The sequence below is a fragment of the Copadichromis virginalis genome, linkage group LG5 (genome assembly GCF_057382275.1).
Source record: "Copadichromis virginalis isolate Kocher_CV1m ecotype Utaka linkage group LG5, C_Virginalis_male_GT1.1, whole genome shotgun sequence".
Lineage (NCBI taxonomy): Eukaryota > Metazoa > Chordata > Actinopteri > Cichliformes > Cichlidae > Copadichromis > Copadichromis virginalis.
In genome coordinates this window covers 24,743,269-24,886,642 of record NC_140622.1, presented here as the reverse complement: position 1 = coordinate 24,886,642, position 143,374 = coordinate 24,743,269, and the positions used below count along the sequence as shown (strand labels likewise).

Genomic DNA, 143,374 nt, shown 5'->3' with positions numbered 1-143,374 from the left:
GCAAGAAGCGCATGCAGATTAACATCTTGTTTATGTTTGAGCAGCTTTCTTCCTCAAGCATAAATTCGTTGTGTTTTGTAGCTAAGGAAAACCTTTACTGTTGATGTGGGCCAACATCACACGTATGCAAACTGTTCCCTGTTTTATGTCAAGCACAGTACTAAGTGAGTGGGGAAGAGGAAAAAGAATACATAAAAGTCTAACAGCAACAAGGCTTCAGGAGCAGTGCCTCAATCTCATGACTTTCAGTTGTTTTTACTTGCTAATGGTTCTTCTGTGTTTATAAGAAACAATGTTCTTGTGACAAAGTAGGAACAAACTTTCTCTATGGCCAGATGCCACTAGAGGTCTGCACTGTCTCTCTAAAGATCTGCGTGATGCTAAACACTCTATACAAATATATATATGTAAATATAAAAACTATAAAGTGTGTCTTCTTGTATGCATCTCGTTTTGTGTATGCTACACCTGAATTTACATAGCTCAGCCACTAGATGTCAGATGTGTGTATTCTACTGGCTTTACCACACACACTCACAAAGTCTGCCTTGTCAGGTGGACAGAGATCTGACACTGTCTAATAAATAGAGGACAGTTATGCATTAAAAAAAAAGAAAAGTCTAAGTTGATCAAATTCAGATTAAGATGCATCGCTTTGTTGGCCATGAAGTCTAGAAGGTGTCAGCAGCTGTGTGGGCAGCAGGTACACTGTGTAGCAAGCTGCTGTTTGAACAACTGATAACAGATGGGAGTCAACCTGTTTAAATGTTGAATCTAAGAAGAAAAGTGTTTTGTCCTGGAAGTCTGACGCTACATTTCCTGTTTGTCTGTACATTTCCACGGGTGCACTGCAAAGAAGGGAACATTCTTGGACAACACTTCTGAGAAACAATCTACAAGGTGTTCTTTGCATCAGGGGAACACCATGTACATGCTGATGTGAAAAAATAGATACTTCTGAACACATTTTCTGCCCTTGTGCCAGCATTAATGCACTGTGGTTGGCAGTGATAATGTGCCAATAGTGCCATTGTGTCTGTCCCAAGTGACTGTGACTGTTGCAAAACACTGTCTGAGCTGCACTCCCTCTCATAGTGAAAGTCAGGAAAACGACTTGCTCTCCCTTGCTTCCTTTGTCCCTCCTTCCCTCGCTGTTCCCCCTCCTCTTTGCCTGCAGAGTGGCCGGATCAGCCTCACTCTCTAATCTTCATTGCTGGCTTGAGAAACACTGGGCCCGTTGTTGACATGTTGGCCTCATACCCCACAGGGGCTGACAAATTATTAGCCAGCCTCTCTGTGCAGAGTGAGGACAACCAGCTAGCCAGGGAGTCTGTGCAGCCGGGCAGCAGAATACTAAACTGTAACAGTGGACATGAGAGCTGTCCTGATCACTGATAGTAGAAGATACCTGGGGCAACGATGAGCCGCCGCCTGTTGTATGACTGCAGGGGCAATTGGTCAGGACTGAACCATATGTGGTGTCGCAATCCAAACACGCACATGCAGTGCTTTTACCTCACCTTGAAGAGTTAAATAAAGGATTCATCCTCCCCCATGTCAGCAGTAAAACTTGTTCTTCTTCGTGTCTTTAGGCTGTGTGTAAGCGTCTGCGTGCGTGTGCACCTTGTTGTGTTGCAACCTCTATTTGTACATAGATCCACATGTGCAGTGATACAGTATATAAACAAAGAAACATATTCGTGTGTATTGTTTTATTACATTTACAACCAGTTGACGGCAAGATTTGCCTAGTTAAGTATTATGCAAATACTTAATACTTCAAAAGCTACCACACTGTTCTGTGGAGGTTTATCATCTAGGTACAGCCTACAGGAGTAGCTTCATAAAAATCAAGAAAAACTACACACAATTTAACTCAGTTCTTAGAATTGGGTTAGCCCTGTCCAAATTCAGAGTGCAAACAGCGGAACAACAGTGTTTGCACTCTAAACTTACTTACCTTCAGGTCAAGGCAAAAAGGTCTTTTCATGCTTGGTGCGGAAAACTATTTCCAATAAGGCACAACAGCGTTTGGGTGCATTTCTGGATCATGACTGATTTACGACAGCCTGTGGGGCTGAAGCAGTTTATGAGTTTGTTGAATTATAAGAGTACACAGAAAAATTGTTACATCACATGTTAGGAGCTTGTAGTGAGTTACGAAATGAAAAAAGGCATTGCCAAACAGCTGATTTGAATATCCGACACACAAAAAATGCGTTTCTATTTTATGTGTTGGGAATACTGTGAAGGGCAGAAAGTCAAAGAGACATCACCTGAACAACTGTTCGGTTATCTATCTGTTTGTCCACATGTACGATGTTGTCACAGCTGTGCAAACTCTGGTGACATTATGGACCAAAGCAATGAAGAACAGTACAGCTTGTCTGACCTGTGCTGTACAAACAATTCCAGATCTGCACACAGCTACAGCTGGCCATGTGGGCATATTGCATTTTTACATTTTTACTCTGTGGGCTGTGTTTGGTTGAGAAATATCTTTCTTTTTTCTTCTTCACACATCACACTCTGTTGTACATCATAATGTTTCACTTTACGAATTTCAAATAAACATTCAAAATCAGAAGGCGCTTCATTATCTGATTTGATGTGTGTCATGTTTCACTGTGTGTGCCTAAGTTTATGCGTGTGTGTGTGTGTCTCTGTGGTGTCACGTTACACTCCAAAGCTAACTGATAGGTCTAATCTGTCATCCTACAGTCTGTGACTCATTTGATGAGTTATCTGTAATCTTTCTGTTCCCCTCCTGTGGTTTTAACCTGCTGGAACTGGTGATATGAGCTATTTCCTCCAGTAAAATAAAAGCAGAAGGACATTCAAAGAGCAAAGGAACATCAAGGCCCTACGTTGCAATGTCAAGGAAAGTGGTCTAGATCTGTCCCAGAATGTAATAGCTTTTTTTTTACTGCCCATATCCCATAGCTCCAATAAAATTTGCTTTGCTAGTTTTTATATCATGCTGACAAACGGGCAGCCTGCCTCATGTCACTCTCAGGACGGCTGTTCAATACTGAAAATGGTTTGTGGTGGAATGATTTTTGGAGTGGGGATAAAAGTGTCCAAATATATTAAAGTGATCTTTTTATCAATGCCATGACAATTTGAAAACAATATGAACACATGAAAGGATGAATTACCACATGAATGTAAATACCTCTTCCTTTATAGAGCATTATAGCAAGCTTTCAGCTCTTTGTCAGCTCTTTGTCTAGCTGTCTAGCTGTGTCGTTGTTTTGAAAGGCACATGTATTCCTAGAAAAAACCAGTAACCCCTGTGTTCACTACCTGCTTGACAACAAATCGCAACCAGGATTAGTTCTAGCTGGTGAACATAATGGCACAATTACTTGCTAAAATAGCAGATATGCTGCAGAAATTGGTTGATTCTGAGAATGGGCGTTATATAGATTGAACTTTAGTCCATCAGGAGGGCAGCTTTTTGTTCATTGCTGCTCCACAAATTTAAAAAACAAGATAAAAGGTGTAGCCTCCATGATGTAAAACTGATTATTCTTGAGCAAATTAAACTAGAGTACATCTGCGATAATCAAATACAGGTTCTAATCTTTCCTAAGAGGAATCAGTGGCAAGAATCAAGAGACGGTCCATGCAGGAGGCACGGCCACTCACAACAATGACAGTGTTTTCATATGATGGAATCTCATAAAGGTTTAGACTCCCCTTCATTCATTCGAGCCTCATTTCAAGTGAAGTAGCCTGTTTGTGAGCAGCTGGAAAAACATCCGACGAGTAGGCGGCTGTATCTGTACACTAAGAAATTGGGATGAAACACTCGGAAGTTAGAATCAGGGCGTACGCAGGTACTATGGAATTTTACCAGATCAAACTTATGTAAGAGGCTCATCTAGCAGAGGATACCAGTCATTCACTGAGTCAGACAGAGAACGAAAAAGAAAGGAGAGCGGTAGCCGAGGCATTAACAGAAGGTAATGGTGTCAGACAGCAGTACTCAAATGCAGAAGGCAAATGGTGTTTATGGGAAGATAAATGGGGGGGAATGAAAGCTCGGGATGTCTGGTGCCTGAGGCTCTGTCTTGACTGCATGAGTCCTGTTGCTCTTAAGTCCTCTAATTCAGTTCTCTCCCTGTCATTGTTGAACCTTTTCACTCTGCATTTCCATCCGACGTGTGAGTCACGCACCAAGGTTGTCAGTCATCAGATGATTTGATGTGGCTTTATTAAAAAGAGGTGCGTCTGTCCCTCTGACTCAATAATTGCTTCCTTCTGAAGACAGACAGAGATCAGCATCTGCTGCGAGGAAGGCAGAGGAGGAGGAGGCGGAAGGGGTGAGAAGGGGGGCTGCTTGTTTTAGAAACATACCAGCTGCCACAGTCTGACCCTCTGGGTGTCTGTCTTCCTCAGCACAGGTTAGGGGCTGCCTTATGCAACCACACCACATGCCCACTCATGTCCAGGGACTCCTGCTCTGTCTCCACTCATGCTTCTCAACACACTGAGGCATGATGACATGAGTCACTGAGCTTGTGCTTTTTATTGTAGTTTGCTGCTAAAAAACCCTCAGTTTTCATTCTTAAAACAGTGAAATAAAGTGATAATGCTATACACCTGAAGGAATTAGAGTGGGAAAATGTATGTTCTTCCACTGATTTCAGTGGTTTTCTGAGAATACCGCAAAATAAATTAAATTAGATAAATTCAAAAAAACGACATCTGAGTTTTGTCATTTCTTTACAGGACATGAAAGAACAGCATCTGTATTTGAACTGAAACGTGGGCTGCGAGTTAGGTGCTGACTAGTAGGTAGTGTTAACCTGGGAAACTGTTTAGCAAGAGCAACCTCCACCATCACTCCAAAATTTTCCAGCCATCACTGATGAGCATGAAGGCTTTAATTCAGTATTTTCAGCTGCTCATTAAGGCAGCCTGACATTGTATCAATATTTATATTCCTTTTAGCGCAGACAGCCCAAGGGAGGGCATGTGTATGAGAGGAAAGAATGAGAAAGAACAGATTAAGAAGAATAAGAATCTAGAAATGGGTCAGATTGGGGATAAAGTTCAGGTGGTAGATTTACTCTGTCAGAGAGATTAGTCTATTATGAGGGCCAGTTGTATTACTTTGACCACTAAGCTGAGTTTTTTCCACACTCTGGGACCAGGCTGCAAATAGCACCCTGACATGAAGTCACATTTATGTTGGCAAATCTCAGGAAATTGGATAGCAAACAGAACTCATTCAGTGGAAACAGAGTTTGGATTCAGAATAGGTGTGTCCACCTTTAAGCACTGCTGTAACAATATTAATTACTGTCACTTTATTGGATCTGTTCCCTTTTATTAAGTCTGTCTAAAAATAATACTCGCCTTCTTCTTTAAAATATACACAATGAAAAAATAATGCCACTGTAATTGTTCCTGCTCACTGGCCGTGCAAAGGGATGTCTTCACTAGAAGTGACATTGGAGTTTTGAATGTAATGTCCCTCATTGAAAGAGACAGGGTACCATAGCTCAGCTCTTGTTTTGTGCAAAAATGCATTCTGCTGTTTTGCTAAAGCTAAAATCAGCTCCCGGATGTCCGAGTTAGTCTAAATAAGTTAATATCTTAAAAGATGTAGAGTCATTTGAGTCTGAAATAGTGTTAGCAAAAAAAAAAAAAAAACCCACTCTGTAAGATACCCATGAGGATCCTTTTGTGCTGCACAGAATGAGGACAATAGAGCTTTTAAAGTGTCATTAATAAGGAGGGAGGTTTTGTTATTCCTGTTAGAGTAGAAATAATGACAATAAGTTTCTTTCTTTTGTTTGCTTTTTTTTGTTTTTTTTTAACCCTATTAAGTCCCAGTGCTCTCTCCATTGAATGAGCGTGAATACAAGGTTGTCTCTGATTGAACTTTCAGTTTCTGTTGCTCATCCTTTTCAAAGCTTTTTGGCTTCTCTGACAAGTCGACTCCTTTTCTTTGCCAGGTAGAGTTTACATAGTTACTCTGGCTTGTTTTTGTCTATTTCTGCTATGGCAGAAAGCTCTAGATACTGGGTAAACTGGTGCACAGAAGTACATAATGAAAGTAAAGTTATACAGGCAACCAATCCAGACGCAACTGGTGTTGCTATTTCTGAGCCACTACATTATTAACATTTCATCTTGATATTTAAAGGAAAAATCTTGTTCTGTTAAGATGAGAAGAAGGCATTTTATGTTTGTGCTGTTTAAGACTGAACTGTAAGACTGAACCTTCTTCTTAAAGCTACCCTTGCCTTGCCCTCCTCTCTCAAATACAAACTTGGCATATTGTTAAATAATCGGTATCACTTCATCTGTGTCGTGGGAGTAAAATTGGAAACACGTATGGTGAGGTCTTGGAAACTCCTCTTAGAAATAACAAACTAGTTTGTGTTTGAAGGACCGCTTTGCTACAGGTTACAGCCCAGGCTGCTGCACAAAATTCTTGCACGACAAACTACAAACCAAAAAAAGTACGACGGTTTGCAAACCGTGAGAAAGAGTGCTGCCGTGCTATGCTCAGTGAACAACACTATTGATGCAAGTCTGTTTCAAAATCATGGTTTAAAAAAAACACACACACCTGACATGTGTTACTTACTCTGTGTAGCCTGTATTTTATTTGGATAGATGACTTAGTTTGTGCTCTTAAGACACGGCTTTTGCGTCACTCTGGTGAACTTACAGGAAAATCCACATTGCATTACTCCAGGCAAGTGACAATACCAGTCATCACCATTATCATGCACTGGCAATAGCTGTCTAAATGAGAAACTAGCACTGTGATACACAGATGGGCTCCGGGTTGTACTGAAGCCCCTGGACTCTGTTTAAACTCTCCCAGCCTAAAGTAGGTATAATGTACTGTAGGTCTTCAGAGAGACCTTTATGTCTTCTGTTTATCTTATCTGAAGACCTGATTTAACCTCTCTGACTCTCTAATTGGATTCAACTTTAATCTGTGGCTGTTATCCACAACCATAGTAAGTGCAAACCCCCACAAGAGAGATCACTCACATCCCTAGCCTGGTCTAAATCTGTCAGCATGTAAACACAGACGCTCCAGCTGCAGACCCTCCGACTGTCTCCAGTGTGATGAATGATAACCTGTGCGCTGTGGCTCCTCCTGACTGACAGTAGGCTTGCGTGTGAAGATGTATACATTAAAAAAAAAGAAAAAAAGTGGCATTAGAGGCCTTCCTTAAATTGCAAAACACCTGCATCTGACTCACAGGGTTAATCACACACTTTTACAGCACTGTTCCCCATCGAGACAAGAGAAAGAGAAATCAGTATGAAGGATATTAAGCGATTGTTTTTGCTCATTGAAGACTGATTTAAAGACATATATGAGAGGCGTTTTAATGAATCTCTGTAAACAAAGTTTATTAACACCCAACTTTTTAACTTTTACTGACTTGTGCTGACAGCATTTTCATCTCACATTTTTATGATATATTGGCAGACATGAAAAATTGTCTTGTGACTGAACAAATCCCCACAGCTGAGCTCTAAAATCCTGTGAAAAGCCTTCCCGGAAGAGTGAAGACTGCTACAGCTGCGCATTAATTGGCCAGGACTCTGAAACAAAATGTCATGCACATAAATGTTGGCATGTATAAGAATCCCATACAGTATATTATGGTGATGTTAGTACTTTTTTTGTCATCATAAGCTTTACTTAACAAAAAAAAAACAACTCCTGATGGACAAAACTGTATTTACTGCCAAGCTGTCATGATAAAGCAGGCTGACAGCTTGAGCATGTGAGCAGATGACTCAGGTCAGCCCAGGATTCATACAGCTATTAGCAGCAAGACAGAGCCTGCTGTACTTTCAATGCGCACAGAGAGATGCACAGTCCTGGGTGGCTGCCAGAGGTGATCAGCGGGCCTCTTCTGCCTACCACTGCATGATCGGTGTTGGTCAGGGTGTGAGGGTGCAGGGGCACAACAGTGTGAGCCACCCAGCTATTTACCATCAGATAGCTTTCTTGGTAACTGGATAAAGCAGAGAGAAACAGAGAGAAAAGACAGAAAAAGGGACCGGTTATGCAGTATGAAAGGCAAGGTATGGGCTGCTTTCTGTAACTAAAAGCTTTGAAACTTCATATCTTTCCATTAAGATAGTAGTAATAACATGGACATACAATCTTAGAGAATGATGTGCAAGATGGACTTTCATATATGGTTTGGATATGTGTAAAGGTAAGTTATTTTGCCAGGCTGTAGAGAACAGTACACCTGTATAGTGTGCAGTATGCGTGTTGGGGCAAAGGAAAAACAGAATATTAAGGTGAATCGTGTGTGTGTGTGTGTGTGTGTGTGTGTGTGTGTGTGTGTGTGTGTGCGGAGGGTAAAGTGGATGGTTGACTCCACTGGAATGTGGCGCTGACTCAGTCCGTCTGTCAGCCACGGCCACGTTTGCTCTGTGGACTTATTCACACTCTGTGACCCTTTCAGGGGGACAGCATGTTGCCTCATGTTGGATTTCCGGCAGGACTCTTGGAATTTCAGGGAAGTTCTGGAAAATGGGAATTGTTTTTGTTAAGATTTCCCCATCCTTTTATGAATACAACATATCTATTGTTTTTATTTATGGGAGAAATATTTAAAGATCGGTGCTATGCGTCTTTTACTGTTGGTTGGACAGTTTGCATCCGGCGCATGTGTAAGATATAAGAGTGATTAAAATAGCTGCATTGAAATCCAGCTGCTTCACACAAACATCATCTCCAAAGTGATGATGGAAACACTGTCACTAGGATGTCCTTGCCTTTATAAATAGAACAGAGCTTCACTTTTTAACCAGTTGTTTGGTTTGGTTTTTACTTGATTAGCACACCACTGGCAATCCCGAGCTTCCAGAAAGCAAGGCTGCTTTTATTTTAAAACCTACTCTAAAGATTTCACTAATGTTCCTGTGATGATGTAAAGACTAGACAGTTTTTTCTTCCAGCGGGACAATGAACGAACACTGTGCTAGTTTTGTACATGAGTAATGAAACATTAACAACAAGGTAAAATTCATTGTTGCACAGACACAGAGTTTAAGACTTTAATAGCTAGCTGACACAAGTCTAGCGTTTTTTCTATACAATACATATGAGTTGTTAAAAGGACAAAGTATGACTATGAATAAGCATGAAGTTTAAAATGGTGACATTGACATGTTCCTAATATAAATTGCTATATGTTTCACACTTAACTATTATGCATGTTAGTGATAGCTATGTAGCAATGCTAAATGGTAAATTTTTAAAATGACATTTTCATTATAAATTAGCATGCATAATTGAAATAAATTTGAATTTTGTGGCAAAAATGAGCAAGTTGGGTTTCAACACTCATGTTTCACTCAATTTACCTGCATCAGACATACTTGAACATGTAAAATGGTAAACGTTTAAATGGAAAATCACACCTTCAAAGTGGAATTGATGTCACTGATGAATAACTTGCACAGCTCATGTAATCAGAGGGAAATGAGAAAATGTTTTGTGTTACAGGCCCACAGATCCCTGGTCTCACTCTCTCCAGGAAGGCAAAGATCTGATACCCGTGTCTTCATCTGTGGGCTGATCAGACTGATCCAGCCTACTCTACATGCTGGTCAGGGAATACGATAAAACCATCACAGGGTCTTATCTTCTTCTCCTCAACTAATCTATTCAAAGAAACAGCCTGGAGGAAATACTCCTTTCTTATGCAATGTGCTTATCAAGTGTTACCTTTGAAGCTGTTTGGTTAAATCTTCATGTAAGTTTTTGCACTAGCAGTTTCTGGATTATTGAAGCAGTGAAGTGCACTTGCTTAAGTTTTGTGTTGAACTATACATTGTGAACTATTTTATAAAAGCTATTTTAAGTTTAATGATGTCTTGTCAAATTGATTACTTTTAAAATTCACTTGTTAAAAACATACTTCTGTAGTCTGTTTTTCTCTGCCTCTGGTGGAGTTCAGCTGGATTTGTTTTACCAGCCAAACTGTGTTGAATTTCTCACACTATAGTGCTGAACTGACTGCCTTCACTTCCGCTGGTGTGCTCAAGTGTCAAGTGCACAGAGACTAAATCAACCAGATAGACTTAAAATATGTCCATCTGCAATTGATCCCAAGGGATCAGTGTCCACCCCCAAGCAAACAGCAGTTTCTCATAGCACTCACTTCCACCAGCAGCCAACCAGCACTGTTGATGTGCGGACACAACCACATTAATCACGCTACTGTGTAACTTGTCCTTTTAAAGCTCTGTATATCACATACAGTGAAATACAGAGCTTTACACTCACACACACATCTACACAGCTTGTGTGTGTGTGTGTGTGTGTGTGTGTGTGTGTGCGTGCGTGCGTGCGTGCGTGCGTGCGTGCGTGCGTGTGTGTGTGTGTGTGTGTGTGTGTGCCTCTAGCTGTCGCCAGTACAGAACTATGTGGCAACAGTTCTCCTCTAACAGAATGTAGTTTGTGGCATGAAAGACAAACAGCTCACACACACACACACATGCACACACACACGCACACACACACACATGCACACACACAATTCAACACTACTTGAACCCTGGGGCAGAATGCCAAAGAGCTGGAGGAATGCGACCTGGTGACCTTGGCTTGCAGACTTCCACATGGAGACCGGACACTGGGATGGTGTGCATTGGAAGAGGTGTTCAGAATAGCTACGGTGTCCAGTAACTAGAGAGAGACCTTGTTTGTAAACCGTGGCCATATGACATACTCACACACAAGGCTTCTTGCATATGCACAGACATGCAGGTGATGGAAACACATGTACACATGTTTTGATGGGTGTTGGGTGATGATGGGTGACATGAAGGGGTTGGGGCAATGGGGTGGGGGGTGGGGCATAGGTTGAAATAATTTTGCATAATTTCTCTTATACAACATTGGGTTAACCTTGCAGCCACACATTTTTCTGCTCTCATAAATCCTGACTTTCCTGTTTGACCTTTCACGTTTTTTTTTCCTTTTTAATTTTCTTTCAAATCATACCGAGAGGCCAAGAGCGACTCATTAATACTTCAATCTCCAAAATCGACATTAAAACCAAATGTGAAACATTAAGACACAAAAACACTAATGCACATACTGCACATGCATACTCGGTGCAATCTTTACATATGGTTCTGCACACATCCCTAACACGACATGACGCACTCCACTCTCAGTGCCAAATAGTTGCACAATATGCTGACCTGTTTTTTTTTTTTCTTCCTCCAGCGAGTGCATGCAGTGGGGATCCAAGTCATGCATCAAAAGATGGTGAAGATAAAGCGTACCACAGCTGTCAGAAATAAATCTGACACTCTTAATAAACTAAACACTGTGTATTGTCATAGCATCACAGTAAGAGTCAGACCACTGACATATGAAGTGTCAGTTTAAATAATTTCACTCCTCATACATTTTATAGAATTAATGAACTAAATGGAAATAACTTAATCAATTTTTAAAACAATATGCTTTTATAGAGAAAGAGGAAAAAAGGAGAGAAACTGTTCAACTATATGGACGGAGGTGCTTAGTGCTATCCTTTTTTCAAAACTCTACACAGACAGGCCATTTTAAACCCCACCCTCTTTGCTCAACAAGAGGACAGAGATACATGTGACAGATCAGGTCCAACCAGTCACAGATGGCAAACCTTCATCGTTGTTCCACGATTATCTGGCAAAGTGTTTGAGTTCTCTGCAAGTCATTGTCTTTGATTTCATGATAATGCAACCAACCTTTTTTCAGTCTAGGAGTTTATTCTCCTTTTAATATGAATCAAATTAGATTCATGTCTCGTTAATAAGACAGTTCCCAGCAAAATTCATCAATCATTGTTCTAGAATCAAACGCGAGTGTCTGTAATTTCTTAATGAACTTCCTTGCAAATGTTTATGTTCATCTTGAAGGAACAATAGCGAGCTTACTGGTGTTTTAAAGGTGAGACTGCATTGTCTGAATAGATCCTATTCCCCACTTTGCACTTATTCATAAAGTACCTGGCTACTCTGACTCAGGAGACAGTCAGCTATGAAGCTTAGGAGTCTGTCTGCAGACCTGCGTGTAGTTAGTGCCAGTAATATTGAACACACAGGTGCAGATCTTGCCTGATACAGACGGCCTGGTGCCAGTGGGTTGTAAAGCAATTATATGGCAGTAACATCCCTCCACCTATCAAACAGCTAACAAAGTAAAAAAAACAACAAAAAAAACTAACAGTGCAGAAACAAACAGCATTCAACAACCACTCCTTCCCAGTTGGCCTAAGATGATCTGCTTTAGTCAGGCAGACTCGCATGATCCACTTGACACTTGGTAGAGCTACCAATCAAACACTCAGCACTGGCATTGGCCTAATTTTGACCTTAATTATGGGAAAGGTCTTGCTGGAGACAAAGCTTTGTCAACAGCAGTGCTGAAAGTGTATATATGCAGCTGCCAGTAAATCTTAACAAAGATGGCACTGTATACTTAGGCTACCAAGAGTAAACAAGCCCAGCATGATTTATTTCTATAGCAGACTACATATCTGATTAATAGTCCCATAAGTTTACAGAAGCAAAGAGAATAAAGCTGTGCCCCATGCTGCGCTCACAACATCTATTCAGGCCAACTACTGAGAGATGCCACTATCACCAGGGCAACAAGTAAAACAAACAATGTGTGGGTTTTGTATGCGTATGAAATACTAGACTCAAATCAGTGAGCCACACAAAATGGAGTTAGTAGGAACAGAGGAAGGTCTGGGCCCTGCTCAAGCTGTATTTTCAACCACGTCCTGACTTTACGAGACAGTGTGGGTGGTGGGAGTTTAAAAGCTGTCTGACTTTTGTAAAAATCCGTGTTTACCGCAATGGGAAGCTCTGTAAACACATGGGTTTGCCACAACATTATTCCAACAAGCCAGCACGCTTAGATCCATGGCTCACTGAGGTCTTTCCACAGGGGAGCTGATTGGACTCTTGGATGAGCTGGCTCTGAACTGTTTAACTTTTCCCAGGCTTTTGGGGCACAGAACAATGACCTGGCATAATATTTTTGGGATAATGTTAGAGTAATCGTCTTAAGTTTTCAGTCTTTTTTAGCCTTTTGCTCAGGTGTTTAAACTGAAATGTCACTCTTGTATAGTTCTTGTTGATTTTATAGTTTCTGGCATCCAACCAACTGTCTGAGTACTAAAGCTTTTATCTGCTCTTATTTCAATATAGTGGTGGTAGCAAACACTAGTTGATCTTCATGCTACTGAGAAACCATGTCAAACAGCCTGCACTCCAGGAAGGTTTTTACACTTTGAGCCTTTCTATGGCTTCCTTTGCAAAAAAAAGGAAAAAAGAAAAAGAAAAAAAAAGAGCATATCGAATCAGGAAGCACCCTGAAGTCGCAGGAGAGCTGGTAATAACAGGTTTATACGTGCCACTGTTATGTACATAAAGAGTGCAGAGTAAGTACTCTACCTGTCATTATCACTGTCTCTTATCTCCCAGAGGAGGGAGGGTTTTATCAGCTTGGAAATACAAACTGGAGGGAGACAGAGTGTACACTGAAGGGCCAGGGACACTGTGACATGAAAACAGGAACGAGAAGCAAGGAGTGACGGAAAAAAACAAACAAATGAAACATCAGGTGTTACATGCAGCATGATTACAACCAAGTCGGTTTTCTGCTTGGAAGAACAATAAATACTCAGAAGGCTGATTGCACCACAGTTTGCTCAAAACTTCTCTCTGAGTTCTTGGTGTTTGAAAGAAAGTGATATCCCTGTCTAGAATAACTTCTCCCTCTGACCCTGTTATACAACATGAAAATGAGAGATTGCAGGAAAAGAGTATTAACAAGCACACACAGTGCAAACAAACTATATAGTAGTTATATAAAACTATAAGACATCCAAAGAACAGCTGTGTGCAAGGAATAATGGTGAAAATCAATGCTGGATGCCTTTCAGGCACTCAGACGGCACTGCATTAAAAACAGACATGATTCTATCATGTAAATGACTGCATGGGCTCAGAAATGCTCCCAGAAATTACTTTAGGTGAAAACAATTCACTCAGACTCAGACATTGATCCAGCAAAAAAGCTGCATCTCTGGAATGGCACCAGCAATGCCGAAAGGTATTTACAGGTTTTAGAGCAACATAATATGTCAAGTTTTTCAGGGAAGGCTTTTTGTTTTATCAAGATGATGCTAAATAGCACTGTACTGCATCTACAAAAACATCATTGCTTCTTAGAAGAGTTTGGATGCTCTTCTAAGAAAAGTACCAAAAGGCATATGTCCTTGGAGTAACATGTTATTCATCACTTTTTTAAATGTAAAGTACATTTTAGATGCGAAATGATCAGAAACAGAAGTATTGCAGAGCACATGTTCACTGGAATAATAGTGTGGTCTGTGCAGGGTGAGGTGTTATAATTAAAGACAGTTAGCTGTTCTCTAATCAGCCAGCAGTTACTGTGGCTCCATGGTAAACGGTCTGGGGCGCTCCCGTCTGCTCTCCTGCTCTGGCTCAGGGACAGGGAGGACATCCTGCGGAGGAGATCCAGTATAACGTCCTTGTCCCACAGCCGTGTGCCCAGCAAACCTCGTGAGTCAAGGCTTTGTGGTAAGTGTGGGTGGCTTCTCTCCTATGACTACTCCCTGACCAGATTTCTCTCATACCCTCTCACACACTCTTCGTCTGTAACTCCGTCTTTCCATGTGAATCATCCGGCAAATTTGATGAAGTTTATCCCCACAAATGCCATTTCACTTCCTGACCACGGTTTGACTGAAGGTGCAAATATCACTAATACTACATCAGTTTGGGAAAAACATGACACAAGCTCTGTTTGCCAACTTGCTGCCCTGTCACATGAGGATTGTGTATTACATCATGTGAACGCAAGCCTGTACAAACAGAAAAAGGCCAGCGGACTGCAAAGAGTAGTGCTCTTGCTCTTGTGCTAGTAAGGTGCTTGGAAAAGTTCAGCAGGTCCACCAGACTTAAGTCATTCCTATTAAAAAACCCATTCCCTTTCTGTGTCTGCTGTTGATGTGAGTAACAGTCAACTGGGGACTAGGAAAACACATCTAGTGTCATGTCTGCTTCTTCTCACGCCGAGTGCCAACATCAGCCTGCGCTCTGAGCTCTGCTCTTCATCCCATGATTACTGCATTTGTCCAACTCTTCCTTTCTGCGTTCACTGATGCAAGCCCAAGTGCATGTGAATATACTGTACCTGCATGTGAAAAGTCATAAACACAAAGTCAACATTCATAAATTTTCAAAACGTCCTCTTAGTTGTGTTTCCCAACACAGGAAAAAAGCCGGAGGAAGCAGAGCCGTTCTTGTCTCTTTCGGCCGGGTGCTTCCTGTCCTGATAGAGGCCAAGTAGAGATATCCCTGAAAGGAGCTGTTGGAACAGGGGAGGAAGAGCTGGGTGTTTTGGCCCCTGTTCAATGACTCACAATCTTATCTGGCCTGAGTTTGGTATGCATCCACTAGTCAGAGCTGAGAAAGGTTTTGGAGAATGTGTTTCCCCTCTCTAGTACAAATAGTAAATAATTGGCAGGCTGCTGATAGCGGCACTTCTGCGGACTCTCATATGAAAACACCTTTACATCCTGAATTCTATCCTACTTTCTCACCATACACACTACAGACACTCATTTAAACCAGTGCTTGTTTGACTCTTAATCTGAAAAGACAAGGACTGAAAGATTTAATTGGGATTTGTTTGGTCTTTCCAGCATTCCAGACAGTCTTCAAAGGAGCTACTTTCAGCACTTTAATGAGCATGAACTTAATTAGCGGGTCCTGGTGGGAACTCTTTGCAAGCTCACATCAAAAACAGACTGCAGTCATGAAGGATACGCTTAAAGCACGCTCTCATTGTACAGCAGCAAGTTGCTTTATACAAACAAGAATCTTCATTTGCCTTAAAGTTCCTGCTTTTTCATAGAAACTATAATAATATGTGGTAGGTGATCACTTGTTGGCAAAGACAAACATTTTTTGTCTTTCAACTTTCAATTCGAATGCAAATCTGAGTAATCATTTAAAGGCAAGCTGCTTCTCCATCTGCCCAGTCTCTTTCTCTCTGCATGTTATTCTCCTGCGTGTTTATGACACCACAGAAGCTCAGTCTTTGGAAAAACATAATCATAAGTTTGTGGCGAGACTAATGTCAACAATAAGCTCCTCTTCCTCCTCATCCTGTCAGCAGATGAGGGTTACCGAAATACACACAAATAAATAATGAGCTGAGGAGAAAATGGTCCCTGGCTGACACTGGTGGCTAGAATAGCTGAGCTTATTCTTGTCAAGGAAACATGACTGGCAATTAGATGGTCAGATACTGTCACCTACAAATGAAGGACACAGGGACTCATGTCACTGAAGTCACATGCTCATGGAAAAGTCTCCACATTTTAATCTAAAGCTCTGTGCTCAAGTGTGTTCTGAGTTATTCCAGGGTATTAAAGCAGGGGAAGGCTTATTATCAGGCTGCAATTAGTCAAAGAGAGAGATAACTCCGATCTGCAGGAACCACATAATGGAAACTTTGAACGAGCTTTGGATGTTTTCTCTGTATTTCTCTGTTAAATTGTGTTCATTGTGTGCATAAGTATAATTATATATGGTATTAATAAGGGAAAACAAGCTTCAAAAATGACTTCTAAAGAAATAGACCAGGGCTTGAATGAGACCTGGATGCAAGCAGATGGTCACATGTGTCTTAAGCACTTTGACCTGGCCAAAGAATCTGTCTTCCTGTGCTGTGACCCCTCTCCAGTGAAGACGATTCAGAGGCGACGCCAAATGATGGAGTAATTACGTCAGGAGCATCTCAGTAAACACATTTTTAGTGGACGATTTGTGTGTAAAGGACTTCAAAAACAGACTGTTGCTCTCAAGGTTTTGTTTGGAGTATAGAAAAAAATATGAAAATGTTTTGGTTAAGCACCAAATAAGAATGTCTGTTTCTCTGTCTGTTTGTCTGTTGCACAAGTGTAAACTCGGATGCGTGCAGACATCTTTCTATACTTGATTTTTTTTGCATGAGTCAATGTGAATTCATGTCCACATCTGTGAGTATAGCAAAGTCTGTTTTTTTACTCTCTTTACAAGGAAGTAACAAGCACAGTGTGCCCCATGAGCTCGGCGCACACCTCCCACACGCCTTCAGGCTCCAGAGGCCCTTGCAATGTTTGGTCTGAGGCGGCTCCCCGGCTGATTTACTTCCTGTCAGGGACCACAGCGGTGTGGGGAGGATAGCGTCTTCAGGGCTAGCCGGAAGGTGGAACGAAGACATAAACTGACATGCTTGTTGAATGTTAAAACACAACAACTGTTAACTGTACATTTCGTCCCCTCTTGAAAGAGAAACTGTCCGTTTTACTGAATCGGCTAGCGTATGCGGGAAAACTCAAAGGATGATCTAGGTTCGAGATTCAGAGTCAGTCTGGCTTTTATTGCACTGCTGTGGCAACCTCAAAAAACTCGAGCTTCACTTGTTGCATGATTTAAAAATAAGTTGTGCAGTAGGGATAACCTATTATTTTTCTGCAGAGCTGAGAATAATCGGCTGGCTCCGAGATAATTACAGCCCTTATTTAAATAGACTGAATGTTCTTTCCATTCAGCGCTAAAAAAGCAACATGGTATAGAGATTCCATTGAAGCTCTGTTTTTGACTTCTGTTTTGCGTTAGTCTCAGGATCATAGCAGAGAATAACCCATTTTCCATTGTGTTTATTGCTTTAGGAGTAAGTACACAATAGATATGAAATCTAAAGCATGATATAGCATTTGGGGTTTTGTAGCTTGTAAACTTTGAATTCTGTTGCTCATAGACATACCTAATTAATATGAGTGTATGAAAGATGCAATATAAAGAAAGTCAACACAGTCGTTTTCTTTTTGTTTCTACAATGCAAGGTTGCAAGAGAACTGTGGCCTGTCCCTTGTATCATAGGGCAAGAGGCATGCTACACTGCGGACAAGTCGCCACTCTATTGGAGAGATAAAGCAGTGAGACGGACAGCTATTCATACATGTAGTCAGTTTAGAAGCTAACCTAACTTGCATGTCTTGGACTGCAGAAGAAAGCTGGGGTACCCATGCCATGTGTTCAGAGGCAGAAACATATCAGACTGCAATTTAATACATATGTTTTTACATTTCAATCAAACTCTGCTCGTTCCCTTAAAGGGTATTTATTTTGTTTTTCCTTCTTTCATGTATATAGTTACTGTATACCATTACAATGGTGCATTTTCATACTAAATATGCTGAAAGTCTGAAATAATGGGGTGTGTGCACAAGCTGTATGTTTAGAAGAAAACTGGCTTAAAGGGAGGTGGGGGGAACTGTGAATCATGCAAACCTGCTCTGGTAGCATTCATTAAAAACCAAAACTGGAAAAAAGAATAATAGGCTTCCTTTAATGGAATCAAGTTTTGGTGACTGAAAAGCCATGAAGAGAGTAAAAACTCCTATTTCCAGAGGGGACACATGCTGCAGTCTCTTGGTTGATAAACATATATTTTATACATAGGTTATATTCTAAAATGATAAAAAAGGAAACATTTCTATACTATGTATGACGAGGAAGGTGTTAAAATGTGTTGGTGAAGCTAGATCTGACCATAATCCCCTCTTTTCCAGTTTAATCCCAAAGTGTGACTTTGCATGAACCCTTAAGAAGGGGAACAATTGAATTTGTGCTTAAAATAAGACAGCAGTTTAGTTATTCATTTGGTTTAGTGTTCACCACATAGCCTCAAGGCTGTTATTGTGCCCTTACTGTTGAGTTTAGCACAAGACCGTACAAGGTTTTTTTTCCCTGAAGCACTACATTTGGTGCCTAACATATGCGTCTGCACAGCCAACCTGCTTGTAATGTATGGAAAATGGGACATGGAGCCCAACTTTATTCTCCTGAATCCGATCATTAAGAGGCTTGTGTGAGCAGTGATCCAGAGCTTTACTGTTGTGAGGAATTAATGCGGCTGCTGCCCACAGCAGCTCAGGTAGTCTGGCTGATTTCATCAGGCATCCTAAATCCACGTGTGAATGAAACAAAAGACACTCTCACAAAGCGCATACTCTGCCCCGAATGACTCAGTCCCTGTCATCCAGTTCTGTTATGCAGACATTCATACACAATCAGTGACACACACACACACACACAAATGAAAAAATAGGATTTATTGAGCTCAGTGACTTTAGCCCATGTTTGGACTGCATCCACTATTGCACATGTGTTTTTCTGTCCTCTTGGTATACCTAGAGAGCAATGCTTTCTTAACCCTGTGGCTATAGATTTATGCCTCATTCACTACATATGCCCGCCTTTTCATGGTAAACCTTCTGATCTCCTTGGTGGACGACATCTGAAATCTTTATCAGAAAACTGGGGAGCCTCAGGTCCCCCTGTGCACTGTGCTTTAATATCTCCCAAGAGTGAACCTGAAGCAGGAAATCGTGGAAAGACAAAACTCCCCAAGCTATCAGTTGCTACTTAAGATTAATAGATTGCTACACCAAGTAAAGCTTAAAAACACAGGAAACCTGGGATACTCGTCGGCTTAATGCCAGAAACGTCTGTTCAAAAGACAATACAGGTGTTACATTACAGGATACTGGTCATGTATTTCCTTGTAGGAACCTTGAGGAATCCCAAATACAGTCAGAACAAAAAATGAAAATGTAGGAAAAAGATTGGTGATGCACAATGAGTGTTGGTTGTGATACATAAAGCAGGGCGTACTGGGAGATACTTTCAATCTGTGTCAGCCAGTCCTGCTGAATTCCAGTGGAGGTGACTGTGAGCAGAATTGGCCTTGATTCAGTGGCTGGAGAGCAAGTCAAACTAGCGTGACATCCTCCATCATACCACAGCTGTCGTTTTCACAGCTTCTCCCTAAAACATCAGACACAAATCAGGCGGTTTGCGTGGGTTTCTGCGAATGAGATTATGTGTGAAAGCAGCCGAAAAGAATGTTCCCACATCTTAATACTGCCCAATATGCATATTTACCATAATAATAATTATTAACAGGACTTTGATTCAGTCATAGGATGAGATTGCCAGCAACTCCCCCAGTCTCTGTCTAAATTGATCCTCAAATCCTGAAGACTAAACACACCCTGTCATCATCAAGGAGGCGGACTAGCTTGCTCCACCCATTAGTAACAGCAGGCTGTGGGTGCACTTGAACCACTCAACATAACAATGTTGAGGAGTGAGGCAATAATGACTCGTTATTGCTGCTTCAGATTACGTTGCACGCTGAAATAGAAAATACCTGTGAGTGACTCAGTTGAAACAAAAAGCCCTTTATTTCCCAGAAGTCTTTCTACCAATACAGGAAGTGATTAATGACTCAAGCAGCTGGATGACCCTCAGGAGTTTGGTACAGTTAATAAGAAGAAGTGCTATAATATGGTTTTATTTACATTGCAGTGATAAATGACAGCCCGTTGCCTGGGGATTTGTGTTTCGTTTCCACGGCATGAGCCAAGTGTGTGTGAGTCTGCCAGACCAAACCGCGATCCAGCAGAATACACAGTGATGTGTCAGCCATGTGCTTTGGCTGTGGCGCTCACAGCTGCACTGACTGAAGGAACGTCTGATCCCCAGTATGAAAAGTGAGGGGAAGATACAGTCAGGCTGAAATTAAAAGAGCATTTTTTTCTCACTTTGCTCTGTTTACAACTAAGCATTAGCTGAACTCATTAAAGCAAAACCAAACCAAACAATCTTAGAACCTGATGGTAGCAACAGCACTAACCACCAGAACATTTTATTCACTGATTTTGGTCTTTATACTGAGATAAGCTAATGCCGTTAGCTTGAAAACGTGAGAAGAATTGTCCAAGATAATTCCCCTAATAGAAAATAGCAAACAGGAACATTGTCAGGGATTTTATTTGTTTGCTTACATTTTTATGATAACTATGATAAGTGATTAATGTTAAGATATATAACTGTGGTTAGAAAGTTTACATATACTCATCATAGGCATGACTTTCATGGTAATTTGGGGGCTTTTAATTGTGTCTTAAAACTATTCTTTTTTCAGGCTGGAATTGTATAGCATAAATCTTTAATGACTGAGGCTTAACTGGTTAAAAGACAAAAATTGGGCCCAAAAAGACACAAGGTTAAAAATATACATATATATAGATACAATCCACTATTATTTAGTTAAATGTTCCTTATCAAGTTGCACCTCAATCAGATGCTTTTGGTAGCTATAAACAAGGTTCTTGCATAAATCTGGCTGTATATTTAGCCATTCTTCTTGGCAGAATTGGTAGAGTTAATTTAAATTGGTTTGTTTCTATGTTATCCATTCCAAACCAGTTTTGATATATGCGTTGGGACACCCAACTGTGTCCAGGGATCAGCAATCTAGCTATTGATCTGAGATGAAGTTGAAGATATTAGAGATAGCTCTCCTTTTTCATTATTCAATCCACTTTCTGCAATATACCAGTACCACTAGAAGCAAAACAGCCCCTTAGCATGATGCTGCCACCGCCATGCTTGGCAACTAGCTCAGTGTTCTTAGGTTTGCTTCTCTAAACATACAACTTGTCATTGAGGCCAAATAGCTCAATTTTGTCTCATCTGACCATAAGGCTTTTCTCCAGGAGTCACTTTGCTTGTCTCTGTGGACAGTTTCAAATGTACATGGCAAACTCTTTGTAATCTGAAATGCTCACAAAATTACCACAGAAGTCAAAAGTTGCAGACCTTCCTTGCTTCTTCTTTAAATGCTTGGTAAAGCTTGGATTTTAGTCTAGAGCAGCACCTGGAATCTACTACACATTTACAAGCTTGATGTCACCACAACAATAAAGCTTGTTGCTGCTGTGTTTATATCAGTGCGAACTTTGGATTCTGTCTGGATATAGACGTAATTGAATTACCTCAGCAGGCAGGGGCAATCAATGCTGTGACCTCCACGCTGAATAAATCATTTACAGTAATATGCTTTTTGTTTTTTTGTTGTTGTTGTTTTAACTCGTCTCCAACCACACTTAACTCTTCCTGTTAGTGAGCCACTGAAATCAGCTGAGGGAGCATAACTGACTTTTAAAATATACCCTTGTACTGGAACTGAGCCACACAGGGAAATTCCTTTCTTTTACAAAAGCATCTGAAAGGAAAATGAGCCAAAAGTGCTACTTTTTGAGGGGGAGATTACTGATTCTGGTGATTAAACTCAGTGTGAGTCATGGGGCTAAGTGAAAAGCTGTGTAATATTTCCTGAGAAGTATATTCGTTATGACACAAGTTCATTCATCTGCTGTCTCTGCCTGCTTATCTTCCACCCTGACTTAGTTCCCCCCCCCCCCCCCCCCCCCTCCCTCTATAACTTTATATGGCACTTCCTGTGGGTGATGACATCATGATGTGGCTCACAGGCAGAGAGAGGAAGGAGGGCTGAAGTGGGAGGAGAGACATTTTCGGTGAAGTCTATTTATCCCAATGAATGTGTCTCTTTTGTGGAACATGGAAAGGCAGATTGAGCGCACTCAAGCTGAAATACACACAGGCGCTTTTAACTTTGCTTGATTATTTTTATGCATCTTTCAACTCTTTATTTTTAGTCTTATCTTTTACATATGAGTATTTCCTGCAACATCTATCAATATATAGTTTGCATTTGAAATCTTTTAATCCAAACTCTGGTGTTTAAGTTATTAATTCAACTTGCAAAACATTCTCTTTTCCCTGCTGGTCACAACTGGTCCAGAGGAATCCCAAAAATGCACCTAAAATTCTAAAAGGGGGATTAGGGAGGATCTGGTCCTTTTAAGGGGCATATCTGTAACTAAAATCCTTTTGGGCCTCTCAGACTGAAAGCAAGCAGTAAAGAATTCACAATTTCAAGCAAAAGAACAGTGTGTTCTCTCCACACACGCACACACCTCTGCTTTCTGTCACATATTGAGTCAACATACACGCTGTCTGTAGCTATTGTATCATTGTGTTTGGTTAGTGTGCATGTCAGTGTTACATTTGTTTAGCCCAGTTAGGTTTGGTCACAGTTAATGCAACACCACCTAAGGTCTAAATAGGCTAAGCAGCTGGTAATTGGAGGTGTGAGGGACTGCATATTCCAGATTACTCATGTATTTCCATAACAAGAAAAACTGTAGAATATTGAACTTGTTGCCTTTCCTCAGCGACTGATGGGAGCATTATCTCAGGTAAATAGAGAACAGGTCCTGCTGAACGAAAATGCCCAGGGTGATCTGATAAATGAGTAGCTAAACCATCTGAGCCCCATTCAGCTGGCAGGAGAATTACTGCAGAGATAGGAGGGGTTCTGGCTTTGTTTCTTTGCCTACTGTTTGTGTTATCCACTCTGAAGCCATCCCTATTACTGCCTCTGTCTTCGTGCAGATCTGCACAGCTTACTTTTGGGCAGTCTATTGTTTATGAAACAGCAAAGATGACACCTTTTATAGTACAGTATAACACAGGTCATTGAACGGAAAGTTTTAAAAGGCAGAACTTGCAAGATGGCATTTTAGTCTGGCACCAGTAAGTTTACGGCTTTAACTTTAGTTTATGTATACTTTTTCTAAACGTTCTGGGGAAAATGTATCATTAACTGAACCATGGTTGCATTTATTCATTGTGTGATAAATGTGTCCCAGTGGGACAGTTTATCACCTGACTGTGTCCTTGATTTCAAACCTGCTCTGTCCAGAGATATATGGAGCCCTGCAGACTTTCACTGCATCACATAAGTCAACCTATGTTAAGTCTTTTAAATATGTTCAAGGCTGACATGCAGTCCATATGCACTCAGCTTTCTGTGCTTCATGCACACTGCAGACTGGTGGAAAGGAAGCCTGTGGCTTTAAGGAAGGCGGAGCCACTGGGTCGCCAGTGTAGTGAGCCTATAAGAGATAGCTCAATACAATAGACTAGTAGACTTATCTAGAAGTGTCACAGTAATGCCTGAGTGTCGCCAAGTCTTTGGCGACCTGTTCCTGATGCAACTGAAAACTGACGATTACAGATTCAAATCGAACCCCGAAATAAACTGAGGCGCTGCATTTTACCAAAGAGGACTTTAGGGGTCAGTCAGCGGAGAGAACTGCGAAGTGAATTAGGTGAGTTCAAAAAGTGAATTGAAATGTCTGTTTAGAGCCACTGTGTGGATCCATGTCTTGTCTGTCTGTTGTTTTGTATGTCGGTGCCAGCACGGCAGACACAATTGCTTAATGCAACTTGAGATCTTATTCGGATTATTTTTTTTATTTCATTTTATTTTTATTTCTATATCTTATGGTTGTTTTTGATTGTTTTTCACTGACAGAGCCGTATACTAAGAGGAACAACTTAGTCCAGAGCAAAATGATTAAAAAACTTACAATATAATAATCTAAAAAAAAGAAAAACGGAGGGAAACGTGTGAATATGTATCTCTATGTGTTTGTCTATACTGATAACTATAAAGGATACGTGTTTTATATTCTTTATAGGTCTGCAATGGCACAGATGTTATATAATCGTTCTCTTTAATTCTTAGGCTGCAATATTAATTTAGGTCTTTTCCTCTTAAACAAAAGGGAAATACAATTCACTGTGTATCATCATTGCCAAATAGCTGACTGTGTGTTGTGGCGTGAGTCACCTGCCTGCTGGAGGGCTTTTAACCATTATTATCTCAATCCGGTAAAGTGAGGGGGGTGTGCGCACTGTTTGCTTGCAGCACAGGTAGAGCGAGTATGGTTGCTCGGAAACCGCTGCAGGGGTGTCGTGAGCGGGGTGTGAACTCCTGTCAAGGCCTGAGGGTGACGGCCGTAAGCTTGAATTCAAGGCAAACCGGTGGTGTTTTACATCACTAGGAAGCTCAGCGGACCCCCTCCTTTCTCGAGCCCACTGCCACTGAGTTGTCTTCGTAGTTAGCCTTGGCTTGCCTTCTTATTGTATAAACAGATAAGTCACATTTGACCATAAGAAGGCCCACATTCTCCAGCCGGATTATCTGATTTAACCGACTTGGACATCTGCATGACTACATCATTTGTGTAATCCTGTTGCCTGTAAATGCTAATATGGTTAACCGCCAGGATGAACTGTCTTTGCACCTGTTGCAAGAGGAAGCACAAGCCCCTGGGGGTTCATTATCAAGGATCATGTTGCTTCCCGTCCCCGCCGAACCGAATCGATGGCCCTGGCCAGGGGGATTGCATGCCTTCTTGGGCAGTTTGGCTCAGACTGATGGCTCAGGCTTCCTGTTGTTTTAGAGCTTTGTTTCGCTCCAGCTGTCAGGCTAGCACATAAATATGGCTCATAAGAGACCAGGAACGAGGGAGCCGTGTTCTTTTCAGTCATCACTCCTACATTGTCAGGAGGACAGTGTGGCTCTAGCTGTGCATGCACCTCTTTAGTAGTTTCCAGAAGAGATGATTCTGAGTATGCATTGTAATCGTGTAATAATGATGTCTAATTAAACTCAGCCATGCAACAAAAAGCAACTGCGCTCACCCCTGATGCACTATTTTTTAAGGCTCATCTAAAACACATTTTATGACTTTCTAGGCTTTCTCCACTTGAGACTGAAACCCAGTTGAAACATTTAAACTCTGTTTGAGGCCATTTATTTTGCATTTACTCTATGTATGCCCCAGAAATATTAGATTACTCCCCCTTTGAATAATGTACACATTGTTTATACAGCCTGACACATAGTTGACATGACACGAGCATTCGGTTCATTTGGCGTGGGGGTGTTCTTGCAACATCAGGTATATCTGTGGTAACAGGAGGAGCCCCCTTGAACTTTCCTGTTCAAGAGGAACAGGATTGCAAAACACCAGCACAGCACAGTCCAGTTTTAAAATAAACTAAACTTATTAAGCGACACAGTCTGTAGAAATTGAAATTCAAAAGTTGGTTACACAGTTCACACCCATGAATGCAATGCTGAACTCAGGCTCATGGAGTTTGCAAGCCACAGGTGAAATGTAAAGCTCAGTACCTCTCTATAGGAAAAGAAAAAAAAATGGGTGTATTTTTTCTTCTTTTGTTTTCAGCTGACACAGCTACACCTTTGTACTAACACGGTAAATAAAATGTAAAACATGAAGGGTAATACAACTTTTTCATAGCATGTTTTGACACAATGTGTTAGCAATGACTTTAATGAAGGTCCTGTTCTATTATGATGCAAGATCTAAATCGTATGTTAGTAACACCTGTGTTTACCTTCGATTTCATGTCAGAATGCTTTTGTGATAAAGTAGTTCTACACTGGTTCTCCAAACCCACAGCAAGTGTGTTTACATGCCATTTAATTCAGGTCTACAAAAGCAGACATGACCAGTAGTGACCTTTTCCACCATCTATTGCTTTCATGCTTTGAATGAGGAATACTGTGAATAGAACATTTTGAAAGGCACGTTCTCCAGGTGTGCTCGGACACCAGTGTCCTGAAGGCCATAGGAAATTGTTGTCACCCAAAAGCCATTATTAAATATCTGGTCTAATGAGAATCACCTGGCTCTGCTTTTAGAGCGTTTTTAGTGTCCTATACGATGATCTGTTTCACTTGACCTACTTTTGATTTTATTTTATTTTATTTTTTGCCAATTCATTCATGGCTGTTTTTTTAATATAGGTACACCAGAAGCAGGGGCAGCCAGCCGGGCGATCTGAGTGTTTCCTGGCTTTGATGCGACCCGAGGGTGCCTGGAGCATGTCCACAGTGGGCCTGACTGCCCAGGAGATCTCTTTTCCCATAGAAAACCCCTTTCTCCGGGGCAGCTACTGTCACAGCATGGCTGGATCTAAACCCTCCTGGCGCGATCGCCATGTACTGGACAAGTGAGTGTTGTGGTGCACTTCATTAGAGAAAGACTTTAGAAAGGATGTGCATGTCATGTTGAAATTGCATGGTTCAGGTTAGTCTTACATTTTCTGTTAATTTCAATATGTCACATTTCTGTGACGAAGCACTGCTGTTCTGAAACGTCATTCTTCTTTTCTAGCAGCTTCTACTTCAGTATGGACAGGGCAAACATAGATCACAGCTATCGTGCCCAGCAAAAGGAGCCACCTCCAAGTTATGAGAGTAAGTTAAATATCTTTATTTCCTTTTCTTTCTTTTTCATACAGGATGTACCTTTTAAACTACACAAATGCTGCATTGCATGAATTCGCTTTCATTGTTTGTTATTTCACATACTGGACATATTGTTGTAACCTGAATATTATAAAGTCAGTGTAGTATTATAGTATTCGATTTTTATTGTCTTTAATTTACTTTAATTATTTATCAATCTGCCACTTGTCTGATGGTTATTATTTTTTCAACTTACTTTTTTGGCAGGACATAAACACAGTCCCAACTCACAGAGAATACTCTCAAAGAAATCCCGGCCTTCCCAACTCTTCCTGTCCTCCAGCAATGAACCTTCCACCCCAAGTCCTGCTGATGATGACCTGCTGATGAGGCTGTCATTTAACGAGTTGAACAGCCCACCACAGACACCTAGCAGATGCTCTAAGCCTCTACCCCCTATTCCCCCACAGACAGATATCTCCCATGAGCAGGCTATGGACAGTGAGGTAGAATTTTTCACAAGTTCAGACGACAGCTGCCGCCTGGTGTCTGATCAATTTTCTAAATCAGCTTTTAGAAATCCTCTATCTCACCGAAGGAGCTTCAAGGACTGTGGGCAGATTAACTACGCTTACTACGATGGGCCATTAGGACCGCAAAGCCCGCAGCAACCCCAACAGCACCATCAGGCAAATCCTCCGCAGGAAGTACGGGAACAGTATGAGCAGCAGCCACAGGAAAGACCCGCTCAGAGGAGGCTACGACGCTCTCTCTCTGGACCAGCTGGATCTTTACACAAGCTGCCACGACCCACGTGCCCAAAAAGGTACCCCAACAATATGGATAAACAAGAGGTTCCCCCTCCTATACCTCCACGTAATGTCAAGACAGATTGCAGGCGCTGGTCAGCAGAAGTCTCATCTGGGGCTTACAGCGATGAGGACAAACCACCCAAACTGCCTCCAAGAGGCCCTCTGTCCACAGGCAGCTCCCGCACTCCCAGCCCTAAGAGCCTCCCAACATACACTAACGGGGTGATGCCCCCAACCCAAAGCTTTGCACCAGATCCTAAGTATGTAAGCGGTCGGAGTTTACAGAGACAGAACAGTGAGGGCTCCCCATGTATCCTTCCTATTATGGAGAATGGCAAGAAGGCCAGCACCACACATTACTACCTTCTGCCTCAGCGGTCTCCTTTTGCAGACTCGCCTTGTGACTGCCACACCAGAAAGAAAGCACAGGTGGATTTTGTTTGAAAAGTTTTTGTGGAAGTAATAGAAGACTATACTGTACATGCGCAAAACCCACTTGACAAAATGGTGAAATTGGACACCAACAACCTTTTAAAACTGCTGCTTTTACCTTTTTTCTTTTTTCTTTTTGTAATACCCCTTATGTATTTTGAACACACAGGGTATTTGCGCACTGTGTACAGTTACTGGTAATATTGAAAAGATATTTTCTGTGAAAACCATGTCTAACTAAAGATTGTGGGCAAAGTTCAACAGTCTATAGCTTATTTTTTTAAAATATATTTTAATTTTATGAAATTCAATATTTTGCTCTGTTTTAGTAAAGATGTGGTACGGCCAGAAAGTACAAGCGGGCCTTGTACCTTGTGTGCTCAGTGTTTTGTGTCTGATGTGGTGTGGATGTTTTGTGAGATGCACTGGGGCTTTTTGATGGTGCTTTTGCATCTCACAAGGGACAAAAAGGTCAGTAATGTAACCATGTATCACTTAATATATGAAGTCTAAATACAAGCCCGATGAATTTATAACAAAATGAAGGATTCTAGCACGTGCCGATTCTGTTTGCTATTATATCAATACTGATATGGGTTTCGCGCCTTGATGTAGTGTCAGTCTTACTCAGGCTGACTACTTCAAAGTAAATTTGTGTTGTGTTTTGTTCTTTGTTTGTTTTTTCACCCCATATGGCACATTGTCATGGTACATTTTGTACCAGTAGGTGGGTTCATTACTAGTAGCTAACCATATTTCTTTTGGATTGTCCAGTGCAGCTGAGTATGGTGTAGCGTCTTGAGTGTATTTGTGTGTGTATGTGCAGTGGATGTGTTTGCGCATATGTGCATGTGAACAGCAGTTGGGAAAAGTGTTTAATTAGTAAAGAATTGTCAACAATGCTTGTTACTGTGCAACACTTGTTAGCAGTGCCCGCTTTTTAGTAGAGCCTTCTAAGAAGTGCACACATTTGATTTATTTCTGTCAGTCTCCAGATCTGTTTTATTGCACAGGAACTGGTCTGTTGACTGTCAGTGAATGTGTGCTGTTCTTCCAATTGAAGCTACTTCTTTTTCTTCTTTTTTTTTTTCTGGTCAAGCTGTGAGTCATTGCTTGAAACACATTTGCCTCAAGTACTACCTCACTTTGATATTATCCTTATACCTTTACAAACTCCCTGCTTTAAATTGTGTTCACAGGTGAAATTTGAAATTGTAATCCACGAGCGATGAGGTAACGGCTCCATATGTGACCTAACACTTGTAGGAAAAGACAATGAATTCAAACGCAAAATCTGTTCTAACCGAATATCCTAATATGGAGATTTTAGATGAAATAGATTTTAGATGAGAGATGTTTGACTAATCTGTTAATACAAATGCATTACAAAGACAGTACAGGGTTTACCTACCTGACACAGACTTTCCTGTTCTGCACATGCATTCCTGCCTTACATGATTGCAGTGGGTGTGGTCTGAAAGACTTTGGCTGCTGGCAGCCTACAAAATGTATGATTTTTCTTTTTTTTTTTTTTAAATTGTTGTACATTATCCACAAGGCGTCAGGATGATATAGAAAATGTAGCACATGTATTGAAGTAACCCTTGGTATCAAACACGGTGTTCAGTTTGGGAAACAAATAACTGCTAAGGTCAATCGGTCATTGAAGTATCTTTTTTTTTCTTCTCTTCCTTCTGTTCACAGATCTTACCAACACAATGTTGCTTTTGACTTAAATGTTTGGAAAAATGTTTACATCATACACAAAAAAACAAACTATTTAATCTTAAGGTATTCATATGTCTTATTAGAAATGTTAAAACAGAATGAAGACTAGTTTATCAAGAGATAACACTCTGCTGTGGCGAAGACATGCACTGGGAGAGTTCAGTATGCTGTGTACAGTATTTAACAACTCCATTTGTTATTATGAATAGTTGATAAGTATATAGTCTTTAAAAAGAAAGCAATAATAAAGTGACTTATTTATAAGCTTGCTTCGTCCTGTGTCTTGAACCTGTCAAGAGTGAACTCTCAACTCAGCTGTTTGGCCTGTTTTATCACCCACACGCCCTCATGGTGTACTTTATTGTGACTGGCTTCGATCCAAAGAAAGAAGAGTGACAGGTGTACAGTAGAATGCCTTCCTCTTCCTGGTTATAACTAAATTTCCTCCTGCACAATTGCTTCATCGTTCCTTGGCAGCGGGCTTTGCACCCACTGCTTTTAAAGCCCTTTTAACACTGTTACAAGTGTTTTATTCTCAGTTTGAATCCTTGTGGTTAGGCGTGGAGCCAAAACCACAGTGAACCCCATTAGAGGTCAAATAATTACTAAATGAGCCACAGTTCAGCTCCAATTACAATACTGGCGGAGACCTTAGTGATTTGTATTTCTGCTGATTTGCTTAAGACAGTGACTTCTCTCAATGAAACAAAAGGTGACAGTTTAAGTTAAGTTGTCTAGGCCACCTGAAAACCTTTTCACTTGGTTCTTGCTTAGGTGAGTTACTAAGCAACAGCATGCATGTTGACTATAGCTACCAAAGAAAGACTCACTGCGCTTTTAAAATAATTGCTGGAGGCAAGAAAGACAAAAAAATAGGTAAATTAACAGGAAGACCGGTTTGCATTCAGATTGAACATAGTTTATTAATCGGTATTCTAAGATCCTTTCCCTTTAGTGGCACTACAAGTCACAAATGCATTAAGTCATAATGGACACAAGACTTATATTTCTCTCTGTAGCCACAATTTCATAGAAACTGGAACAAAAGAGATCCTGAAAGTTCTATTTTTTTTCTCTCCATTAAATTTCAACACCCCATACACAAACATACAATATGTATGGCTTATCTTTCAGTTTCTCATCAAATACATTTCCTGCCTCAATTAATTAAACTCTGGCACTCTGGAGGCATTAATGAGTGAAATAAACTAATTTCTGTGATAAAAATATTATGATTTTTGTAATTATTCCCTTAATTGCTATACAAATTCTACTTTGCTGGTTACACTACAGTTCTTTGTGTTAAAGAGCCCATATATGTTTAGGTGTTTCTGTAGGACTTCATAGGTCTACACTATAGAAATAAAAAGTAGGAATGGTCATATTGGAGAAGTGCTGATGATGCAGTATATCTATAGCTAGACTATCCACAATCTCATATATTTTCAAGAGAGGATGGAGAAGTATGGATTGTGTGTCTTCCTCTACTCCATCACACAGAGGAATGCACATACACACACAAAACAAAAATCATGAAGCTAGACTAAAAAATAAGTTCCATTGTTTGCATTAACTTCATGTTTAGGCGTAACTTTTCTTATCGTTTGCTGTGAGGTGATTTGTAAATATTTAACTCGGGCTGCAGTGCTGCTGGTTAAATTTTATTCAGGTCACAGTACCTGTGTAGGAAATATAGAACATCAAGCAAAGGTAAAGAACTTGCTCAGTGTACCACCTCTATTGAGGCACTAGGTGGAGACAAAACCAAATCAAGGGCTTATCTCAAAAGAACCAAAGTTAAGTTTGTTTTTCTATTATGAATCAGCTGCAAATACATGCAAAAGTAGTTTGATTTCCTTTCTATGAAAAAAAAAATCTTAAAATTCCATTAAAGGCCATGGTCTGTGTCTCTTTCTCCTTTGACTCTTCAAAAGCGAAACACTTAAAATAAGCACATCTATGCCATCTAGTGGCAGGTGACTGTGGACTGCAGAGCCCTAGTCTGGATTATTTTCTTGTTGGGGTGTCAAAGTTTTTTTGTTTTTTTTTTAATGGATAAAAATAGAGATGCTGTTTAAAAAGCAAAAACGAACAAAAAACAGAAGCACCTATCTGATACAGTAAAACCATTGCATAGATACTGTGTAACATTTTAACTGGACAGATGTTTAACAAATATGCAAATGTGTGTATTTGAATGCTACAGTAAGCATTTTTTGTGTTTCACTACTGTTAGATGTTAATTGTAACAAGCTCAATAGAGATATATCATAGAGTATAAGCAGTAGCTAGCCCATATTGCATATTGTTTAATAACACTAAAGACAAAATTAACTTGTTATTTAACAAAATTATCTATAGATGATACAGTGCGTTTCTCAGTTTGTGCATTCAGAAAATGTAGATTTTCCAGGCAAAAACTTCAGGTTAAAAGAGATTTATTATTATTTTTACTATTTGAACAGTGCTGAGAAAGATATGTCAAGATAGGATAAAAAGAGAAATGGTGCTCCATGATATGTTGGTGTGGAAAATAATATACGTGCAAAAACATATGCATTAAATTTAAGTTCTTATAAATAAATGATAAATAGCAAAACAACTTCAAAATGTTTTAAAATTAAAAGATGATAGTTCTTACTGATCTTTAAGTAAGATTATTAGCGATTAAAACAGTAACTAATTGCTTAATTTTATATAATATAGTGAATATATCAGTTTCTAAATGTTTTCTGATCTATAAGTGCCTGCCAGTCCCAAGTTGGAAATTCCTGAAAGACAAAGTCAAAAATCATATTTTTAAACATTGCTGAAAAAGTTTAAAATAATTATTGCATTATTAATAACTAATCATAAATAATTATTATAATAAATCTCTGAATATGATAGTAATTAGAGTAAGACATACGTGTATCAGTGAAGTCAAAGAAATCTCCCTCAAGAAAAGACAATCTTCTCCTCTGAGAGTTGCTCCTTTTCCTAAAAAAGAAAAGGATGCTTGTTTGTGTTTTTACTCAATGAATGAACACAAAAAGCGATTTTTTTTCCAGAGTACATTACAGGAAAACGCGCAGAAGGCATCATAACCCACCGAGTATACGTATGTCTCCTTTTGAAAATGACAGCGATGACGATTATAATGAAGAGCAGGAGCGCTACTGCGAGTGAGCCAAACAGTGCTCCATAGAAACCTGGACCTCGGCGGAAAAGGTCACATTGTGGACCATAAAACTGCTCCAGGCTGGTTTCGTAGCACCTGGGTAAAATTCAAAAGAGGTTTAATAAAAATAGTTTTTACAAAAAAAACTAGATAGATAGATAGATAGATAGATAGATAGATAGATAGATAGATAGATAGATAGATAGATAGATAGATAGATAGATAGATAGATAGATAGATAGATAGATAGATAGATAGACATTTTATTACCTGCAGACTGGGCCTGTGTAAATGTCATTTAAACATTCTCCGTGTCCATTGCAGTAATCAGGGTTTCTTTTGCATGGTCCAACACACTGCCATTGACCATTAGTAATCTCTTCAGTGTAATTAGCAAACTGAGTGCAGTTAATAAAAGGCTTCAACTCTGTGATATCTACAAGATTTCAAAACATATATATATTCAACATACTATAATGTAAAATAAACAGGACAAATTTAAGAAAAATGAATAAAGAATGGCTGATTGTGCTTTACATTTAGAACAACATACAACACACTTACTAGTAATGGCAGGTGCCTCAAAGCTGAGATCATTTAACTCCACACTTTGATTACCAAAAGCCAAAGAAATTTTGTTGAGGTTATTTTCATTTTGTAGGATATTCTTCAAAACCACACTAAGATGAGTGTTAATAAACTCGATTTGAGTTTCATTGTTTTGATACTGATACTCCGCCAGGCTCTTTGCAACAACACTTCCTTCACTACAAAAAATGGTAGAAATGTTATGAGAAAACAGCTATCTCTTTCTTAAAAGGTAATAATAAATGTAACAAATAGTTTAATAAATGTTGAAGGAAAATTTACCTTAATTTGATTACTTTAACTGTTTTATAGGCCTGGGGATCTGCTTGTCTACACAGGCTTCTGAGCTGTAAAAAAAAAGGACAGAAGGGATTATGCAACATTTCAGATAAAAGATTTAAATAATTTTATATTTTTTTGTATTACAAAATACTTTGTAATACTAATTAAAAATAATAACTCATAATATTGAATATGAAGAAAATTATCTGTACCTGTGCTTCTAATTTGTTGATGAATATCTGTGATTCAGGTGAAGTTAAATTAAGAAAAGCCTGGATAAAAGTGACGTTGAATTTGAAAGTAATGTTTACTTTGCGCACGGGTGCAGTATCTACAAAAAATTGAAAGATTTTAAAAGCCATTTATGACAACATTTTACCTTGGACATGCAAAAGTGGGGGAGAAAACACAGATATAACGCAAGAAGTCAAAATATCAATTTATGTAAAAGGTAATGAAAATATATTATTTTTAAGAAAAACTATACGGAAATGAAAAACCTCACCAATGATTGGGACAGTGTTGTTTTCTCCATAAGAACATGAGTCTCCATAGGCAAAATCTTGGCAGACAATTGTTGTCAAAGAGGATGTCAAATTTGTGGGGAGAGTAATTGATGAAGAAAAACTAACTGTTGCTGACGATGTAGGAGAATTTGTGACAGAGCCTACAATTGTTGTTTCACTGGTGGATGTATCAGTTAAATAGGTCACAGATGTGGTTGAAGAGGAGAAAGAAGAAGATGTACGGCTGGGAACAGTAGTACTTGAGTTGGGTTGTAAAACTGTAGCTTGTGAGTCAGGAAGTACGGTTGTCATTATCTCAGAAGCCTGAGTAGTTGTTCCTTTGTTCTCTGTTGTACTAGAGCCTGTTACCAGTGCTTGAGTACGTTGTTCAGTGTATGTTGGCGTAAAACTGGTGGTTTCTGAAGTAACTGTGGAAGGAAAACTGGAGGAAGTCTCTGAAGTTGTCACCAAAACAGTTGTTGTAAAATGGTCCATATTGGTAGATAGAGTAATTTCATTGGTGGTGACTGATGGGAGAGACTCTGTAGACTGTGTTGTTCCTGTTTGGGCCATTGTTGTAATAGAAGTTGTTGGTGATTCAGGGTGTGCGGATGTCATTGTCGCAGAAGTCTCAAGAGTTGTTGCTTTGTTCTCTGTTGTACCAGTGCCTGTTACAGCTGTTTGAGTACTTTGTTCTGGGGATGTTGGAGTAAAACTAGTGCTTTCTGAAGTGACTGTGGAAGGCGAACTGGAGGAAGTCTCTGAAGTTGTTGTGGAATGGTCCATGTTGGTAGTTAGAGTAATTTCATTGGTTGTGACTGGTGGGACAGACTCTGTAGACTGTGTTGTTCCTGTTTGGGTCATTGTTGTAATAGAAGTTGTTGGTGACTGAGGGTGTGCGGATGTCATTGTCTCAGAAGTCTCAAGAGTTGTTGCTTTGTTCTCTGTTGCACTAGTGCCTGTTACAGCTGTTTGAGTACTTTGTTCTGGGGATGTTGGAGTAAACCTAGTGCTTTCTGAAGTGACTGTGGAAGGCGAACTGGAGGAAGTCTCTGAAGTTGTTGTGGAATGGTCCATGTTGGTAGTTAGTGTAATTTCATTGGTGGTGACTGGTGGGACAGACTCTGTAGACTGTGTTGTTCCTGTTTGTGCCATTGCTGTAATAGAAGTTGTTGGTGATTGAGGGTGTGCGGATGTTGTTGTCTCAGAAGTCTCAAGAGTTGTTGCTTTGTTCTCTGTTGTACTAGTGCCTGTTACAGCTGTTTGAGTACTTTGTTCTGGGGATGTTGGAGTAAAACTAGTGCTTTCTGAAGTGACTGTGGAAGGCGAACTGGAGGAAGTCTCTGAAGTTGTTGTGGAATGGTCCATGTTGGTAGTTAGTGTAATTTCATTGGTGGTGACTGGTGGGACAGACTCTGTAGACTGTGTTGTTCCTGTTTGTGCCATTGCTGTAATAGAAGTTGTTGGTGATTGAGGGTGTGCGGATGTTGTTGTCTCAGAAGTCTCAAGAGTTGTTGCTTTGTTCTCTATTGTACTAGTGCCTGTTACAGCTGTTTGAGTACTTTGTTCTGGGGATGTTGGAGTAAAACTAGTGCTTTCTGAAGTGACTGTGGAAGGCGAACTGGAGGAAGTCTCTGAAGTTGTTGTGGAATGGTCCATGTTGGTAGTTAGAGTAATTTCATTGGTGGTGACTGGTGGGACAGACTCTGTAGACTGTGTTGTTCCTGTTTGTGCCATTGCTGTAATAGAAGTTGTTGGTGATTGAGGGTGTGCGGATGTCATTGTCGCAGCAGTCTCAAGAGTTGTTGCTTTGTTCTCTGTTGTACTAGTGCCTGTTACAGCTGTTTGAGTACTTTGTTCTGGGGATGTTGGAGTAAAACTAGTGCTTTCTGAAGTGACTGTGGAAGGCGAACTGGAGGAAGTCTCTGAAGTTGTTGTGGAATGGTCCATGTTGGTAGTTAGAGTAATTTCATTGTTGGTGACTGGTGGGACAGACTCTGTAGACTGTGTTGTTCCTGTTTGGGCCATTGTTGTAATAGAAGTTGTTGGTGATTCAGGGTGTGCGGATGTCGTTGTCTCAGAAGTCTCAAGAGTTGTTGCTTTGTTCTCTGTTGTACCAGTGCCTGTTACAGCTGTTTGAGTACTTTGTTCTGGGGATGTTGGAGTAGAACTAGTGCTTTCTGAAGTGACTGTGGAAGGCGAACTGGAGGAAGTCTCTGAAGTTGTTGTGGAATGGTCCATGTTGGTAGTTAGAGTAATTTCATTGGTTGTGACTGGTGGGACAGACTCTGTAGACTGTGTTGTTCCTGTTTGGGCCATTGTTGTAATAGAAGTTGTTGGTGATTGAGGGTGTGCGGATGTCATTGTCTCAGAAGTCTCAAGAGTTGTTGCTTTGTTCTCTGTTGTACTAGTGCCTGTTACAGCTGTTTGAGTACTTTGTTCTGGGGATGTTGGAGTAAAACTAGTGCTTTCTGAAGTGACTGTGGAAGGCGAACTGGAGGAAGTCTCTGAAGTTGTTGTGGAATGGTCCATGTTGGTAGTTAGAGTAATTTCATTGGTGGTGACTGGTGGGACAGACTCTGTAGACTGTGTTGTTCCTGTTTGGGCCATTGTTGTAATAGAAGTTGTTGGTGATTGAGGGTGTGCGGATGTCATTGTCTCAGAAGTCTCAAGAGTTGTTGCTTTGTTCTTTGTTGTACTAGTGCCTGTTACAGCTGTTTGAGTACTTTGTTCTGGGGATGTTGGAGTAAAACTAGTGCTTTCTGAAGTGACTGTGGAAGGCGAACTGGAGGAAGTCTCTGAAGTTGTTGTGGAATGGTCCATGTTGGTAGTTAGAGTAATTTCATTGGTTGTGACTGGTGGGACAGACTCTGTAGACTGTGTTGTTCCTGTTTGGGCCATTGTTGTAATAGAAGTTGTTGGTGATTGAGGGTGTGCGGATGTCGTTGTCTCAGAAGTCTCAAGAGTTGTTGCTTTGTTCTCTGTTGTACCAGTGCCTGTTACAGCTGTTTGAGTACTTTGTTCTGGGGATGTTGGAGTAGAACTAGTGCTTTCTGAAGTGACTGTGGAAGGCGAACTGGAGGAAGTCTCTGAAGTTGTTGTGGAATGGTCCATGTTGGTAGTTAGAGTAATTTCATTGGTTGTGACTGGTGGGACAGACTCTGTAGACTGTGTTGTTCCAATTTGGGCCATTGTTGTAATAGAAGTTGTTGGTGATTCAGGGTGTGCGGATGTCATTGTCTCAGAAGTCTCAAGAGTTGTTGCTTTGTTCTCTGTTGTACTAGTGCCTGTTACAGCTGTTTGAGTACTTTGTTCTGGGGATGTTGGAGTAAAACTAGTGCTTTCTGAAGTGACTGTGGAAGGCGAACTGGAGGAAGTCTCTGAAGTTGTTGTGGAATGGTCCATGTTGGTAGTTAGTGTAATTTCATTGGTGGTGACTGGTGGGACAGACTCTGTAGACTGTGTTGTTCCTGTTTGTGCCATTGCTGTAATAGAAGTTGTTGGTGATTGAGGGTGTGCGGATGTTGTTGTCTCAGAAGTCTCAAGAGTTGTTGCTTTGTTCTCTGTTGTACTAGTGCCTGTTACAGCTGTTTGAGTACTTTGTTCTGGGGATGTTGGAGTAAAACTAGTGCTTTCTGAAGTGACTGTGGAAGGCGAACTGGAGGAAGTCTCTGAAGTTGTTGTGGAATGGTCCATGTTGATAATTTCATTGGTTGTGAATGGTGGGACAGACACTGTAGACTGTGTTGTTCCTGTTTGGGCCATTGTTGTAATAGAAGTTGTTGGTGATTCAGGGTGTGCGGATGTCATTGTCTCAGAAGTCTCAAGAGTTGTTGCTTTGTTCTTTGTTGTACTAGTGCCTGTTACAGCTGTTTGAGTACTTTGTTCTGGGGATGTTGGAGTAAAACTAGTGCTTTCTGAAGTGACTGTGGAAGGCGAACTGGAGGAAGTCTCTGAAGTTGTTGTGGAATGGTCCATGTTGGTAGTTAGAGTAATTTCATTGGTTGTGACTGGTGGGACAGACTCTGTAGACTGTGTTGTTCCTGTTTGGGCCATTGTTGTAATAGACGTTGTTGGTGATTCAGGGTGTGCGGATGTCGTTGTCGCAGAAGTCTCAAGAGTTGTTGCTTTGTTCTCTGTTGTACTAGTGCCTGTTACAGCTGTTTGAGAACTTTGTTCTGGGGGTGTTTGAGTAGAACTAGTGCTTTCTGAAGTGACTGTGGAAGGCGAACTGGAGGAAGTCTCTGAAGTTGTTGTGGAATGGTCCATGTTGGTAGTTAGAGTAATTTCATTGGTTGTGACTGGTGGGACAGACTCTGTAGACTGTGTTGTTCCTGTTTGGGCCATTGTTGTAATAGACGTTGTTGGTGATTCAGGGTGTGCGGATGTCATTGTCACAGAAGTCTCAAGAGTTGTTGCTTTGTTCTCTGTTGTACTAGTGCCTGTTACAGCTGTTTGAGTACTTTGTTCTGGGGATGTTGGAGTAAAACTAGTGCTTTCTGAAGTGACTGTGGAAGGCGAACTGGAGGAAGTCTCTGAAGTTGTTGTGGAATGGTCCATGTTGGTAGTTAGAGTAATTTCATTGGTTGTGACTGGTGGGACAGACTCTGTAGACTGTGTTGTTCCTGTTTGGGCCATTGTTGTAATAGACGTTGTTGGTGATTCAGGGTGTGCGGATGTCGTTGTCTCAGAAGTCTCAAGAGTTGTTGCTTTGTTCTCTGTTGTACCAGTGCCTGTTACAGCTGTTTGAGTACTTTGTTCTGGGGATGTTGGAGTAGAACTAGTGCTTTCTGAAGTGACTGTGGAAGGCGAACTGGAGGAAGTCTCTGAAGTTGTTGTGGAATGGTCCATGTTGGTAGTTAAAGTAATTTCATTGGTTGTGACTGGTGGGACAGACTCTGTAGACTGTGTTGTTCCTGTTTGGGCCATTGTTGTAATAGAAGTTGTTGGTGATTGAGGGTGTGCGGATGTCATTGTCTCAGAAGTCTCAAGAGTTGTTGCTTTGTTCTCTGTTGTACTAGTGCCTGTTACAGCTGTTTGAGTACTTTGTTCTGGGGATGTTGGAGTAAAACTAGTGCTTTCTGAAGTGACTGTGGAAGGCGAACTGGAGGAAGTCTCTGAAGTTGTTGTGGAATGGTCCATGTTGGTAGTTAGAGTAATTTCATTGGTTGTGACTGGTGGGACAGACTCTGTAGACTGTGTTGTTCCTGTTTGGGTCATTGTTGTAATAGAAGTTGTTGGTGATTGAGGGTGTGCGGATGTCATTGTCTCAGAAGTCTCAAGAGTTGTTGCTTTGTTCTCTGTTGCACTAGTGCCTGTTACAGCTGTTTGAGTACTTTGTTCTGGGGATGTTGGAGTAAAACTAGTGCTTTCTGAAGTGACTGTGGAAGGCGAACTGGAGGAAGTCTCTGAAGTTGTTGTGGAATGGTCCATGTTGGTAGTTAGAGTAATTTCATTGGTGGTGACTGGTGGGACAGACTCTGTAGACTGTGTTGTTCCTGTTTGGGCCATTGTTGTAAGAGAAGTTGTTGGTGATTGAGGGTGTGCGGATGTCATTGTCTCAGAAGTCTCAAGAGTTGTTGCTTTGTTCTCTGTTGTACTAGTGCCTGTTACAGCTGTTTGAGTACTTTGTTCTGGGGATGTTGGAGTAAAACTAGTGCTTTCTGAAGTGACTGTGGAAGGCGAACTGGAGGAAGTCTCTGAAGTTGTTGTGGAATGGTCTATGTTGGTAGTTAGAGTAATTTCATTGGTTGTGACTGGTGGGACAGACTCTGTAGACTGTGTTGTTCCTGTTTCGGCCATTGTTGTAATAGAAGTTGTTGGTGATGGAGGGTGTGCGGATGTCATTGTCTCAGAAGTCTCAAGAGTTGTTGCTTTGTTCTTTGTTGTACTAGTGCCTGTTACAGCTGGTTGAGTACTTTGTTCTGGGGATGTTGGAGTAAAACTAGTGCTTTCTGAAGTGACTGTGGAAGGCGAACTGGAGGAAGTCTCTGAAGTTGTTGTGGAATGGTCCATGTTGGTAGTTAGAGTAATTTCATTGGTTGTGAATGGTGGGACAGACTCTGTAGACTGTGTTGTTCCTGTTTGGGCCATTGTTGTAATAGAAGTTGTTGGTGATTGAGGGTGTGCGGATGTCGTTGTCTCAGAAGTCTCAAGAGTTGTTGCTTTGTTCTCTGTTGTACTAGTGCCTGTTACAGCTGTTTGAGTACTTTGTTCTGGGGATGTTGGAGTAAAACTAGTGCTTTCTGAAGTGACTGTGGAAGGCGAACTGGAGGAAGTCTCTGAAGTTGTTGTGGAATGGTCCATGTTGGTAGTTAGAGTAATTTCATTGGTGGTGAGTGGTGGGACAGACTCTGTAGACTGTGTTGTTCCTGTTTGTGCCATTGCTGTAATAGAAGTTGTTGGTGATTCAGGGTGTGCGGATGTCATTGTCGCAGAAGTCTCAAGAGTTGTTGCTTTGTTCTCTGTTGTACTAGTGCCTGTTACAGCTGTTTGAGTACTTTGTTCTGGGGATGTTGGAGTAGAACTAGTGCTTTCTGAAGTGACTGTGGAAGGCGAACTGGAGGAAGTCTCTGAAGTTGTTGTGGAATGGTCCATGTTGGTAGTTAGAGTAATTTCATTGGTTGTGACTGGTGGGACAGACTCTGTAGACTGTGTTGTTCCTGTTTGTGCCATTGTTGTAATAGAAGTTGTTGGTGATTCAGGGTGTGCGGATGTCATTGTCGCAGAAGTCTCAAGAGTTGTTGCTTTGTTCTCTGTTGTACCAGTGCCTGTTACAGCTGTTTGAGAACTTTGTTCTGGGGGTGTTGGAGTAGAACTAGTGCTTTTTGAAGTGACTGTGGAAGGCGAACTGGAGGAAGTCTCTGAAGTTGTTGTGGAATGGTCCATGTTGGTAGTTAGAGTAATTTCATTGGTTGTGACTGGTGGGACAGACTCTGTAGACTGTGTTGTTCCTGTTTGGGCCATTGTTGTAATAGAAGTTGTTGGTGATTCAGGGTGTGCGGATGTCATTGTCACAGAAGTCTCAAGAGTTGTTGATTTGTTCTCTGTTGTACTAGTGCCTGTTACAGCTGTTTGAGTACTTTGTTCTGGGGATGTTGGAGTAAAACTAGTGCTTTCTGAAGTGACTGTGGAAGGCGAACTGGAGGAAGTCTCTGAAGTTGTTGTGGAATGGTCCATGTTGGTAGTTAGAGTAATTTCATTGGTTGTGACTGGTGGGACAGACTCTGTAGACTGTGTTGTTCCTGTTTGGGCCATTGTTGTAATAGACGTTGTTGGTGATTCAGGGTGTGCGGATGTCGTTGTCTCAGAAGTCTCAAGAGTTGTTGCTTTGTTCTCTGTTGTACCAGTGCCTGTTACAGCTGTTTGAGTACTTTGTTCTGGGGATGTTGGAGTAGAACTAGTGCTTTCTGAAGTGACTGTGGAAGGCGAACTGGAGGAAGTCTCTGAAGTTGTTGTGGAATGGTCCATGTTGGTGGTTAGAGTAATTTCATTGGTTGTGACTGGTGGGACAGACTCTGTAGACTGTGTTGTTCCTGTTTGGGCCATTGTTGTAATAGAAGTTGTTGGTGATTGAGGGTGTGCGGATGTCATTGTCTCAGAAGTCTCAAGAGTTGTTGCTTTGTTCTCTGTTGTACTAGTGCCTGTTACAGCTGTTTGAGTACTTTGTTCTGGGGATGTTGGAGTAAAACTAGTGCTTTCTGAAGTGACTGTGGAAAGCGAACTGGAGGAAGTCTCTGAAGTTGTTGTGGAATGGTCCATGTTGGTAGTTAGAGTAATTTCATTGGTGGTGACTGGTGGGACAGACTCTGTAGACTGTGTTGTTCCTGTTTGGGCCATTGTTGTAATAGACGTTGTTGGTGATTCAGGGTGTGCGGATGTCATTGTCGCAGAAGTCTCAAGAGTTGTTGCTTTGTTCTCTGTTGTACTAGTGCCTGTTACAGCTGTTTGAGTACTTTGTTCTGGGGATGTTGGAGTAAAACTAGTGCTTTCTGAAGTGACTGTGGAAGGCAAACTGGAGGAAGTCTCTGAAGTTGTTGTGGAATGGTCCATGTTGGTAATTTCATTGGTTGTGAATGGTGGGACAGACACTGTAGACTGTGTTGTTCCTGTTTGGGCCATTGTTGTAATAGAAGTTGTTGGTGATTGAGGGTGTGCGGATGTCATTATCTCAGAAGTCTCAAGAGTTGTTGCTTTATTCTCTGTTGTACTAGTGCCTGTTACAGCTGTTTGAGTACTTTGTTCTGGGGATGTTGGAGTAAAACTAGTGCTTTCTGAAGTGACTGTGGAAGGCGAACTGGAGGAAGTCTCTGAAGTTGTTGTGGAATGGTCCATGTTGGTAGTTAGAGTAATTTCATTGGTTGTGAATGGTGGGAAAGAGACTGTAGACTGTGTTGTTCCTGTTTGGGCCATTGTTGTAATAGAAGTGGTTGGTGATTGAGGGTGTGCGGATGTCATTGTCGCAGAAGTCTCAAGAGTTGTTGCTTTGTTCTCTGTTGTACTAGTGCCTGTTACAGCTGTTTGAGTACTTTGTTCTGGGGATGTTGGAGTAAAACTAGTGCTTTCTGAAGTGACTGTGGAAGGCGAACTGGAGGAAGTCTCTGAAGTTGTTGTGGAATGGTCCATGTTGGTAGTTAGAGTAATTTCATTGGTTGTGACTGTTGGGACAGACTCTGTAGACTGTGTTGTTCCTGTTTGGGCCATTGTTGTAATAGAAGTTGTTGGTGATTGAGGGTGTGCGGATGTCGTTGTCTCAGAAGTCTCAAGAGTTGTTGCTTTGTTCTCTGTTGTACCAGTACCTGTTACAGCTGTTTGAGTACTTTGTTCTGGGGATGTTGGAGTAAAACTAGTGCTTTCTGAAGTGACTGTGGAAGGCGAACTGGAGGAAGTCTCTGAAGTTGTTGTGGAATGGTCCATGTTGGTAGTTAAAGTAATTTCATTGGTTGTGACTGGTGGGACAGACTCTGTAGACTGTGTTGTTCCTGTTTGGGCCATTGTTGTAAGAGAAGTTGTTGGTGATTGAGGGTGTGCGGATGTCATTGTCTCAGAAGTCTCAAGAGTTGTTGCTTTGTTCTTTGTTGTACTAGTGCCTGTTACAGCTGGTTGAGTACTTTGTTCTGGGGATGTTGGAGTAAAACTAGTGCTTTCTGAAGTGACTGTGGAAGGCGAACTGGAGGAAGTCTCTGAAGTTGTTGTGGAATGGTCCATGTTGGTAGTTAGAGTAATTTCATTGGTTGTGAATGGTGGGACAGACTCTGTAGACTGTGTTGTTCCTGTTTGGGCCATTGTTGTAATAGAAGTTGTTGGTGATTGAGGGTGTGCGGATGTCGTTGTCTCAGAAGTCTCAAGAGTTGTTGCTTTGTTCTCTGTTGTACTAGTGCCTGTTACAGCTGTTTGAGTACTTTGTTCTGGGGATGTTGGAGTAAAACTAGTGCTTTCTGAAGTGACTGTGGAAGGCGAACTGGAGGAAGTCTCTGAAGTTGTTGTGGAATGGTCCATGTTGGTAGTTAGAGTAATTTCATTGGTGGTGAGTGGTGGGACAGACTCTGTAGACTGTGTTGTTCCTGTTTGTGCCATTGCTGTAATAGAAGTTGTTGGTGATTGAGGGTGTGCGGATGTCATTGTCGCAGCAGTCTCAAGAGTTGTTGCTTTGTTCTCTGTTGTACTAGTGCCTGTTACAGCTGTTTGAGTACTTTGTTCTGGGGATGTTGGAGTAAAACTAGTGCTTTCTGAAGTGACTGTGGAAGGCGAACTGGAGGAAGTCTCTGAAGTTGTTGTGGAATGGTCCATGTTGGTAGTTAGAGTAATTTCATTGGTGGTGAGTGGTGGGACAGACTCTGTAGACTGTGTTGTTCCTGTTTGTGCCATTGCTGTAATAGAAGTTGTTGGTGATTCAGGGTGTGCGGATGTCATTGTCGCAGCAGTCTCAAGAGTTGTCGCTTTGTTCTCTGTTGTACTAGTGCCTGTTACAGCTGTTTGAGTACTTTGTTCTGAGGATGTTGGAGTAAAACTAGTGCTTTCTGAAGTGACTGTGGAAGGCGAACTGGAGGAAGTCTCTGAAGTTGTTGTGGAATGGTCCATGTTGGTAATTTCATTGGTTGTGAATGGTGGGACAGACACTGTAGACTGTGTTGTTCCTGTTTGGGCCATTGTTGTAATAGAAGTTGTTGGTGATTCAGGGTGTGCGGATGTCATTGTCTCAGAAGTCTCAAGAGTTGTTGCTTTGTTCTCTGTTCTACTAGTGCCTGTTACAGCTGTTTGAGTACTTTGTTCTGGGGATGTTGGAGTAAAACTAGTGCTTTCTGAAGTGACTGTGGAAGGCGAACTGGAGGAAGTCTCTGAAGTTGTTGTGGAATGGTCCATGTTGGTAGTTAGAGTAATTTCATTGGTTGTGACTGGTGGGACAGACTCTGTAGACTGTGTTGTTCCTGTTTGTGCCATGGTTGTAATAGAAGTTGTTGGTGATTCAGGGTGTGCGGATGTCATTGTCGCAGAAGTCTCAAGAGTTGTTGCTTTGTTCTCTGTTGTACCAGTGCCTGTTACAGCTGTTTGAGAACTTTGTTCTGGGGGTGTTGGAGTAGAACTAGTGCTTTTTGAAGTGACTGTGGAAGGCGAACTGGAGGAAGTCTCTGAAGTTGTTGTGGAATGGTCCATGTTGGTAGTTAGAGTAATTTCATTGGTTGTGACTGGTGGGACAGACTCTGTAGACTGTGTTGTTCCTGTTTGGGCCATTGTTGTAATAGAAGTTGTTGGTGATTCAGGGTGTGCGGATGTCATTGTCACAGAAGTCTCAAGAGTTGTTGATTTGTTCTCTGTTGTACTAGTGCCTGTTACAGCTGTTTGAGTACTTTGTTCTGGGGATGTTGGAGTAGAACTAGTGCTTTCTGAAGTGACTGTGGAAGGCGAACTGGAGGAAGTCTCTGAAGTTGTTGTGGAATGGTCCATGTTGGTGGTTAGAGTAATTTCATTGGTTGTGACTGGTGGGACAGACTCTGTAGACTGTGTTGTTCCTGTTTGGGCCATTGTTGTAATAGACGTTGTTGGTGATTCAGGGTGTGCGGATGTCGTTGTCTCAGAAGTCTCAAGAGTTGTTGCTTTGTTCTCTGTTGTACCAGTGCCTGTTACAGCTGTTTGAGTACTTTGTTCTGGGGATGTTGGAGTAGAACTAGTGCTTTCTGAAGTGACTGTGGAAGGCGAACTGGAGGAAGTCTCTGAAGTTGTTGTGGAATGGTCCATGTTGGTGGTTAGAGTAATTTCATTGGTTGTGACTGGTGGGACAGACTCTGTAGACTGTGTTGTTCCTGTTTGGGCCATTGTTGTAATAGAAGTTGTTGGTGATTGAGGGTGTGCGGATGTCATTGTCTCAGAAGTCTCAAGAGTTGTTGCTTTGTTCTCTGTTGTACTAGTGCCTGTTACAGCTGTTTGAGTACTTTGTTCTGGGGATGTTGGAGTAAAACTAGTGCTTTCTGAAGTGACTGTGGAAAGCGAACTGGAGGAAGTCTCTGAAGTTGTTGTGGAATGGTCCATGTTGGTAGTTAGAGTAATTTCATTGGTGGTGACTGGTGGGACAGACTCTGTAGACTGTGTTGTTCCTGTTTGGGCCATTGTTGTAATAGACGTTGTTGGTGATTCAGGGTGTGCGGATGTCATTGTCGCAGAAGTCTCAAGAGTTGTTGCTTTGTTCTCTGTTGTACTAGTGCCTGTTACAGCTGTTTGAGTACTTTGTTCTGGGGATGTTGGAGTAAAACTAGTGCTTTCTGAAGTGACTGTGGAAGGCAAACTGGAGGAAGTCTCTGAAGTTGTTGTGGAATGGTCCATGTTGGTAATTTCATTGGTTGTGAATGGTGGGACAGACACTGTAGACTGTGTTGTTCCTGTTTGGGCCATTGTTGTAATAGAAGTTGTTGGTGATTGAGGGTGTGCGGATGTCATTATCTCAGAAGTCTCAAGAGTTGTTGCTTTATTCTCTGTTGTACTAGTGCCTGTTACAGCTGTTTGAGTACTTTGTTCTGGGGATGTTGGAGTAAAACTAGTGCTTTCTGAAGTGACTGTGGAAGGCGAACTGGAGGAAGTCTCTGAAGTTGTTGTGGAATGGTCCATGTTGGTAGTTAGAGTAATTTCATTGGTTGTGAATGGTGGGAAAGAGACTGTAGACTGTGTTGTTCCTGTTTGGGCCATTGTTGTAATAGAAGTGGTTGGTGATTGAGGGTGTGCGGATGTCATTGTCGCAGAAGTCTCAAGAGTTGTTGCTTTGTTCTCTGTTGTACTAGTGCCTGTTACAGCTGTTTGAGTACTTTGTTCTGGGGATGTTGGAGTAAAACTAGTGCTTTCTGAAGTGACTGTGGAAGGCGAACTGGAGGAAGTCTCTGAAGTTGTTGTGGAATGGTCCATGTTGGTAGTTAGAGTAATTTCATTGGTTGTGACTGTTGGGACAGACTCTGTAGACTGTGTTGTTCCTGTTTGGGCCATTGTTGTAATAGAAGTTGTTGGTGATTGAGGGTGTGCGGATGTCGTTGTCTCAGAAGTCTCAAGAGTTGTTGCTTTGTTCTCTGTTGTACTAGTGCCTGTTACAGCTGTTTGAGTACTTTGTTCTGGGGATGTTGGAGTAAAACTAGTGCTTTCTGAAGTGACTGTGGAAGGCAAACTGGAGGAAGTCTCTGAAGTTGTTGTGGAATGGTCCATGTTGGTAATTTCATTGGTTGTGAATGGTGGGACAGACACTGTAGACTGTGTTGTTCCTGTTTGGGCCATTGTTGTAATAGAAGTTGTTGGTGATTGAGGGTGTGCGGATGTCATTATCTCAGAAGTCTCAAGAGTTGTTGCTTTATTCTCTGTTGTACTAGTGCCTGTTACAGCTGTTTGAGTACTTTGTTCTGGGGATGTTGGAGTAAAACTAGTGCTTTCTGAAGTGACTGTGGAAGGCGAACTGGAGGAAGTCTCTGAAGTTGTTGTGGAATGGTCCATGTTGGTAGTTAGAGTAATTTCATTGGTTGTGAATGGTGGGAAAGAGACTGTAGACTGTGTTGTTCCTGTTTGGGCCATTGTTGTAATAGAAGTGGTTGGTGATTGAGGGTGTGCGGATGTCATTGTCGCAGAAGTCTCAAGAGTTGTTGCTTTGTTCTCTGTTGTACTAGTGCCTGTTACAGCTGTTTGAGTACTTTGTTCTGGGGATGTTGGAGTAAAACTAGTGCTTTCTGAAGTGACTGTGGAAGGCGAACTGGAGGAAGTCTCTGAAGTTGTTGTGGAATGGTCCATGTTGGTAGTTAGAGTAATTTCATTGGTTGTGACTGTTGGGACAGACTCTGTAGACTGTGTTGTTCCTGTTTGGGCCATTGTTGTAATAGAAGTTGTTGGTGATTGAGGGTGTGCGGATGTCGTTGTCTCAGAAGTCTCAAGAGTTGTTGCTTTGTTCTCTGTTGTACCAGTACCTGTTACAGCTGTTTGAGTACTTTGTTCTGGGGATGTTGGAGTAAAACTAGTGCTTTCTGAAGTGACTGTGGAAGGCGAACTGGAGGAAGTCTCTGAAGTTGTTGTGGAATGGTCCATGTTGGTAGTTAAAGTAATTTCATTGGTTGTGACTGGTGGGACAGACTCTGTAGACTGTGTTGTTCCTGTTTGGGCCATTGTTGTAAGAGAAGTTGTTGGTGATTGAGGGTGTGCGGATGTCATTGTCTCAGAAGTCTCAAGAGTTGTTGCTTTGTTCTTTGTTGTACTAGTGCCTGTTACAGCTGTTTGAGTACTTTGTTCTGGGGATGTTGGAGTAAAACTAGTGCTTTCTGAAGTGACTGTGGAAGGCGAACTGGAGGAAGTCTCTGAAGTTGTTGTGGAATGGTCCATGTTGGTAGTTAGAGTAATTTCATTGGTGGTGAGTGGTGGGACAGACTCTGTAGACTGTGTTGTTCCTGTTTGTGCCATTGCTGTAATAGAAGTTGTTGGTGATTGAGGGTGTGCGGATGTCATTGTCGCAGCAGTCTCAAGAGTTGTTGCTTTGTTCTCTGTTGTACTAGTGCCTGTTACAGCTGTTTGAGTACTTTGTTCTGGGGATGTTGGAGTAAAACTAGTGCTTTCTGAAGTGACTGTGGAAGGCGAACTGGAGGAAGTCTCTGAAGTTGTTGTGGAATGGTCCATGTTGGTAGTTAGAGTAATTTCATTGGTGGTGAGTGGTGGGACAGACTCTGTAGACTGTGTTGTTCCTGTTTGTGCCATTGCTGTAATAGAAGTTGTTGGTGATTCAGGGTGTGCGGATGTCATTGTCGCAGCAGTCTCAAGAGTTGTCGCTTTGTTCTCTGTTGTACTAGTGCCTGTTACAGCTGTTTGAGTACTTTGTTCTGAGGATGTTGGAGTAAAACTAGTGCTTTCTGAAGTGACTGTGGAAGGCGAACTGGAGGAAGTCTCTGAAGTTGTTGTGGAATGGTCCATGTTGGTAATTTCATTGGTTGTGAATGGTGGGACAGACACTGTAGACTGTGTTGTTCCTGTTTGGGCCATTGTTGTAATAGAAGTTGTTGGTGATTCAGGGTGTGCGGATGTCATTGTCTCAGAAGTCTCAAGAGTTGTTGCTTTGTTCTCTGTTCTACTAGTGCCTGTTACAGCTGTTTGAGTACTTTGTTCTGGGGATGTTGGAGTAAAACTAGTGCTTTCTGAAGTGACTGTGGAAGGCGAACTGGAGGAAGTCTCTGAAGTTGTTGTGGAATGGTCCATGTTGGTAGTTAGAGTAATTTCATTGGTTGTGAATGGTGGGAAAGAGACTGTAGACTGTGTTGTTCCTGTTTGGGCCATTGTTGTAATAGAAGTGGTTGGTGATTGAGGGTGTGCGGATGTCATTGTCGCAGAAGTCTCAAGAGTTGTTGCTTTGTTCTCTGTTGTACTAGTGCCTGTTACAGCTGTTTGAGTACTTTGTTCTGGGGATGTTGGAGTAAAACTAGTGCTTTCTGAAGTGACTGTGGAAGGCGAACTGGAGGAAGTCTCTGAAGTTGTTGTGGAATGGTCCATGTTGGTAGTTAGAGTAATTTCATTGGTTGTGACTGTTGGGACAGACTCTGTAGACTGTGTTGTTCCTGTTTGGGCCATTGTTGTAATAGAAGTTGTTGGTGATTGAGGGTGTGCGGATGTCGTTGTCTCAGAAGTCTCAAGAGTTGTTGCTTTGTTCTCTGTTGTACCAGTACCTGTTACAGCTGTTTGAGTACTTTGTTCTGGGGATGTTGGAGTAAAACTAGTGCTTTCTGAAGTGACTGTGGAAGGCGAACTGGAGGAAGTCTCTGAAGTTGTTGTGGAATGGTCCATGTTGGTAGTTAAAGTAATTTCATTGGTTGTGACTGGTGGGACAGACTCTGTAGACTGTGTTGTTCCTGTTTGGGCCATTGTTGTAAGAGAAGTTGTTGGTGATTGAGGGTGTGCGGATGTCATTGTCTCAGAAGTCTCAAGAGTTGTTGCTTTGTTCTTTGTTGTACTAGTGCCTGTTACAGCTGTTTGAGTACTTTGTTCTGGGGATGTTGGAGTAAAACTAGTGCTTTCTGAAGTGACTGTGGAAGGCGAACTGGAGGAAGTCTCTGAAGTTGTTGTGGAATGGTCCATGTTGGTAGTTAGAGTAATTTCATTGGTGGTGAGTGGTGGGACAGACTCTGTAGACTGTGTTGTTCCTGTTTGTGCCATTGCTGTAATAGAAGTTGTTGGTGATTGAGGGTGTGCGGATGTCATTGTCGCAGCAGTCTCAAGAGTTGTTGCTTTGTTCTCTGTTGTACTAGTGCCTGTTACAGCTGTTTGAGTACTTTGTTCTGGGGATGTTGGAGTAAAACTAGTGCTTTCTGAAGTGACTGTGGAAGGCGAACTGGAGGAAGTCTCTGAAGTTGTTGTGGAATGGTCCATGTTGGTAGTTAGAGTAATTTCATTGGTGGTGAGTGGTGGGACAGACTCTGTAGACTGTGTTGTTCCTGTTTGTGCCATTGCTGTAATAGAAGTTGTTGGTGATTCAGGGTGTGCGGATGTCATTGTCGCAGCAGTCTCAAGAGTTGTCGCTTTGTTCTCTGTTGTACTAGTGCCTGTTACAGCTGTTTGAGTACTTTGTTCTGAGGATGTTGGAGTAAAACTAGTGCTTTCTGAAGTGACTGTGGAAGGCGAACTGGAGGAAGTCTCTGAAGTTGTTGTGGAATGGTCCATGTTGGTAATTTCATTGGTTGTGAATGGTGGGACAGACACTGTAGACTGTGTTGTTCCTGTTTGGGCCATTGTTGTAATAGAAGTTGTTGGTGATTCAGGGTGTGCGGATGTCATTGTCTCAGAAGTCTCAAGAGTTGTTGCTTTGTTCTCTGTTCTACTAGTGCCTGTTACAGCTGTTTGAGTACTTTGTTCTGGGGATGTTGGAGTAAAACTAGTGCTTTCTGAAGTGACTGTGGAAGGCGAACTGGAGGAAGTCTCTGAAGTTGTTGTGGAATGGTCCATGTTGGTAGTTAGAGTAATTTCATTGGTTGTGACTGGTGGGACAGACTCTGTAGACTGTGTTGTTCCTGTTTGTGCCATGGTTGTAATAGAAGTTGTTGGTGATTCAGGGTGTGCGGATGTCATTGTCACAGAAGTCTCAAGAGTTGTTGCTTTGTTCTCTGTTGTACCAGTGCCTGTTACAGCTGTTTGAGAACTTTGTTCTGGGGGTGTTGGAGTAGAACTAGTGCTTTTTGAAGTGACTGTGGAAGGCGAACTGGAGGAAGTCTCTGAAGTTGTTGTGGAATGGTCCATGTTGGTAGTTAGAGTAATTTCATTGGTTGTGACTGGTGGGACAGACTCTGTAGACTGTGTTGTTCCTGTTTGGGCCATTGTTGTAATAGAAGTTGTTGGTGATTCAGGGTGTGCGGATGTCATTGTCACAGAAGTCTCAAGAGTTGTTGATTTGTTCTCTGTTGTACTAGTGCCTGTTACAGCTGTTTGAGTACTTTGTTCTGGGGATGTTGGAGTAGAACTAGTGCTTTCTGAAGTGACTGTGGAAGGCGAACTGGAGGAAGTCTCTGAAGTTGTTGTGGAATGGTCCATGTTGGTGGTTAGAGTAATTTCATTGGTTGTGACTGGTGGGACAGACTCTGTAGACTGTGTTGTTCCTGTTTGGGCCATTGTTGTAATAGAAGTTGTTGGTGATTGAGGGTGTGCGGATGTCATTGTCTCAGAAGTCTCAAGAGTTGTTGCTTTGTTCTCTGTTGTACTAGTGCCTGTTACAGCTGTTTGAGTACTTTGTTCTGGGGATGTTGGAGTAAAACTAGTGCTTTCTGAAGTGACTGTGGAAGGCGAACTGGAGGAAGTCTCTGAAGTTGTTGTGGAATGGTCCATGTTGGTAGTTAGAGTAATTTCATTGGTTGTGACTGGTGGGACAGACTCTGTAGACTGTGTTGTTCCAATTTGGGCCATTGTTGTAATAGAAGTTGTTGGTGATTCAGGGTGTGCGGATGTCATTGTCTCAGAAGTCTCAAGAGTTGTTGCTTTGTTCTCTGTTGTACTAGTGCCTGTTACAGCTGTTTGAGTACTTTGTTCTGGGGATGTTGGAGTAAAACTAGTGCTTTCTGAAGTGACTGTGGAAGGCGAACTGGAGGAAGTCTCTGAAGTTGTTGTGGAATGGTCCATGTTGGTAGTTAGAGTAATTTCATTGGTGGTGAGTGGTGGGACAGACTCTGTAGACTGTGTTGTTCCTGTTTGTGCCATTGCTGTAATAGAAGTTGTTGGTGATTGAGGGTGTGCGGATGTCATTGTCGCAGCAGTCTCAAGAGTTGTTGCTTTGTTCTCTGTTGTACTAGTGCCTGTTACAGCTGTTTGAGTACTTTGTTCTGGGGATGTTGGAGTAAAACTAGTGCTTTCTGAAGTGACTGTGGAAGGCGAACTGGAGGAAGTCTCTGAAGTTGTTGTGGAATGGTCCATGTTGGTAGTTAGAGTAATTTCATTGGTGGTGAGTGGTGGGACAGACTCTGTAGACTGTGTTGTTCCTGTTTGTGCCATTGCTGTAATAGAAGTTGTTGGTGATTGAGGGTGTGCGGATGTCATTGTCGCAGCAGTCTCAAGAGTTGTTGCTTTGTTCTCTGTTGTACTAGTGCCTGTTACAGCTGTTTGAGTACTTTGTTCTGAGGATGTTGGAGTAAAACTAGTGCTTTCTGAAGTGACTGTGGAAGGGAAACTGGAGGAAGTCTCTGAAGTTGTTGTGGAATGGTCCATGTTGGTAGTTAGAGTAATTTCATTGGTTGTGACTGGTGGGACAGACTCTGTAGACTGTGTTGTTCCTGTTTGGGCCATTGTTGTAATAGAAGTTGTTGGTGATTGAGGGTGTGCGGATGTCATTGTCTCAGAAGTCTCAAGAGTTGTTGCTTTGTTCTCTGTTGTACTAGTGCCTGTTACAGCTGTTTGAGTACTTTGTTCTGGGGATGTTGGAGTAAAACTAGTGCCTTCTGAAGTGACTGTGGAAGGCGAACTGGAGGAAGTCTCTGAAGTTGTTGTGGAATGGTCCATGTTTGTAGTTAGAGTAATTTCATTGGTGGTGACTGGTGTGACAGACTCTGTAGACTGTGTTGTTCCTGTTTGGGTCATTGTTGTAATAGAAGTTGTTGGTGATTCAGGGTGTGCGGATGTCATTGTCGCAGAAGTCTCAAGAGTTGTTGCTTTGTTCTCTGTTGTACCAGTGCCTGTTACAGCTGTTTGAGTACTTTGTTCTGAGTGTGTTGGAGTAAAACTAGTGCTTTCTGAAGTGACTGTGGAAGGCGAACTGGAGGAAGTCTCTGAAGTTGTTGTGGAATGGTCCATGTTGGTAGTTAGAGTAATTTCATTGGTGGTGACTGGTGTGACAGACTCTGTAGACTGTGTTGTTCCTGTTTGGGCCATTGCTGTAATAGAAGTAGTTGGTGATTGAGGGTGTGCGGATGTCATTGTCTCAGAAGTCTCAAGAGTTGTTGCTTTGTTCTCTGTTGTACTAGTGCCTGTTACAGCTGTTTGAGTACTTTGTTCTGGGGATGTTGGAGTAAAACTAGTGCTTTCTGAAGTGACTGTGGAAGGCGAACTGAAGGAAGTCTCTGAAGTTGTTGTGGAATGGTCCATGTTGGTAGTTATAGTAATTTCATTGGTGGTGACTGGTGGGACAGACTCTGTAGACTGTGTTGTTCCTGTTTGGGCCATTGCTGTAATAGAAGTGGTTGGTGATTGAGGGTGTGCGGATGTCATTGTCGCAGAAGTCTCAAGAGTTGTTGCTTTGTTCTCTGTTGTACTAGTGCCTGTTACAGCTGTTTGAGTACTTTGTTCTGGGGATGTTGGAGTAAAACTAGTGCTTTCTGAAGTGACTGTGGAAGGCGAACTGGAGGAAGTCTCTGAAGTTGTTGTGGAATGGTCCATGTTGGTAGTTAGTGTAATTTCATTGGTGGTGACTGGTGGGACAGACTCTGTAGACTGTGTTGTTCCTGTTTGTGCCATTGCTGTAATAGAAGTTGTTGGTGATTGAGGGTGTGCGGATGTTGTTGTCTCAGAAGTCTCAAGAGTTGTTGCTTTGTTCTCTGTTGTACTAGTGCCTGTTACAGCTGTTTGAGTACTTTGTTCTGGGGATGTTGGAGTAAAACTAGTGCTTTCTGAAGTGACTGTGGAAGGCGAACTGGAGGAAGTCTCTGAAGTTGTTGTGGAATGGTCCATGTTGGTAATTTCATTGGTTGTGAATGGTGGGACAGACACTGTAGACTGTGTTGTTCCTGTTTGGGCCATTGTTGTAATAGAAGTTGTTGGTGATTCAGGGTGTGCGGATGTCATTGTCTCAGAAGTCTCAAGAGTTGTTGCTTTGTTCTTTGTTGTACTAGTGCCTGTTACAGCTGTTTGAGTACTTTGTTCTGGGGATGTTGGAGTAAAACTAGTGCTTTCTGAAGTGACTGTGGAAGGCGAACTGGAGGAAGTCTCTGAAGTTGTTGTGGAATGGTCCATGTTGGTAGTTAGAGTAATTTCATTGGTTGTGACTGGTGGGACAGACTCTGTAGACTGTGTTGTTCCTGTTTGGGCCATTGTTGTAATAGAAGTTGTTGGTGATTCAGGGTGTGCGGATGTCGTTGTCGCAGAAGTCTCAAGAGTTGTTGCTTTGTTCTCTGTTGTACTAGTGCCTGTTACAGCTGTTTGAGAACTTTGTTCTGGGGGTGTTTGAGTAGAACTAGTGCTTTCTGAAGTGACTGTGGAAGGCGAACTGGAGGAAGTCTCTGAAGTTGTTGTGGAATGGTCCATGTTGGTAGTTAGAGTAATTTCATTGGTTGTGACTGGTGGGACAGACTCTGTAGACTGTGTTGTTCCTGTTTGGGCCATTGTTGTAATAGACGTTGTTGGTGATTCAGGGTGTGCGGATGTCATTGTCACAGAAGTCTCAAGAGTTGTTGCTTTGTTCTCTGTTGTACTAGTGCCTGTTACAGCTGTTTGAGTACTTTGTTCTGGGGATGTTGGAGTAAAACTAGTGCTTTCTGAAGTGACTGTGGAAGGCGAACTGGAGGAAGTCTCTGAAGTTGTTGTGGAATGGTCCATGTTGGTAGTTAGAGTAATTTCATTGGTTGTGACTGGTGGGACAGACTCTGTAGACTGTGTTGTTCCTGTTTGGGCCATTGTTGTAATAGACGTTGTTGGTGATTCAGGGTGTGCGGATGTCGTTGTCTCAGAAGTCTCAAGAGTTGTTGCTTTGTTCTCTGTTGTACCAGTGCCTGTTACAGCTGTTTGAGTACTTTGTTCTGGGGATGTTGGAGTAGAACTAGTGCTTTCTGAAGTGACTGTGGAAGGCGAACTGGAGGAAGTCTCTGAAGTTGTTGTGGAATGGTCCATGTTGGTAGTTAAAGTAATTTCATTGGTTGTGACTGGTGGGACAGACTCTGTAGACTGTGTTGTTCCTGTTTGGGCCATTGTTGTAATAGAAGTTGTTGGTGATTGAGGGTGTGCGGATGTCATTGTCTCAGAAGTCTCAAGAGTTGTTGCTTTGTTCTCTGTTGTACTAGTGCCTGTTACAGCTGTTTGAGTACTTTGTTCTGGGGATGTTGGAGTAAAACTAGTGCTTTCTGAAGTGACTGTGGAAGGCGAACTGGAGGAAGTCTCTGAAGTTGTTGTGGAATGGTCCATGTTGGTAGTTAGAGTAATTTCATTGGTTGTGACTGGTGGGACAGACTCTGTAGACTGTGTTGTTCCTGTTTGGGTCATTGTTGTAATAGAAGTTGTTGGTGATTGAGGGTGTGCGGATGTCATTGTCTCAGAAGTCTCAAGAGTTGTTGCTTTGTTCTCTGTTGCACTAGTGCCTGTTACAGCTGTTTGAGTACTTTGTTCTGGGGATGTTGGAGTAAAACTAGTGCTTTCTGAAGTGACTGTGGAAGGCGAACTGGAGGAAGTCTCTGAAGTTGTTGTGGAATGGTCCATGTTGGTAGTTAGAGTAATTTCATTGGTTGTGAATGGTGGGACAGACACTGTAGACTGTGTTGTTCCTGTTTGGGCCATTGTTGTAATAGAAGTTGTTGGTGATTGAGGGTGTGCGGATGTCATTGTCTCAGAAGTCTCAAGAGTTGTTGCTTTGTTCTTTGTTGTACTAGTGCCTGTTACAGCTGTTTGAGTACTTTGTTCTGGGGATGTTGGAGTAAAACTAGTGCTTTCTGAAGTGACTGTGGAAGGCGAACTGGAGGAAGTCTCTGAAGTTGTTGTGGAATGGTCCATGTTGGTAGTTAGAGTAATTTCATTGGTGGTGACTGGTGGGACAGACTCTGTAGACTGTGTTGTTCCTGTTTGGGCCATTGTTGTAAGAGAAGTTGTTGGTGATTGAGGGTGTGCGGATGTCATTGTCTCAGAAGTCTCAAGAGTTGTTGCTTTGTTCTTTGTTGTACTAGTGCCTGTTACAGCTGGTTGAGTACTTTGTTCTGGGGATGTTGGAGTAAAACTAGTGCTTTCTGAAGTGACTGTGGAAGGCGAACTGGAGGAAGTCTCTGAAGTTGTTGTGGAATGGTCCATGTTGGTAGTTAGAGTAATTTCATTGGTTGTGAATGGTGGGACAGACTCTGTAGACTGTGTTGTTCCTGTTTGGGCCATTGTTGTAATAGAAGTTGTTGGTGATTGAGGGTGTGCGGATGTCGTTGTCTCAGAAGTCTCAAGAGTTGTTGCTTTGTTCTCTGTTGTACTAGTGCCTGTTACAGCTGTTTGAGAACTTTGTTCTGGGGGTGTTTGAGTAGAACTAGTGCTTTCTGAAGTGACTGTGGAAGGCGAACTGGAGGAAGTCTCTGAAGTTGTTGTGGAATGGTCCATGTTGGTAGTTAGAGTAATTTCATTGGTTGTGACTGGTGGGACAGACTCTGTAGACTGTGTTGTTCCTGTTTGGGCCATTGTTGTAATAGACGTTGTTGGTGATTCAGGGTGTGCGGATGTCATTGTCACAGAAGTCTCAAGAGTTGTTGCTTTGTTCTCTGTTGTACTAGTGCCTGTTACAGCTGTTTGAGTACTTTGTTCTGGGGATGTTGGAGTAAAACTAGTGCTTTCTGAAGTGACTGTGGAAGGCGAACTGGAGGAAGTCTCTGAAGTTGTTGTGGAATGGTCCATGTTGGTAGTTAGAGTAATTTCATTGGTTGTGACTGGTGGGACAGACTCTGTAGACTGTGTTGTTCCTGTTTGGGCCATTGTTGTAATAGACGTTGTTGGTGATTCAGGGTGTGCGGATGTCGTTGTCTCAGAAGTCTCAAGAGTTGTTGCTTTGTTCTCTGTTGTACCAGTGCCTGTTACAGCTGTTTGAGTACTTTGTTCTGGGGATGTTGGAGTAGAACTAGTGCTTTCTGAAGTGACTGTGGAAGGCGAACTGGAGGAAGTCTCTGAAGTTGTTGTGGAATGGTCCATGTTGGTAGTTAAAGTAATTTCATTGGTTGTGACTGGTGGGACAGACTCTGTAGACTGTGTTGTTCCTGTTTGGGCCATTGTTGTAATAGAAGTTGTTGGTGATTGAGGGTGTGCGGATGTCATTGTCTCAGAAGTCTCAAGAGTTGTTGCTTTGTTCTCTGTTGTACTAGTGCCTGTTACAGCTGTTTGAGTACTTTGTTCTGGGGATGTTGGAGTAAAACTAGTGCTTTCTGAAGTGACTGTGGAAGGCGAACTGGAGGAAGTCTCTGAAGTTGTTGTGGAATGGTCCATGTTGGTAGTTAGAGTAATTTCATTGGTTGTGACTGGTGGGACAGACTCTGTAGACTGTGTTGTTCCTGTTTGGGTCATTGTTGTAATAGAAGTTGTTGGTGATTGAGGGTGTGCGGATGTCATTGTCTCAGAAGTCTCAAGAGTTGTTGCTTTGTTCTCTGTTGCACTAGTGCCTGTTACAGCTGTTTGAGTACTTTGTTCTGGGGATGTTGGAGTAAAACTAGTGCTTTCTGAAGTGACTGTGGAAGGCGAACTGGAGGAAGTCTCTGAAGTTGTTGTGGAATGGTCCATGTTGGTAGTTAGAGTAATTTCATTGGTTGTGAATGGTGGGACAGACACTGTAGACTGTGTTGTTCCTGTTTGGGCCATTGTTGTAATAGAAGTTGTTGGTGATTGAGGGTGTGCGGATGTCATTGTCTCAGAAGTCTCAAGAGTTGTTGCTTTGTTCTTTGTTGTACTAGTGCCTGTTACAGCTGTTTGAGTACTTTGTTCTGGGGATGTTGGAGTAAAACTAGTGCTTTCTGAAGTGACTGTGGAAGGCGAACTGGAGGAAGTCTCTGAAGTTGTTGTGGAATGGTCCATGTTGGTAGTTAGAGTAATTTCATTGGTGGTGACTGGTGGGACAGACTCTGTAGACTGTGTTGTTCCTGTTTGGGCCATTGTTGTAAGAGAAGTTGTTGGTGATTGAGGGTGTGCGGATGTCATTGTCTCAGAAGTCTCAAGAGTTGTTGCTTTGTTCTCTGTTGTACTAGTGCCTGTTACAGCTGTTTGAGTACTTTGTTCTGGGGATGTTGGAGTAAAACTAGTGCTTTCTGAAGTGACTGTGGAAGGCGAACTGGAGGAAGTCTCTGAAGTTGTTGTGGAATGGTCTATGTTGGTAGTTAGAGTAATTTCATTGGTTGTGACTGGTGGGACAGACTCTGTAGACTGTGTTGTTCCTGTTTGGGCCATTGTTGTAATAGAAGTTGTTGGTGATGGAGGGTGTGCGGATGTCATTGTCTCAGAAGTCTCAAGAGTTGTTGCTTTGTTCTTTGTTGTACTAGTGCCTGTTACAGCTGGTTGAGTACTTTGTTCTGGGGATGTTGGAGTAAAACTAGTGCTTTCTGAAGTGACTGTGGAAGGCGAACTGGAGGAAGTCTCTGAAGTTGTTGTGGAATGGTCCATGTTGGTAGTTAGAGTAATTTCATTGGTTGTGAATGGTGGGACAGACTCTGTAGACTGTGTTGTTCCTGTTTGGGCCATTGTTGTAATAGAAGTTGTTGGTGATTGAGGGTGTGCGGATGTCGTTGTCTCAGAAGTCTCAAGAGTTGTTGCTTTGTTCTCTGTTGTACTAGTGCCTGTTACAGCTGTTTGAGTACTTTGTTCTGGGGATGTTGGAGTAAAACTAGTGCTTTCTGAAGTGACTGTGGAAGGCGAACTGGAGGAAGTCTCTGAAGTTGTTGTGGAATGGTCCATGTTGGTAGTTAGAGTAATTTCATTGGTGGTGAGTGGTGGGACAGACTCTGTAGACTGTGTTGTTCCTGTTTGTGCCATTGCTGTAATAGAAGTTGTTGGTGATTCAGGGTGTGCGGATGTCATTGTCGCAGCAGTCTCAAGAGTTGTTGCTTTGTTCTCTGTTGTACTAGTGCCTGTTACAGCTGTTTGAGTACTTTGTTCTGGGGATGTTGGAGTAAAACTAGTGCTTTCTGAAGTGACTGTGGAAGGCGAACTGGAGGAAGTCTCTGAAGTTGTTGTGGAATGGTCCATGTTGGTAGTTAGAGTAATTTCATTGGTGGTGAGTGGTGGGACAGACTCTGTAGACTGTGTTGTTCCTGTTTGTGCCATTGCTGTAATAGAAGTTGTTGGTGATTCAGGGTGTGCGGATGTCATTGTCGCAGCAGTCTCAAGAGTTGTCGCTTTGTTCTCTGTTGTACTAGTGCCTGTTACAGCTGTTTGAGTACTTTGTTCTGGGGATGTTGGAGTAAAACTAGTGCTTTCTGAAGTGACTGTGGAAGGCGAACTGGAGGAAGTCTCTGAAGTTGTTGTGGAATGGTCCATGTTGGTAATTTCATTGGTTGTGAATGGTGGGACAGACACTGTAGACTGTGTTGTTCCTGTTTGGGCCATTGTTGTAATAGAAGTTGTTGGTGATTCAGGGTGTGCGGATGTCATTGTCTCAGAAGTCTCAAGAGTTGTTGCTTTGTTCTTTGTTGTACCAGTGCCTGTTACAGCTGTTTGAGTACTTTGTTCTGGGGATGTTGGAGTAAAACTAGTGCTTTCTGAAGTGACTGTGGAAGGCGAACTGGAGGAAGTCTCTGAAGTTGTTGTGGAATGGTCCATGTTGGTAGTTAGAGTAATTTCATTGGTTGTGACTGGTGGGACAGACTCTGTAGACTGTGTTGTTCCTGTTTGGGCCATTGTTGTAATAGAAGTTGTTGGTGATTGAGGGTGTGCGGATGTCATTGTCTCAGAAGTCTCAAGAGTTGTTGCTTTGTTCTCTGTTGTACTAGTGCCTGTTACAGCTGTTTGAGTACTTTGTTCTGGGGATGTTGGAGTAAAACTAGTGCTTTCTGAAGTGACTGTGGAAGGCGAACTGGAGGAAGTCTCTGAAGTTGTTGTGGAATGGTCCATGTTGGTAGTTAGAGTAATTTCATTGTTGGTGACTGGTGGGACAGACTCTGTAGACTGTGTTGTTCCTGTTTGTGCCATTACTGTAATAGAAGTTGTTGGTGATTGAGGGTGTGCGGATGTCATTGTCTCAGAAGTCTCAAGAGTTGTTGCTTTGTTCTCTGTTGTACTAGTGCCTGTTACAGCTGTTTGAGTACTTTGTTCTGGGGATGTTGGAGTAAAACTAGTGCTTTCTGAAGTGACTGTGGAAGGCGAACTGGAGGAAGTCTCTGAAGTTGTTGTGGAATGGTCCATGTTGGTAGTTAGAGTAATTTCATTGGTGGTGAATGGTGGGACAGACACTGTAGACTGTGTTGTTCCTGTTTGGGCCATTGTTGTAATAGAAGTTGTTGGTGATTCAGGGTGTGCGGATGTCATTGTCTCAGAAGTCTCAAGAGTTGTTGCTTTGTTCTTTGTTGTACTAGTGCCTGTTACAGCTGTTTGAGTACTTTGTTCTGGGGATGTTGGAGTAAAACTAGTGCTTTCTGAAGTGACTGTGGAAGGCGAACTGGAGGAAGTCTCTGAAGTTGTTGTGGAATGGTCCATGTTGGTAGTTAGAGTAATTTCATTGTTGGTGACTGGTGGGACAGACTCTGTAGACTGTGTTGTTCCTGTTTGTGCCATTGCTGTAATAGAAGTTGTTGGTGATTGAGGGTGTGCGGATGTCATTGTCTCAGAAGTCTCAAGAGTTGTTGCTTTGTTCTCTGTTGTACTAGTGCCTGTTACAGCTGTTTGAGTACTTTGTTCTGGGGATGTTTGAGTAAAACTAGTGCTTTCTGAAGTGACTGTGGAAGGCGAACTGGAGGAAGTCTCTGAAGTTGTTGTGGAATGGTCCATGTTGGTAATTTCATTGGTTGTGAATGGTGGGACAGACACTGTAGACTGTGTGGTTCCTGTTTGTGCCATTGTTGTAATAGAAGTTGTTGGTGATTGAGGGTGTGCGGATGTCATTGTCTCAGAAGTCTCAAGAGTTGTTGCTTTGTTCTCTGTTGTACTAGTGCCTGTTACAGCTGTTTGAGTACTTTGTTTTTGGGATGTTTGAGTAAAACTAGTGCTTTCTGAAGTGACTGTGGAAGGCGAACTGGAGGAAGTCTCTGAAGTTGTTGTGGAATGGTCCATGTTGGTAGTTAGAGTAATTTCATTGGTTGTGACTGGTGGGACAGACTCTGTAGACTGTGTTGTTCCTGTTTGTGCCATTGTTGTAATAGAAGTTGTTGGTGATTCAGGGTGTGCGGATGTCATTGTCGCAGAAGTCTCAAGAGTTGTTGCTTTGTTCTCTGTTGTACCAGTGCCTGTTACAGCTGTTTGAGAACTTTGTTCTGGGGGTGTTGGAGTAGAACTAGTGCTTTTTGAAGTGACTGTGGAAGGCGAACTGGAGGAAGTCTCTGAAGTTGTTGTGGAATGGTCCATGTTGGTAGTTAGAGTAATTTCATTGGTTGTGACTGGTGGGACAGACTCTGTAGACTGTGTTGTTCCTGTTTGGGCCATTGTTGTAATAGAAGTTGTTGGTGATTCAGGGTGTGCGGATGTCATTGTCACAGAAGTCTCAAGAGTTGTTGATTTGTTCTCTGTTGTACTAGTGCCTGTTACAGCTGTTTGAGTACTTTGTTCTGGGGATGTTGGAGTAAAACTAGTGCTTTCTGAAGTGACTGTGGAAGGCGAACTGGAGGAAGTCTCTGAAGTTGTTGTGGAATGGTCCATGTTGGTAGTTAGAGTAATTTCATTGGTTGTGACTGGTGGGACAGACTCTGTAGACTGTGTTGTTCCTGTTTGGGCCATTGTTGTAATAGACGTTGTTGGTGATTCAGGGTGTGCGGATGTCGTTGTCTCAGAAGTCTCAAGAGTTGTTGCTTTGTTCTCTGTTGTACCAGTGCCTGTTACAGCTGTTTGAGTACTTTGTTCTGGGGATGTTGGAGTAGAACTAGTGCTTTCTGAAGTGACTGTGGAAGGCGAACTGGAGGAAGTCTCTGAAGTTGTTGTGGAATGGTCCATGTTGGTGGTTAGAGTAATTTCATTGGTTGTGACTGGTGGGACAGACTCTGTAGACTGTGTTGTTCCTGTTTGGGCCATTGTTGTAATAGAAGTTGTTGGTGATTGAGGGTGTGCGGATGTCATTGTCTCAGAAGTCTCAAGAGTTGTTGCTTTGTTCTCTGTTGTACTAGTGCCTGTTACAGCTGTTTGAGTACTTTGTTCTGGGGATGTTGGAGTAAAACTAGTGCTTTCTGAAGTGACTGTGGAAAGCGAACTGGAGGAAGTCTCTGAAGTTGTTGTGGAATGGTCCATGTTGGTAGTTAGAGTAATTTCATTGGTTGTGACTGGTGGGACAGACTCTGTAGACTGTGTTGTTCCTGTTTGGGCCATTGTTGTAATAGACGTTGTTGGTGATTCAGGGTGTGCGGATGTCATTGTCTCAGAAGTCTCAAGAGTTGTTGCTTTGTTCTCTGTTGTACTAGTGCCTGTTACAGCTGTTTGAGTACTTTGTTCTGGGGATGTTGGAGTAAAACTAGTGCTTTCTGAAGTGACTGTGGAAGGCGAACTGGAGGAAGTCTCTGAAGTTGTTGTGGAATGGTCCATGTTGGTAATTTCATTGGTTGTGAATGGTGGGACAGACACTGTAGACTGTGTTGTTCCTGTTTGGGCCATTGTTGTAATAGAAGTTGTTGGTGATTGAGGGTGTGCGGATGTCATTATCTCAGAAGTCTCAAGAGTTGTTGCTTTATTCTCTGTTGTACTAGTGCCTGTTACAGCTGTTTGAGTACTTTGTTCTGGGGATGTTGGAGTAAAACTAGTGCTTTCTGAAGTGACTGTGGAAGGCGAACTGGAGGAAGTCTCTGAAGTTGTTGTGGAATGGTCCATGTTGGTAGTTAGAGTAATTTCATTGGTTGTGAATGGTGGGAAAGAGACTGTAGACTGTGTTGTTCCTGTTTGGGCCATTGTTGTAATAGAAGTGGTTGGTGATTGAGGGTGTGCGGATGTCATTGTCGCAGAAGTCTCAAGAGTTGTTGCTTTGTTCTCTGTTGTACTAGTGCCTGTTACAGCTGTTTGAGTACTTTGTTCTGGGGATGTTGGAGTAAAACTAGTGCTTTCTGAAGTGACTGTGGAAGGCGAACTGGAGGAAGTCTCTGAAGTTGTTGTGGAATGGTCCATGTTGGTAGTTAGAGTAATTTCATTGGTTGTGACTGGTGGGACAGACTCTGTAGACTGTGTTGTTCCTGTTTGGGCCATTGTTGTAATAGAAGTTGTTGGTGATTGAGGGTGTGCGGATGTCGTTGTCTCAGAAGTCTCAAGAGTTGTTGCTTTGTTCTCTGTTGTACCAGTACCTGTTACAGCTGTTTGAGTACTTTGTTCTGGGGATGTTGGAGTAAAACTAGTGCTTTCTGAAGTGACTGTGGAAGGCGAACTGGAGGAAGTCTCTGAAGTTGTTGTGGAATGGTCCATGTTGGTAGTTAAAGTAATTTCATTGGTTGTGACTGGTGGGACAGACTCTGTAGACTGTGTTGTTCCTGTTTGGGCCATTGTTGTAAGAGAAGTTGTTGGTGATTGAGGGTGTGCGGATGTCATTGTCTCAGAAGTCTCAAGAGTTGTTGCTTTGTTCTTTGTTGTACTAGTGCCTGTTACAGCTGGTTGAGTACTTTGTTCTGGGGATGTTGGAGTAAAACTAGTGCTTTCTGAAGTGACTGTGGAAGGCGAACTGGAGGAAGTCTCTGAAGTTGTTGTGGAATGGTCCATGTTGGTAGTTAGAGTAATTTCATTGGTTGTGAATGGTGGGACAGACTCTGTAGACTGTGTTGTTCCTGTTTGGGCCATTGTTGTAATAGAAGTTGTTGGTGATTGAGGGTGTGCGGATGTCGTTGTCTCAGAAGTCTCAAGAGTTGTTGCTTTGTTCTCTGTTGTACTAGTGCCTGTTACAGCTGTTTGAGTACTTTGTTCTGGGGATGTTGGAGTAAAACTAGTGCTTTCTGAAGTGACTGTGGAAGGCGAACTGGAGGAAGTCTCTGAAGTTGTTGTGGAATGGTCCATGTTGGTAGTTAGAGTAATTTCATTGGTGGTGAGTGGTGGGACAGACTCTGTAGACTGTGTTGTTCCTGTTTGTGCCATTGCTGTAATAGAAGTTGTTGGTGATTGAGGGTGTGCGGATGTCATTGTCGCAGCAGTCTCAAGAGTTGTTGCTTTGTTCTCTGTTGTACTAGTGCCTGTTACAGCTGTTTGAGTACTTTGTTCTGGGGATGTTGGAGTAAAACTAGTGCTTTCTGAAGTGACTGTGGAAGGCGAACTGGAGGAAGTCTCTGAAGTTGTTGTGGAATGGTCCATGTTGGTAGTTAGAGTAATTTCATTGGTGGTGAGTGGTGGGACAGACTCTGTAGACTGTGTTGTTCCTGTTTGTGCCATTGCTGTAATAGAAGTTGTTGGTGATTCAGGGTGTGCGGATGTCATTGTCGCAGCAGTCTCAAGAGTTGTCGCTTTGTTCTCTGTTGTACTAGTGCCTGTTACAGCTGTTTGAGTACTTTGTTCTGAGGATGTTGGAGTAAAACTAGTGCTTTCTGAAGTGACTGTGGAAGGCGAACTGGAGGAAGTCTCTGAAGTTGTTGTGGAATGGTCCATGTTGGTAATTTCATTGGTTGTGAATGGTGGGACAGACTCTGTAGACTGTGTTGTTCCTGTTTGTGCCATGGTTGTAATAGAAGTTGTTGGTGATTCAGGGTGTGCGGATGTCATTGTCGCAGAAGTCTCAAGAGTTGTTGCTTTGTTCTCTGTTGTACCAGTGCCTGTTACAGCTGTTTGAGAACTTTGTTCTGGGGGTGTTGGAGTAGAACTAGTGCTTTCTGAAGTGACTGTGGAAGGCGAACTGGAGGAAGTCTCTGAAGTTGTTGTGGAATGGTCCATGTTGGTAGTTAGAGTAATTTCATTGGTTGTGACTGGTGGGACAGACTCTGTAGACTGTGTTGTTCCTGTTTGGGCCATTGTTGTAATAGAAGTTGTTGGTGATTCAGGGTGTGCGGATGTCATTGTCACAGAAGTCTCAAGAGTTGTTGATTTGTTCTCTGTTGTACTAGTGCCTGTTACAGCTGTTTGAGTACTTTGTTCTGGGGATGTTGGAGTAGAACTAGTGCTTTCTGAAGTGACTGTGGAAGGCGAACTGGAGGAAGTCTCTGAAGTTGTTGTGGAATGGTCCATGTTGGTGGTTAGAGTAATTTCATTGGTTGTGACTGGTGGGACAGACTCTGTAGACTGTGTTGTTCCTGTTTGGGCCATTGTTGTAATAGAAGTTGTTGGTGATTGAGGGTGTGCGGATGTCATTGTCGCAGAAGTCTCAAGAGTTGTTGCTTTGTTCTCTGTTGTACTAGTGCCTGTTACAGCTGTTTGAGTACTTTGTTCTGGGGATGTTGGAGTAAAACTAGTGCTTTCTGAAGTGACTGTGGAAGGCGAACTGGAGGAAGTCTCTGAAGTTGTTGTGGAATGGTCCATGTTGGTAGTTAGAGTAATTTCATTGGTTGTGACTGGTGGGACAGACTCTGTAGACTGTGTTGTTCCTGTTTGGGCCGTTGTTGTAATAGAAGTTGTGGGTGATTCAGGGTGTGCGGATGTCATTGTCGCAGAAGTCTCAAGAGTTGTTTCTTTGTTCTCTGTTGTACTGGTGTCTGTTACAGCTGTTTGAGTACTTTGTTCTGGGGATGTTGGAGTAAAACTAGTGCTTTCTGAAGTGACTGTGGAAGGCGAACTGGAGGAAGTCTCTGAAGTTGTTGTGGAATGGTCCATGTTGGTAGTTAGAGTAATTTCATTGGTTGTGACTGGTGGGACAGACTCTGTAGACTGTGTTGTTCCTGTTTGGGCCATTGTTGTAATAGAAGTTGTTGGTGATTCAGGGTGTGCGGATGTCATTATCTCAGAAGTCTCAAGAGTTGTTGCTTTGTTCTCTGTTGTACTAGTGCCTGTTACAGCTGTTTGAGTACTTTGTTCTGGGGATGTTGGAGTAAAACTAGTGCTTTCTGAAGTGACTGTGGAAGGCGAACTGGAGGAAGTCTCTGAAGTTGTTGTGGAATGGTCCATGTTGGTAGTTAGAGTAATTTCATTGGTTGTGACTGGTGGGACAGACTCTGTAGACTGTGTTGTTCCTGTTTGGGCCATTGTTGTAATAGACGTTGTTGGTGATTCAGGGTGTGCGGATGTCATTGTCGCAGAAGTCTCAAGAGTTGTTGCTTTGTTCTCTGTTGTACTAGTGCCTGTTACAGCTGTTTGAGTACTTTGTTCTGGGGATGTTGGAGTAAAACTAGTGCTTTCTGAAGTGACTGTGGAAGGCGAACTGGAGGAAGTCTCTGAAGTTGTTGTGGAATGGTCCATGTTGGTAGTTAGAGTAATTTCATTGATGGTGACTGGTGGGACAGACTCTGTAGACTGTGTTGTTCCTGTTTGGGTCATTGTTGTAATAGAAGTTGTTGGTGATTCAGGGTGTGCGGATGTCATTGTCTCAGAAGTCTCAAGAGTTGTTGCTTTGTTCTCTGTTGTACTAGTGCCTGTTACAGCTGTTTGAGTACTTTGTTCTGAGTGTGTTGGAGTAAAACTAGTGCTTTCTGAAGTGACTGTGGAAGGCGAACTGGAGGAAGTCTCTGAAGTTGTTGTGGAATGGTCCATGTTGGTAGCTAGAGTGATCTCATTGGTGGTGACTAGTGGGACAGACACTGTAGACTGTGTTGTTCCTGTTTGGGCCATTGTTGTAATAGAAGTTGTTGGTGATTCAGGGTGTGCGGATGTCATTGTCTCAGAAGTCTGAAGAGTTGTGGCTTTGTTCTCTGTTGTACTAGTGCCTGTTACAGCTGTTTGAGTACTTTGTTCTGGGGATGTTGCAGTAAAACTAGTGCTTTCTGAAGTGACTATGGAAGGTGAACTGGAGGAAGTCTCTGAAGTTGTTGTGGAATGGTCCATGTTTGTAGTTAGAGTAATTTCATTGGTTGTGACTGGTGGGACAGACTCTGTAGACTGTGTTGTTCCTGTTTGGGCCATTGTTGTAATAGAAGTCGTTGATGATTCAGGTTGTGCAGATCCGATTGTCGCAGAAGTCTCAAGAGTTGTTGCTTTGTTCTCTGTTGTACTAGTGCCTGTTACAGCTGTTTGAGTACTTTGTTCTGGGGATGTTGGAGTAAAACTAGTGCTTTCTGAAGTGACTGTGGAAGGCGAACTGGAGGAAGTCTCTGAAGTTGTTGTGGAATGGTCCATGTTGGTAGCTAGAGTGATCTCATTGGTGGTGACTAGTGGGACAGACACTGTAGACTGTGTTGTTCCTGTTTGTGCCATTGTTGTAATAGATATTGTTGGTGATTGAGGGTTTGCAGTTGTAATTGTCTCAGAAGTCTCAAGAGTTGTTGCTTTGTTCTCTGTTGTACCAGTGCCTGCTACAGCTGTTTGAGTACTTTGTTCTGGGGATGTTGGAGTAAAACTAGTGCTTTCTGAAGTGACTGTGGAAGGCCAACTGGAGGAAGTCTCTGAAGTTGTTGTGGAATGGTCCATGTTGGTAGCTAGAGTGATCTCATTGGTGGTGACTAGTGGGACAGACACTGTAGACTGTGTTGTTCCTGTTTGGGCCATTGTTGTAATAGAAGTTGTTGGTGATTCAGGGTGTGCGGATGTCATTGTCTCAGAAGTCTGAAGAGTTGTGGCTTTGTTCTCTGTTGTACTAGTGCCTGTTACAGCTGTTTGAGTACTTTGTTCTGGGGATGTTGCAGTAAAACTAGTGCTTTCTGAAGTGACTATGGAAGGTGAACTGGAGGAAGTCTCTGAAGTTGTTGTGGAATGGTCCATGTTTGTAGTTAGAGTAATTTCATTGGTTGTGACTGGTGGGACAGACTCTGTAGACTGTGTTGTTCCTGTTTGGGCCATTGTTGTAATAGAAGTCGTTGATGATTCAGGTTGTGCAGATCCGATTGTCGCAGAAGTCTCAAGAGTTGTTGCTTTGTTCTCTGTTGTACTAGTGCCTGTTACAGCTGTTTGAGTACTTTGTTCTGGGGATGTTGGAGTAAAACTAGTGCTTTCTGAAGTGACTGTGGAAGGCGAACTGGAGGAAGTCTCTGAAGTTGTTGTGGAATGGTCCATGTTGGTAGCTAGAGTGATCTCATTGGTGGTGACTAGTGGGACAGACACTGTAGACTGTGTTGTTCCTGTTTGTGCCATTGTTGTAATAGATATTGTTGGTGATTGAGGGTTTGCAGTTGTAATTGTCTCAGAAGTCTCAAGAGTTGTTGCTTTGTTCTCTGTTGTACCAGTGCCTGCTACAGCTGTTTGAGTACTTTGTTCTGGGGATGTTGGAGTAAAACTAGTGCTTTCTGAAGTGACTGTGGAAGGCCAACTGGAGGAAGTCTCTGAAGTTGTTGTGGAATGGTCCATGTTGGTAGTTAAAGTAATTTCATTGGTGGTGACTGGTGGGACAGACTCTGTAGACTGTGTTGTTCCTGTTTGGGTCATTGTTGTAATAGAAGTTGTTGGTGATTCAGGGTGTGCTGATGTCATTGTCTCAGAAGTCTCAAGAGTTGTTGCTTTGTTCTCTGTTGTACTAGTGCCTGTTACAGCTGTTTGAGTACTTTGTTCTGGGGATGTTGGAGTAAAACTAGTGCTTTCTGAAGTGACTGTGGAAGGTGAACTGGAGGAAGTCTCTGAAGTTGTTGTGGAATGGTCCATGTTTGTAGTTAGAGTAATTTCATTGGTGGTGACTGGTGGGACAGACTCTGTAGACTGTGTTGTCCCTGTTTGGGCCATTGTTGTAATAGAAGTTGTTGATGATTCAGGGTGTGCGGATCCGATTGTCGCAGAAGTCTCAAGAGGTGTTGCTTTGTTCTCTGTTGTACTAGTGCCTGTTACAGCTGTTTGAGTACTTTGTTCAGGGGATGTTTGAGCAAAACTAGCGGTTTCCAATGTGAATCTTACTGAAGAGAGTGAGCTTGATTTTTGTTGATTCACATTTATGCTATTAAGTTGAATTTCTGAAACAATGCTTTTATTCCTTGCAAACTTAATATTTAAGAGACTCTTCCCCTTATAGTTGTCCAGAATTTGTGGATGTGGCAATGTTTTGTTTTCTTGATCTTCTTTATTTTGATATCCTGTTGAAGGAGACAGTGTTTAAAAAACTATTTGTCAATGCACTTTAAAACAAATACCATCACATTTGGAAATTCATGTCAAGATTTATGACAACTGAGACAGCCATTGTTCAAACTGTGAGAAAGTTGTCCTTTGATTGTTTACTTGACAATTTAATCCTCTGCCTAACAATGTAGCCATAAAGTTCAAATTCGAGTTAGTTCTGATGGTAGAATCACATCAGACATATCAACTGTTTTCTTTACCATTGGTTTCTGAATGTGTGAATTTGAAACAACTTCTGAAGCACTTTTCAGATTCTGAGGTTAAAATTGTGATTCTTGAACACATACCATTTAGAATTCTAAAGAATATAGATATTGTTTTTTCATACATGTGAACCCTGCAATAGACTATAACCTATCCTGCTTCTTGTCCTATGACCACTGAAATTGCTTCCCCCATTGCAATCTTTCATTTTGTTAAGTGGATGGATAAGGTCATTCCACCATTAGACAATTTTTAAATAGGGGCAAATTCATGGCTACACTCAATTATATGTAACCTCACAGCAGAGGTGGGACCAAGTCATTGTTTTGCAAGTCTCAAGTAAGTCTCAAGTCTTTATCCTCAAGTCTCAAGTCAAGTCTCAAGTAATGTCAGGCAAGTCAGAGTCGAGTCTCAAGTCACTGGTGTAAAAGTCCGAGTCAAGTCACAAGTCTGAAATTTTGAATTTCAAGTCCTTTCGAGTCTTTAAAAAAAAAAAAAAGAAAAAAGTATGTTGCAGTTATGCTAAATGTAAATATTAGACCATGTAATTTTTAAATCTGTGTTTTTCTCAACACATGACAAAATAGTGAACTTAGAAAATATACACAAATTGTGAAATTGCACCTCTTTAAAATGCAGCTCAATTAAACCTAGCTCCAAGAATAATTTTCACCGACAGTTCTGAGATAAGCTGCATGTTATTCTTGGATGCGGTTGTAGGACCGGTGTTGTGCCAAAAAGTGATTGTCTGCCAAAAACTGATTTCCGGTATTTGCCAAAAAGCGATTGCTCATATTTAAAGTGCTATAAGTAACTTGTTGGGCTATAATATGTTAAACATATGTCAAATGCATCCCTTATGGATGACATAAAGTCATCTTGAGCCACAAACAACATTCGTGTAGCAAGATACAAGCCGCAATCAGTTTTTGGCAGCGACTTTTATATAACCTTTATTTATGCAGTAAAAAAAATCTCATTAACATTAAAAATGTATTTTGTAAGAGTAAGTTGCCCAACAGGACAACAGAAATGGCAGCAAATATTACAATAGTTCTGTAAAAATATTTTAAGTGGGGATAAAGGACCGGATTGGTTATAATGTAAGTACAAGTTGTAAAGATACTTAAAAAACAGATAATTTTTTAATTCTTTATGTAACCCCTTTGTATCCCCTGTTCACCGAAGTCTATTTACGAACATACGTAAAGATATTACACATAAAAAATACACAGAAACACTGGAAATCAGTTTTTGGCAGACAATCACTTTTTGGCACAACACCGGCTTTAAAATCGCATGACAAAAATATCATATACATTAAAAAAACTGCATCACCAACGTAGCCTGGACAACATTTGCTAGTTAGATGAAGTCAGCTATCTCATCGTAGCATATTTATATGCATATTTATAATTATACAGTTCTTGTGAGTGCATACACTCGTGAAGTTTAGTAACTTCCGGTCACTGCAACAAGCCCAGGTACAGTTTACCGACGGATGGGTACAGGACCTTGAAATGCACCGTGTAGAAAGTAAAGACCATCGTACGTATCATAAGTTTACCAGTCTCACAAATAGTCTTCATAAATACACATTCGTTATCCGTTTATTAATATAACCTTTGAGCTTAACGGTAATTAATTAGTAGTGGAAATAATTTCTGGTACGCCTTACAGAAATGTAGCAGTGACAATAATATTGTATGCTGTAATCGCACTGGACAATTAGTGATACAAAACAACTGTTTTATTCTGTGAATAAAAGTATATGTTTTTGTCAATGTACCATAATAACAGAAGCGAAACGCAATATTGTGTCAGGACAATTCACTATTTATGCACAATAAACAAAGGAGCATAGCGCGACAATTTCTGTTCAGCGCCAGACTTGCTTGTAACCTATATCACCAATTATGTTATGAAAATGACGCATTAACTACAACAGCAGACTGACCTTCGTGTAAATGCTTGGAGCAGACTAACCTGTGAGCTGGAGTGTTCTGGGACGTTATATTTGATCTTTGAATGGCTGCAATCCAGGCCATCCGTCGCCTGTTTGTTACTTCGGAAACATGGCTCGAACAATTTCTCTTCAACGACGTAATCCGATAACAACCGATCTCTTTACCCGTCGGCTTCCCGTGGCTGTCATGCGACCGGCCATTGCAGTTAATAATACAACAGCTTCTTGACATTTTTGTGTTTCTTTTTATCGCTGTGTGACTGATTTCAATTGAAAGCCTGCGTGCGCTAGTACCGCTTGCCACGAGTTCCCAGAATCCTTTGCGGTTCTACCCGTGAATGACGTCACATTTTCAATCTCTATATAATATGCATGTTAAATTTTATATTTGGGGTAAAATATCAAGTCTTTTCAAGTAAACCGGTTCAAGTCCAATTCAAGTCCCAAGTCATTGGTGTAAAAGTCCAAGTCAAGTCACAAGTCTTAGAACATTTTTTCAAGTCAAGTCTAAAGTCATAAAATTAATGACTCGAGTCTGACTCGAGTCCAAGTCATGTGACTCGAGTCCACACCTCTGCCTCACAGTAGTTGCCCATCAACTGATCATCAGCTAGCAATGCAGCAACATAAAAAATAAAGTAAACCTACTACAGAAGAGACGCAAACAGTGGAAAACCGCTGTTTACAATGGCTGAGTCAGCCGTAATGTAGAACGACTTAAGGCCATTCACGCAAAACAGTGCAAAGCAGGTAAAGCATTATATTAAGAATTATGTGTACAGAAATACACTCCAACGTTCTGCAGGTCTATTAATAAGTAGCTTGAAATTTTCTTGAAGGAAGTTCAACCATTTGGTGAATTCCATGATTTAATTTGTTTTTTCCATCATGATTACAACTGTTTATTGTGGTACAAATGAATAACTATTCTTCCAACACTGATTTGTGCAGAAATTACTTATCTCTGGTACATAATGTCCATAAAATGCTTATATTCTTATCAGACATTTTCTTCAGTATTTAACTGAATATGCCAATCACTCTCTGGTCTGTTTCACTTGCTACTTTTTCTTTATTATATGAAATTTAAGTTTAACCCATGAAACCATACATTCCAGTCTGATTGATTTACAGTTATGCATCTGTAAATCTGCAAGTGTGGCACAGATTTTTTTGAATAATAGCTTCATCAGATGTATTTAATAAAATATTCATTCAAATGACTTGAAATTAAAAGAAAAACACAAAAAACACAGAAATTATATTTTGGCTGTATTTCTTTCTTTAAAAATAAGAAATCCATTTATCTCATATTAGCTTTAACCGCTGTGAAAGGAGTAAAATATATGCTCACACCAAGAAGCAGTCATTCTATTTGCTGGTGTTTTAAATTATATTTACAGTTATTCCCAAAGAACTACCACTACTAAAATTAATTGTCACAACATTTCAGTGGCAAAGATGTATTTCCCATGAGCATGCCTAACAAGTATATATATATATATATATATATATATATATATATATATATATATATATATATAGATAGATAGATAGATAGATAGATAGATAGATAGATAGATAGATAGATCTTTTTAAAAAAAACCTCACACTTACCTTTGTTTTGTGCAAAAAACACACATAATGCAATGAGCACTATGACCACCAAAATAAGTACTATAAGAAAGGTGAAATCCCTCCTCCGGCCATAGAATTGCAGCTGAGTCCACCTTGTCATTTTCCTGTGCATTCAGATGATAATTCCAAACATGAAAATATGAGATATTTCAAGCTCTATAATGTCTTTTACTCCATAAATACATGTAGGCAGACTGTTGTTACATGCTGTGTAATTTTCAGACTGGCAGTATACTGCTTACAATATCCTGTCTAAATTGTCTGTTATTTTATAGCTATGCTCCTGTCAGCACTTGCAAGCCCTATAAACACTTACCTGTTAGTATCGGATCCACTGTATGTCTCATCAGTGATCAACTGGTCAGCTTAGGCAGTTACTGATTGTCCCCTCCCTAAGCAAACTTTTTTATGTACTGTGGTATGGCATTGCAATCATTTATGAAGTTCCTTGGAACTCACACCCTGTATATGATACTTTCGAAAGTCCAGAAAACTGACTCAAGTGAGATCAACAAGGTGTAGGTGGGTGAGGCTGGGTTTGGATAGATGTGATTTTCTTTTCTTTCTTTCTTTTTAAACCAGTATTGGATGTAGCCAATGCTACACTGCTAACCACTGTTTAGTGTCACTAATTATACACTTATTGTTTTCAAATGAATGTTCCTATGTACTGTCAAAGGACAGAAAAATATTTAACAAGATAAATTCTTTTAAATTTGCTTTAAAAACCCACTTGTTTCAAGTTATGTGTTATTTACGTAACACTATATCAGTGCATATACTGTATGTGTTCACATTTATTTAGCACCTTTATAGACTCACCGATCACTAAAAGCTTTAGACGTCTGTATGTTTAGTGTCTTCTAGAATAGCAAGTTTATATTCCCGCTGTTTATCCATCATGTGACTTTTTTTTAACTTTCTTAAGGATTTTACAGGAAATCAACTAATGGTACTTACATCATGTAAATTTAAGTTATGAAGTGATTATTAAGAGAAATGCACTGTTGTATTAGAACAGCTATTAAAATTAGCGTTTTTTAATGCATTTGGCAACTAGTCTTTTATATTCCTTGTTTTTAACAGTTACTTTAATTCTCTTTTGACACTCAACACATGATGGTGAGCATGACTAACTCTTTACTCTTTAGAAATGTTATAAATGAGACTTATAGATAAGATGTTTAAATGACGGAATAAAGCCTTTTTAAAAATAGAAAGGTAAACATGATCCCACATGATTAAAAATGGATCTCAATAGCAGCAAGAATAAAAAAGCTGCGATGAGATTAAACACAATAGTTTCTGAGTTTAACGTCATAAGACATTTAGTCCACACCTCTGTTTGCTTTTAGAAAATAATTTCTGAAACACTACTCAACAAGAAATATTTTTGTTTGATATGTCATGGAAGACTGCACTTTTTGTTTCAACTGTTTTAATTAAGAACAATAATTCAAAGTTACACGGGTTGCCCTGCGGCTCAACCAAGTCACTTTTATTCCACAGTCCTGAAGGAAGTCAAGCAATATCAAAAGCCGCAATACTTCAGTTGTGGAATTGTTTATGCTGTATTTTCAAATGGTCACCTGGGCGTTGTCAAGTGGGTACTAACTCACATCAGTATTCTTATCACTGCCTGACTGACGCATGCCATAGTGGTGCAGTATTGACCAATCCAAGATAAAAAAAAAAAACATTAAAGTCTTAGCATGCGACACACAGAATAAGCAGCTGTTTTAAAAAAAAAAAGTCACTGCTTATTATGAACTTTGGTCCGGTTACATCATTAATGGCGGTCCTTTGGTTTTTTTTAAAAACAAAGAATAGTGACTATATCTACAAATTGGAGTGTTTATGTCGCAAAAGATGATGAACGTGAGCTTTGCTGTGCTCTGCAAGTAATAATACAAGTCAGTGTTGCACGTATAAATCCATTGATATCTGAATTCGATCTGTAAATATTGAATGAGAAACTGTTGCTATGCTGTTTAATTTAAAACAGAAAAAGGACTGCTGCAAAGTGGTTCCAAAAACAGAGCCTGGCTTTACGTGACATGTGTCCCAAGCCATAAAGTGTCATGACACAGTCAGCAAACACAGGGGTGGAGAATTATCAATTAAACTCCGGCAGTGATCATACTAACAAACGCACCCTTTTTTTTTTTTTTTTATTACTTTCTATTTGATACAACTGATTGTGTGCAGATTCAAATACACAAAGGATGAGAAAAGAAGAATGAACACTGACCAAAGAAGGATGGAATGATTTCAATATTTATGAATCCATTTCAAAGTAAACAAAACAAACTGATATTCATTAAAAATGCTTTGTTAGCGTGAATAAGCAATAAAGGCCTTCGTTAAGACACAGGATAATAAATACAATCTGCAACTAAACCCCAAACAGACGCAGTTATATTGAAATACTTTAATTAGGTCTCATAAAACACCATATGCAAACTGCTGCTGTCTAAAATTATATAACTGTATTAAAGAAAAAGATGCAATTTTATGAAGCATCTGATCAAAAATTAATCACATGAAGAAGCTACTGACAGAGCCAAAACTACAATATGACATATTTTGAGTTTTCATGAACAGTTCACACAGCAAGTCAAATTAGTGAGTTATTTTTCAAAATAATTGTGGCAACTGGATGGTCACGCAAAGTCCACAGCTTTAACTCTCAACATCAGCCTGCTTCTGTCCCTCTTTCAGAGATTCCTCTGTTTCTGTTTCTGTCTCCATTTGGGCTCCTCGGCGCTCTGCCTCTGTTATTGTCATGGGGTGAAGAGGGAAAAATCCGGCCAACCCTACAAAAGATAGGTGAAGACGACAACATTCACAATAAGTATTTCAAACAATACAGAGGAGACAGGTAAATATCCTAACATCTTCTTTAACTTAAGGATAATGACTAAAAAAAGGATAATAAAAAAGAGATAGTATTATCTAAATACTGACAATTTTCACTTTGTGTTTTCAGTAGGAATTTACAATCTATTGATGCTAATGTCATCTGAGGGCACAGCAAACACATCACAGTGCAAAAGTCGTAATTTAGAGTGTGTGCAAAGCAATTAAAGATTACAAAACCTGGTGAAGAAAAAGTAATAAAATGCTAAATAAATATTGTCTAATAGGTGTAGATGCCTACAAAAAAAAAAATCAGGCGTAAACCAGTTCTCAGGAACAGAATGACAATAAAATTTCCCAATGATGAAGACTTCAAAAGAACACGTTTATGCAGCAAATACACACCCAGGAGTTTGGCAACCGGCTTTGTAGGGTGTGCTCCACATCCAATCCAATACTTGATTCGGTCGAAATTGAAACTGACAAGTTTCTCGTTGTAGATGTTCGGAAGCGGGTCGTAGGAACCCAGCTGCTCAATATATTTACCATCTCTTGCCCTTTTGTTGTAAGCTGCCACAATGCGATAAAATGGTCTGTTAGCCTGTTTGTGGCCCGCAAGAGCGAATCGAATCACAACGTGACCTCCGTGGTACTTCTTTAGTAGGAGTGATGCTAAAGAAGAAAATAAGCATCAAAAGCATTGTCAAAGACAGGAAAACATGACTTTCTTTAATTGTTACATACCCATATATGTAAGTATATGTTATACTATTATAGGCATTCAACTACCAAATACAGAAACACATTAAAATCTTACTTAGCACCCACTGTTGTCAACATCTTTGCTGCTTTAAACAAAATTACTTTCTTAAACAATATGAAGCAATGGGAAGACCAAATTTGAAAAGTTCTCTTGCATTTTATTTTTGTTATGTATTCAGGTTTTGTTGAATCCGTTGCTTTTCCCCTTTTTCGTGAAACAATCCCTGCTTCTGCCCTGCACATAAACTCTACTTATATTAAATGTTCTAACTAAGATTAACCTGTTTTAGAGGCAAATATAGCCCAGTATTGCTTCTCATGTGAAAGGATTTAGTTCTTTATGCATTTTACATAAATTTTAATCATTCTAATTGTTTCTAATAATTTCTAATTGTTTGAAGGAAAAAGAAGAAGAATTGAACAGTAAACCATGATTTTTGTTTCTTAGCATAATTCATATTAATAACCTTTGCATGACTTTACTTGCATTTAATCAACCCCACTAAGTGCATGTCTTTGGACTGTGGGAGGAAGTCGGCATACCCAGAGAGAACCCACTCAAACACGTGGACACAGAAACTTAGGATATTCTTGCTGTGAGACAACAGTGCTAACCACCATGACAGCATGCTGCCAACTAAAAAGTGTAATGTTCTCATATACTCTGACAATAAGCGTGATATTTACAAAAAAAAAAAAAAAAAAGACACATACTGGTATGCTGTCAAAATAATTTTGAACTTAAGCAATTGTGTTACACTAATTGCACTACTCAGTTTTGCAGTTGTAGTTTGTATAGTTTTCTAAGACTTTGTGTAACTTTTCTTTCGTTACTTTTTATCTTTTTTGCAGCTGATAAAAGTGTAATCTATGACGCAAATTGCGCAAATTTACCAAACAATGAACTCATTGTCATGCTCAAGAAACTAGTTTGAGAGGATCTGAGCTTTGCCCCAAAGTGAGTCTGAGCAATCAGAAGATGGGTACACTGTGGTCTTAAAGGGATGGACACGATCAACAACAATGTTCAGGTACACTGGCATTTAAATTATGCTCAATTAGTACAAAGGGGCCTGAAAATGAGCTGAGAAAATGTCTCCCATACAATTCCACCATCACCAACAGCCATTGGTACAAGGCAGGATGGATCCATGTTTGCATGTTGTTTACAACAAATTCTGAGCCCAGATCTTCTATTTTCCAATTTTGGTGAGTCCATGTGAAGTGTAGCTTCAGATTCCTGTTCTTAGCTAAGAGTAAATGGGAATCAGTGTGATCTGCTGCTGCTCTGGCCCATCTGCTTCAAGGTTCAACGTGTTTTACATTACACACGTTCTCCTACATGTTCTCCCCCCCCAAAATATTCAGACCAGCCCATCTGGCACCAACACCTATGCCACATTCTTCCACATTCTGATGCTCGGTTTGAACAGGTCTACCCATATGGAAAATAAACAGTAAAAACTTATAAAAGACTCGCATAAGATAGGGCCTGCTTCATATAGTGAATCATATAAGGCTTATATGATTTACTCATGAAAGTGGCCACTTTCTCATTACTTTCATATATTGTTTTAGTACATATTCAAAACATACAAGTTTCATTTATATAATTTTTCAAGGGATCTTATGTGTGTTTTCACTCTTGTATGCTTTTCATACAAGTTTCACACAAGACAGATACAAACTTTATAAGATTTATATATATCTTTTCCATATGGGTATATGCCCACATGGATAGAGTTTCTGCCATGTGATTGGCACATTAGAGATTTGCATTAATAAGCCGTATACCTAAAAAGAAAAAAAAAGGTATGATGGTGAGAATTATAGGGTCGAGTTCATACTGACCACAACAATTGGGGGGGAAGCCTGTTAAGACTTGGATACTCACATAAATGTACCATGGTGTCTGCGGAAATATCCTGCAATAGGCAAAGAGTCACATTTAAAACAAAGTGTAAATAGCTATATTTTATAAATAACACATGACTGTTAATAATCCTGAAAAATATAATTAAACCACATCCGAAGAAAACCTGACTTTGCACAGGCTCTCCCGTTTTAAGAGCGATGGGTTTGAAAAATAAAAATAAGCAAAAATTACCTCAGAGGACGCGTGTAGGACGTAAAGACAAATCTTTTCAGATGCCGCCGCTTTTTAACTCCTTGCACAGATGATGTATTAAACGATAAGAAGCGTATGTTTTCCCCCGGAGAGACAGTGTGACTTTCCTTTAGGGCGCCGCCATGTTTTAAAAGGAAGTTACGTACGGCGGCGTAATTTCATCCCCGGGACGCTAGATGGCGGAGTGGCATTGCTGTCCGCTGAACCACCGTCTACAGAAGGCCCGCACCAGCTATTAATCTGTGCAAGAAAACTAAAGTTAGTAGGGGAGTTCATGTATCAAACTGCAGTATTTCCTGAGTCATTCTGGAGAAAAGACAGCCTGTGAAGTGCCTCTAGAACGGCAATGTAAGTAATTACACATCCACGAATGTTTATAATGCAGGTCATTTAGGACCGAGGCACTTCAGGGAGAGGCAGAAGTCGTAATAATCCTTATGACAGTAAAAGTAGACATCAGACATAAAACATACATCACATTGCTTATTCAAGCCAATATATATTTATTTTTTAACAATTATTTTCTAAACATTGTCCATTTTGCATCTTACAACTTTCAAACAGTACAATATTACTCTCACAGCCATCAGGATATTAAATACCACCTTGCTCGTTAATTGCAATAGATGGTAGTGTGTTCATTATTTTATGTATTTTTTTTTTTACCCTTTTTATATGTCCTTTTTTCTCTTCCTTATAGTTATATTCATTTTTGTCTATTTTTTTTTTTCAATGCCGCAGCACTGGCACATAATTTCTACAATAAAGATATTATGATTCTGATTCTAAATTACAGGGACTACAAATGTAAAGTGTAATTCAATGGAACCAAAAAATGACCACAAAATTGTACTCAGGGAGAGTACTCAAATTCTCAGTGCTTTTGCTGATTTTATCAATAAATAAAACACAGATTTTAGAGCTTCGTGCTCTGTATTAATTATATTCATTCTATTCAGGGGATGAATAGGCCTACATCAACTGTGAATACACCTAAATGAATACCCAATTGAACCTGAATGAATATTGACAATACCAGCCATTTCATTTATGATTATGAGTTGGTAAATATTATCATCTATCACTCAAAGTAACACTCTCTGGGTGCAACATCATTGCGAGTCATGTAATTCTTCTCATCCTGCCTGTAATTTCCACTTAACACATCTTGCATGAGCAGCACTTTGAGTTTCAAATGAGTTTGGCAGAGTTCCTGAGAGTGATCATGAATTTGGTGGGGGGGGGGTCATTGCTTTGCCTGACGTGTCCCAAGTTTTCTGGCTACTCATCGCCCAACTGCTCCCCCGCCACTGCTGGTCTCGGAACATGGTGATTTCACACTCCTGTTGTGTAAGCCTTGTTTTTCTGTGAGTGTGTGTGACACACATGTGAGGAGAGGTCACCAAAGACACACAAAAAGAGATGGGCCCTTGTTTGTAATTCTGCAAATGTCCAACTATTGCTGGATCACTCAGAGCCCGCAATCGGTTAAAAGAGATGTTACTCAAGAATATGTTTTTCATTTGCTTGTTTTTTTAATTGTTTATATGCCACATTTTGCTCTCAAAAAATCACTTGTACAAGAATGAATCAAAACTAGGAATCATTCATCCATGAAGCATTACATCTGTGTATGCTGCAAAATATTTTACAAGTAAATAAAGACAATGCTCTCCAGAGTTCCAAAAATGAAAAGCATTTAATGGTATACTGTGTTGAAAACGTATATAACTGACTTAATTTATAATTATCATAACCCCTAATTCTTTAATTTGACAGAATAACAAGATTTCAAGCATATTAGTTTAAAAAGATTTGAAAATTTTGTGATTTTGGTTTGTCACAGAAATAATTTCAACACTTAAAACCCTTTCTTGTCAACACACATCATTGGAATTTGGATCATTACTGAGTGACCATGTGTTTTTTCCTTCTGTGTAAGAATCTGAATATGAATAGAGGCTTTACACAGTTAGGCAGCAAACAAAATGCATCTTACATGGTGAATCGGCAATGCGTGATTATCTGAACGGTGACATTGATTCTAGTTGTGGCTCACTCTCTCGTGAGGACCCCATGCTCTTTGGGATACCAAGACGAGTTGTTCGTCCTCTAATCATCTGTGACAGTTCAGTTAGAGACGCTCAGATGACCAGATATTTTTCTAAGAAGAAAGCAAGAGGAGTCTGCTTTAAATGAAAGAGGCTGCTCCAGTTGTTTAAGCCATACATGTCTGGATTTAATTTGATTATGGGGAAGACCCTACTAGTGTACTCAAAACTTAGCTTTCACGTTGTGTCCTTTACAAAAGCGCCTGCCTTTAAGTGCAATATATAGGCAATATTTACATTAGAGTTGCAAAAAAAAAGCATGCTTTCCTCTCTATGCAATATAACAGGATACATCTTTTGGCATAATTGTTTACATGACTAGAAAAATTTGAAAAATCAATCTTAATTTATAACCTCAGACTAGAATGTTTTTGACTATTTGAAACACTACAGTACTAGGTGATTTTTACATTTCAACTTTATTCACTAAATGTCTCACACTCAAAGACAAATTTCCAGTACTGGACCGGATAGACATTCACCCACCACTGAAATAGACACACTTGTTCAATTGCTTGTTAATGCAAATAGCCAATCACATGACAGAAAAACCTGCTGAAATTCAAATTGAGTTAGAAGAAAGGTGATTTAAGTGACTTTGAACATGATGGCATTTTTTAATGCCAGATGGGCTGGTCTGAGTATTCCATAAATTACTGATCTGCTGGGATTTTCCCACACAAACCATCTTTAGGGTTTACAGAGAATTGTCCTTAAAAAGAGAAATTATTCAGTGATGGCTGGTGAGTTTTCTTGAACATGACATTGAGTTTACTGCACTCAAATGGCCTCCACAGTCACCAGATCTCAATCTAATAGAGCACCTATGGGATGTGGCAGAATGGGAGATTCACATGATGGAGCAACTGTGTGATGTTATCATTTCAATATTAAGGTTGTTTGATTTAGTGATATGAAAAAGTCATATCATGACATCATTGCTATAGCAACACCTTGTTTTTACATTCTCTAGTGTACACAACAGTAAGATAAGCCTAGGCTTATATACCAGTGAGAATGTAAAATGAGTCAACTAAGTATCAGTAGTTGCATTCCATATGTGATATGGATGGTTAGGGTGTGTACTACTGAAGACAAATGGCTTTAGACTTCACTTTAAGGGACAAATATCAGAATTCCCATGTACATCTTTGCAAGCAAGTACTCCCAAAATCTGTTTAAGTATTCAACTGAATCCAGAACTGCTTAAAGGTAGACTTATTTGCTGAAAGACACTAAGACTACCTTCTGTTGCAATCAGGTCCCTCCTTGAAACTGTCAGATACAATCAATGACATGTTATACATCTTAGAAAGATGGCCGTCTTTTCTATATTTATAGTCAAAGCACTGCAGTGTTTTTTTCCCTGTATATTTTGTTAAACCTGAAAATGTGAAATTGAAAATGTGCATAAAAGGAGAAGAATAAATCTCAAATCAAATCAAATCACTTTTATTGTCACATCACCTGTGCAGGTACACTGGTACAGTACACGCGAGGGAAATTCTTGTGTGCGAGCTTCACAAGCAACAGAGGTGTGTAAATCTTGATTGATCTTGGGGTTCTTCAGTTTTACTCCCCTATTCAGTTAAATGTCATTTGGGTTTGCATAAGAAAACTCACAGAGCCAGTCCAGAACCGGTCATGAACCACATGACAAGATAAGCCAGGAGAGTTCTTTATGTTAGAATAAGAGGTGAAAAGACACTGCAGATGTCAATTTTTCATTTCTTGCCTGTTAAACAATGTTGAGAAGTAAAGTCAACAGCTGTAACGAACATTTTCATCATATTTTCTTCACATCCCTAACGTAAACAAATATTGCATGTTAATAGGAAGAAAAAATATTTTTAGAACAAAATATAGCTGGATAGACGTGTTTTAATCAGTAAGCATGACCTAATCTTACCGTCTAGGATACCTCATAGGTCCTTTATTTTCCTGACTTTGTGTCAGGTTTCTTTTTAAGACTACTAATGTGCTGGAGGGACATTCAAAGAAACTTAGTTCCCTCTTTGTTCTCTAGCTGGTGTTTGACATAGGTCGTAATTTAAAGTATGGAGTATTATCTTGAGGTGGAGGTATTTTGAAGGAGACAGATGCAGCAGCTTCTCGTGTTAAAGCAAATTAATAGTGTGCATGTTATGCTGACCCTAATGAGCATTAAAGCAAATGTGCATGTAACTTAAGTTAAGAATAATATTTTAAACTCGGCAGTTTTACGTTCATATTCATAAGATTCATCAGTGTGGTTAGTCAGAATAATGGACCTTTTGAATCACAAGCACCGTGTGACTTCTAGACTGTCAGCTCTTTGTGATTTCCTCTGCTTTTTTAAGCATCTGTGTCCTTCTTGAGCGGAGATAGATGCTATGGTTGCAGAGAGCACCTAATGGAAAGACATGATTTGGTCACACATGGGGGGTCAAGTGATCTCTTTTTTCTGGAAGGATCTTTCAGATGGTTGTGCTGAGACTAATTGTGATTGCATGCAAAAAGGACGCATTGCTTATATCTTCACTAACAAAGAGACCTTTTCATTTTCTGTTTCTTTTTTCTAATATTTGTTAACTGTCACAGCCACAGATTAAAGAAAAGATGTTCTGTGTTCTTTGAAATTGAGGGGAATGTGTTTGTCTGCCTAAGTCAATAAAGTGTTGAATGTTCCAAGTAAAGCACAACTTGTTTCTTGTGAAAAATAGGGTGTACCCCTAATTCTAGGGTTTATCGTTCATTAATGTTCTCACTAAATGTTTTCTAATACAATTACATTCGCTCCAAAATGATGCCCTGGCTTCCTTTTTATGCAAAGCAAAGAAGAGTGTAAAACATATTTTGACTTGGACTTTATTGCAATCATTTTGATTTGGCCCAACACAAGCCCAACATTTTAAAACTATTATGTAGATTAAGTTATGTAAATGTTAGAAATTGTACTAGCCAGAGCGTTTTGAGATTCTGGCTCTTTCCTGTTTTGGATGATTTTTTTTTATTGTTATTTTAACATATGTTTTCACTGCATAACTTTCTTATGCTTTATGATGGGTTTCCATCTGACATCCATGCCATAAAATGCCATAGACTGCTGGCTTATTTGTGGTTTATAGGGTTTCTAAAGTAGAATGGGAGGCAGAGCTTTCAGCTATAAGGCCTCTCTTCTATGGAACCAGTTCCCAGTTTGAATTTGGGAGACAGACTCTCTTTACTTTTAAGATTAGGCTTAAATCTTTCCTTTTTGATAAAGCTTATAGTTTGGGCTGGATCAAGTGACCCTGAATCATCCCTTAGTTACACTCCAATAGGCCTAGGCTGCAGGGAACTTCCCATGATGTACTTTTTCTTCTGCAATCGTCTCTTTTTGCTCTCTGTGTTTAAACACCACTACTGTATTTAATCATTAGCAGTTATTAAACTCCAGCTCTCTGTCCTGCAGTTTGTTTTTTAGTTCTGGGTTCTGCCGGAGGTTTCTTCCTGTTAAAAGGGAGTTTTTCCTTCCTTTTTCAGTTTTAATGCTAAAGATGCTTCTCAGGGGAGAGGTGAAACATTTCCAAGAAACTTAAAGAAGTCCAATCGCTTTCTTTTCAAGATCCTGAAATTAAAGAGTTTATATGTGGAGAGTCAAGCACCTGATGGTGTAGTACTTGTCTGTAGGTGCTACGCAGAGCGTTGTAGACCCACCTGTGCATGTTGGATGTGTGTGTTGTCAAACACGGGCTATTCTGTTTGGTTTGCTGTTGCAGGCATTTTTGGTGCTTTTTGTCTGTCACTTTTATCTTAGTTTTTATTGCTACCTACTCTTTGTGGGGACCAACCAATCATCATTCCATCTACGTGTAATATCAGCAGTGTCAGCGCTTTGTGCTGGGTCACACAAGTGCATCTCTGTCATTGGTTGTTGTTCATTGCTCGTTTAGAATGAATTTACGCAATCCACTTCTCTGCATAGGCAAATAGCTAAGCAAACAGACACTAAGATTCGACCCTAAATCCCCAATCAAGCTCAGGAGACTGTTACAAGTTGGTCGCAGAAAACAAGAGGAAGGGGATGATAGCCAACAACTGGTTGTTTGCTGTTTTGTTCAGTTGTCTGTTACTATTGCAACAAGCTTGGTGGATGTGTCAGTGAGATTTGAAGTTTTTAGGAGAAAACTATATGAACATAAGTTGAAATATGATGTGTATTTTGTCAGACTGAGAGTTCTTGGTGCAGTTGTTCAGGTTGTGTTTCATTTATATTTACGTTTATGTAAATCTGCAACAAACCTGTGACAAGCCTGTGACACTATGAGTGCAGTGAGTTGTGTGTAGTCTATGTTCACATAGACGTACAGATGGAGAGAAAACTTTGGTTGGAAATTCAAGCTAACATTAATTTATTCAGTATAGAGGTTTAGCACAAGGTAAAAGTTTTTTTTTTTAAAAGTCAGTAATTATACTACTGAATTTGTGAAGTTAACTAGTTGCTTGTTACAACCTAAAATGGCAGCGGGACACTATACTTATAAATGTAATTTTAAAAAATAAATAATGTGCAATAAGAAGACACTAACGCTGATTCAGAGTTCAGTTAACATATTGCATGTTTATGTAATTTTCTTTAGAGGTGAATTAATGTTTAACTGATACAGCGTGAGTAGAATTATTACCACTTTAATACCACTTTAACTGAAATCAAAAGGGACATGTAGCATTATTTCTCTTATTTAAAGTCTAAAAACTTCTAAAAAAAATTTCATGTTTTCCCCGTGGTCTCACTGGGTTGTCTCTCACTTCCCTGACTGCAAAAACATGCAGTCAGGGTAAAAGATTTTGTCTCCCTAACCGACTGACTGGTGACCTGTACAGCATGTACCCCGCCTCTCGCCCTATAGTAGCTATAGGTTCCATCCCCTCTGTGACCCTTAATTGGATAATGTGGAAAGAAAGTGGGTAGATGGAACTAAAAAAGAAATCATGTAAAATAAGGTGATATGTTAACTCATTTGGGCACTGATAACACCAGTTTCGATCAATAAGCTACAGACTGAGACTTCGAGACACATTTTTATTTCCTATTTATTTATTATTATTTTAACAGAATTGAAGACATTTCACAAACAGAAAAATTGCAGGATAATCATGTACTATCCAGTGTATGCCTGCATGATCAGCTCATTGTAAACATCCGCTTTCACCAAGACAATTTCTCAAAGCTTATTTCTCATAGGCAGTCTTGTGCAAAATAAAAATAAACTTTGGCCTTGTGGCCATGTAGAAGAAATATGAATAGACAAAAAAAATTTTCAGTTTCCAGTGAGAAAATTGCTTTTTGATGGCCTTAACATCATATTTAGACCAAGTGGCTCTGTCAGAGTAAACGCTGATTGTAGAAAAGTAACACATAGGATATTGTTTGTTTTACCTACTATGAAAAATATAGTTGCAGTAGAGAATCAGATTATGTATATATACTGCATATGAGGGATTGTTACAGACTAAACACTCGATATGCATTATATATTTATAATTAGCTTCATCTTAAATTGCTATAATACTAAAACATTTTATTTATTAAAGAGTGATGACTACAAACTAATTTGATATCACATAATATATTTTCCTAACAGTTTTTATCTGTTAAGAATCTTTACATTTACATTATATGGTTTTATTTCAGTAAAGAAAGTGAATAATTCTGCAGCACAGACCTGATCCAGCAAGCACATCTGGAGCATACATCCCTAAATCGCTGAGAGTACTTCTTTAATTAACATTTTTACTTCCTTTTTTTATTTCTGTGGTCATATCTTGGAAAGACACACATATTTTTTGCTACTTGTCTTTTGTAGAGTCCTATTGTGCATGCACAATGGCAACAGGGTAAAAACTGTGAACATTTACTTTAATGGATATGCTTTAGCTTATTAAGATACAAAAAGACGACTTAATCAACGGTTATATTTACATTATAAAACAGCCACTGGAAATGGATACGGCTGATTGAAGATAATGTTACATATTCAGTCAGCACATCACATTGTGATTTCTGCTATAACAGGTCATGACCTGCTTCCTGTGCTGCTGCTCTCCCCGGACCTCGGTTGGCAGAGCTGAAACGGCAGAGCCACACTGGTAGGTTGTGTGAGAGGACAAGTGGATTTGGCATGCACATCAGAGCGTGATACCCAAGCTTTTTGGTCCTATCACATGCCACACACACACACTCACTCACACACACAGAAGTACAACACACACAGAGCATTTCTGGTCGTGTAAAATGGATTGTAACACTGGCCACTGTAATGAAATGATGCCAGCAACCCACAGTATTCCTTTACAGCAAACTCACTGAAGGTTTAAGAGTACTTTTCCTGTCCAGTGTTGTTATTACAACATGAAAAGAGAGCTGTAGCACCTTTTTAGTGTCTGCATTTCTTGTTTTTACATTTTTAATCATCCGCCTGTTGGGATCGATCAAACAGTAGTTCTTATGAGATTTCCCTTACATTTAATGTGCTGGACAGATCACAAATTAATTTAGTTTCAGCTCGAAAAAGTGAATTTTAGTTTAATTAGATCAATAAACAACTTTCTAATCAATAGAAAAGCCCCTCTGGATGTGTTCTAGTCAAACCTTTGAAGGGATTTTGAGGCAAGTGACGAATATCATCAAGGACAAATTATTCCAAAATGCCAGTTGACTGATTTAGTAGCAGACATGTTCACGCATGCTTCAGGGAAATCTGTTCGTCTGTGATCTTCCACATTTAGGTGTTTGTGTAACCTGTTTATTGAACACCCAGTAGCAACGCAGAGATTTTTCAGTGTGCAACTGTAAAAATGCCCTTCTCCGAGGATACTGACACTAAACCAAGAGCAGCCTTATCTTAGGGACATCGTAGGCGGCCATGACAAGTTATACACCATTTAAAATGTTGCATTATCTCAATGCGTTTGTGCAGGTCTGAGGCAAATGATCAAAGACATGAGATCAGCGGTTGGCTATGACATGGTACCTTGTTTATGCAAAACTCAGAGTAGCAGGCATCGCATTAAACTCTCGCAACATCCTTACATAAACAGATGTTAAAGAAACGGGTGTATTCGAAATGGAAGTGTGATTTCGTTTGACAGTAAAACAGAGAGGACTCCTTTATTGGTTGTCTGTTGCGTTAAACAGAAGAGGGCAGGTGGGCTCTGCTGTGGGGCGATAAGAGCCTCGGGATATGAAGACAACAGGTCTCCTAACATATTGTCTAAGAGGGATAAAGGAGCACTGTTGAACTTTCTGAGGCTTTGAGGAGACAACAGTTATCATCAGAGCTTCATCATGTGCCTTGTATTTTATGCTTATTTGTCTCCAGTTGCTTCCTGGTTGTGAGATTCCTCTTATTTCATCACTTTATATTGTGTGTCTTTGTGCACTATCTCCACCCATCAGACTAGTTTTGGACTCCTTTCTCTCTATTCCAGACCTCTATCTACTGTGTCACATCACTAGATTTGCTGTTGGTGCCAAGTGAAGGTGTTACAGAAGATAAACAGAATTCACACTATAATGAGCAGTGACAGGATGTCACCCACTCTGCCACAGATCAAACCCCAGCCTGCTGCTTCTACCCTTGCACCCACCTGCACCCATCCAGCTGAGACCGCCCGTTTGTGTGATGTCACCTGCAAACCCCACTAATTTCCACAGAAGCAATCAGTCAGCTGATTCTGCTGCAACAAGACGGCAACACGCACTTTCAGTTCTTCAAAACTTGGTCAAATCTGATTGCGTTGCCTTATTTTTACCAAGGGTGGACCGTCTTTTGTTTCTCACTTGCCAAGTCCTCTGATCTCTGTAAATCCACAGAGACTTGCCCCCTCTAAGTGGCCTTTAGCCGTGTTTGATCATCAGTTGAGTTATAGATTTCTCCATGACTCATAATTCAGGCGCCAGACTTAGATGTCAACGTAACACATGTTGTTTTTCCTCTGAGCCTGCCACACATTGTGTGTGAGCGCGGAGTGAGTGCATGGAGAGGAACAAGGAAGGGAAAGGATGTTGTTTGATATCTTTTTGCTCTAAAGCAGCACATAGCAACTTTTTTTGTCTTGCCCCAAAAGGAGGCTGTTTATTGGACCAGATAAGAGACAGATCAACTAAAGAGTGATTTTGTAGAGAAGTGAAGCAAAATTTTTCAGCTTTAACAGATTTTTTTCCCCTTGTTCTTATCACTAAAATCTTCTTAACCTCCAAAGATGGGAGTTAATTTTTCTTTAAAAGACTATTTCCAAAAGACAAAAGGCTTCTGCACACTATAGCTATTTCATGATTGTACATTTATTTCTGTTTTTCTTTTCCAAATTTGTTTTTCCAAACTCACTGGCTTACTTTTTACCTTTCACTGTTTCACCATGTCTCTTTATTTTTTATACACACTATGCACGGTTTGTATCGAGCCAGGATGAGACTGAGTTCACATGTTGGCTAATTTGTTCTGAATGAGTTTAAAGAATCGCTGCCTCCTTGCTCTCCTTATTAACCAAATGTCACCTTGTCAGACCCTACATGCCTGTTCACAGCTCCTCCCCCGTGCCACACATAATGAGATGAATATCTCACATCAGCTTTCTTTAATTACAGTTACAACACATCGTAAGCTTTTCACCAGTCTCCTCCTTAGAAGGCATTTTATACTCTCTCTATCCTGATAAAATAATTCCCATAAGGAAGTGATTACACATTTGGATAACTCTGCTGTGAAAATGTTTCAAGTTAACAAGGCAGTAGTGGAAGTGTAGCTCTCTCAAAGCAGCACGCTGTTTCATTAAGACCCCACCCCCCCACCCCCAGAGCCTTGAGCCTCGCAGTGGAAGTAAACCATGAATTGGAGACATGGTGGTAGTAAAAATATTCAATATTCATGCAATGAACAACTTCCTTTTTGTATGTTATGGGTTGCAGTTTATTTAACAAAGTGAGTTCATGTACTGAGTATTTGTGCAGATGTAAGGTTATTCAAAAAAAAGAAGAACAGAATGTATGGAAGCTTGTTTACGCCACTTAAAACATTTTTTTGTGAGGCATCAAAGGTTCGGGTTATTATTATCAATTTACCAGACTTCTGAAAACAATCATTCAGTACTGAGAAAATATTGTGAAATAGTATATTGCTAAGTAGAAATTGTGAGATAATAACCCAGATTTTATATTTATGAATGGCAACAAATGTTTTTTTTTAAATAGGTGGCTGATATTTTATTTATTTTACTTTATATATATTTTTATTAAAAGTTCAGATTACTTTTCTAAAACTTTGTTATGTTTTGTGTGTAAGATCTAAATCTATGAACCGTTACTTATTTAGTTTCCAAATTTTGAGTCTTGAGTTTCTTTTGTTCCTTATAAACAGACATGATTTAAAAAAAAAAAAAAAAAAGAAAGAAAAAAAAGAATGAGCAGCAGATATTGAAAAAAACAAAAAATCATCTAAATCTAAATATATTCAGCACACCGTTTGCTGTGTTTACCACACTCACCTAATGGAAGATAAAAGAACTGTTAAAATCTAAATAACAATAATGTTTATATCGACTTTGTTCAGCTCAGGAGCAGATAAAGCCTAAATTGGCGATGCCTCTCATCAAAGGTGTTTTCTCTTTTGTGTGCCTCAATGTGAAACCTAAATGCCGTGTATTGAGAGAATACGTGTAGATAGGAGGGTGGGGGAGTCTTCACCTACAAGCAAAAAAGAAACTTTGGTAATTGCCATAACACAAATAATGAGAGGCTATGTAGGAAAGTGTTTGAAGAGTGGTCCCGATCAAGATAAGATTGGAGACGATATCGTGAGAGAGAGGAAGTGTTTTTCTGTCTGCTGCCGCTAAAAGGAAACTGAAGTGACAGAGTTACTTATATGAGCTGTGCTAAACCCTGCAGAAACAACCAGGCTAAATGAAGTTTAGGGTGTGACAAGGACAAGCATGAGTCAGACTCCACTTAATGCATAATGCATGCATGCATTAGGGCTACAAAATTGTTGTTTGGAGCAACATGACGCTCTCAGAAAATTGCTTTTGTCCCTTTTTTGCTCATAAATCATTTGTTAGAAGTAGTGAAGCGGCAGTCGCCCACTAGTGGACATGCTACCGCCATATTTATGGCAGCTGATAATAATTTTAAACTAATATGAAAATCACTATTAAAAATACTCAAAATCTTTACCACAGTGTGACAGAGTTTCTGTATCACCAGAGGTCAAATTAAATCAAAGCTCCCATAAACATATATATGTATATATATGTGTATATATAATAAATAAATATACATCAGCATCTTTCTTCAACACCTCTGATTCTGTTCATATGATTCACAGCTCTCCTTGTGCAATACAGAATTAAACCTGCTTCTTTCGCTTTTTTATTCACCTCTTAAGTTGTGTGTTATTTTGCAAGCTTGTTGTGTTCCTTTTGCACAAATAAACCTGGCAAGCTATCAATGCATAAGGCAGTGTAACTTTTAACTGGGTGAAAATTGTTACTGTGAGTCTGCAAATTGTGACATTAAAAAAATGTGAGGATATAACCCGGAGGGGAAAAAACACCTGTGTAGTTAAATATATATATATATATATATATACATATTAAACCCTGATCATCATCACACATAAATGCATGATAATGTAAATTTTTCTGCACTCTGCTACAGCTTTTCTTTTGGGTGTAATTATAAACAGTTGCATAGCAAATTATTATCAGGCTTGTAATAATTATCATAACAGAGGCTAGACTTGGTGGTGGTGAACCAATGATATTTGGAATGCGGGATTATTAGCTTTATTTGCGTGTCTGTGTGATTTCAGAAACACAGTGAAGCCTACCTGTTGTGGCTTCGGAGAGAGAAACTGAGAGGTGGAAATGTTTGTGAAAGAGCACGCTTTCCGTAACAGAAATGTGCTGTTGTTTGGATTTCACATGATTGATGCTTGACTTAATCCAGTGCTCTTTGCAGCTTCCCAGGAGGGTGAGGCGGTCTCTTTGTGCTTTTCTGTCCCATGTGAAGCAAACCAAAGCGGGAGAGTGAGGGTCATAGCTATTCGGCAGGATACCAGATCCCTTCCCACCGGCACATCTGCATGTGAAATCGCCATTTCACCCCTCCACACTCCCTAATTGTTGCTAAAATTATTTGTGAAATTGCCTTCCACCAGGAGTGTTTTCCACGGCAATTGTCACACAATTTTATATGCACGGTGGGCCCACAGAGTTGACACATGCACCTCTTCTTTCCTGCCATATGTGCTCTTTCTATTCCACTTTAATAGTCATAGCGCATTATTTTTTAAACAATTACCTTTTGAGCAATTACGCTTGTGCGTACTCCAGCGGGTCAAGTCAACCTGTTGTCGTCAATAGCGGGTCGATCCAAATGTTGTAATTACCACAAAGGCTATATAGGAGCGTTTTAGATGTTCATGTTGCGCACATTTACTTAATTGAAAGGTTAACAAGCCAAAAGCATCTCACACTCAAAACCTCGCTGAGCTGTAGCGCACTTTGTCCATTCAGAAAACACACCTTCAGTCCTTAACTCGGTTATTTTGGGCCCGACTTTTTTTTTCTTTTTTAATTCAAACCAGCGCATTAATGGAAGAGTAACTTTTGCATATGGATACCACTATCGAACACATGATTTTAGTAAATTCATTTAGATATTTTTCCTGTCGTGATTTGCCATATTTTTTATTTGTAATATGTAATAATAGTCGATTGTTTACAGGTAAATATTATGATAACATGGTAAATATTTCAAAGGCTTGAATTTATTTTATTCACGTAACAATCGTAATTTTTCTGTGTGGGAAATTCTATCTTTGCCTTCCGTGTGTTTTAAAATGTATATATATTTTATATATGGAAAGAAAGAAAGAAAGAAAGAAAGAAAGAAAGAAAGAAAGAAAGAAAGAAAGAAAGAAAGAAAGAAAGAAAGAAAGAAAGAAAGTTGTAATTTAAAAAAATATTAATATTCCACAGGGTTAGACAGCTGGGTGTGATGAAGGCAGCCCCACACTTTGAAAAGATTGCTTTACAATAACATTTAGATATATTAACATTTTGAACTGGTTTGGGTGTACGGGCTCTTATGAGAGAGGCAGCAGTGGATTAAAAGTGGAATGTGTTGTTCTGATTGGTCGACCGGCTCCTGGCTAAACCCACTCTCTTTCATCCATAAAAGAAAGGGCAGTGAGCCTATGGGAGCGCTCGGCTGTCTCCTCCTACGCCATGCACGAAAGTTGGCCACTTAAACTACTTCCAACCAGCCAGCAGACATTACACTGAATCCAAACTACACCAAGGGAAAAAGAATAACACTGCATTTTATCTACCGCAGATACTTTGGGTGCAAATCATCCATTTTGCAAACTTTCCTTTGTAGAGATTTTTTAGATTTTATTTGATGCTTTCTTTATTCTCTCTCTCTCTCTCTTTGGCATATCTATCGCAGCAGAGGAAAGCATCACTTTTATTTTTTCCCCCGGTGGAAGAAGGGCTAGTCCAGTTTCTCCGCCTGGGATTGGGATTTGACAGCAGCAGAGCATCTTGTTTTCAGCATTTTTAATACATTCCGGGGTTTTTTTTATCTTATTTTATTTTTTATTTTTTTGGCTTGGACTTTCTAAGAGTAGCAGTTTCGAGCAGACCCCGGTTTTGTGTTTGTCTGTGTAGCTACATGATGGCTACTTTACCAGGAACAGTGCCTCGGATGGTGCGCCCTGCGCCAGGCCAGAACTACCCCCGAACCGGCTTCCCCCTGGAAGGTAAGAAAAATGACCAAACGTGTAAAACATCTGAACTCGAGCTGATAAAGATCGTCGGCTGTTCGCTCTGTCAGCTTCCACCGTGGTAGTGACACAGAGCACAGTTTGTTATCGGCGGCATGCTGGGAAGAAAAAGATGGGTGGACAAATACGAGCCTCCAGTCAGTGCTGATGAAAGTTAACCCGAAGTCATGGTCAACGGTACTCCAGCCTCATGTTCCTGCGTTGAGTCACTCTGAAGTGTGTGTTTTGTATGACACTATATTTCTTCTATATTGAATCTATTTTCAAACGTATTATCTTTCTTGCTAATGTTGTTTATGGTGGATGAAATATTTGTTATAATGACAAATGCATCCGTTTTTCTTTTGTTTTATTTTTTCACTTCCATTAAAATAAAAAATATTCTAAATTTACTATTAAATGTAGAGTTTCTTTTTAATTTAAGCTACTTTATTGTATTTTTTTTTTTTAGCATTTTTAGTGCTCTAACTTTTATGGCTGCACACACACGTACACACACAAACACACACACGCAAAGCAATCTAATTGGTAATTTATTTATTTATTTTAACTGCGATGCCCAGCACACTCAAGTCGTCTGAACATATGGCGGGGGAAAGGGAGGGAGGAAACAAAAAAGGAGATCATTTTGTATTTGCATGCATTTATGGAAACAGTTTTCCCCTTACAACCAGTTCGTGCTCAAGTGCTCTGGACTGAAATGTACAAAAACCACGTAGCTCGCAAGTTACTCGAGCTCCGGGATTTGTTCAAGTATCTGGCTGCTGGAAATGGCAATAATACACACAGCAAAGAGATGGCTCAAAGGATCACATCAATATTTGTACAGCATGACTAGGAATAATCAAGGTGAGAAGTGTCACCCTCTTTAGTGTCTCTTGAATGTGAAATTGGATCCTGAAGTGGCCTTGCAAGCATCCTGTCAGCCAGACTGAGGCTGGACGAATTTGGCACGATGCTTTCTTGAAAATGTATAATATGATAATGTGTGTAAACTACGTCCCATTAAAAGTCAGGAACATGACAAATATGCAGCTGTTTGACTATAGTAAAATTTTAGCCTGGTGTACTCTGAAGAGAGCAAAAGCTCCACAGGAAACGTGATGTGTAGTTTGTGTTGTTTGTGTTGTTTGTTGAGACTTTTATTGTTTATTGTTGTGGCGCAGTATCCACGCCTCTGGGCCAGGGTAGGGTGAACCAGCTTGGCGGAGTGTTCATCAACGGGAGGCCCCTGCCAAATCACATCCGACACAAGATAGTGGAGATGGCCCACCACGGCATCCGACCTTGCGTAATCTCGCGACAACTGCGAGTTTCTCACGGTTGTGTCTCCAAGATCCTCTGCCGGTACCAAGAGACCGGCTCGATCCGTCCCGGGGCCATAGGAGGCAGCAAGCCCAGGGTGAGTGGGGGTCCACGGTCCAGGAAATGGGTCACAGTAGCAAGTGGATGGGAGAGAGGGTGGGGAGGGGTGGGGAGGTGGAGTGGCAAAAAGCGCATGACACCTGAGTGAACTCAAACCTGATGTTTGTGTTGTTATTGTAGATGAAGTGCAATATTATAATAATAATTTTCTCAAGGTGGGTAACACACCTGCAACATTTTTATAGGGTTCATGAAGATCTAAAATAAATACAAATATTAATTTTAAAATGACACAAAATAAAAGCTAAAAGAAAAAAATTGAGAAGCAAACATTTATTTTTTTATAATGATATAATTATATAATACTGATTAACCACAATATATTTGTGGTGTATTTCATACCTTTTTCTTTTCTTATATTTGGTTATTAGCTTTATAAAATTGTGAATAGGGTGACGTAAAAATGTCTCACTGATTAGCCAGTTTTCTGTTTCTTTGCCTGCATAAGCCTATATCCCGACTAAAAAATAATCCTACATTTTAAAATTATTAATAATATAATTTAGAGTTATTTAGCATAATTTAGAGTTTCGTTTTAGATTTCGTTCGTATTATCTTTTCGTTGATCTTTCGTGGACTAAAACAAAAATATCTTCACATCTCGGTTAAAACTGAAATTCCTTCTTTTCCCCTCGTTTGTCTTCCCCCTCTCCTTTTTACACCTTTTCAAACCTAAAGCAGGTGGCAACGCCTGACGTGGAGAAGCGGATCGAAGAGTACAAGAGAGAAAACCCGGGCATGTTCAGCTGGGAGATCCGGGATAAGCTGCTGAAGGACGGGGTGTGCGACAGAAGCACAGTTCCTTCAGGTGAGGCTTCATCTGGTAAGCTGCACTTTTTTTCCCTACTACCAGCGAACACTGCAGCATCACTTCTGAATGAACATCACTTTGAATCCCACGTTTTAAGCTTCAGTTACTGATAATAAAGGGCGCACCTTCAGCTGTTTGACCCAGAAAAAAACTCATCCCGTTGAAATGTGGCTTCAGTGCTCCATAGTAAATTCCCATCATTGTATTACAGTGTAATTTTACTTACCTTTAATACAGAAAAACACTTTTAAAATATTTTCCTAGCGCTTCTGCTGCTTCATGTAAAACTTTTTTTTATTTTATTTTATTTTATTTTTTTTTTGCTGTGCTATTTTTGTGTGGTATAGCCTTCTAAAAATGTATGATAGGATTACTATGGTTCTTTTATGGGTTTTAGGGCTAATCACCCGTTTACCTTTTTGTTGCCATTAGTGAGCTCCATCAGCCGCGTTTTGAGGGCCCGATTTGGCAAAAAAGATGACGAGGATGACTGTGATAAGAAGGATGAAGATGGAGAAAAGAAAACAAAGCATAGCATCGATGGCATCCTCGGTGATAAATGTAAGTTAACAGCAGAAAATATATGGCCCTTTTGTATATGTCTGAAATAAGAAATTATTATTATTTATATTATTTAGAGTAAATTTCAACCTTGTAATCAGGAAGCAAGTGTTTTAAATAGACTTCCTACTTCACGTCCTCTTGGGAAATTGTCCCACACCCGAGCTGCAGCTAAACGGAGTGAATTTATTCCTGCTTTTAACTCCGAGCCAGCAGTTGTTCATTCACTCAATTATTTATGAGAGCCTTGGCAGAAGGTATTTAACTGCAGAAAATTAATTTGTGTAGCAAATTCCTCCTCATTCATTCACTCATTTAACGACCTCTAAACGACAGCTGACAGTTGACCCATTTCACAATCGATGTCAGTTCACCGACATTTCACCACTTGTCAGTTAAAGTGGAAATCAGTGTTCATATTATTATTTGCTCTGATGCTGCTAGGAGGGGAAATAAAGCGATGCAGGTATTTGCTGTCAGCGCCTTCCGTATTTATGAGGCACTTCGAAGGATTTTGGGTATATCCTGTTATATAGGATACGTTCGTTTTTGTAGCTTGTTTTATGTATATTAATTATGAAATTGTTAGACCATGGAATCATGGGGAAATTTCTTTTAATTTCAGGTATTTTTTTAACATGATCTTCTGATTTTATCATATTTTATTTTTTGCTATTATTTCTTTACGCTTGGCTATGAAAGCGGGAGAAATGCACAGTGTCTGAATCAAACGTCTGAAAGGGTTTAAATAGATTTTTTTTTATCACAAAAGAAAAAGAAAAAAAGGGACGGCCAAGAAGAATTTTTCAAACTTGAAGATGAACTTTACGAGCAAAAAAAGCCCTCCCCTCTATTGATGCGGTTTATAAAGTGAAGGGTCCGATGTACAAAAGCAAATCCTGGAAAGCAGGGCAGCGAAAAGGAGAGTATGGGTCCGTCCATTCTTATTCAAAAACCTGGTTTAAAAAAAGAGAGAGGGAGAGAGAGCGAAAACTTTGGACAAAGGGCAAGAAGAGACATAAAAGGAGATGAATTATTCAGTACGCCCCGCTGGTAGATAGTTTTGTAATTTTATATAATGGTCCGTTGGAGAAGAATCAAGTGATAGCGTGAAAACGGTCTCTTTTTCTTTCACACCACGCGCTAATGTTAGGGAAAAAAACAACCTTTTTCTTGCAAAAATGTCCAATGTTCATATAGATGAGCCGCAAAACGTGCAGTCTCAAAATGACCATAGTAATAATTTTTATTATCATTACAACGATAAAAAAAATGCGCACAACTGATGCACACGTTTTGCATTTTGAAGTTCTTACCTGCAAAATCCTCGCGTAATTATTGACTATTTACTTTTTTCTTTTTTCTTTTTTTGATGGTGCACAATATAGACATAATTCTCCTGCTTCTATTTTTTCTCCTTACCGCTGCTCGTGTTTTAAATTGGGGTTGATTTACGTTGCTATAAAAAGAGACGCACCCTCTGCGTAATGCAGTTTAGACTACCAGCAACCGGATGGCATTTAATAATGTTAATACTTATTAGAGTAAGCACTGGAAACGATGGTTGCTGAATAGGTGGCTGTGTTCGTGCCGGGTGTAATAGCTCGCAGGCATGGTAAGAAATGTATTTATCCCCAATCAGCCCCTCACTCTCCGAGTTTGAAGCACAGCCCTTATGTGGAGAGGGGTTTTAAAGCAGATTAAATAGAGCCTTTTATTTCTTTTCACTTTCATCTCAGAGCGGAGCTCACAGTGGCTCGCCCTGGGCACAAAATTCATGAGATTTTTTTTTTATTCGTTTACTTATCCAGATTTTAAGACTTTATTTATTTATCTATTTGTTTATTAGGTCTGCGCATTTGATTTTCTCAGAGGTTACATCACGGATTTATCCCAGCTTTAATCTAGCTTTATTAAACGTGTATTTAAAGTCCTAACCACATGACAATAATGTAGATTTTATTTGCTGCATGAAGACAGCTGTTTGTTTGTTTTCATAAGGTTGTAGTTGAAAATAAACCAATCAAACCTCAGCGCATAACCGCCGGAAAAGTCTCGCTTTTAGGGCCTTTTGTCGTTGATAACTGTTTGGAGTGGTGATCCTGGTCCATCCCACAATTTGTGCAGAAACAAATTTCCAGTCCAAGGTGCGCACTTCAGTTGTCACGCACGGCTATTAAAATCAGTCCCAGGGTTTTAATTGCGCGCAAGAAGGTGCTTAAAGACCGCTGTGCGCAAACGTGGGTATCGTTATGTTTTGCGCCACCCCGGTGAGAATCAGAAGGCGAATCAGCTGCCTGGCGTCAATCTGCCACACTGATGCATCCAAACTGACCGTTAGATGCGCTGCAGACACGCGATGGACATTTCAGCAAATCGCAGGATTACCTGAGGTCCTCGGTGTAATTAAACAGATGTCAGAAGGGATTATTTCAAGGCAGTGGGGAGGGAAAGTGACAGAGCAGAGGAGAGGTGTGAGGAAGCCAGACCAGCCCAAACAGCCAGGTGGGACTGGGAAAGAGGAGGCTCTAACTGTTACTATAGATCCATATTCAGTGAAATACAATTTGGAATCCAGTGAATGTAAGTCGCATACTGCATTCCTTCAAAAGTATGTGGATCGTATTGTCTCTTTTCCTTTTCAGCTTCAGTTATAAGTCGGCATGTTTCATTAATTACGACGGAAACATGTTTTCTTCAGGTTTACCCCTCAATGCCAGGTACCCTGCATGTGATCTGCTACAGAAACAAACAAACAACAAGGGGAAAAATAGTTTCTGCCTGCATGGTGATGAAAATGTGAAAAGCTGCCCTCTCTGCGCTTTCCACATCACAAACGCACGTGTGTGCGCGCGCGCACAGGGAAGCGCGCCCTCGTGCACGCACACCCAGTCTCTAAGTGTATGGTAATATAATGTAGCTATATTTCGGGTCTAAAGCCGTGCTGAATGAGAAGGACAGGGGAATGAAGCGAGAGACCACTTCAAACAAATCCATCTGGAACAGTGTGTGAGAGAGATTCAGTGAAAGTATGGGGAAGTTATTTAGCTATTAATAACGTTTTTTCCTCAGGCATTGAGAGTGACTCCATCTGCACTTTCTCGCAGCTATTTGGCTGGGTGGAAATTGAGGGAGACCCAAATGTTGGGGAGAGATAACATACCCATCATAGCCCAGACCCTGCGCTGTGCTTCACTGCATTAAACTCGGATTAACCTCCCCTGTCCCCGCAGCCACTCAAGCCACATTTCACTGGAATTTACATCGGTAGGCCTACATCTCTTATAAAGGGGGCAGGAGCTGAAAGACATGACATCGTCGATATTATTATTATTAGTAGTAGTAGTATCATCATCATCATCATCATCATCATCATTATTATTCTTATTATTTTTATTTTTATTTCCAGTACAAAAATAAAAGTAATGATATTTCAATTTCATTTTTCCATTTTTAGCTTAATAAAAGAAAAGGTAAGAAAGCAAATATCATAAAGAGTAATTATTTTGACAATAATTAACACACGCTGTATAAGTTTTATTTGGTAATTTTAACATTTCTTTAGAAAATATACATTGTGAATTGTTTTTAAGATGTCCGGACACCCGGACACCTCTGGGTTTTTTGTTGTTGTTGTTGTTGTTGTTTTGTTTGTTTTTTACACAAAAAGAAAATTTAAAAATACACATAAGTACCTTTCTAACCTTTCTTTCGAGACTGCAGTAGTCCAAATAGTGGTAGGTTAACAGGTTTCAGTGACTGTTTATAAACTATAATAATAATAATAATAATAATAATAATAATAATAATAATAATATCGACACCTTAGATAGATGAACGATGAGCACATTTAGCCCATAGCTTGGTCATGATGTAAATCCATTATTGTTAACGACGTCTCGCCGTCATTTTGTCATTAGTGTGACAAATTTCCATTTCGGTATCAGCAATGTGCTAAAATTGTAGATTTAGAAATTAAAATTAACAGCGTACAAAAAAAGAGAAACATTTCCGCATTTCCGTCACTATTTCAATGCACTCCCCACCCCTCCCTTCTTTAAAAAAAATCAGCCTTTTTTCCTTCAAAGATTATGGTGTAATTTGTTATTTAATGACATATCGCGAGACTTGATGACAAGCGCTACAAACACTGTTACAAATTGGTCTATTGGTTCCAGCGAGGTAACGTGAGCAAACCGTGCAACATAATAACAGCAAACTGCGCTGCGTATGAGCGGATATTTGAGCGCTGCATCATTTTTTTTAGGGGAGTTCAGTTTAAGCTTGTAGGCCTACCAAACCGGCGAGACATTTCGGTGTCAGGAGCTTTAAGTGTCCAAAGCATTAGGCTGCAAATAAGAAAAAAAAATCGAGTAGGCTTAAATTCATTCTCTGCTGACATTTGACTTTGATCACATGAGAAATATTCATGGAAGCACAAACACTAGCTCTGTCACCATTATCCAAGCTGACAGTGATACCTCTCAAGGCTGTCTATTAATTAAAGTGGCGCTTACCATGTGGGACGACTTCCTATCTGGGTACAAAAATGGTTTTTCCATCTCTTGTGGGGCTCTTGAAAAGGGGCAATCTTTCCTCTCCAGCTTCTTGTGGGAAATTTAAAAGTGTACAGAGGAAGACATGGGGATTTCTAGCTCATTTATAAAGACGAGTTTATAATCCTTTCCTGCTTAATAACTTAAAAGGATTCAATTTCTCCCCTCATTTATGGGGTTATGATCACACATTGTTAGGCGCAGATAGCAGCATTTCAAGGTTAACATTTCCTGCTCGAAAATATCAGAATATAAGCTGTAAGCCCATAGGTGCCCTTTGTTTAGCCCGCAATTTCCCCCGCAAATGCTGATAGGCCCATTTTAGATGTTGTTACTATTAATGTGATAACAACGAGGAAGCCGAGGAAGACCAATTCGATAAGATGCCTCTATGCCACAGAGCATTTTTTAAAATGATATGATATTTAATTATAGCATATAATTTCACCATCGAGAATTAAATTCAGTAGGCTTACGCTGACTCTGAGGATTGAATGTCTGGTTGGGGGTCTCGAGCCATACGAGACAAATTAAAGAGGAAGCGTTGCCCTCCAGGTATCCTGTCACAACAGTAGGGTGCTTCAGCGCGTCTCTCATTTCTGTCTGTGTTTTATTCCGCCAATTTTCACTATGGGGCTCCGAGAACCTGCGCAGTGCCCGCGGGGCTCTGGTCCAAAATAAATAGAGTCTCAATTTTTCATCATCTCTTTTTGCTCAAGTTTGCCTTCTTTCTCTTCCTCTCTCTTGTCCTCATTTCCTCCCCCCCCCCTTCTCTCTGTCTCTCTACCACGTGCATCACACGGTCACGTCAACAGGTGGAGGTGTTTAAAAACTCCGAGGAAGAATTTCCATTCTTTCGTACAGCTCCGGGGTTTCTTTTTGATGCACTTGACTTCCTTTTTTGATTGTGGTTTAATAATTTTTCTTAGCTCGAACGGATGCAGGTTTAGAGCCGGTTTTAAACAACTGTCGTCGTTTTAAAATGTCAATTTGCCCGAACTTTATATAATAATAATGCGGGAGTGATGGATTTCATGACATTTGAGGCGCTTTAGGGTTACATTGTGGTATTTTCACGGAAGCAACTGCAAAAAGCGCACTTTTTAAAAATTACCCGTTTAGAATGTGACAAATTTCACCGACTTATTATTATTATTATTATTATTATTATTATTATTACTACATTGAAAGTATCGTTGCTGTCAGCAGCAGCCCGCCTGACATCGCCTCAAAAACATTTACATTTCCACTTTAGGGGCTTGACGTATTCTCCAAATTGCCAGCGCTTTGTTAGCATTAATGTTTAATTGGCTGGAAGAAGATGAATGAGGCTGACAGGAATCAGCTGTCCGCAGAGTCCCCTGTGAGTCTGACTCGGAAATCATAACCTGACCAGCTTTTCCTCCTCTGAAACCAGCTCGTTGAACTTGTCACATCTAATTAGGGTGTTAAAACGCACCGAGAGCATCGGTGGGAAACAGTAGGTGGTTGGTCCGGGGCAGCCAATAAGGCCTTTTTGGGTCAGATGGTGGGAGGGGGAGGAGGGGTGGGCAGCGTGGTTGGATGGGGATGTTGCTGAATTGGACCGCTGCGGGCTTTTATTTCTAAGCAGCACCCCCTTTTTTCCGCTATTACTTCAATTATGGCCATCCAGCGGGCTAAACAGGCCAGCGTGCATGGACTCTAGCCTTGTTTTAATTAGGTATGAAATTAATTAGAGCAGACATCTATTAAAGACTTTTAAGTTTGGCTAATTTTTTTTCGACAGAGTTTAAAGGTATAACAGTGGATTAATGGCTTACACCCAAAATTACATTTTATTGCATCCCATAATTTCTGTGCTGGCTGTCTAACAGGTGTCAGGCAAATTTAGAGATACTGAAAGTTAATTAATATTTTTTTGATGGAGTTATATGCGCTGTTTGTAGAAACACGGACGTGCATTTAAAGCTTAAAGCGGAGTTTCTCATTTCTTTAAAAAAAAAAAAAGTAGCACAATTTTTGCTCTTTCAAGAGCGCACACACATATACTCTTTACATATAACATTTTATCTTATTGTGTTGTTGGAGCTGACTGGAATGGAAAAATGCAATTGTCTTCCATCTCCATTCTAAGAGACTGCATTTTCTTTCTTTTTTTAAAAAAAATCTTTTTTTTCTTGTATTGGTTAAAAGCTCTGTGATGTCTGACAGCCTACTCTCACCATTGTTAAATGAACAGCCACTAGAAAAGGAAGAGAGAAAGAAGAGGGAGGAGAAAAGGCCCGTCTGTTATTTTCTGTCTTGAGACTTGCTGCATAGGCTATTCAGCCAAGTTGATGAACTCCTCCAAAAAGTTTATTAAGGGGGTGAAAACAATAAGAACTAAAGCCTTTGGGTGCCTGGGCAGACAGTTTATAAACTAGCTGCTATTGTGCCTCAAAGGCAGATGCATGAATACTTTTGAATAGGGGCCTTCAAACTGACACGATCAGGCTGGACAGCAGCAGTTTTAAAGGGAGACAGGGTGCTTCTGCTGCAGCTCAGATCTCTGCCTTTTTTTTGCATTAATGTACATCTGCAAAGGAAGGGAGGAGGAGGAGGAGCTGGGCACTGTCTGTCATAGCCAATGGTTTTCTCTGTGTCTTTGTATAATATGTGTGTGGGGGTTGTTGTTTTTTTAAGAACACACACACACACACACACACACACACACACATATATATATATATATATATATATATATATATATATATATATATATATATATATATATATATATATATGGAAATACCTATTAACATATTCTTAGATTCCCTGAATCCAATTGCAATAGAAACAAAAGTATATTACAAAGCATATCATCTGTATTTATGTTCAAACAGTACGTTTTTTCTTTTAGTACTAATGCTGTATTTTTTGGGCAGAAAATGCATAAACTGAGACAATTTCAGACAAAAAGCTTCTGACCAACAATGCACCGCAAAAAAAGGGGCACAAAAACACAAGGCAGAAATCTGTTCAGTGCCTTAGCAGGCTGACGTGGATTCACCGTTGATATATTTTTTTTTTGAATGGGGCACAGTGGTTACGCACACTCAAGAAGATACATTATTCCCTTCCTTTTCAGTAAACAATAGACTGTCACTCTTTATCCTTCTTCCCTCCTCTGTCCCTCCCTCCTCAGCTTTCTCTTTTAGCCCTCTTAGTCTCTGGCTCTGTGCCTCACAACATCAGAGGGAGTCCAGTGATTTGTGACCCCAGCAACCCACACTTAATCTCGCTAAAGAGGGGGAGCATCCAGTTTACAGCTTGGCGGGCCCCAAATAGACCAAGCCTGCTCTGGCAGGTGTCAACATTAGCAAACAATTGGTCCCCAGTCCCATGCCCCATACCCCAGTGCAACACTGAACCTAAACTATTTGGGGCTCTCTGAAAGGAGCCACATAATAGGGAATGTGGAGGGGAGGAGAGGAGGGGGAGGACAAGGGGGAGATTACACTCTCAGACAGCTATTAGCAGGGATGAGGCTTTTCTAAACAAACAAAAAAAAGAAGAAGAAGAAGATCAATACTGTGTTAGTTTACCAAGTGGAGTCATCTTTGTGGCTTTGGAGTATTTATTTTCTGCTCCATTGTTTTTCTCGACTTCTCAAACGTCTGTGGGCCATATTGGCAATCCAATTAAGTTTGGCAGGGGGTCCCTAGAAGGCCTATTTCTTCTCGCGGGCAGTTGTGTGTTTGCAGTGGGCAGCTCATTCAGAGATTTGGTGTTGTAATGAATCCTGAATGGTGAGTATTACCTTCCATAGTGGACAATGACTGGGCTGTCCAGAGGGGAAACAACACTCAGGGATGACAGAGCTGTGTTTAGCCCTGTGGGATTGCAGTCCCTCTACTTCATTAGACAGGAGTGTCTTTGCGAGGAGAGCAGAGGAAATGGGAAGGGAATGAGTTGACATGTGGACTGCTGCTAGTGTTGAGTGGGTATGTGTCCTGACAAGAAGGCCAATGTTTTTTTTATAAAGGCTATTTATTTATCTTTCAGTGCTGATTCGTAGCCATGCCACAAGGAGAGACAAGTGTTCTCAGCAGGGGAGATTCGTTTCAAAGGTTTTAATGGGAAAACCTATTGTATTTGTTATGGGAGAGAAATCTCATTTAATTGCTTTGAGATGTGCTGTTGGTGTCTTTCCACCTGGCCTCCAGAAGAAGAAGAAAAAGAAAGAAAAAGAATAAAAACACTGGTTGGTGCAGTTGTTTTTTCTACACATCGCTGGAGTAGCTGGTGTCATTTCAGTACCATAAACAAGGGTAGTGAACAGTAAAGTCACCGTGAGCGTTAATGGCATCTGGACATCACGCCACTTACAGGACAAAAAAAAGCTCCAAACGTCACAAACAAACACTGATGTTATTGTAAATTTCTCCTGCAGGTAAAAAAAATGTGTTTTTGTTTTGTCTTGGCAGGGTGACTGCCAAAGGAGACAGATAGTTTATTGTCATTCCAGCTCTAGGCACTACATAATTAACCATGTAATTTCATAAATTGTAGTCAGCTTGCTTAATAAGTTATCTACCAGACAACATAAATGTTGTAACTGGCTCACAGATAATGTCGCTAAATGACAAAGGCCTTTGAAATCGTGGAAGTTTCACCGGTAATTGTGCATTATACTTACGCAGGAAATATCAGTCAGCAGATGAAATGCTTCGCTTAGAGTTTGAGCCATTTTAAAAACGAAACTGTTGCCGTTTCCTTTGTGTTAGCTTTTCAAGCCTGAGAAAGCCGTTTTCTGCGGCGTTTTTACACGTGTTAGACACACACTACAATTATAGTGACATTTTTATAGCTTTACCTTTATTTTGCCCATTGTGTTTTAGAAATATTTATTATAAGGATTGAATATAATTTAAAAAGCTTAAAAAAAATCATGTTGTCGCAGCATTTGAATTTTATGTTAGGCCACTTTTCTGTGAGGAACCCAGAACAAAAAACTCTGTTGTCCGCTTGAATTTTCTGCCTGTCTGAAGTAGAAATTTTAAGATGAACGGTGCAATAATAAGCAGGACCTTTGGCAGAAATAGATCTTTGTCTGGGTGATTAAGCCATTGTCATTGTGCTAAACAATGAAGGATCGCAAACATAAGTGTTCAGTACATCAGGACATCTCGGACTTTATTATGTCCATGTAAAATTGTGCACTGGATGAGCAGGTCGGAGCCACATAATTTACTGAAAGAAATCTAGTTTCCTCCAATTCACCTTGCCAGCTAAGGTTGTCAAACTCTGACAGCTGGCACGGATCGGGGACAGTGTTTCGCATTATGGCCATCCACTGGTTACCATGGAGCTGCATTAGAAAAGACAAAAAGCATTTCTGGCTAATTTTATTACAATGCAGGAATAGCCCACATAATGTGCAACAGTAATTATGTTTAGCACAGTGCACCCGCGCTCTCCCTCAGTGATGAATGAGAAGCATTGACCATGGTCTGCTAGTTTAAAAATCGCCATTAGCCTATGCTACTTAGGGCCAGAACATTTCACATTTTATGCTCTTGATGTGCTTCGCCACTGAAATATTCATTTGTTTTAATTGTGCATGTTTTTTTCATAACCACAAAGACAATAAGCATGTTCCCTAAGTGTTGCAAATCAGAAATGTGTTTTTTTTTCCCTACTAAGTTAAACTGTGAAAGCAGTTGTCCAAACAGTGGGGTGGAGCTCCTGTCCTAGCCGTCAAAATAACAACTTCAAATGTTGTCCCCTATTTTCAACTAATGGGCTTATTTCTGCATCGTCAGTCATTCTCTCCTTGGGGAATATGTAGTCTCAGTATAAAAAGCTTTTCTACTGTGCACATTACAACCCCTCAATATGGCGGGCTCTCGGAAATTAATGCCAAGCACTGTAATGCTTTACTGTGGCCAGAGAATAAGCTCTCTACAGGAAATATTCATTAAGTTCTTGTATATAAAGGAGCTCTTTGGTAACGGTTTGTTTATTTGCAGCCTGCTAAATGTTAGTGGAGAACAGCACGACTGCCTTTTTAATAATATATTCTCCAAGGTTTTTGGATCAAACAGCTTTTTATTAGTTTTCACTCTAAAATAATATTTCAATTCTACATCAGCAGCCAGACAGGCATTATAAAGAAATGTAGATGTTCCTGTGGCAATTTAACAACTTTTATTTTCTTTTTGAAATATTCTTTGAGCTTTTGTTAAAGTTTCCATCTTCCTCTCTTTCACCAACTCTTCTTTCCTTCCTGATGTCCTCTGTGCCACACAAACTTTTCCGCAATATTTGCTCCCCATCCTTGTCCAGAAAATTAGGAAACTTCCCTTGGGCGCATAAAAATGTCCGCTGTGCATTCCTATACTGTGCCCAGTAATCTCTCTTTGGCTTTGTTGAGAAAATGATTTGTTCCTCCAGGAGACCTTGGCTCATAGCCCTGAGACGTAACTGTTTGATTTCGTGCGAAGTTTTTTTTTTTTTTTTTCGAGCTTTTTGCTGGGGGAACGGGGCTCTGGCTCTAGTGCCATTTGGCTGAGACCCCCATGGGCTCCTCTTTTTTTATGTTCTTGTGCTCTCGTTTAATTTCATTACTTTTGCTGTGACCTCAATTAGTAAAGACTTGAGATCAGGCGGTGACATTCTGCTCGACAGAAAATAAAATCTGGTGCAAAGCTCAGTTTTAGTGGGCTAGGGAGAGGTGGCAGGAGCCCGGGTTCACATTTTGTCTGCTTAAAGTCTTTAAGGGTCCACGTGGCTCTGTAATCTGACTTTGTTCCTTAAAAGTGACACAGGAGGAAAAATAATGAAAATTTTGAAAATAAGCAAATGCATTTGGATGTGTGAATAAGGAAAACTTACTACTCACAGTGTTTAAAGCACATTTTCCCCAAATAATTACCCATTAAAAGGGTTACTAAAGAAGAAATTATCTGTTATAAGACTTTCCTGTTGTGGAAACAGAATGTCTTAAAGTCATAAGCAAACATTTATATTGTAGCTAATATCCAAGTTTTAGTCAGCAGTATATTAAAGAAAAAGAATCCCACCCTTCAAGCCCTTCACGCTTTCACACTCAGGCAGCGCAGAGGCATGGGGAGTCAATATGTCAGCGTTTATGGATGCCCTGCAGAGCTGCACAAGGCTGTCAGGCCCCTATTCATGCTCTAATGGCCCCCTGAGGAGCTCGTCTCTCCGGGCTGAAAAGGCCGTGAGGCCCAGTGGACGCCCTGTTGTTGAAGGTGAGCATGCGCTCTCATGGACGCGCTGCGCCTTCATCCATATGACAAGAGCCATAAAAGAGCAGCGCTCTCGCTGCTTCTCCCTCTCTGTCTCCTCTGCTTTCTCTTTTGCCCCCTCCCCCCCTCCTCCCCCCCCCCCCCCCCCCTCTCTGCCCACCTCTAAAAGAGAGAAGGGGGCTAATTGTTTGTTGTGGGAGCCAAAGATTATAGAGCCTCCATCTTTCTTCCTCCTTTGCCTTTTTCTCCTCTTCTTTTTTTCAAGCGCCTCCTAAAGAGCGCGATTCTGTCAGAGAGACAAGAGGAAAAAGTTTGGGAATTTTCCTGAGGAATGCCAACGTAAGAGAGCCTAAATCTCCTGACAGTGACAGGAGGAGATTTTGCGCTTGGCAGCAACAACGGGACAGTCTTCGGGTTCACTTGAAGTTTTTATAAAGTAATAGATAACTTTATGGAACGTTATAGACCTTAGAGCTCTGTTTCCGGTCTCACTTTGCTATCTTACCACTTGAAATAGATTTTGGGGCAAGTGCCAATGGGCCTCAGCCACTTGCTACAAACTAGTAATCAGTATGATATGCATGAGACAAAACAGAAACCGCTGATATCTGTCCATAAAGGTGATCTAAGAATGATTTTATTTTAGATATCTGGTGGATTTTCATGTCCTTATGTATACTTACACATCTTATCCAGATTCAATTTTACCTAAATGTCAAAATACTGCCCAGAGAAGGTCCTTGTCAACAAGGAGAAAAGTGATAACGCTTTCTGGCCTATTACCAGACGACCAAGTGAGCAGTTAACCTGGTTTTGCCACACATGCAGCCTTTTGATAAATTATTTGGTGTGTTGATCTGACTATTTTATTACCATACGAACGAGTAAACTCGAGCTGTTCCGAGGTTATGCGTTGCTTTCAGAGTTTTGAATTTGTTTTTCACATGCGGGGAGATAACTACAGGGGGAATAAAAGATTATTCATAGAGCGTCTGTCTATAAACCATTCTGGTTATCGCTGTCGTCTATCTTGTATTCACACGAGGTTCCTATCTCAGATACATCCTGCAGTAAATGCCTTGAATCATATGCCTCCTTTAACTTGGCAACCCCTTTAGGATGAACAGGCAAGTGCATTAAGCAGAGATGCCGCACCATTCTCCAAAAAATGCAAATTGGGAAGTTGTTAGTTATTTGATGTTGCTGCACGATCCACCCCCCGCCCCCGAAACATCCCTCCACTCCAGTGTTGGTGGTTGAATCGCATGCAGTCCTGAGGACAGGCAGGGCTGTTTATATGCAGGCCTGGAGCAGCAAAGACAGCACAGAGACAGATGCATGTCAGAGATAGCAGATCCCATCTCAGGCAGATGCCTCTTATCACAGGCCTGTTTGCATAATTAGGCCTTTTGATATTCACCCCCTCTGACTGACAAAAAGTATAATTGCGGTATCAAGTACGACAAAAGGTAGGCACAAAATAAACAAGTCAACATAAATAGGGAGAAAAGATGTGGTGTTATTTTTGTCCTGTGGGAAAAAAGAGGGAGGAAAAAACACCATTTTTAACTAAATCTGCTGTCAGTCACAGTCAACTGGTGTGACTCGGTGCTCACAGGCTGGTCCTGTGAATGCCTGCAAAACAGAGAGCGTGAGGCCTGATTGTAATTATGCTGGAACTAATATGCTTTTCAAAATGAGCCATTATGAGCTAATGCTGCACTGCCAAAGCCCTGTCTGTTTTTGTCCCTCTGTCTTGGATAGTTTGCAAAGGTATGGCTGATATTGAGGCCATGGGTTATGATATCAGAGACAGCCTGACTAGGATGAGTGCCACTTTACTTGATGCTAATACTGCTGACAGGTGAGATAGGGGATAAAGCACCTGCACTGCTGCAAAACCATGATTTTTTTTTCCTTTTTTTATGATTTTGAAAGTAAAGTTTTAATCTTCTGGTAAAATGGTCTTTTGTTTTTGCATTGTAATTCCTTCCCCAAAGTATTATTTTATTTATATATTTTACTTCTACATAAAAGCTCTAAAATAGTTTTATTTATCAGTCCCGAGCTATCTTTTTCTTGTGCTTTTTAGCACCAACTAAACGTATCAGATGCACAAATTTGGCCAGGATTTTTAAATGCCGGGCGGGCGTGAAGTTTATTGGTAGGATGACGTATCGTAAACCTGTAACCCCGCAGATCATGTGGTTAATTGTGCGGATTGATTGGACAGCTGTCCGTTTAATCAGGATTACTTCAGTGTCTCGGGGGTAAAGGTGGAGGACCGGAGGAGTCCGAGGGTTTGGAGGGAGAATGCGAGGAGCCCTGGAGGAGTAGGTGGGGAGGGGGTCGACATTAGGACGAGTTTTGAGGAAACGGGGTGATGAGGATCCCAGCTGCCTGTGTTCTGTCTGCAAGGTCAGCAGAGGAGCATCAAGCAAGAGAGCAGGCTTTAAACCTCACAGTAACCTTAAAACTATTAACTAGCAGCTCGAGTCCTTCAAGACCAAGAGGAATGTGCTATCTAAAAGGTCTGCTCAGAATTAAAGCATCGCTGACGCAAAGTCACGCTGAGGTGAAAGGATGTGGTTCTTCACATCTGTAAGCTTCACGTGTACTATAGACCCCACCCCCACCCATCACCACCCATCACTTATTTCACTATACCAACAATAGTTCGTATAATAAAAGCAAAACTCTACAAAGCAACAAACCCACATTAAAACCTTAACGAAAAATTGCTAAATACTAAATATAATAAATATGTTTGTTCTAAATAGACCTCCTATTGAATGATATAGACATGGATGTGAAACATCTCAAGAAAAAAAATACAAATATGTGTTTTTTGATGGCTTTTCAAAATAAATACATCTTAAATAAATCTTAAAAATATCATAAATAAAATCTGATTAATTTTCCCAGTTGGTAAAATACTAACTGCAAAACAGAATAATAGAAATAGGTGTATATAAAATGTATGCAGCTGATCTGCACAGTAGTAAGGATGTGTTTACTTGTATCACTGACTTTTTGCCTTCTTAAACTTATCAGATCAGTCATATTTTGGGACTGTAACTTGTAATATTGTAGATCAGTGTTGTATTATCTTCAAGTCGGTCCTTAAACCCGTCTGTGCAATAACCATCTCGTTTAACCAGTGCTAATTTGAATCTTTATCAGGTATTTACTTTGACAAAGCAGAGTGCAAACCTGATTAATTCCTGTTTATTATGGGGCACAATTTTAAATCAATGTTGAGGGAAAATCTCAGAGGGCCCCTGGAGGAGAGTACACGACACTAATCGTGCCCACTGGATGCCACATAATTAGATTCTAATTGCACAATAAGCAATGAGACAAGGCATGAGTGGTTTATCAATATCCCACGAACATTTGAATGGAAATTACAGCAGTCGTATTATATAAAGGTCTAATCAGAATGTACCTTTTTTGTGCCGAACAGACCATTAAGGAATTGACCTTGACAGCCCTGCAGGGATTTTGTTCAGTCGTATTTTGTCTTTGTCTGTTCACCTTGGCAAATAAGTGAGGAGAAAAAGGAGACATGAAATTTTGATTTTAAAGTGTTTTGTATCGAAGACAGCTGAAGACGTGGCTGTTTTCTCTGTATGTACTTGTGTGTGCGTGCATGCGTGCTTGTGTTTAACTGGCATATATTCAGACCACGTTTTAATTCCTCCGCTCTTTGGATAGACTTGTCCTTTATTGCAACTCCGCTGCAATCAGCGGCGGGCTCTCTCTCACCCAAATATAGTCAGCATATAGATGAGTTTCACATCCAACCCCGTTCCCAGTTGGCTCCATACAGCGTGTGCCGTGTTCCATTTTTCCTTACTCATTACAGGCAGGGCCGCTGACCTCGTGCTTCTGGTTCATGTATGAGAGCAGATGTGTTGGCTCTGCGGGGCTTAATGACGAGCAGAAGTACAAGCTATTGTCTGCTGAGGTGCTTAGGCGTCATTTGCCTGCTAATGGGTGCTAAATGTGACAAAGATTGCCACATCAGCTTAGCGACAAAATAAAGTCAGTGAAAAAAAAACCCCACCTCGAACAAAGGGGAGGACAAGAAAATCGGTTGAGGAGGAGAAGACTTTGGTGTCTTTTTCCGAACCCCTTGAGAATGTGTCGGCTGTGGCCCCGGCGTCTCCCTGTAGGACACAGAGGTGACTTTGGAAAGTGATCCGCAGACCGCTGGGCTGGTCTCAAGTGTCGTCATGGCAAGTTATTGCCCAAATGGATGTACGCATCCTCATGAAAACCAACAAAGGGATATGTGGTGTATGTACATATTCAACTTTGTATGTTCAAGGGTGTTCTGCAGCGGAGTGAGCTTGTGCTTCAAGAATCAATCTTTATTAAAAAGGATAAGACTGAAGAATTGATTTAATGAATGCGGCCTCATGTCCTGCGGACACATGTAATCCGCAGAGAATCATTGAGCATGAGCTCAGGGGGACAAAAAATGTTCGTAGAAGACTCATAGAGTGGCCTGTAATGATAGTCTCCATATAATCCCATAATTCCTTGTTTAATTAAACTCTGGAGCTGGCCTTGAGACTCCGCCAGCTCTGTTGCTCTTTTGTTCTCACAGTTGTTATTTGGAGGCCAGGTCTGAGTATTCTTTTGTCCACTTATGTTGAAAGATTTGACTAGAGTGAGCTACGAGCGGAGATTGGAGCTGTAAAACAACAAATCAGTCGCAGGCGAGACACTCAGGTGAGCAGCATAGTTTTTTATTCGAGCTGAATGGCAAAGGGCCTCTGTCAGAGGCGGAAATCTCTTCATGCACCCTCTTCTTCAGTATCTCTCTTTATTTTCCCTCTCCCACACTTTCTGGACTGTGCGTGATGCAATCCAACTAGGCCTGGAGCAACACTGGCACATCACGCAGCCTTGTCAATGTCTCAATGAGGAAATTATGAAAATATGAATTTTATGACATGAAATGAAAAGGGCCATGTAGTTTGAATAGACATGCAGAGGAGGTGAAAATGATGCAATTTTCTAAATTCAGTTATAATGGTAATGTGCAATGGTAATGCATATTTGCTGTCAAAAATTTCCCTGTCGGCCTGGATTGTACGGCTTTGTGCTGTATCTATATTCCTCGAGCAAAAATTCAGCTTAGTTGAATGCCTAAAAAGTAATGTAAAATGTGTTCTAATTCATTTAATGACAGCAGATGGAAACACATGGGACTGAATGGTTTTGGTGTGATATTGTGTTCTATTTTATACGTTTTGGCTGCACTGTGTATGAGCAGTGTGCCCTGGGCCAATGACAGAGAAAAGCAGGGTGAGGAGCAGCAAGGTGGCCTGTGCAGATTAACCCCTCTACCCACCAACACCCCACTCCCCCTCAGCTCTCTGCATTCACAGCCTCTGGGGCCCCTCTCAGAGGCAGGATTGTATATCAGGGGCTCTTCTATATTAAATAAATATCCACAGATTAAGATAATATTCTCCCAGTTGTATACTGAGAGAAAAGTAGCTGTCATTTGAATCCACTGTGTTGCCAGTCCCCCACTCTTGAGACTACAAAAGAGGCTCTTTTAGAATCCATTTAATGCTGAGTTTATGATAAGTTTCAACCCATATTTGCGGCTATTTTCCCCCCTCACTAGTCAGTATATTCACATAAAAGGCTTCTTAGCTTGTTTTCATTTAGTGGCCCTCTGTCCTTTCCTTTTCCCCTCAGGTAACCGGACAGATGATGGTTCAGATGTCGATTCTGAGCCCGACTTGCCTCTTAAAAGGAAGCAGAGGCGCAGCCGCACCACTTTCACCGCCGAGCAGCTGGAAGAGCTGGAGAAGGCTTTCGAAAGGACGCATTATCCTGACATCTACACCAGAGAGGAGCTGGCTCAGAGGACGAAACTTACAGAGGCCAGAGTACAGGTTAGACAAGCAGTGCCAGTACTCGGACTGATAAGCATGCACACTGTGATGTAGTCAGACTGCATGAAAACGCATTTCCGCTGGTGCTCGGCTGTGAAGTTTGGATCATTTTGAGACCCCTTTGTCTGAGACATCAGTACACAGCAAACATCGCTTTCCAGTTTACTCTGAGAACATGCAGCAAACCTTGTTACACTGTGTTTAGTAAAAAAAAAAAAAAAAAATGAAAGAGTTCCAGTGATTTTTGATGCTGCAAACATCCACCTATGAAATCTTAAAGGTTAATTTACATGAAAAATTAGCAGCACAGTGCTCAGTAGTTTATTTGTAATTTAGGTACATTACTCCTTTAAGAAGCGCATGTGTAATTGAGGTTTAGCTATGCTTTGTGCAAAAAACCCATCAGTGCTGAAAATCACTGAGGCCTAGCTCATACAGAAGACTTAAGGGATTCTGTGTTGCATAAATGCTAACATCTAACTAAAGCAACAACTAAAGATACTGCAAAGAGCAATATCTTTTTCCCAAAACCTAACATTTGCCTTCTTTTACCCATGGTACTGGTGTACACATCCATCAGGGCTATATTGCCCCTTTTTGTCATACTTCACTGTTGCATGTAAGGAAGCTTGCTGTCTACCATTATCTTTCATGTTCAAGTACTTTGACAGAGATACTCCCCTCCTTCGCACCTCAGATCCGGGGACCTGTCCTACAGCCTGAGTGCCCTGCAGTTGTATGTAAGCTTGAAGAAAGATATGTACAGTAGAGTTATAGCAGCAGCTGTTCTACCAAAGACTGAGGGAGAGAGAAAAAAAGGGAGAGGAGAGAAAGGGAATGCATTCCTGATGGATTTCTCATTTCGGCCTTTGGCCAGGATCTCATCCCATCACTTTCAAGCTCGCCGCTGCTTGTAAAACCCACCACATATCACACAGGGCTCTTCAGCCTCTCTGGGGACCCTATGCTCCGACAACAACATTAATCAATCAACTGCTAGTAAAAAAGAAAAAGGGTCTGGGGCACCCCTCTCCTCTTACCACAGTCATTCACACTACCCTAACCCCTCCAACTCCTCACTGCATGCTAACTGTGCATCACACTCCAAACATGCAATTGGGTAACTGATTCCACACATGTCTTTGTCCATCTTGAAACCCCCCAACAAGGATGTCCAATATGTCTGAGTGTGTAATGCCTCACTCAGGGAAAGAGAAATGTATCTCACCGCTGTTACAAGGCAATATATTTGAGGGGGGTTTCTTTTAAAAGTGTAAGAAGCGAGTCAAGACAAGATAGTTATTTTATTGATTTAAAAATAGCATTCAATTTTGCATTTTGATCGGACAAATATAGCCACACAAACTAAGCAAACCTTATGACAGAGGTGATATAAGTATATACATCTTTGTAGTGCACTTCAAAGTCATCAGGGAGCGTGGTCCCTCTTTGGGTTTAAAAGAAAAATTCAAGCGTGACTTAATGTGTATCTCATGTAAACATGAGAGCAGGAGAAAAAGAACATGAAGCGACTGCTGCCTCTCTGCTGTTAGATAATAGACTTAAATGATGTCATGTGAAAACCTGAGGAATTTGAGACATGGCTATAATTTGTTAATGCTGTTTTGCTCGTAATCTAATTCTTTAAGGCTTTGAAAGTCTCAAAAGGTCAACTTAAACTTAATTTTCTGAGAAGGTTACAAAGAAAGGGACTCTGGTAGCCAAACTATATTAATGCCCAAAGTTGCCCTACAGTGTGACGAGCATGTTTCAAGGATTGTGGTTCTAAGAATTTTCTGATAGTTTTATCTCTGTGTTTCCCCAAATATATCTCGGGGTTTGTTCTTAATGACTACTGGAGATGCCACATAAACATTTCAGTATTTAAACAGTGAGAGAGAATAGAAGCTAAATATGAAAGGATGTTGTTTAAATGTAAATTTGCCAGCTTGTGCATGTGAGTGCTATTTGTATCACTTGGTTCGGGAAATTTCCACCAGCTGGGCTTACATATAGGTGCCCAAATGGCCCATCACAGGGCAGAAGAGAGGAGACCCTTTGGCCTGAGAGAAAAGCCTCTCCAGCACAGCTGCAATGACGTATCTTCCAGATGTCGTTCAGAGACTTAACCGGTGTTTGGGGCTGAGAAACTGTCCGTAGGAAGGGGGGTGTTGGAGGAGGCTCATAGACTCATATTTTAACTCGTATGTGTGTCAGCTGTCACGGCTCGCTGTTATCCATTTGTCATTAAACACAGCGATAATGTGAAAAGCAGTTTTTAGGTTCGGTGCAGAGGTAAAAGCACTCGTGCGGCAAGCACCTCTGCAAACATGGCCGCGCTGGCGCTCAGCAGCCAGAGCTCAAAGCCGTGTTGTAAATTAAACCGCTTGATTCTCGCTGAAGTGATGAGTGTTTGGCTTAGCGCTGACTCACAACCCAAACTCGTAAACAGAGCTAACTCCCTTGTGTCTGCCCTCGCCTGCCATTTTAAGACCCCTTCACCATCTATCTTTATCAACCTCGCTGTCCCTTTCAGCAGAGCTACCAGCACTCCCTTACCACCCCGAGCCCTGCAGTGGTTTTATCACCCCAACTGACAAATTGTGGGATATGATCCATATCTCTCAGCAATTAGTTCCAGCCTGTCTCAGTAGGAGGGGACACTGCCAAGTCTACCTTCACTATATCCTCCACTGATGCAGTATGCTCTGCCACTTTCCATCTGATAACCCCTCAGTTTTAACAGGAGCAGGCAACAAAGCCATTCCAGGAGAGCAGCGCTTGTGTTTGCTCCCTGTGTTGAGGAGTGGACCAGGATGGGGAGAGCTGCGCAGGCCTCCATAAATCAGCTCTAGCAAATGAAGCAAATTACATTCCCCTCTATTTAGACTGAAGTTTCCAAAGAGACTGACTCCAGAGTGTCGGCTGAGGCTCATCATCTCAGCGTGCGGCTGCTGGCTAGCTTTCCCGAATCTGTCACATAGGTCCCCTTTCATTACCAATAAACATTCTGCATGTAGCTATTATAGGTAGTGGAATCTAATAAGGTATAAGCATTGCTTTTACGAAGTGTGCAAATCAATTTGGTAAAAAGTTTCTCTCTTTATCTGTGGCTCGCGCTGACCTCTTGGTGCATGCAGCGAGCAACAGGGAAACAGGCCTCGGTGGAGTCTGTTTGCCGGGCCGGCCTCTGCATCTGTACGTCACAGAGCAGTGTAGCTGAATTCAGACTAATGCTGATTCAAACGTTCCAAATAGCTGGTGAAAATATAATCTTAATGTCAAAAGGTGATACACAGTTCCCTGACTTTTAGGTCGTCATTGAGTTTCAGCAGAAAAGGCACGATGGATCGATTGTTGCCACAAAATCCAACGGGCAACTACATTCCCGCCAGTACGGGTTTATTTTTCATAAAGGAATAAATAGGATTTGTGTAGATTGTACGGGAGAAATTGTTGCAATGCATCAGTGTGAATGTTCTAACAGTTTCTTATTATTAGAATTTAAATGACTTTGGTACAGTGCTTCTGTACTCCTGATACTTATCAAGCTAATCCCACTCTCCTCACAAATTCACACTCCTAGCTACTTTAATTAGCATAGTGCCAGTCTGGAAGGCAGGCAGGGAGGGAATCAGAGAGAGGGAAGTGGGGAGTGGGGGGTAAAGAAGAAGAAGAGGGGAAGGCGAGAGGAGGGGAGGTGTGAGGGAGGAGGTGAGGGGGGTATTGCGTGGTGTGAGACAGAAGAGGATTTGTGTGTTGAAGCTGGTTGCATCACCCCTCTGTGTTTTCTGTGGATATGAAGTCAGCAGCACATTTTGTTTTGTCATTATCTCGGCTCTTGGTATTCATCTACCGAATGGTGCAAATTGGCTCCTGAAAGGCGTCACACATTCAGTACTTGTCTTTGACAAAATAATTCATGGAGGATTGTATAAATGGAGAATCCTGAAATATGAGTGATCCTATTTAAGAGAAACAACACTGACAGGTTTTTACTGCAGTGCAGTGTCACGCCTTTACAGTGTTAGTGTGAGTGTGTGCGCGCGTGTGTCATCACCGATCGGCGATAAGAAAACGCCAAATGCCACTTGATCGCTGGGAGTCGATTCTGCTGGCTGAGGGTGAATGGAAGATTACATGCAGCGAAGAGATGCATGCAGCTAAACACAGACACGAGACTTAAACTGTCCTGCTCCTTGTCGTATTTGCAGGGGTTTTTTGTTTTTTGTTTGAGATGTTTCAGGTTTGCATCTACGGCCTCTACTCTGGTTGCACTCGACAACAATCTTCACTCCCAATGTTGAGTTTTAGATCTCCTCTTTTCGCCCTTCCTCCCAAAACTTCCTCCATAAAGATCCAGAGCTGCTGTGCAGGCCTATCCAAGTGCACTAGATGCAAAAAACAGTTTAGTACATGAAAAACAAAGCACAAGTGAGCCATTGGAATTCAACTGCACATTTGTAGGTAGATAGGGAGTCATGGAGAAGTGCTGCAGCTCTCTGTACTGCAGAGAATTAAACCGGATTGGGGATAGCAGAGGAGAATCTGTGGTCCAAGGTGACTTTGTGATCAGGTTCCAGAGCGCAGCCTCAAATCCTCAGCTTCAGGCTGTGTGTTAGTCAGTGTGAGAGTGGATGTGTGCATGTATAAGACTGTGCAAGTAATGTATGCATGTGTGTGATAGTGTACAGGCTCTTGAATACATGTTTATCCCAGTCTGTGCTAAGAGCCCAGTGATTGCTGGAGAAAGCCATTCAGTCTGTGATGCATGCTCATCTTCCGTCCAATATGTTAAACATTGCATCCACTGTTTGTGCATGTTGACAGAGCTGCAGCCTGTATGGTAGCCTGCAAAACTTTCACTGTTGAAATTCTCAGAGTACTGCAGATTTCAATAAATCATGATGATATTCCAGAGTTTTCTCTGTGTGAGACTTTCCAGCAGCTGGAACAAGATGAGAAATGATTGAGATCAGACCCCTGTGCCGCAGAAATAGCTTTTCCATAGTAGCATGATAGATGAAATGTATATACTAAATTATTTAACTGAACATTTGCACTAAACTAAATTTGCACAAACTTTGTATGTCAGATGTTTTCAACAAATGTTCACAATTAGGACAAAATAGGTTTAATTAAAAAAAAAAGTAGTTTGAAGTAAAATATATAAATATATAGGCAAAGTTAACAATAGGAGGCTGTGAATATGTATCTGTGAAAAAGGAAAATGGTGAAAGCAAAAAGTGACTTCCGTGTTTTAAGCGTTTTTGTGGCTACCATGATGGAACAGCTCCTTCCTAAGCTCAGATGACAAAGGGAGAAGGAAGTTAAAGTGAACATAAAAGACGAGTGGGGTGAGTCGATGAGGTCGGAGGTGAAGTGGCACTGCGGGGTGGGGTGAACGGGAGTGTGTGGAAGGAAGGGGTGTACCCCCCCGTGTCCTCCTCCCCTGAGCCTAGGCAGCTGTTTGTCTGGCCCAGTTGGAGCTTAGTTCAGACCTTGGACCACGCTCCACTACATCCCAATAGCAGAAATTTCCCGAAAGCCACACACACCACATTTGTTTTGGAATAGCTGATTGAGGGATTCAGACGTAGTCTTCAGGAGCAATCGGGCTTGAGATAAAGATTTCCTGTTGGTTTTCCACCTGCATAATTGAGGTTTGCCCTTTTCTCAAGTACCGACACAGTCATCGCCTGTTGCATCTTATTTTCTTTCTCCTAAGCACTCGCTACTAAACTGAGTAATAGTCAAAATAAAAGAAAGGAAAAGAAAAGAAAAACACCAGAGGCAGTGAATGTGTTTGAAAAGAAGCACATTCAAATTAAGATCTCCGACGGGCTGAGATCCCTTGTAGCCTCTACAAGTTTATATGTATGTTTGTGTGTACAAAAAGAGGCAGCCCCCAAAAAGCAGTGAGTATGTCGCTGTGTAAGTCCCCTTGAAAGTGTCCCTCTTTAAGACCTGTTTAAAAGGGACGCCCCCTCTTTGTGTCCACTGTTCTCTGTGGCGTATGGAGGGGCTTTTGTCCCCTTCTTTCATGTGCTCTCACAATAGCCCTGGCCGTTTGAAACACAACAGTAGATGAACTGCGCTGACAGTGTATTAAACTCTGATGAATTGCCTGTGCGAGGCATAGATCAATGTCCTTCAACCCTTAGCACACAGTGAAACCCGGGCCTTGTCTTGGTTAAATGGAACAGGTTGCAGGATCTTTTCAAAAGGGCTTGATTATATTCATGTTTTGTTGAAGCAGAAGCCTTTTTAAAGTGTATAAATCTTTGCCGTTCCAGAGGGTCCAATTTTTCCCCCCCTTTCATTCAGGGAAGTGACATTGTCTGTCTGCGCTTCAGTAGCGCTGCTCATTTTGCGAGCATTTTTGCTGTTTGTAGCCTTAGAACTTCGCGTTTCGACTCTGAAGTTAAAACCTGTTTTTTTTCCCCTTTAAAAACAACCACACGGCCACACTGAAACAGAACAATAGCTATGAACAAGTTAACTGTGCTTCCAGAAATGGGGAAAATGGGCCTCCCTCAAAGCATGCAGCAGCTTCGCAAACATACTCGAGGTGTGTGATGCGGAGCTTAGTGACCTACCTCTGACCTTTAAACGACTCCTTCCTTCTGAAGTGGACTTAGGGCAGCCTGTTTACATAGATCACAGCCTCAACCACTTAAGAAAGACAGGGACCACACTACTGAGCTCCTACAGCACCAGCAACAACACTCACGCCAACCAGCAGATTAATTGCAGGTGGCAGGAGCCGGCAGACTCCACTGAGAGTCTAAACAGACTCTCGTTAAAAACAGACGACGCTGAAAACAACAGCTGAAAATGAATCAAATCAAATCCTGTGAGCCATTTGGATTCATGCCTTTTACAATATCTGGTTTATTCCCGCAGGTCTGGTTCAGCAACAGGCGGGCTCGGTGGCGCAAACAGGCCGGGGCCAATCAGCTAGCTGCCTTCAACCACCTTCTTCCTGGAGGATTCCCACCCACGGGGATGCCAACTTTACCCACATACCAGCTACCAGAGTCCAGCTACCCCAGCACCACACTATCACAGGGTGAGGTTGACACAGCATCCAGCCAAAATATACTCTATGTTCTGTTCTCGGAGTGTAATCAAATTTAGGTAAATATTGCATTAGTCCTGCTTATTTGTGGTATGCCATCCATATTTTTTGTGGTAATAGTGTCATAAATTATGTCTGAATCATGTGCAGCATATAAGAACCATGCAGCGAGCAGTTATCTTTACAATCACATCTTTGTCACAGTGGGACAAAAATAAGGGTTGTATTATGAGCAAAGGTCATTTCTGTCCTTTACGCTTTTCCTTTGTAAAGCTGCATTTCTACGTGCCAAAGAATACACTGGCAGGACACCTAATGTGTGACTTATGACTGACTGAGCTCAAACTGTGAGGCCTCTGTGAGGATTCCCGGTGGGCCTCAGCCCAGATTTTAAGAAAATTTTAAGAAATTTCCCTGATTTGTTCTCACCTGTGCTCATGTGTTGTTGTTTTTTATGTCAGAGGGCAGCAGTACATTGCACAGGCCCCAACCCTTGCCTCCATCCTCCATGCATCAGGGAGGTCTGAGTGCTGACAGCAGCTCTGCTTACGGTCTGTCGTCCAATCGCCACAGCTTCTCCAGCTACTCTGACACATTCATGAGCCCCTCAGCATCCAGCAACCACATGAACCCCGTTGGCAACGGGCTCTCCCCGCAGGTCAGTCCACTGAACTTTCATCACTTGTCTGCATATTCCCACATAGGTGGTGTTCACACTCTTTAGTGTACCAAAGTCCCTCCTCCCCCTCCTCTTCTCACACTTCAGAATGTGTAATTGTATTTGACTGCAAATTAAAATTCAGAAACAGCGTGTTCAGCAAAATAACTGCCAGTGTGGGCTTTTATGTTCATGTTCCAAAGCCCTGGATTTATTTTAGCTACTCTAAATTGCTACATTTGTAAAACAATTGGATTAACATCAACAAATTAAAATTCATCTTGATAGCACCGCAAGTACTCAAGCTGCTCCAAACAGCGGTTTCGACTTTCCTGGGACATCTAAATCCTGCACAGCACAGAGAGAGAACACATGCAGATGAAATAATTAGCTAAAGCTTATAAATGTATACCCATAATCTTCTTCACGTAATTGTCTGCAGCTGGAGGACTCCAGTGCTATGTGTGATTTTGTTCATGTCTTTACGACGCGATTTACAAGCATCTCTGAGCAGGGTTGCACATGCTTCCCTGTAAGTTCACCTTACTGCTCACTTTACCTCCTTTTTTAATATTACGGGGACCACCTTGGGTTTCCCTTTGAAATAAAAAAGGACCATCCCCACCCATTCTCCTTTTGCCATCTCAAAGCACGCGGCTATATGTGCACATTTGTTTGCCTTCTTCTCTCTAAATTGCTGGATTTCAGATGTTTAACCTCTTTGGACTCCTCCATTAATGAGCGTTTAAATAGGACTCTGTGGTAAGGGTTGAGCTTTAAGTAGCAGAGAATGAAAAATGATTTGTATTGATGCAAATCGTGTGTACGGAGTGAATTATACACAATTACCCATCAATACTGGCCAGTCTTGCCCACCCTCACCAACAAGATGTGGTTAACAGGCAGAAAATAAGATTGAAATGGTGTGTAAAGAGTTGAAAATGAATTTCAATGCTGCATTTGTCCACAATTACCCCGTCGTTCACACGTGTTTTATTGGGAGTTTTTTTTTTTTCTTTTTTTTTCTTCAAATATTTCTCAAAGCAGATTGGAAACATTCTTGGTATTACCCTCTTTCTTCAGAGAAGAAAGAATTAAGGATTTTGTGACAAAAAAGAGATTTTCTCTCCTTCTGGAGCGACGGAGGATAACATGGAGGCTCACAGCGTGTTTGATTGTTAATCGTGGCACAGAGGCTTTAACTGCTAATGCTCTCACTGCAAACCTGCAGAAAAACACCAGGAACATGGAGTCTTTTTTTTTTTTTTCATTAATGGCTCTCTAATACTGGCGTGGGGTACACTGCCGCTTTCTCTCTTCGTAGACATTCCAGAATGTGTTGGGATATTAAACATTTCCTGTCATAGTGAGGATTAGGACAGGAGCCTTTGGGCAACTGTGCAGCCTGGATTTTCAGTATTCAATTACTCTATCGACATGGTTTGACAAAAGTCTTTGTATAAAACAACCTAAAATAAACTTTATTTGTTTATTGTCCTTTTTTTTAGATTTATTTCATTATTTTTGAAGTTAAACTGTGTGCGTTTTCAGCTTTCATGTGTGGGGGAGTTTCCATATGTATATGGTGTGGATGTTTTTGCACCACACTGAAGAATGATGTGTGGCATTCCTATCAGTCTCTCAGCGTGGACATGAATGCTCCCACTGACAGCAGAATCAGAGTTCACTCCCTGGTGCAGCATCCCGCTGTGCTGGGCAGCTCCTATCTGTCCCCCCTCTCACTTCGCAAGCTCGTCACAGAAAACTCACGACACAGAAAATTCACAGAACAAACAACCACTTTAACATCTCAGAGTCGGAGAGGGCTTTGTCTTCTCCTTGCATTTAACCGAATTTCAATCAAACGACGGCTGGGTTTCATCTTTGGAAATTATCGGCACGTGTTCCACACCTCGCTGTTTATTTTTCGTGTTATTTTTTTTTATTCCCCTGTTTTTTCTCCTCCTTTCCTGTAATTGAAAAAAAAAAAATCAACACAAAGAGACTCTCTATCGAGATGGAAATGAGAATATGATATTGTAAGTTACACACGGCATCTGTTTGCTCGAGATATGCTTGTGCATTGGAATGTGCAAGCTATTTCTTCAAGTGCCTGGCATTGATGGCCTCGCGGTTGCTGTAAAGATTGACAAAAATTCTCTGATTCGCAGTAAATGGGCTGCGGTGGCGAGGTGCCAAGTCTGTAATGGAATCCTGCAGCGTTCAGCAGTCCCGACAGGAGCTCGCGTCCATCCCAATCCCATAACCTATCCCGACAGCACACATTTTCCCATTACAGGCAGTGGAAAAGCCATCCACACTCAAACTGGTTGCTGTCATTGTGGGATATACAGCGTGTTTGGCTGGTTGAGGGAGGCAGTATATTTAGGGGTCATGGGAGTGAAGCTGTGCATGGCTGGGCAATAGGTATGAAACCAGAAGTGTGTTTTGTTGTTGGCCTTTTTTCATTTAGCAGCACAGCAGGTGTTGGAAAAAGGTACAGGCAAGGGCATCGAGGTTAGGCATTTCAGCCATCCTTACCTGAAGATTTAAGCTTGACGCCTGCTTTTTCTCTCTGGTCTTTTTTTCATTTTTAATATTCCATTTGAAGTAGACCTCTTGACCTTTCATCGCCACGATGAATTTTGCACATGTAAAAAACAAACAAACGAGCAAATTGGCGTTCTTTCAGCTGAAGAGGTGCACTTTAACAGGCAATCATCTCTCAAGCACGCAGCACATTTTCAACAAATCCCAGTAATATGATGCTGCAAGATACTTTTCAAATGATTCTTTGAAGCAGCATTCATGGCCATTGCATTTGCGTGAAACCATTTGGGCTGAATTCCTCATTATTGCATGACAGGGACACCTGCTGGGAGAGGAAAGAAAACAACGGCACTTGCTGAAGCCCAGCGAAAGGAGCTCAGTGGCAGAATTTCTAGAAATATAGAGGAGGAGGGGGAAAAAGGGGAACGGGAAGCATTTCTCTTGTTGAATCAAAGTGGGAAATGCATGCAGGTTCTGTTGTAGGGTGTCCTTATGATAAGGAGACGTGATAGGGAAAGTGGGAAGTCTGTGAGCTGGATAGGTATGGTGGATAGAGATTTTATTGCTGTTTTGATGAAGGAAGTTCACAAAGTTTTGTGAGGAACTTTTTTTTTCTGTTTTGCAGTTTTATGAAAGTGTTGTGTGTTTTGGAATGACAAGGATGTGTGTCTGTGTGTATTTGAGGGCCTTTGGGCTGTGTGAGTGGGCCGGGCCTCCACACACACGCACACACACACGTACATGGGATCAGAGGCAGAGCGGCTCTCACCCCTGCCTCCCTTTGATCTGTGTCCCCAGGCCTGCCTGCCCGCGCGGCGCTGCACCGTACCACGCACGCTGACACCATGCTCACCAGCGACTCCCCACAACTGTCTGAGAGAGATAAGCCAGGGGAGACTCCAAACTGTGCTGCTGCTCTTCCATTAGCTAGCGCAGACGCTTCTTTTAAAAATGGGATGAATTATTTTTAAGAAGCAAGCTCTGCCGTTGCCAAAAAAAAAAAAATGGAGAGGGGAAAATGTACGGAACAATCTGGAGCTCTGGCTTCATTCCGCCTCCCTCCCTGACTTCTAACAAGACATTCTGCACCTGAATACCAATGAGAGGGGGAGATTCATGTAGTCCCCCACATTATTAAAACTTGGGCATTAAGCCTCTCACCGGGCACTGTGTCAGCTGGCAGGCTCCACTGACAACAAATCAAAGGGGATGAGCACATAGCCTGCATTCATAGCTCAGCCACTCGCAGAGCAAGTGGGGGAATACATACTGGTTAATTAGAACTCCCATTAAAACAAATACTGTTTCAATTTGGCAAGTATAAAAAAAGATGTAAGAGGCTTTCAGAAAAAAGAGACCTGCTGTCGGCAGTTGCCAAGAAAATCCAGGGACTGTAAATCATATCCACTGGCTATACTGTTTCTGCACAGATTATTAGTGTTTGCTGTTGTTTTGCAACACTTTTGAACTCTGAGGAAAGATTTTCTGTCTGCGACACCGAAGACGTACCTCTGCGTGCGCTGGCCTTCTGCTTTGTGACAATACATCTTGTTTTTGTTTTCGCCGCTTGCAGACGAGTGTGACGTGACTAATAATTTTCTTGCTCAGCTTAAACTTGATGCTTTGTGTGTATAAGGAGCCACCTTTGCAGCATGCATGCAAACCTCGTTTTTTTCCCCCTTGCAGCAGAGACAGTGCTTTAGCTCTCTAGCCCCTGTTTATCTGAGCCATTTGTTGCTCTCTCCATCTTTCAGTCTCTTGAGCAGCCATGTGCTGCCATTTTCTCTTACGTTCCAAAATATCTTTGGTTGGAGCTTGGTGTATTCATAATCTATTTTTCACCTACCAACCTTCCTTCTCTCCGCTTGGCTTTTTGTCATCCAGCGATGCCTTGCCAATAGTGCTTTGCTCTCTCCCTCTCTCTTTCTCTCTCCCCACCTTCCGCTCTTGCTCCAACTCTCTCCCCTGGAGAGGCAGCTCTTCTCCCTACGCCCAGATGAAAGGCTATGGCGGACAATAAAAATGCTATTTAAATGCAAGGGTGTTTGTGTGCGGGTGAGAGATATTTCCTGCTGAAAGTGAGCTGCTGCATCCTGATAAATAGTAAATATAAGGGAATGTGATTTACATTTATCTTGCAGAGGCAGCCAATATGAATTTCAGTAAATCCTAGAAGATGGGGATTTAAGGAGGAAAAATGACTGAGACTGATTCACATGCTGTGTGTCCCACGCAGTTGAAATGCCTATAAGGTGGAGAGCGGCACTGCCTTTATGAAAGTATAGGCACAAATATCGATCCTATCTAAAATAGCTATTGCACACGGGTGTACGCAGTGTCACATGCTCATCTGGCGGGGATTTCCTTCCTCATACACAGACAATTTGAAGGTTACTTGTATCATCATAATGATAATAATAGTCATAATGTAATAATGTCTGCAGTAACAGCCTGCTTCACAGGTGAAGTGTCTGTGAGGCATATGCTGGGTGACCTGTCTCTTCGGGGTGAAGGGTCAGGGTTCAGGGGGTCATGGGATGGCTTGAGAAGAAGGAAGGCTACTTTGCTGTGAACCTGCCCCACTAGCCAGAGGTTTGGGATGTTGTCTAGCTGCATGTGGTTCCTTTTAGTTCCAGATGCCACTCTGACAGGTGCATGGCTGTGATTAATACTAGCTGACTTTTTTTTCCCTCTCACCCATTCTGTCCGTCCTTCTTTCTATTTCTTTCTCCCTGTCCCTCATTGGTTTATTGGCTCTCTCTCACTCTCTCTCTCTGTCCTCTAACCTTCATCGTCGTGGGCTCATTCTCGTGACCCCTTTGCAGAGTTTATACCGTGCTTCCAGCTTTCACAAGGGGGGATCGCAAAGAAAAGGAAAAACTTACTAAAAATAAGCTTCATTGCGTGTGCATCTCTGTCTCTCACTCCCTTCTACAGCCAGACAATAAGATGAGAATATGGGAGGTAGTTGGGTCCTCAGCTGGTTGTCTCATGCAGCAGCTCGCCCCTTCCAGTCTCCAGCTGAGAGCTATTTCACTATTTATTTACATGTAATTATGGCTATGAGGTGCAGATATTAACACTGTCAAGAACAATTTGACCTGACATTTTTCACTAGACCTGGCCCCTGCTGTTTTCAGCAAACAACCCCCACTCCTCCCCCCTCCTCTTCTTCTTCCTCCCTCTTCGTTTTTCTCCTTTCTCCCTCGATCAGCCTTGCTTCTTGCTTCTCTCACACACACACACACCAGGCCCTGCCTTGCTGAAACCACTCTCCTGGAATCAGAAAATCTGCCGTTTAATTTAGAAGAGGCGTTGGAGCAAGGTGCGGCGAGCTGAAGTCGGTGTGCATGTGTGTGCCCGCTTAGAAGGGGCCTCTCTTGTTCCCAGTGGCTGAATCCATCCCATAGTTACTCAAGCATATCACTAGCAGAGAATAGAGGATTGCTCCCCACACGTTCTCCAATTGCAGCCCAATAGACGGTATATTAACCTCTGGTTAGTGCGGGGCCAAGTTTATAGCTTATGCTGTGGGATGTTTAAGAGGGGAGTGGGGTGGGGGTCCTTTTTCCAACTTGAGCAGCTGTGCTTTCTGGAACGCTAAGGCCGCTATGAGCATTTAGCTTAATGGAAATTTGCAGTAACAGAGAGGGAGCGTGTCTAGCCTTTAAAATAAATATGAATTTTATTCCACTTCCGCTCATTTAAGCTTCCTTTGGTACGTGTGAACAGCTTCATGGAGCGCAGAGGGGAGACGCACAGGCGCAGAATGGCTAACATGTTGTGAGGAGTGACAGCTTGTTCCAGTGCCCGCTAATCGTCCTCATCTGTGCCTGACATGTCAATGCCCACATTCTGTCAGTGCCAATCAGCCACTTAATTGAACACAATTAGCACCCCACCACAACCCCCCATTTGCATTACATTCTTCAAAGGCCCATTTCTCTCCCTCCAGCACCAACCCCCCCACCACCACCACCATTCTACCTCTCACTCTGCTTCTGTCTCTTCATCCTGTGGCACTAGTGGAAGACACTTTTCAGTTTTTATGAATGTGCCGCGGCCAATTAACGCAGTGGCATGCAGGCCTGAGCCCGTCATCTGCTGCCTGCCACCATCCTGGCTTTCTGCTGCGGCCCCACACCACCCCTCGCGCCACCTCCACCGTGACCAAAACGCTTTAATTCAATTTATGCAATCACTGTTATTTTTAAATAGTCATTTTGTCTGCTCAGATGAGGGGCCTTACTGCCCGCTGGGCCGGCCTTCTCATGTGAGGGATGGGGGGAAGGGCGGGACGCTGTGTGAGCAGGAGTCGTCTGACTTGGAGGGGGGAGTCACTGATATTTTCATTTGTTATTTATTTCCTTCATTTTTTTTGTTTGGTTTCATGTTAAGTGTTTGATTAGGATTTTAAAAGATTTAAATCAAGTTTTCATGTAACATTTAATGACCTAACATAAGAAGTCTGTCTGTTCTTTGTGTCTTTCTATGTATTAAATACACACATTTCTATATAGTTAAGGTTTTATTTCATATTTTGACTGTTTCCAAAGTCAGACACTTTCCAGACTTCTGGGCTACAGAAATAAACACTATTCTCTTCCTGTAATCACACCCCGAGGACTGGCCTTCAAATATTGATCTGAAATTCAGTGTCATCACTGTGGATCTTTAATCGTTCTTTGCTGGAGTGAGTATCAGCCAGGCAGATCTGCTAAGGTGCACAATGTTATTCTGCACTACTCAGATAACTTAAAGACATTTGGAGTGCTCATTTTTCCCTGTCTGCCCCAGTGACCTCTGCCTAACTTAAAGGTACATCTTGGGGGCATTTTGATTTGGGCAGAACGGGGAGGTATCGGTGACAGAGGAACTAATCCAGTATTGCGCAGATTAAGAGTATTTGTGGAGCGGGGTGTGTTGGCGCTGGCGCTGGGAATGGAACAGAAGGGGCTCCTATCAGCTCTCCAGGCAGGCTAGCCCTCAGGCCAGTGCAGTCCTACAGGAGTCTTTGTACTTCCCAAAGCCTCCACTCTCCTCTCGCTCACGCTATATCACTCTCTCTGCTGCCCCCCTCGCCTTCTTTCTATAGGCTATCATATTCTCAGCACTCCATTTCCTCACTTTACACTTGTGAATTGGTGTTGTTTTAATCCAGTGCAAGGGTGCATTCTTCTTATTATCAGGTGCAGCAGGGACGACTGCTCCTATAAGGAGACACGAATGAGCTCCATTTCACTGCCTAACACAATGTAAAAAATTAAATAGTCGAAGTGGAATAATGTTGACTTTTATGATCTCGTAATGATTATAATGGCTGAAAGAAAACTCAGCTCTTCCGGCACATTCCCATTCTCTTTCTTTACTGTGTTTCTTTTCTCTCATTGTGTTTTTTTCTTGTATCACTTGCAGTGTTTCAGCTCCGTCTCTGTCACGTCGTTTTATTCCAGAGTGAAATCCAACAAAGAACAACTCGTCAAACATTCGCGCAAACAAAAAAATGTTACAAAAAAATGTAATTTGGCTGTTGAAGAAATTAGGGGAGGGGAGGGGGGTTTGAAAGGGCCTCTTTTTGTCTCAAGTGTGCTATTTATTTATCTGAAAGGATGCACATTGTATCCATTTACACTTCCCGCACTCACTTTGCCACAGGCTGGAGGGCTCAGAAGTTGAGAGAATTAATTACTTTTTTATTATTATTTATAAAGTAATCTATCTGTAGAGAGAGAGCAGAAAAGGAGGGGGGCGGGTGTGAAGGGAGGGGTGTTGTGCGCAAGAGGCAGGGAACGCCCTGGAGCATTGTCCTTTAAACTGGGTCCTGGCTCACATTATCTCCCAAACCAGCACTCACACAACATTAAACAACAAACGAACTCTGGGCTGCTGAGGACGCCGTATGCGAGGCGAAACAGGGAGTTGGGGGGGGGGGGGAGGCGGGTGCAGAGAAACAGGGAGAAACTCTGCTCTGCAAGAGCATGCTGTATGTATGGATGATAAATATAATGGCCTTTCCTCAACTCTAAAATTTGACAGGAATCCAAAGTCCTTTTCAACTCTTTATTAATACGCCCACGTGTTTAGTGACAACCATCAGCTTCCTGCCTTTTTTTTTTTGTTTTTTTAATTCAAGACAAAAAGCAGATCCCCCCGCTTTCTTAGAGTTCATTCATTAGCTAGAACTTAATATCTGCAGAGGCTGTTTCACGAGCCACACAGAAACAGAAATATGTCAATGTATCCAGCCACAAATGGCATTTACGAGTTTATGTGACAAAGTATCGTTTAACACTTGAACACTTAGGGGGGAAAAAACTTTATGGGAACATCAAAGTAGCAAAACCCACCAATTAAAACTGAACCGTGTGTCACATAAAATGCTGTAGGTGTGGGTGGAAGAAGCCACTCTGAACATACCTTTCCCCACTAAGAACACTTAAATTATAACTGAAAACTGTGCTTGAGATCCTCACAGATGCCAACACTTGTCAGCCTCTAAAGTGGCCGACCCATCTAAAATATCCTGCTAAAATAGCAATGCCGCAACGTGTCGCGATAAGAAGTCATTTCCTTTTGAAGAGCTTTTATGAGCGTGAATAATAATAGAGCCAGTTGTTGGCTGTCCTATTTCATAAGGAAGCAATGTAATCAAGCTTCAATTAACCAATAACTAAAATGGGCTCATGCCCTCCAGCTGTCTCTCTCAGGACATTTTACTAGCTCCCTTTTTTTTTCTTTTACTTTAAGGAACCCATCCAAACATAACCCTTCATCTTCCTCACATTGTGCACTTCATCTCCATATGGGAGGGAGCATCACATGTGTCCAGCATGAAGAGGGCTATGAATCTCCCTCTTATGGATACATGTCACATGCTTTGTTCGCAGATGTGGAGGGGACGGTGGGGGTTTCCTTACTGATAGAATTAACATGTGGAAATGACTAACCAGCCTTTATGTTTCTAATGTGCTTCGAGTGTTTCATATTTCTAGGGAGGCCCCTTTCTAAAGATATGATTAATTTGCAGAATATAGTTAATTTTCCCTCTGAGGGATAATCCTGGCGTGCAGCATCATTTGTGGACTGTTTTGGCTAGCTCCTGCGTTGGGTGTGTGGTTGCTACAAATGTGTATGCATGCGTCCGTTTGTGCATGCATGCAAACATATGTCTGCCTCTGTATCACCCCTGTGTAACCACCTCTATGATGGGCTAATTGGTTTAGCAGCCAAGGGGCCAAAGGCCAGTGCAGCATAGCAAAACTTAACATGAACCTGATGTTGAAAGGAAGGCTTCGCTGCTATAGGAGGGAAGCATGTGTGGGACAATTGCTTTTTTTTTTTTTTTACCACACACGCACACTCTACACTTAGGCTTTTTCACTTAACGAAACTCACAGCATGCGAAAACAAAATTTTTCACAGCGTTCTGGGCCACTGTGCTTCAGACTAGAGGAGCACCAGAAGTAATCTCTTACATTTTAATATATTGTGAGGCCTTCTTCTGACGAATGTCACATGCTATTACATTAATCTAGAATATTGAATTGGAAGCCTTTATGCACTGTGAATAATATACACACTGTAATATTCAGGCAAGCCTCAACCTGCACTATCAGCGGCCCGCTCAGTATGGTTTGTGGAGCCTACTTTGTGTGGGGATCTGAGGGGATCGTTTACCAGTTCCAACCCCATTACTATTCATGAGATGGGTAGGCTAGGGGCGAGGGATTAGGGACTCCCTTGGTGCTTGTTGTGCTGTAGGCTCGGGCTCAGGCCTCAGGCTCCAGGACAGGGGCTGTCTGGCAAGGATGGTGGGTCTATTATCACCCTGGGACCTGTCTGTCCCACAGCAGAACACTTACTGGCAGCGCCAGCTAATGGAAACTGTGTCTCTTGTTCCCTTTCTCCTTTTTTTAACCTCATCACCCTCCTGGTATCCTCCCTCCCCTCTGCTCTTTAAAAAAAGATGGGGAAGTTTCTCCCCTTTCCTATTTCAAAGTTGAAATGGTGTATTTCTATTGGCATCTTTACCGTGAAGTGCTGGGATGGCACTATACTTGCAAAAAAAAAAGTACTTTCCCTCAACTCTGTCAATGCTTTGATCCTCAATTTTCCAAGTTTCTAACATCCTTTTCCCCCCCCCTCCCCTCCAGGTGATGAGTATCCTGAGTAACCCTAGTGCTGTACCCTCCCAGCCCCAGCACGACTTTTCCATTTCCCCCCTGCACAGCAGCCTGGAGAGCTCCAACCCCATCTCAGCCAGCTGCAGCCAGCGCTCTGACACCATCAAGAGTGTGGACAGCCTGGCTTCCTCGCAGTCATACTGCCCTCCTACATACAGCGCCACCAGCTACAGTGTGGACCCCGTCACTGCAGGCTACCAGTATAGCCAGTATGGCCAGAGTAAGTAGACCCTTTATGTGTATACTGTTGTTGTTGCATAAGCAAATACTTTCATGTTTTTGTGACAAAAGCTGGTCGTTCTTCTCCGACCCCCTCTTAAGCTGACTAAATTTAAAAAGCCTATGAAGTGATGCCCAGTTCCCAGGCAGGAGAGCCTCCTGACCTTTGCACCCTGGTCGGTGGAGGCAGACACGTGCTCTTGATAAAGACCCCACCACCACCTCCACACCACAACCATCCATTTACAGAGCTGCCTTAGTCACACCCCACTCCACTTGGATGGGAAAGAGAAGAGGGCCACTTCAAAGAACGGCACACCCTCAGGGGCCACAGTGTCCTCTTGCCCACCTCTCTTTCCCTCTTTCTCCTATTTTGATCACACATGCACACACCCTCAGGGCAGGAAAGAGTTTGCTTTATTAGATTAGCATAATTGACTGATGCTGTCACAGCCATTCACAAGAGGTAAAATGAAGCCCACTTCCTGAACAAACCAATGCAGCATTGGCTAGCTGACATTTGTTTGTATTTATTTTCAGGTTCTGGTGGTGATCTGATGCTTTTGTGCATCTGGTGATTTTCTTTTCCGAAATGTGTTTGTGTTATGCGTGAGTGCGGGCGAGCGCGTGCCAATCTGTCACGTTTTTATGTGTGCGCACCAGTGTTTTTGTCAGCAGCAAGAAACTGATGGCAGTGCGGATGTGAGCTGATGTGAGGTTAATTAAGATGGTGATTGAGCACAGTGGATGGGTAATGAATGGAAGAGAGAGGAGAGGAGCTGCTGTCTGAGGATGAAAATGATCGGCCATGTGGAGTGTGGAGGGCATGAAATCAGAGATGCCAAGTGTAATGAAGACTGGCACACAGAACACACACGGGGAACTGTCTGAGTGACAGCATGGAGACTTTACCAGGATGCACATGCTCTGTGCCAGCAGCATGCCAACCTCAGACAAGGGACAGGGGAGGGGTTTTTATCTTTCACTCTCTCTGTGTGAATTGTTTTTCATTTGACTCATTCTCTTCTGCCACAACTTGTTTCAGCCTTAATCAGAGGAATGAAATGAGAGTGAATAGGACATATGTCCCAGGAATCTACCACCTGTCTAACGTTTGTTTGTTTTTCCTTTCTGTATTCTTTTGTTTGTTTGTCTGTGTGTATAGCTGCTGTAGACTACCTGGCTAAAAATGTGAGCTTGTCCACCCAGAGGAGGATGAAGCTTGGAGACCACTCGGCAGTACTGGGGCTGCTGCAGGTGGAGACGGGACAGGCTTACTGAAGCCACTCGGGACAAACCCTGCACCTCTCTCTATTTCGCCCTCTGCCACCCTCCTCCATGCTCCATCAAGTCTGGACTGCAACTCCAGCTCGTCTATCTGCAGCTCGGCCATGACATCAGTGAACAGACGCGCGCCCTCACTCTGTACCAGAGAAAGTGACGCTTGTGAGAGAGTGAAAAGTCCCTTTTTGGGAATGGAGCTAAACTTTTCACACCACCAGGCGGCTCTGCACCCTTTCTCCCCACCCTTTGGGCATAATTGCCCGCTCCTTGTACTCATGTCCCAGCCTCAGACCTGTTTGTTTTACTCAGTGGGCCAAAAAGGACCACCAGATGACCAAAGGATGGTCAACTTCATTGGCCCAGATTCCTCCTTTTCATGGCTGCAGTCCAGCACACATTTAGAGCCATCAACAACATGTACTTTTGACCTTGCTGTTCATAGTAGTTAACAAAGCCAATATCATTTGAACGACTCTTCTTCTTGTTCTTTTTTGATATTGTTAAGACTATTGTTGCTGTTATATGATTATGGTTAATGTGATTTCTGTTGTTCTTTGATTCCATTCGTATCTCTTTTCTCCGTTAGATGTCGGTGTGTAAAACACAGAGAATGACTGAGATGATCTGGGAGCGATGCATGTTTGCGTGTCGACACACAGTCACACAAAAGAGGATGATTGTTTTCCAAGCTGCTGTTCCTCTGCCTGTTCCCTGAGCTCAAATATTCGTGAGCGATTTGACCTTCCCACTTTCATATTCGTCTTGACATTCCTAAAGAACTTGGCCATACTGTGGGAAGTCTGGCTGGCTGGATTCTGCAGGGAATTAAAGCAGCGTTTTGGCGGCCAATAGCTTTCCCCTTGTAACCTCCATCCCATCCTTAGTGGTGGTCCATAGGGAGGAGGGCATTGTTTGCAAAAACAGGATTGGGGAAATTAATGTATTTTGAAATATGGACCTTGCCAAGCTCAACCACCCCCTCATACGAACACACACACACACACACACACACACACACACACACACACACACACACACACACACACACCTCCCCATTCCTCCCAAATCCCATCTGCCAGGGAATCCTGTGTGACTTAAACAGTGTGAAGCAGATTAAATCACACGAATATAATGTCAAAGCTAATTCACAGTGACCCTTCTCATCACTAGCCAGTATTTCAGGTTTTTTTATAGCATAATTAGCACATTTTGTAAATGCACACTGTGTTGGCTTTCCACCTTTCGACTAAATTCCTTCAGAACATTCCTCAGCCTCCATCTCCAACATACTATAGGCATTCCAGCATTCTCTGTTATGAGATTAAAAAGTAGACAAGCTGTGCCATTCACATGCACTCTGGAAAATCATATAATCCAGTCAGTTGTGAAAGGGCACAGGTAACTCCGCTGATTGGCCCCCTTCTCTGGTTTGGACCAGAGCCACGTCTAATCCTCCACTTTCACATACTCACCCAAATGTACAAAAAAGACGAAAAAAAAAGTTTAATAATAGTGGATATGAGACATTTGTGTAGCACGCGTTGTTGACTTGATCCAGGACCAGCTGTTCCCTTGAGATGAATGTGATATTTTTCATTGACATCAGTGTGATTATTATGACAGTTAATGCTCAAGAAAGGATCTGGTCCTTCGTCGCCTTTAAAATCTGAAAAAATGTACAGTAGCTGGAGCAGATTGTGTATCGTTTCTTTATAAAGAGTATGTTTTATACTAAAACAACACTGAGTGGTAGGTAAGCAAGGGATCTGTGGAAGGAAATGTTTTGGTTTTCTTTTTCTGTTTCCTTTTTAATGTATTTAATTGGTTTACTTGTTTCAACCAAAAGTTTTGAGTCTGTTTTTTTTTCTGACCCAGGTAAGAATTGATTTGTATAAATTAGTAAAATATAAATTCCACTGAAAATGTTCCAATTAAAATGACATTTAAGAGGGTAAAACTGAGCTTGAAGGAAAATGAAAGCTTGGTGTCACAGACAGACTCCCCCTGAACCACAGGACCGCTGTATATTTAAAAGTTGGCTGAATTAAACATCTTCGGGGTGTTTTTGACCGCCTGTTTTACAGACTGAGTATAAAAGCTATCACTGGACCAAGGACCTAACACACCTGAGCCTTCGGTGTGTGACTCTGCCAATGGACCAGCGTGATGATGATGATAATGATGATGATGATAATAATGCCAGAGACAACAGGCTTTCTACTCTGGGAATTTGTTGGATTTGTGGACCAATAAGACTTCAGGAGAAAACGTCAAAGTAATGCTGACTCCGCACTGAACCGCAGCAGTTGCTGCTCCAACTGCTTCACTTAGACGCCTCACTCATGTGTATATTTTAAAAAGGAAGAGTTTTAGAATTGTCTTTAGTGTATCAAACCCATTTCTAACACTCGCATCAATAAACATTCGGGTATTTAAGGCATACAACTCCTTCCCTCCCAGCCCTCCCCCTTCCTCCTCCCGTCTGTTTGACCCTTAACCTGTTTAGTTGCTTTTTGACATCTGTGCTTTGCTTTACTCCTTTTTCTGTTCCGCATGTGTGTATATTATCATGGTATAATTTATTCTGCTGTATGAAGTATTAGAGTAGTGGGAAACTTGTATTGGTATTTACTACCTTCAGCCTGTTGGTGTGTTTACTGTAACACTGGCGTAACTGTTATCAATTAAAGATCCAAAACAGAGTTGAGCCTTTTGTCTCTTATTTCTGTCCTGTGCAGGTTATTTTAACGTTTATTATGAGACGAGTCAGTAATGAGCCTTTTTATTTATCCATTGCTTCTTTCAGTTTTTACATGTACTACATATGTACATACATATTCAGTATAGACAATAACCATTTTATCCAGCCAATCAACTATCTGGTTTTTCCAGCCTTTCTCCCATTTATATAATTTTGGACTGACTGACTGACTTTGATTAGGTAAGACAAGCCATTTAAATTGTGACCTTGGGCTCTTGGAAATTGTGGCAAGCCTTTTTAGTATTTTCTAAGATTTAAAAGGGCTAATAAAATAAAAATAAATTGATGGAAAATATATTTCAGACAGATTAATTACAGGCCTGGTGTAAATCTGTGTGCATCTGCAAAATCTTAAATCAGCCCTAACCGCATGCTTGTAGTCTGAGCATGTAAGTTCAAGCACATTTGCGGGGGTCACCAGTGACTGTTCCAGCGATATGATTAGAGAGTGATGAGAGCTCAAATGTCCCAGACGAGGAGACGCAGACTGAAAGTGTGTCTAGCTGCAGCTGTAGGAAGTAATTCATTCTACCCGCTGACCAGCAGCGCTCGCCTCTCCCTCCGCTTGCCGGGGAATGCAGTCTGCAAATCTCTGCGGTATGGTGTGAATGTAGGGGAACTAACCGGTGTAGTGTGGAAGCATCCGCTGTGCTTTATATTACACGTCAAAACAGTGGAGCTCATTCACTTGTAGCCATCAGGCACTGCTGGAGGTATGTCAAACCCGCCTTAGGTACGTTCATTCATTCATTTAACAAATCTCAAACATGCTGGATATGTGTGCAGTCGCCGCAGCAAGAAAATCTTCGTACATAGTCTTGTCTAAACTAGTAAATCATGCCAAGATGCACCGTGAGAGATGTATATTTACTTTCTGTACGCCACAAATTGACAACAAATACTTTGCATTTTATTTGCAATTAAATGTGAACTAATTAAAGGCATCACTAATCAAAATTATTAACATCATCACCATCAAATTGTATTAGCAGATAAATCTGAAGCTAAATGAAGTCAGTACTGCTTGTGTTATCAAGGGGTACCTATCATTCCTATTTCATATTTTCATACTCAGTGAGTATAAACTGATACATAACGTTTAGGATTCCCTTCACAGATTCAAATCAGCACTGAAATGCAGCGTTATCGCCACGTTATATCATCAAGGCTCAGTTAAATTTGATGCAAATGTTAATTCTCTTGAATATCTAATTACAAAACATATATTGTGGGGGGAAAAAATAGTGTTCTTGGGTGCTGGATTAGCATGCCAATGAGGCAGGTCAATTAGTTAATCGATTTCAAAGCAAGTTTTTGATATGAGGTCATTCTGAGGAGACTGGGGGGCTTTCAATGGATCCTCTGAACATATCAAATATGCATTGTGGCTCTTTGCCTGCTGCGTGTCATCCTTCATATATTCCTCTAAAAGTTTGTGTTCTGGTTGTCCAGATTAGACCTTGGCATGTGCTACGGTTGTCCCCTTTGCTCCAGCTTGTCTCCTGAGGTGCCGGCCTGGGAGTTTTGTCTCCCTCGGGTCTGCTGTCACTCAGACTGGACGAGGTGGCAGCTCAGGCAGTGGTGTGTGGGAGAGCTTTATGACATTTCCCTCATCTCCTGCTTTGATCCCCTAATTGATTGACTACAGGAGCAGAGGATAAACAGAGCCCACAAGAGCCGATTCCACTCGCCTCTCTGGAGTGGTTTAGATAAAGTGTAGAGGCCCGAGCGCTCCATTCCTCCTCTCCCCTCCTCTATATGGACATACGGCCATTGAAGGTAGCTCTATGCCATGGTAGCTTAGCTGTGGGCTGTGTCCTCAGGCCCAGTGCTTGCCTACTGCCCCTGTGCATAAATGGCTGCCAGTAATGGGGTTGTTTAGATCACAGGGATGGAAATGAAACTCCTGAGCCTTGCTGTAGAGACCAGGAGGCCCTATCACTCATGCAGCAGTGATAGAGAATTCACAGCGTCAGCCTGGTCATACTTTCAAAATGAGCCATGGAATAGAGGCTCTGATTCAGATCTTATTTAGGACCCAGCTCCTGAACCTGGCCATGCTGTGATAAATAACCTTCTGCTGAAGACTCAGGAAAGCCGTGAAGAGGAAGAACGCAAACAGCCAGTTAGGAAAAAAAAAACAACAACAAGCCAAAAAGTCTCAGATTTAAAGAAAATGTGTGTTTGAAAATATGACTTTAGAATGATTTAAACCAGATATGATAATTATATTCTAATTTTTCAAATTTGTCTTCAGAAAGAGTTCAGATCCGTGTGCAGGTATGCTAAGAAATGATTAAGAGATGCTCTGGGGTCTTGGTTTTATTCTTTGAGATTATGTGTCATAGGGAGTAAAAAAGCTCCCAGCTGTCGCCATGAAAGCACTTACAGTATAATAATCCCCCAAATCCTGTAATTATGCCAGCATACGCTGTGTACCTGAGCCTCAGCTTTGTGCTCGTCACCTCAAGGATCCCACTGACACAGACACAGACGCACAGCTTGCCATGCACATATCTCCTTCCCAACCATGTATTTTGCATAGGGAGAAAATCTTATTTTCAGAACATTTTAGGTATTTTGAATTTCATGGTTACCCCTCTCAGGTATTATAGATAGATAATCTGTCATGTATAAGTAAAAAAAAAAAAAAGAAAAAATCAGGAGCTCAAATAGGGGATTGTCTGATTTACCAGGAACCAAAATTATAGAATCTTTCACCAGCTATATTACATTTAATCAGCTAAGTAAGATCAATCTTCAATTCATTACATTTTATTCATATAGAACCAATTCAGATTGCAATACTTGAAATGCACATGTGCACATATATGCACATCCATGCACACCTCCCTTAATTCATTTTTTTTAAACAAAGACAAAAAAAGTCCAAGTAAAGTTGTAAATCTAAGAAATCGGAGCTAGATAAAAATCACTGTGAAGCCAAGCTTGATTTACATTTAAAATCTGAGCTGTGTTCTCAAACTAATTAATATTAATAACAAAAATGGAAATGAGTGCAGTGGAGGCCCATAAGTGAAGAACAAACTGGGTGCATTCAGTCAGGAGATTCATATACAAGCCCTTTCTCAGGAGAAGTGGGCTCTAAACAGGCGTGACGGCAGGGCATAGACCGCCATACACAGAGACAATTTTTCTAGATAATAGCCTATCACGCAGGATACAATTTAAATTAAAAAATGCAATTTTCACCTTGAAATGAACAAATGATTACAATTTCTATACAAATTAAGGCATCCAGGCTGTGCCTCAGTACTGTGCCAAGGCCATGAAACCTGACATAATTACCATGAAATACATTTTCAAATATTTGTATTTTGTCCATCGCTTTAAAACATGCCACTCTGCCTTCTGTGGGTTTGTGATCTCACCTTCTGGGGGAAATACATAAAAAAGAGAGAAAATCATCAGAGATGAAAAGCTCTTCAACAGGAGAGATAAAAATGTAGGGGGAAAAAAAAAACAACCTCCCATACACACAGTAAATCAGCGCAACTCGGCACAGCGCCCCTGGAGCTATCTCTAAAAGCCAAATTACTGCTACTTATCTAAGGAATCATATCTACTAGTTATCTGCTCCTGAGATAGGCTCCTCTCTCTCTCTTGTGCCTTGTGCTCATCGCCAGAAAAGCTATTTATTTGTGATTACAGACACCCTTTGAATAAAAGATGTTTGTGTTTGAGATCCAAAGTTTTCGCAGATTCTGAACTCCTGAGATTCTTCAGAGAGGAGAGTATTGAAGGCAGAACACCTTATTTGGGCAGGGTTGCTGGGGGTGGTCTGCTGCAGAGAGAGGGATGAAAGTGTAGCCGATGGGAAATATGAGACAAGACCTCAAACTTCTCTTACTCTTCATATCACATATGCTTTCAGAGGGGATTCATACTGAGATGAGGTGTCGAATTGACTTTAAATGCAGAACCTTATGCTGGAAACACATGGAGACAGGAAGTTCTGGCAGGTATTTTGTAGAAAGCTGCCAAAAGCTGCTAAGTTTGGAGTTTTGGGGAGTTTCTCTTCTCGCAGATATTAATGCCCTTAACTAGGAGGAATCACAGGAAAGCAAATTTTTAATGCGGTGGTACAGAAATGCAGTTAAAAAGTGTCTAATACTAGCAGTGGGTTTCTTTTGTCCACTACAATCTAAAATAGTCCAATGGCAATCTTTTTGCAGGGCTTCAAAACATGTTCACCTCCCCTTAGAAACACTTAACAACATGTGCAGTAGGGAGCGAACATTTTAAACTACTACACCAATATATATGCTCATTCCCTAAGCAAAGCAATGTAAGTACAAGACTCAGAGCTATTATACAGTTTACTAATCTTAAATGCCTCTTTTTTCCTTCCATTTCTTCCATTCCCTCTTTTGCCCTCCATCTGTTGAAGTCCCTCAGCCAGAGAGGCGCACATCAGATTTCAATAGTTGACCTCTTAATGCTGAGGTCAGTGCTGCACCGGCAGCGATTTCACACTCAAGATGAAAGGGAAATGAACACTGAGGATGCTGGGGTGGGGTGGGGGGTGACATAGGGCCCTGACCACTTTGGCCATTGCCACTCTAACCGCTTCACTGCACCGGGCTGGAATCTGAGGTGAGTCCAAGAAGAGGTGCTGAGATTGAGGTTTGCCACCTGTATAACAATAGGCGAAGCCACCGACCTAGACTAGATATGCACCGATTGTTTTTCTTTTTTCTCAGCAGCGATAAAACTTAGTTGCACTGTTGATTTCTGGTGCAACGAAGGAACTAGTCAGACGACAGAAGAAGACGCACATGAAGTAACTCCACTAGCATCTCCAGAACTGGAGAGATGAGCTCCTATGCATCTGAAATTCCTACGAGAACTCTCTGTTGTCACAGTCGTACGAGGTACTGAACCCCAGCATAGTGTTCTTTTCCACCAATGAGCCCGGGCCCCGATGCTCGCCCTGATGTTTGCCGTCAGACTCCCGGCCTGCCCGCCCAGTTACAAGCGCTCATTACCGGTAGATTTCTCAGAAGCCATTATTGAATGAACACTGAGACAAGGCTAGCAGTGAATGGACAGTTTGGTTACACCGCCATGAGGCTTGAGCTCCTCAGAGTAATGTACCGCTTAAGTACCTGTCAGCTTTATAAAGGAGGGAGTAGACTGTGTAAATGTGTGTGTAAATAGAGTGTCAGATCAGGACCCCAGGGAGTGGAGGTGGGGAGCGTGCATGTGTGTCTGTGCATGTGTATGCTCTTTTGTTCGGCGGTGCATGTGTGTGTTAGCGAGTGTGCATGTGAGTGTCACAATAATGATCATTTAACCCTCCTCAGCATTCCCCAGGGCTCCACGTTCCCCTTTCGACTTCATAGTGCTCCAGGCTCTCGCTCTCTCTCGCTCTCCCTCTCTCTCTCCCTTTGCCTCTTCTGTCTGCTTCTCACGGCTAGGCACAGTTGGGGAGCAGCTCCTTATTCATTCATGAGAGAAGCACCGGATAAATAAAAAGGTTCATTACTGTGCTAAAGTGTTACTAATGACATGTACCTGCCACTGAGCACCTCCGAAAATCTAATGTGACACACTAGAATGGAAAATCTATTCTGCTGCACCAAGGCCTCCAATGGCGCTAGCACATACTCTATGGAAATTTCTCTCCGCTTGCCCTCCAATTGTGTCTCTCTAAAACCAATATTTACAATCCCATAGCCATTATGTCCTACTACGCCCTCTGCGCCTGCTGTTGCGACCTTCATATTAGCTGAAAATTGGACTTTGCAAACTTAGCAGGGGAGAAGAGACTCTTCACATAGAGAGGGGGCAGCACCGGGAGACTCAGCATGAGGTGCGGGGTCCTTCTCGACTCCCCTGCTGCCCCAAACCCTAAACTGACAACGGCCAACTAAATGCTAAACAAAAATACAGTGAAATCTCTCCATGATGCATGCCATCATTAAGTCTCCTCCATGTAAATGCTGTAATAATAAAAATGCTAATAAAAGACACCCTGAGTGCCTTTTATTCACCTTAAGGTTACACTGTGTTTCACTTGAGACGTGACTTCTCTTTTGACACTCATAATGTGTCACCGGATCACCAGCCCTAGGTTCATAGACTATGCAAATAAGCCTGATGGCAGCATTTAACCAGT

The 143,374-nt window shown here is 41.3% G+C and overlaps 4 protein-coding genes across 8 annotated transcripts; 2 read left to right on the top strand and 2 right to left on the bottom strand.

Moving 5' to 3' along the window:
• Nucleotides 1-23,946: 23,946 nt before the first annotated feature.
• On the top strand, nucleotides 23,947-30,336 carry errfi1a (ERBB receptor feedback inhibitor 1a). Of its 4 annotated transcripts, none has more exons than XM_085456932.1 (4): nucleotides 23,947-24,143; nucleotides 26,657-26,862; nucleotides 27,030-27,109; nucleotides 27,368-30,336. In XM_085456932.1, exons 2-4 carry the CDS (start codon nucleotides 26,711-26,713, stop codon nucleotides 28,354-28,356), a joined length of 1,221 nt encoding a protein of 406 aa, XP_085313058.1. In that variant the 5' UTR covers nucleotides 23,947-24,143; nucleotides 26,657-26,710; the 3' UTR covers nucleotides 28,357-30,336. The 4 variants fall into 4 exon arrangements, with proteins under 4 accessions (XP_085313058.1, XP_085313057.1, XP_085313060.1 ...); XM_085456931.1 differs by having other exon boundaries at nucleotides 27,027-27,109; XM_085456934.1 differs by lacking the exons at nucleotides 23,947-24,143; nucleotides 26,657-26,862 and adding an exon at nucleotides 26,869-26,939.
• Nucleotides 30,337-32,134: 1,798 nt separating this feature from the next.
• LOC146709796 (uncharacterized) lies at nucleotides 32,135-35,862 on the bottom strand. The gene is made up of 8 exons (XM_085458057.1): nucleotides 34,608-35,862; nucleotides 34,315-34,433; nucleotides 34,103-34,167; nucleotides 33,797-33,999; nucleotides 33,503-33,668; nucleotides 33,164-33,328; nucleotides 32,981-33,051; nucleotides 32,135-32,843 (listed from the first exon to the last, which is right to left on the bottom strand). Exons 1-8 carry the CDS (start codon nucleotides 35,761-35,763, stop codon nucleotides 32,794-32,796), a joined length of 1,995 nt encoding a protein of 664 aa, XP_085314183.1. The 5' UTR covers nucleotides 35,764-35,862; the 3' UTR covers nucleotides 32,135-32,793.
• A 39,715-nt stretch (nucleotides 35,863-75,577) lies between these two features.
• Nucleotides 75,578-79,219, bottom strand: mrps16 (mitochondrial ribosomal protein S16). The gene is made up of 4 exons (XM_085456930.1): nucleotides 79,047-79,219; nucleotides 78,834-78,864; nucleotides 76,583-76,849; nucleotides 75,578-76,134 (listed from the first exon to the last, which is right to left on the bottom strand). The coding sequence occupies exons 2-4, from the start codon at nucleotides 78,844-78,846 to the stop codon at nucleotides 76,001-76,003; spliced, it is 414 nt and encodes a 137-aa protein (XP_085313056.1). The 5' UTR covers nucleotides 78,847-78,864; nucleotides 79,047-79,219; the 3' UTR covers nucleotides 75,578-76,000.
• Nucleotides 79,220-93,422: 14,203 nt separating this feature from the next.
• Nucleotides 93,423-136,209, top strand: pax7a (paired box 7a). 2 transcript variants are annotated; one of them, XM_085456929.1, is made up of 9 exons: nucleotides 93,423-93,963; nucleotides 95,154-95,389; nucleotides 96,091-96,220; nucleotides 96,656-96,784; nucleotides 114,297-114,496; nucleotides 121,403-121,568; nucleotides 122,039-122,235; nucleotides 132,939-133,188; nucleotides 134,353-136,209. In XM_085456929.1, exons 1-9 carry the CDS (start codon nucleotides 93,876-93,878, stop codon nucleotides 134,466-134,468), a joined length of 1,512 nt encoding a protein of 503 aa, XP_085313055.1. In that variant the 5' UTR covers nucleotides 93,423-93,875; the 3' UTR covers nucleotides 134,469-136,209. The 2 variants fall into 2 exon arrangements, with proteins under 2 accessions (XP_085313055.1, XP_085313054.1); XM_085456928.1 differs by having other exon boundaries at nucleotides 96,091-96,235.
• The last annotated feature ends 7,165 nt before the right edge of the window (nucleotides 136,210-143,374 follow it).

Bases quoted from the DNA above. Each gene is read 5' to 3' on its own strand.
- mrps16 (XM_085456930.1), bottom strand. The intron at 76,135-76,582 runs GTGTGTATTTGC...TATCTTTTGTAG, and splicing joins GCCGGTTGCCAAACTCCTGG to GGTTGGCCGGATTTTTCCCT.
- LOC146709796 (XM_085458057.1), bottom strand. From the start codon at position 35,763: ATGGCACAAACAGGAACAACACAGTCTACAGAGTCTGTCCCACCAGTC. The intron at 33,669-33,796 runs GTAAGTGTGTTG...GAAATCTTGTAG, and splicing joins TGAGGCACCTGCCATTACTA to ATATCACAGAGTTGAAGCCT. The intron at 32,844-32,980 runs GTATGTCTTACT...TTTGTCTTTCAG, and splicing joins CTTTGACTTCACTGATACAC to GAATTTCCAACTTGGGACTG.
- pax7a (XM_085456928.1), top strand. From the start codon at position 93,876: ATGATGGCTACTTTACCAGGAACAGTGCCTCGGATGGTGCGCCCTGCG. The intron at 96,236-96,655 runs GTAAGCTGCACT...TGTTGCCATTAG, and splicing joins TTCAGGTGAGGCTTCATCTG to TGAGCTCCATCAGCCGCGTT. The intron at 96,785-114,296 runs GTAAGTTAACAG...TTTTCCCCTCAG, and splicing joins TGGCATCCTCGGTGATAAAT to GTAACCGGACAGATGATGGT.
- errfi1a (XM_085456931.1), top strand. From the start codon at position 26,711: ATGCGACCCGAGGGTGCCTGGAGCATGTCCACAGTGGGCCTGACTGCC. The intron at 26,863-27,026 runs GTGAGTGTTGTG...CTTCTTTTCTAG, and splicing joins GATCGCCATGTACTGGACAA to CAGCTTCTACTTCAGTATGG. The intron at 27,110-27,367 runs GTAAGTTAAATA...CTTTTTTGGCAG, and splicing joins GCCACCTCCAAGTTATGAGA to GACATAAACACAGTCCCAAC.